This window comes from Pararge aegeria, chromosome 10, assembly GCF_905163445.1.
Source record: "Pararge aegeria chromosome 10, ilParAegt1.1, whole genome shotgun sequence".
NCBI lineage: Eukaryota > Metazoa > Arthropoda > Insecta > Lepidoptera > Nymphalidae > Pararge > Pararge aegeria.
The window spans coordinates 4,987,237-5,131,415 of NC_053189.1; the positions used below are offsets into that span (position 1 = coordinate 4,987,237).

The window sequence follows — 144,179 nt, forward strand, 5'->3', positions numbered from 1 at the left end:
GCTATGAAGTGAAATAGATAAAAAATTTCATCCCATTTCCCGGAGGAAACTTATTGTATCGGGATAAAAAGTAGCCTATATGTTGACCCGGAATATCAACTATCACTATATCAAGTTTTATTTGAATCCGTTCAGTAGTTTTCACGTGATGCCCGGACAGACAGACAGACAGACATACAGACAGACAGACAGACGGAAAGACAGACAGACGGAAAGACAGACAGACAAAAATTAAATAAAAATCTGTTTTGGACTCAGTATCGATTATGAAGCATCCCCCGATCAAAATTTTCAAAATATATTAAGTGTACAGAAATCTTCCAGTTACAGTTTTATTATAAGTAAAGATTACCGGCCCACTACTGGGCACAGATCTCCTCCCACAATGACAAGGGGTTAAGGCCGTATCACGCTGGCGGATTGGTGGACAAATTAATATTATAGGTGAATACAACAAGCGATCTGTCAGTAGCTTGTTTTTCAGCGTCTGGGTGTTTATCTGTATATTATAATGATTTATGTATATTTTTCATAAATCATTCATCAGTTATCCTATAACACAAGCTACGCTTACTTTGGAGCGAGATGGCAATGTGTGTATTGTCGTAACATATTTATATTTTTGTTATTGCTCTAACCAGGTTGCTCTTGTAATAATTTAAAATGACAATGTGAGATGGTGACAACAAAAAAAAACACCCGTTAAGTTTGTTGTGGGCTTCTTCTTAGACCAGGACGCGTTCCGAACCCTCGTAGCTTTAGTTTTAAGTTTATGAATATGGTTATCGCCATCATCTCACTACCGTGTAATTCTCATGTAATGTACGCATCAAAAGTCCCGCCTATGGGCCTACTTGAATAAGATATTTTTGACTTTGACTTTGACTTTCTAATTGTAGAAAAAATGTTAAAACCGGTACAGTAGTATTGTAGCCTATTTTGTACAAACTAACAAATCGTTCCTATTTATAATATAACCTAGTTGTTGCCTACGTTTGGTTGCAAACAAACATACTTTATTTGGCATTTATAATATACGTAAGGATATAAGTAGTAGATAGTGAGATTAAAACTGAATACGCGAGCTCGCGTGTTCACGCCCCCGCGTCAACGTCAGATTTTAGCGTCAGACGCAGAAGTGTAGAATTTTCACTTCTATAACGTGTAGGTACATCATACACGTGTTTGATGTACACGTGATAGAATTGCACGAGATATTATTTTCATAGCGTTGGCAGTTATTATTTTATTTTCTGTATACCCGTAAAGCATTCAGTGGGTAGGGTTATTGGCGTGGGAGGCGATTATAGCAATACAATATCGAATTAACCGTTAGCATTAGCATTTCAACGGATCCCACATCAACCGGCATGTATTATCAAAGTGACTCAGAAGTAACACGGTCATTGTTCATCGACTATAATGAGCGCTACTGCGACAAGACTAATTAGTACCTATTTTATACATTATGATCATCAACATACTATTAACTTGCGGGGTCAACCTTCTACAGCGCTCTGGTGCAGTGGCTTGCACTTCATACCGGCACAAAAGCGCTGCCTACCCTAAAATTGATATAGAACTCATATAGGAGAAGGAACGAGTTCGTTTCCCGGCAGGGAAATTTGGGAATTTATTATTTCTGAATTTTCTCTGGTCTGGTCTGGAGGGAGGCGTTGGCTGTGGCTGGCTACCACCCTACGTTATGTGCGTCTAAGTTATGTGCGTTTTGAGTATGTGCGTTATAGTAAGAAGTGCGTGCTGGGATTCGAACCCGGTCCCCCGAACGTAAAGTCGGGCTCCTACCCACTCCACACGCTATCAGCGCTTTTACCAACCTAATTGAACCTAAACCAAGATCCTTGTGATGCCTAGAAAACATAATTACCAACGATGAACTTGTAAATGCAACGATATATATTTTTTTAATATGACATAGGCTTGACTTGACTTTCCTGCCTGATGGAAAGCAATCATGAGATTGCAAGTTGGTACGCGTTTGTCTAGAAAATGCCTATTCACTCTTGCTTTAACATAATCAAGTTATACATACATGGCAGGAAAAACAGATGCCGGAAGTGTGATGGCACTTTAGCGGTGCGTATCGGACATTGATGAAAAACGTTTCGTGCGAATTCACTGAATGTTACATATGCCGAAATAAAGATTCCATCGCTCACGTCGTCTTACTGATTTGGTAAAATGGTGACGGTGGGACCAAGATACCTAAGAAGATTCAGCTATAAAAAACCACATATCATGCAAGTTTAATTAAAAATGCAAGTATATAAATAATGTGCATAAGTAAATAAAGTGAGTTAGTACGTTACGTACATTATTAGGTACGTAAGTAAATCGAGTGAGTGTTACCTACATAACATTTGCATGCATTTGACGACCTCCTTCTGGTCTCGTTCTGGTCTGGGTGTTTATTTGTATATTATAATGAACATTTTTACGAATGATACACATAATTACTAAAGTATTTATATATATAAATACTAAGTATCTTTCATAAGGGATAAATAAAGTATTTATGTGTATATTCCTCGGTCATCTTAGTCCCCATAAAACAAGCTTCGTTATTTGTGGCTAGATGGCGATGTGTATATATATATATTTTTATTTATTATAAATTTATTTATTTATTTGGTATCTATGACCCATCACTACACACTAAACTATAACATAAATAGAATAATTAAAAACTAAACTAAATTAAAATAACTTACATTAAAAATTAATATGAAATATAAAAAAAACAAATTAAAATTTCTGCGTCCAGGCAGCCCTACGTGGAGTTTAATATACAACTTGTAAATTGGAGAGTCGTATCGATTTATTAGTGCTTTCAGAATGCCGTTACTGCTTACCCACGTTCTTTTCATCAAGGATGCTATTCGTTTCCTTCTGATGGCAAACAAGTCATCAGTATGAGCGGAAAGAGATCAGGCGCAGTTCCGATCGCTTAACGTGCTCTCCGAGGCACGGCGGTGAATCGCAGCTAATTTCCAAACTCCGGGCTTGCAGGCAGTGGCATGCACAAAAGTATTGCCTACCCCAAAATTTTTGTACATAACTCAGGAGGATTTTTCCATTTTATGCCATCTTCCTTCTTTATGCAGGTCAAAAACTCTGTGCAAGTCACTGCTTGCAGGCACTAAGAATCTCTTGAAAGAAAAACCTAATAATATTGATAAGCCCAACCGGGGAACGAACCTCGTGATCTGCAGTCTAACTTGCTAACCACTAGGCCATCGAGGCCAGTGGCGTGCATAGAGGGTATGCACAGGGTGTATGCAGTTGAAATAAAATAAGTTACATTAATCCAGTACGAGTTTGGAGAGCTTTTCCTAACTCTTACAATGCCTATCCTTAAGTTTTTTAAAACTAAAAATAACACATTTAAATAATTACAATATTACAATAAACTGAAGAATATGCTGAGTCATCTAAATTATCAAGATACCGAAAATATAATTCGTTCGTTAAGGTAAATTTACTAAATATGTATAATATTTTTATTGAATATTAATTTGAATAAATAATAAATAATCACCCACACACATGCACGCACACACACACAATAACACACACACACACACACACGCATGCTCGCACACACACATAAACACACACACTTACATACGTAATAAATACGGGCACAGCACATATGGGAAGACACTGACCCCCAAGACACGGGATATCCTAGTTTGGGGGTCCAGGGTAATTTTAGAAAAAACATTGTACTTTTAAGCAAATAAAAACTTTTTATTATTATTATTATTTTTTATAACTCGTACTGGAGATTTGTATCATTTTATATAATCTGCATACCCTGTGCATACCCTCTATACACGCCACTGATCGAGGTAGACTGTTTGGGAGCTACGATTGTGTGCTTGACCGTAACAATAGGAAGATTTTCCTCCGAGCGAGTGATCGTGCTCGGAGACCAAGGTAAATCCTCGTAAATCGCGCCAACGAAGTGTTGGCGCGATTTACGATCTATGCGACGCCATCTAGTTTGGTAATGTGGAGACAACTACACAGACTTTCAACATTACACCAGCGCTGTACTTTTGTCAGAGTAGGAAATGACTGGAAGAAATGAGTTCATTCTGGTTTGCTACGCATCGGAATGCATTGGTTGCATCGCTTATATGGCTTTACTTTACGTACCACTTCGTTACACAACGGTATCTAATCCGGATCGACCACTAAAATAAGGCCCCGTCCGCATTTAGCATTTCATGCTACGAACGCGGTTCTTCGCAGCTGCATACCTCTTACTTTTACTGTATACCGTTAGATAAGTGAGTTACTCGCGTATTTTACTGTTCCGTGTGGTGACGGCGGATAAATACACAGTCGTCAGTTCAAAAATATAACGGAGAGCTTCTCAGTCGGTTCGCTCTTGTCAGAGCGGTCGTGGTCGTCACTTAAGGGTTGTGGCACGCTTGACTATTCGGTTCCACTCCTCTTTGGCAGCTGCCTTTTTAGCACACTCATGTAAGGGGACAGCCACTGCAGCCTTTATTTGGTCAGCCCATCTCATGGGCGATCTTCCGCGTGATCTGGTGCCCTCGATTCTTCCTTGGACAACCAGACGTTCAATGGAGTCGTTGTCTCTTCTGGATACGTGACCAAAGAACGTGAGAATACGAGCCTGTACTATGGAGGATAGACGTTGCGTGATGCCGAGTTCTTCAAGAATGGCCTTATTGGTCCGGAATGCATTCCAAGGTATTCTTAGCATTCTTCTCCAGCACCACATTTCAAGAACGTCTATCTTCTTTTTCTGACTTTTCCGCAGGGTCCACGTCTCCAAAGCATAGAGGAATATGGGGAACACAAGCGCTTCGAGGCACAAGGCGCAGCGCCGGGAGAGCGGGTAGTAGCGTCTTCTATGCTATTACTACCATCCACTGTGACCACCAATCCGTATATGCCCCAGCGTGGATTATGGGCAAACCCTGCTGTTGATAGAGGCCTTTAGTCGCCGTTTACTTACATTATCAATCATTAATAGCCGGTGGGCAGGCTATTAATGATTGATAATGTAAGTGGAAAGATAGATATTAGGAAAATAGACGTACACTACTGTTTTAAAGACATACGGGAACGAGAGAAGTCCAGATGGATGTTCGCTAGATTTATCATGAAAATTAAACCTAATTTGCCATACTCCGCGAAAAGCAGGAGATCTGTATGGTGTAATTTATAATTTCTTCAATCCTTAAACTCCACACAGCAGGTCTTCGGCAATGTACCCTATACGCACGTTTCGCTCCGACACCGGAGCATCCTCAGGAGATGTTGACTTGACAATGAATAATTGTTAAGAATTATTCATTGTAAGTGGAGTATAAGAATTGAAGAAATTATAAATTACACCATACAGATTCTTCTGCTTTTCGCGGAGTATAGCAAATTATGCTTAATTTTCATGATATATCATGGATTTCCGCAAAGTAACGCCTGCAAATATCCAATTTTCGCTAGATTTCAAAGTTTTTTCTTAATTTAAATGATACTTCTTTATATTGACATTTAAAACGATATTGTAATGGCTTATCTTAGATCCGTATATATTTATGAAATATGAGATAAAAATACAAACCGGCTATGAAATCCCATAGAATCCCTAGATTGTGTTGTAAAAAAATTGCACACCTAAATACTTAATCCATATTTTATAATAAATATGCGAAAGTTTGCTTATTTTATAATTACGTTCGGCAAAATTTTGCATACAGATTTTAAGATTTATTTACGCTTTACAGTTTCCAATTTATATTAAAAAATGTTACAATAAAATAACAACTTTACGTATCGAAAAGTAACTAGTGTTAGGTAATAGAAGTCCATGTAATCTACACAGAAACGCCAAGTCTCTAACTATAATATTTTTTTTTAAATATCAGCCACTACTAATAAAGTTTAATAAGAACGAAAACCACTATTGTACACATTTTTGACGGCCGATTGGCGCAGTTTGCAGCGACCCTGCTTTCTGAGCCCAAGGCGTGGGTTCGATTCCCACTACTGGAAAATGTTTGAGTGATGAGCATGAATGTTTTTCAGTGTCTGGGTGTTTATATGTATATTCTAAGTATTTATGTATATTATTTATAAAAAATATTCATCAGTCACCTTAGTGCCTATAACACAAGCTACGCTTACTTTGGGGCTAGATGGCGATGTGTGTATTGTCGTAGTATATTTATTTATTCAGCAAATAAAAATTATATGGTTTGATTCTATTGACAGCTTTACGATCGATCCCCTAAGAATTTCTTAACGTTAGACAAACAATTTATTAATCATAAGTTTATGTGATACATAATAAATTGAAGGTAAGATAAGGGCACTCTTTAATCAGAATTGAAATGCATCCTAAATCCTGAAATCAAATCCATCCATAGAATAGAGATCATATTGCGGTAGAATGCGCAAAACGCTGGAGGCAAAATTGCCTCGATGCTATAACCAGGTAGGCTATGCTAATAGGAATGTTGTGCAAGAGAATCGCCGGCCATTGTCCATAGATCAATAAATAATAACCAAATGACCTCCCAAAATAAGCAATAAGAGTTTTGAACTTGCACTTTCAAATCGTAATGAATGAGTGGGCAAGTCTGCCGTGACTTTCTCCACCCGACATGTAATGCCGATGACTATAGATTCCCTGTCTATTAGAGCTTCTTCAGTTTTTTAATTTCATTTTGCGACGTCACAGCGATTGTACTGCTTCGGCTGGCAGTCATTTGCGGTCTAACATGAGACGGTGTAAGCCGTGACTTGGCTGAGGCGCGTTAGTCCGAGTTTTAAAACTCGAAGGTTTTGCACGGCAAAACACGAGATTTTACTAGAGAGTTTACGCACGCGCTGCATTTACGTTATACGTATATTGTTTATAATCCAATTTGTTATTTGTTGTTGTGGCGTTCGATTTGCACCGTTTCGGAAAAATGGAGTGTCACTAGTGAAAAAGGTAAGATGAGTGTTTTTATTTTCATCCTACTAAATATTTTTAGTAGTAGCATTGACTTAGGTATGATTTGTAATAGGTTTTTAAATTGAATCGCTTAACAGTTCCAGACACAAGTGTTCTTTCTGGATTTAAGTTACCTAAGTAGGTACATGATTCTGAATTCTATATCTTATATGTATTTTTTTTTCTTACTGATAATTATTTTTTGATGCTATTCTTTTAACTAGAAGCATGACACTGCAATCTAGAATCGTCAAAGCGTTATGAATTTAATGAATTTAATGTTGTGAGTGAAAAAAGTACACGGTGTTCAATTTTCATACTATTTTATAAATGAATGTAGTTAGTAAAATTCTGTATAACTCATTTAACCTTGAGAACAGTGTTTATGCAGATTATACATTACGAAGGTTGTTAAAAAGAAGGTTCTTTTAGTTTTTACTAATCATTTTCATTTGAAAACCCTTCAGGAACTGTTGTTATGTATTACTGAGCTACATTTTGTTTAGGTAATGTTTTCGGTACGTTTATTTCGTGGATAATGAGTTGGTTTTTGTGGCGTTGACTTTGCACCGTTTCGGGAAAATGAAGTGTCATTAGTGAAAAAGGTAAGATAAGTGTTTTTGTTTTCATCCTAATGACTATGGCTTGGAGTTCATAAAGAGTGGGAACGTCTTAAAATGATTAATTGTCTCAAATGCGCCGTTGCTATTTTTACTTTTGCTGATCATTTTTTTTCAGTGTAAAAGCTTAAAAGGGGAATTTGTATTGCTGTTTATTTAATCCTACTCTAATTCAAAGATGTTAAAAACCCTTTTTGTCTTTTTCACATACTTTTATTATAAATTATAGCGCTGTTTTATCGTAACCGATCCATTACTGGTCCTTTCCATTCTGAGAGTAGATACTGCACGACAATTATAATCCCTGGGAAAGGATAAAAAATTATCTTCTCCCACAGCTTTATTAACTCTCAGAGCACTGACACATAAGTGGAAATAATATCCAAATAATATATGTGTAATAATAAACGGGGGTAAACATAGGGGATATATCTCCTGCCCGTGCTAGCCCTGCTGGTGTCTACTCTCAGAATGAGATGGGCTTACTCAGACGACCACGCTAGTCAAGTGACTGATAGCTTTTTGAGAACTGTATGGAGTCTTAGGTTTGCATGCAGGTTTTCTCACGTTGTTTTCCTTTACCGTTTAAGCAAACGGCATATAAAAGGCTTAAAAAAAGTATATATCTCATAAAAGCTAGGTTCCTCACGACTTTGTCCTCGATTAACTTCTTATATATTTCACATATTCGTTTTGTTGGCCATGTTACACAACTTACTCAGACCTACCGCGTTGCATCGCCGCTCCTCTCGATTCCTTCATTTGCTCTGCTCCGAAAGTTCGTAGCATAATTTTAAATAACCCTCAAACTTTTTCAACATAAAGGTATTAAATGCAAAAAAGATTTTTCAAAACAAACTGTTAGTTCTAAGAGATCACGTTGAAGCAACAAACAATACAGTTCTGGTTTTAATATTACGACATAAATATTAAAACCAGAACTGGAAAATTTTCTTTGCTGTTTAAACAACAAACATAAAATAAAATAAAAATTAGTAGGTACATGTGCAAAGAATTATCAGTTTCCATCCAACATTTATCATCTCCCATCAAATTAGATTCTTGTCAAGTGTTAAATACGTAAAGGTCAATAAATATCGCGAAATTCGTGATAAAGCTTTATTAAGGCTATATTGGGAGCTAATATATGATACGATATCCTGATAACTACACTGAACTATAGGGCTAATAGATTTATATTAATTTATATACTTATCGTAGACGACTCGTCACACCGATTGCAAGCTGAAGAGTTTGTTTTACGTTTCAATGTGACAGTCTCAGGAACTTACTGTGAAAATAAAAATAGCAACGGTAAATTATAATGATTATTTTGGCGTGACAACGTCTTATAATTCGATTGAGCCGGCTGCACGAACGAAAAAACATGACGTATGCGGCGTTACCTCGCTCTGAGGCGTTTCATTCAAGGCTTGAAGTGCAAGCGAGAGCGCGGAACGAGCGACAAAGAGGCACAGTCGGCTTCCGCGTTCGACATCTGTCTCTCTCCTACTTGAGTGAGCGACGCGTCCGCGTGGACAGCTTCTATACAATAATATATTTACATGTTTTCGGCAAGGATGAAGTGCAGTGAAAGGTGAATGTGGTGTCAATTGTTTATAGCAACGATAATATCTATCAAACTAATAAAATTAAAATTTTCTTTTGAAAAATGCAACCATTCCATCAGTGTTTTCTTACGACGTTTTCACGTTCAACTATCGTCAGTAAGCCGACTTTACAGTCAATCAATTTTTTTTTAAAAGACTCCGTAAGCTAAGTTAATAGTCGGGTTAAAACGCATTCGTTACGGAAGTTGCATAAATAGCTGCAACATACTATCTAGGTATTTGTATATATTTTGTGTATTGCGCCACTACCTTCAACATTCTTGACCCTTTCCACAAGGTTTGAATGGAAGAGATTAGCAATAAGATAAGCCAATACCACCCATTTAGCATAACGGACAAAACACAAGCTGATCAGAAGAATATTTGTTTAATATTTTTGCAAAAAATTAAAAAGTGAATAAATTACAGTTGAACATTTTATGTTACTTTTCAATTCAATAATTTTGCATATTTTCATGACAATTGCATTCAACAGCACATGCCTGCAGGAATATTAAAAAAAAACTTAAATAGTAGAATTTCTTTTTTTTTTCGGTTACGGTTAATTGACAGGAAAAGTGCATAATGTTACAAGCACTAATGAAATCGATAATATATATCATTTGGCATTAAGTATATAATATAAATATACTACGACAACGTAAGCTTTTGTTATGGGTACTAAGATGACTGATGATTAATTTTATGAATAACTAGCTGACCCCAGCGCCATCTGTCGGGCTGATTTGTGAAACTAAACCATGCAGGGTGCCACCCAAACGCATACCGAAAAATTCATTCAAATCGGTCCAGCCGTCTAGGAGGAGTTCAGTGACATACACACGCACACAAGAAATATATAAATCAAGATATACATAAATACTTATAAAATACAGATAAACACTCAGACACTGAGAAACATTCATGTTCATCGCAGAAACATTTTCCAGTTGTGGGAATCGAACCCACGGCCTTGGAGTCAGAAAGCAGTGTCGCTGCCCACTGCGCCAATCGGCCGTCAAAGCAGCAAAGCAGTATGCAGCAGAAAGCAAGGCAGTATGTACTGTTAATAGTTAAATACCGAGTGCATAATTTAAAAAAAATTTGGTTGGAAAAAAGAGTGAGTGTTATTTTTTATTTGCATGGAAGGCTTTTTCATCAATTTATTTACAAAGAGTAAGTTAAGATTATTAACTAAAGTATCAAATGCGTCCTTGGCTTAGAATACTATAGCAAACTTAGCTGGGTATTCTTTTAGATGTCACCATATAACGTCGTCGCGTCTATATGTAAACAAAAATAATTACGGTTGACTTGCTGGCTTCTCATATTGCCTTTCTAATCTCAATCATAGATCATCTTACGCAGATTTAGTAATTCAATATGGCTTCACTTTCATTACCGTATGAAGGGAAGATCATAATAATGCTTCATTCTTAACGCTCGGTGAACATTCTAGTATAGAGAACTCAGGGCCTTTACAAACTGGCGACTTTTGGCCGACAGGTTTGTCTGATTTAACTTGACCCGACACAGACTATGATTAACGGGAACATCGTTTAAATCATATATTTAATATTTCAATATTTCCGAGGATTGACTTTCGGTAAACAATCGATCAATCAGTACATTTATAGAAGTTAGTCGGCTTTTTGATTGGATGTATCAAGTCAAACTTCAAAAATAAACGTAGTGCTCGTTTATTTTTGAAGTTTGCCTACATACATCAATTTAGAAAATCATCGACAGCAAAAAGTTTCGTGTATTCCAATAATACCATGAGTCAATAACTTTCTGCCGCAAATCAACAACAAATTTAGTGTAAAATCTTGCAAAGTTAACCTAACCCAATCCGCCCAATGGTTTCTAAAGAACTGTATCATTTAAAGAATCTCAAAATGATACATTTAACATTATAATATCATAGAAGGTTCTTTAAAAATCTTGAGTCTATAAAAAACTATATTCACCAGAAACCACTCTAGTAACTCTCTAAAGTTTGTTGTAAGATTGTATAATATAATCTTACTATAACATTAATAAAATTATAATAAATATAATCTTTCTGGTAAAACATTAACCAAAAATGAATAAGTTTCCTGATTTTTTGTATCTCCTAAGTGATGGACTTAACTATCTATTCTGTAGTCTGCGGGGGCTCTTAGTTTAACAATCTGTGATGTAAGAGTTAAGTTAAAATTTGCATATTTCAATTTAGACCGACAGTTTTTTGAACGGAAGAAACTTAAATTTTATTGTTTTGCGTAATTTCTTCAACGTTACTTAAGCGGACGTGGGCTTGCATTGTGTTTCAGTTTTTGAATATTATTTTACTCCTAACGACGCATTGTTGGTTAATTCATATAATAATTGTATTATTTTAGTGAATTAAAATAAAATACTTGGCGATAAACAGGAAATGTTTTACTATGATAAAATGTTTTCCTGAATTAATTTAAATGAATTGAAAAATATCGATATATCCGAAAAACGAAGAACAACTTTCTCGCGTAGTGTACGTTATCTAAAACTCGTGTTCATTATTGTGTATTATTTAAACTAAAGCGCCTAGTGAAGCTAAATCATGAGTGACCGTTTGTTTTTGTTTAAATTGGTAATGAGCATATTCAAAACAAGTAAGTGAAATATTTTTTAATCAATTCATCATCATAATCGCCATTAACCCATAACCGGCCCACTACAGAGCACGGGTCTCATCCACAATGGGGTTTAAACCGTAGTTAACCACGCTGGCCCAGTGCGGATTGGTGGACTCCACACTACTTTGAGTTTTGAGAACATTATGTAGGACTCTCAAGCATGCAGGTTTCCTCCCGAGGTTTTCCGTCACCGTTGTAGCAAGTGATATTTTAATTACTTAAAACGCACATAACTTAGTAAAGTCAGAGGTGCGTGCTGGGATTCGAACTCGGCCCGCCGAAAGGGAAGTTGAGCTCGTACGGTATGAAGTTATCAATACTTCGGCTCGTAATTATTATTTCTCTCATTTCTGGAAAACAACCACTTATTTATTAAAGTGTACATTTTGTTATAAAATGGGAAATAAAATATTTTTAAGTGTGCATTATGTTCTGAAAAATAAAATAATAATATAGACATAGATTTAGATTGAAGTATTTTTTTTTATTTTTTTTCACTTCAAGTTATGAAAAGATAAACAATAAGACACGAATAGAATAAGTACACTTTATTGTGCTCTTAGTTGAGTTAATAAGTTACATATTTTGGTTTTCTTATGGTTAGTAGTAGGTTAACTTCTATTTAAAGTTATTTCCATATTTCATTCTTCTGATAAAATGCCATAGTATTATCTTTCATTATTTTTCATTTAGCATTCCTCGTTCTTTCTTTGCAATTTAAATAACTACTAGCGGTGGCACGCATTCTTCGTCCGGGTTTATTACTATTTTTTACAAATCCCTTGGGAAACCTTTATTTTGCCTAGGATAAAATATCTATCTTACTCTCCGTCCTTTTGACTAACTCAATGCCAAAAAATAATTGATGTGAAACCTCTATAGGCGAGGGTAAACCTGATTGTTGGCGTGGCGATACACGCCGTAGCGGCCACCAGGCTATGTATATCATGCAATATATGTACTAAGTATAGTAGTTGAGCTGTCGCAATTCCAAATAAATTCTTAAATTTTAGATTTATTTTGTTTTTAATAAAAATGTAATAAACAGTCGTTATTTTATGGAAGAAATTTCAATGTTTCACATCTTCCTGGCGTCCCGTGACGGCACACTTTTTTTTTCTATCTAGGTACGAATGAAGCGTGTTTGTGTAAAACTCCATTTTAGTTTATAATGCTTTTGATCGGAAGGTTTACTTAATGTAAAGTAATTCTAATTTTCTAATTCAAAATCTCTTTATTCATTAAGGCCTATCACAATCACTTATGAAGCGATCATATGTTTACATAATTGTAAGGGTGATAACTTAGTTCGCCAACTTAAACCTAAAGCTACGAGGGTTCCAAACGCGCCCTGGTCTAAGTAGAGTCTACAACAAACTAAGCCGGGAAAAGATAATGGTCACCCATCAAAACAGTTGTTTGTAGGCATCAAAATTCTCAAGACAATGCGATTTCCGGAATGAAATGTCGTTACTCAATACTGTTCAAAGCTGATATCCTATTTCTAGATTTACGCTCCAAAAGAAAATTTAAACTGGTTATAATAAATAGCCGATAACTTATAACCTAATAAGCATAACATATTAATATTCATATCTAACGGTTATTAATATATAGCAGGCGCTAGTTCATACATTATACGATATTACGTTATGTTATGACTTAATATGCGACGGAATCTTGTTTATATTTCTAAACGGTAAACGGCCTTCCTTGTAATAGGTGTTACGTGTTATATATAATTGATGCATCTTAACGAGTAGCATGGTAATGCTAATTAGTAAGTATGCTTCCGGCTTAAGTTTTTAACTGGCTTCCAAAATAATGAGGTCATATTTTTCGATGTTAATTCATAACTCCGTGCAATCTTCTCGTTCACTCTCTTCGTCTTTTCTCGTACGTCCGAAGTTTGGCTGGGAGAAAATGCTTTAGTATTAAGTCCGCCTTTTATAAACCTTTTTTTTTTTGGTGTGCATAAAGGATGTAAACTAAATCGGTGGATCGATTTTTCGTTTTGTAAGTTTTAGCATTACAATCATTCTAAGCCTTTTATTATCCCACTGGTGAAAACAGGCCTCCTGTCTGCGAAGAAAGGCATTGAAGCTTTAACCCACGACGTCGTTCTGCATCGTTATCATCATCATCATTTTTACCAATGGACGTCTACTGCTGGACATAGGTCCTATGTAGGGTTAGAGTTCCAAATACCACGGTCTTGTGGCGCTTGGGTCCCTGCGACTCGTTTGATGTATAATCCGTTCATGCGTGCTTGATAGCTAGTAATAGTTTAATAGACTAGAATTATTTAACTTCAATTTGTTTGAATAGTAACCACTTGCTCTACTTGCTCTTAGAACGAGGATGTGGACAAAATGTATTTTCGAATCTACTTCATCGGAACTAAACATTTTAGGGACCAAAAATATAGAACATCGTCGTACGAATTTTTCCGGTTGACGTCCGAACTTTAAGATGACACCAGATGATGTTTTTGGTGATGATGATGATGATGATGATGATGAATCTGCATCGATGATCAGAGCAGTGTGCAGGGCCCAAGGTCTGAACCCCTCGGGGAGGCCTGTGTCAAGCTATGAGGTATTATAATTCAGAAATTAAAGATATACTGCGACAGGTTATACAGAAAACCAGAGAGTACACCAACATAAATAAAGTTAAATATTTTGATATCAAAGTTAAACTCAGCCCGCGCAAGTTAGGAAATGTTTTTCTCAGCGTAATTAAAGTTTGAGTTAATTAAGTTCCGATGTAATTTAACTTTTCACAGCTAATTGTTTTAGATGGTGGACAGATTTTCCATCTTCGGTAACTTCGAAAGTAGCTGTATGAACTAATTTAAAGTGTAGTCCAATTATTTTAATTAGGAATAAGAAAAACACAAAAAAAACTGACTATATATAAACCATCCAAAAAACAAGAAATAAATGTTTTTCTTTAAACCAGTTTTAATATCATGAGAAAAATATTTATTTCTGTAATATGTAACAGTAATAGTTTCTTATACAATATAACTTTAATTGCTTTAATTGTTACATATTTAATTTTTTTGGAAAATAAAAATATAACTACAAATTCCTTTTTTGAAAAAGTGTCTATATTAATTTCTTCTCTCATAAAAAAAAATAACAACTAGTTTTAATCCTCTAACTTACTTCACACTCTATCTTCATAATTGTTTATTACGATGTTATCTTTCGATACACTATTACATAATGCAAGCTGTGGTAACCTATAAGTAAGTATATATATGTAACCATACTTACTTATAGTATAATAAGGTAAGTAAATAAGGTTTTACAGTACGCTAAATTTGTAATATTTCGTATTTACCTCTTTTATATTACCTCTCTTTATTTCTGTAAACAATGGTTAGGCCTTTGCCAGGTGCATATAATAAAAAATAAAAAAACTTAAATAAAGACTGTATTATAACTGATGGTTCATTGGTTCGGTAAATATAACGGTGCAGGTTTACACAAGTTATTTAATAAGTCTACTCACAAAAAGTCTTCGGTCAGTAAACTGTGATTTTACTTGTTTGTTTTTTTGCACTTTTTCGCGATTCGCGTTATGAAATCGATCACACGGGCGAAGAGAATGGAAGAAAAGTAACCAAAACCATCTCTGCGGTTGTCTACCGCAACATTGTTCATATTATGATCTTTCTTTTAACATATTTTTTTAAATTTATTTTACGTAACCCGATGTACATAATACAAACAAGCGGTTTATCAGGTCAAAATACTTATTTGAAATATATCTGAAGAAAGACACACAACAAAAAGGACAAACACACTAAACCTAACTAGGTAAATAAATCTGTAGGCATGCAAAGGCTGCCTTATTGTTGCAGGCGAAATCTTATAGGTGGACTTTTTTACCTAAATGGTACAACAATACAGCGGGATAGTAACATGAGTGTAAAAATATAATATATGGATATTATATTTATATATCAAAATACATAGTTCAAAATACGAGTTAACTTAAATAAGTACATTATAATATTCATTATGTAGTTCTATTTCGTAATAATATGAATGAATGAATATATAGGCAATTAATTTTTTATTTTTACTTTTTTTACTAATCAATAAATAAAGTGCGTAAGAAATATTTAAAAGACTTAGATTTTCCCATAATAACATTCTTTAAAATATGATTGTTACTACCACCATGCACATTTCTACCGCTAAGCAGCATTGTCAATACTGCTGTTAAAATAGTTGACGGTTTTTCTACTATTAATAATAATAAAGAAAAAATATATATACATATATATATATATACAATAACCCCTTCTCATTGTGGGAGGCGACCCGTGCCCTGTAGTGGCCCGGTAATGGGTTGATATAATGATGTTGGTGCTCATATATATACATCGAAACTTATACGCGAACGAAGTCGCGGGCGATAAATACTATAATATATGTAGGTACCCATAGTTACGGAGACCTCACATATAATCATTTATGATAAAGCATACTTAGCGTTAGCGAACGATCTTAAATCAGATTGCTCACCAAGAAAGTAACACCGGCAACCACGCCGTTTAGCCCAAAACATAGCAATGCTTCGTGGCGTCAGTAATAAGCAAAGCAGTAGCACTCCTTCGGACGAGCTCCGTCACCAAACTACTACATTTTGGTCTGGTCTAGTCTGGTCTGTTAAATAAGTTTGGTTTTACATTTGTAGTCAAAAAGAATCGGCACCATTAAATACGTTTTTATCTACTGTAAGTAACTGAGTTAATAATAAAAGATAAGAAAGTTTTCTAGAAATTACCAAACGAGAAATCTTATAGAAATTAATAATTATTCATCCTTTCTCAAGTCAGGTAAACGGTGAGACTTAAGTATTAAGGTTATTACATTACATTTTATAGTTGTCACTTGCCGACGTAGAAAGTTTAATTTAATAATTTTATATTCCGTTAATGTTTTATAAATAATGAAATCTACTTAGATAGTCGTGATATTACGATTATTATAAAATAATAATCGATAAAAACGGTAATATTTATTTTATATTGCTTATTTAATACACGTAGTAAGTTCGCATACATTAAGACTTTTCTATATAATAATTAAATATGAATTTGTAGTGAGATTATACTTTCTTAGTACATATCATTATCTTCAGTACATTATCATACTTTCGTGATACTTCATATATAAATATGAAGCATTTGCAAAAATAACAATTATTTAGTAACAACAATTATTTTAGCATCTTAAGAAAGAAGAAAAAGTTTATGGAATCACTTCTCGTTGGTCAATTGCTTGGGGTACATAAATGCGAATTGAGGACAAAGATTTGATTCCCGGGACGCTCCTAGTAAATAAACTCTAAGTACCAGCCTAGAATTGGGATTGTGGTTGAATCCACCCTAGTCCTTCGTTACTATCATGTTGTTATAATCATTAAAGCCTGCCAACCTTAAGTAGAGAAGTGTGGTGGTATGCTGTGTTATGATGTAAAATTCTCTGTCTCTTATGAGAGAAAAGGCCTGTGTTCAAAAGTGGGATGATAATGATGGAATAACTATTAGAGTAAGAGTATCTATTTTAGAGTAAGCTCTTTATGAAGAAATTTACCTATTGAAATATCTAAACTCTAATAAATAGTCTGTGCCATGCTAAAGAGTACTAACAAGGTTGGAGACGAACGAAAAATATAATTAATTATTATAACATCATCTTTAACAAAATAAAAAATAGCAACTAAAAGTGTAAATTAAAAAGTACTGTTTTTTATACGACTGTCTAAAGACGGTCTTACGCAACATGTGCGCACGCTCGAATAACTTTCACGGCCGATTCAGCAAATTAATATAATCGTTTCCAGTATGAAATGTTTTATGTCGGATATCACTCGCGTGCGATATGTCGTTTATTATTAATCGATTATATAAATCGATTCAGTTCTATATGGCTTTATGCAATTACTTTCATCACTGAGGATATGAAACTTTACGATTGTTCAAACGACTTTACGGTATTCGATTTTATTCAAAAATATTCAGAGAGATTTTGCCATGTTAGAGATATTCTTCTAAAACTTGTGATAACGTCCGAAAAACACCGGGAGGTGTCTTTGCATCGTCTGGGTCTCAATAAAAGACTTAAGTGTAGTTGGTTTACTAAATAAATAAATATACTACGACAAAACACACATCGCCATCTAGTTCCAAAGTAAGCGTAGCTTGTCATATGGGTACTAAGATGACTGATTAATACTTTTATGAATAATATACATAAATACTTATAATATACAGATAGCACCTACACACAGAAAGCATGTTCATCAAACAAACATTTTCCAGTTGTGGCACTTGATTACAATCTCACCTTGATGTGGAATAAAAAAATAATCGAAAATACGTATTGATTTCAAAATACCCATCGACAACAAACTCAAATTCGGTTCATCCGTTTGGGAAATACAATGCCACAAACACACATACACAATACAGACGCACAACACATACACACGCGCACACACACACACAAACATGCAAACGCGCACACGCACTCGTGTCGGCTTATCCGAGAATGCAATGGTCCCTGCGGTCGCAATGTTTCTCTCCTAACCGAGGAATCGAACCCAGGGTGTTGTCATTCTTAATCGATGAAGCTAAATACTAACACAATCGGCAGTTAACTCTTACTTTGGTCAAAATTTCTTCAAATAAGTAGATCGTCCTACTTGTTTAATGTAAGTAGGCCTTTTAGAACATAAAAATACAAAAACTTTCTCTCTTACCAAAAAGAAAACGAAAGGTAGGTAGCCTACCTTTAATTATTTAATTTTTATGGTTCTATTTACCAATTTTGGAATCACTCTGCCTTTTGAGTTTGCTCGGGTTTGCCCGCAATTCTTCAGCTAGGGCTTTTGGCAGAATGTTTGTATAGTAAAAATCAGATGTACTAGATTTGCGACTCTAGCTCAGCCACATTAGACCCATTTTACGTTGACGGTAGAAAGTTTGATAAGCGAAAACGACTCCTCGATTGCGAGCGATTAACTCTCGTGAATCCTAAGGGTACTGTTCAACAGGGCAAATTATGAGATATTATTGTTACATTTATTACAGCGAGGTTATTATACAATTGATGAGTTTCTTAATGACAAGGTTGCTTGGAAGCATCCGCCTCCGCTTTCATCTCTCACAAGATAGAAAAATGAATGTTAAAATGTAAAATGTAAAATTTTGATGTTGGAAAAGAGCAACTGCTGAGTTTCTTGCCGGCTTCTTCTCGGTAGAATCTGCCTTCCGAACCGGTGGTAGAGTCACTACACACGGACAGACTTGACGTTTCAAAAGTGCTTGTATTAGGCCTACTTGAAATAAATGAATTTTGAATTTTGAATTTTTTGAATTCATTTCACAGTTTCGGTATAATAAGACTGTAAAGCTGATTGGATTTGACAGAGCTCGTTTTGAATTATTGTGTTAATATCTCTAAATCACTCAGGACAACAAAAGTAGTACACCTTGAGCTATTTATAACAGAACTCGTCCGGGGAATTATTAGAATCTTCAGAAGTCTATTAAAAAAATATTACTTATCTACTGAGTATATATATTACTTATCTATTTGTATTTTGTAAATAATTGTGTATAATTATATACATAGCAATAATACATAAATAGCTCATAAAATATAGATCATAATTATTGTTATTATTAAACTCTTTATTTGTATACCACAACCTTAAAATATACAAAATATAATAAAATCAGAAACATAAAGAAATAAGTAGAATACAAAAGGTGGCCTTATCGCTTAATCTCTGCATGGCAACCCTTAAATAATATAGATTTAAATACATATATATATAAATACATATATAAATTAATATTTATTTTATATTATAGCAACATACAAATATAAATAATATAGAAGTATATACAAATGAATTAACATCCACTGCTAGAGCTAGACCTCGTTTAAGCAGCGTCAACTATTCCATCACTTATACCTGTTCACAAACTTAAAACTTGCCTATAGTTACTCAAATGCAAATGCAACCTCAAAAGTAACTTAACTTTTCAATGTAAAATGTATGAACACCTACTTGCGAATAGACATTAAAAATTTCATACGCACACCAAAGCCATCATGAATGCCAATTAACTACACAGATGTATGCAATTAAGGTCACGAAAGTAAAAACCTGAGAAATACCTTAGAAGTAAAAACAACAAAAAATAATTGAATGGAACAGTGAACGGCATTTGTGTTCATTCAATTTATTTTTACACGAGCCTACAACTTGTGCGCGTACAATGTTCATGACCGAAAGCCTCAACGGGATTGGTTGCTCATAATCATCACGCTGGGCATGCGGGTTGAATGAATGAATGAATGAATGAATACACTTTTATCGTACACCACATAAACATATAGTAAAATTATAAATATACTACGACAATACACACATCGCCATCTAGCCCCAAAGTAAGTGTTATGGGTACTGAGATAGCTGTTGAATATTTTTTTATAAATATAATACACATAAATACTTATAATATAAGTACAGATAAACACCCATACACTAAAAAACATTCATGTTCATCACATAAACATTTTCCAGTTATGGGAATCGAACCCACGACCTTGGACTCAGAAAGCAGGGTCGCTGCCCACTGCGCCACTCGGCCGTCAAAATAAAAATTTAACAAAAAGTATATTATTTGGCGGCCTTATCGCTACAAAGCGATCTCAGGCAACCAAAGGCGTTAAACACAGCTGGAACGTTACGGCACGTTAAATTTCTGGATTTATTATTTCAGAATTTTCTCTAGTCTGCTCTGATGGTAGACTTCGGTCGGATTGGTTACAAATAATAATAATAATAATTAGATTTATTGCATAAATACACATAGATAAGTTACAAATTTAGCTTTTTTTATTGAAACAGTGTATTACCATTAATTTGGCGTACAACTTACAATCATATCATATGAAATAAAAACATTAAAAAATAAATAACAACCACAATTTGAACGCAAAAATATACAAATTATAATATCGATAGTAAAAATAATCCAATGAAATAAAAATAAGCAGTTAAGTCAAAATACAAGTAGGTATATTTTAATGAAATTAAAAAAGTAATCCTTGAATATCCTTCCATCCAGCCTTGGTTAGGAATCTATCAGCAAAGACGTGCTGTCAACCGATTGAGCGTTCCGGTACGATGCTGCGTAAAAACCAATTAGAGGTATGGGTTTAATATTATGTAAATACCCTAAAAGGTTAGCCCGCTATTGGACTGCAACATCAATAACTTACGCCATTTGCGATGAATGAATACCTACACTTTTATTGCACACTGAACAAAAATACTGAAAAAACCGAGTACAAAACTATTGAATATTAAATTAACTTTGCCTTTAACAGTGCTCGTGATGCGGTGGCACGAACTGTGTTCTAACAATGTTTTAATATCTTATTCATGTTGCTAAGTGTCATAGACACTTGGTTTGTGGCAATGGGTACATTTTTATTACTCCACTTATACCTCGGTCTACTATTAGTGTGTACTACTACAGTGGAAAACACTGATTTAACTATCAGTGAGTCCACTGTAGACGAAAGAATAAGCAGGCTAAAGTGGCAGTGGGAAGGTCATGTCTGTCGTAGGACCGTGAGCGCAGAAGCGCTGGAGTGGACTGCGCACCGATGGGCACAGTGTGGGACGACCTCCAGCCCTTTGGACATATGACCTTAAAACCTGGATGAGAAAGGTGTAGGACCGTGTGTGGTGGCGTACTCTCGGAAAGGCTTGTGTCCAACAGTGGACGCTTGCAGCCTCATGATGATGATGAGTCCTTCCTTAAGTTAAACAAAACATCTGATTCTTCACGTTATCGATATACTCGTATACATAACAGAATGTGTAAACTGTTGTATTAGTTGTATTTCTGTATAGTGTGGTATTGCTGTGAAAGTAACTAAAATAGACTAGCCTAGCAATTTCTATGTCCGTCATGTGACGTATCTTCTCTGCATAGGTGGCAGAACTAGGCTTGTTCGATAAATTAGTTACATGAGGGCCATTGAAGCTTAGAATCTAACGTTATTCCTAGAAAATATTCAGTGCTCTAGCATCTACTTTTGTTGAAAGTCGACCTTATACTAAACCAATGCTTAACACAGCCATAGTAAATACAGAATTTTGTGGACTTAGCACCTTCTAAGCGTAGATTTTCTATATTATTGACAACTTTTAAAAACTCTTTCAATTTGTCCATAATAATAAATAAAGAAAGCAAAATCAATAAGGCCCGCAGCAGTCCTTGAAACGGCGCGTATTTTGAGGAGGTTCCTCACTCTGGAGCTCTGACCTCCGGTTGCTTGGGTACTCAAAAGCCCCGCAAGCGGACGAGTGGTTTTATTTTCTATAAATTTTTAATAGTGTTTTTATTTTTCTTTTATTATTTCACTGTTGTAATTTTAAAAAAAAGTATATAAATTAATGATATAAAAAAACGTGTGAGCCGTCACGGGATGCCTGGCAGATGTGAAACATCGAAATTGTTTTCTGTAAGTTATTGCAGATATTGTATAATGAAAGCATTACAAATTTGTTTCTCAAATTAAAAAAAAAATACAACCAAATGGATACCCACTCCTTTTGTAAGTCGGTTAATAATGACTGTTTTATTACAAAATTAATATCCATTTTTATTGTTACATACGAAATACAAAAATTTAAGTGGCCTGTGTCGCCCAGACAAAAATCTGGTTTACCCTCCGCCTATAGATGTTTCACATCAATAAAGAAATAGTACCTTTGATAATAAACTACATCAAACCAGAGTTTTATAACCAGGGAAGTCTTGTTAATGTAAAGGGCTAAAAACCAAAAAAGTGAACGTCGTTCTACTAACAGGTCAAAGACACTGTTTGGTCTAGAAAGATTTCATCAACCCAACACCCACAACTCTCTAAATCCATATATTAGAAGGGTCCTGTTAGTATAATGAATTCAAATAACAAATAGCCCTAAACACGAATACCACAGCTATGCTAATAGATTCATTACAAATATTTGATCAGTTGTTGCACTAACTAGTTGCTAATCGAAACTTTAAGGTCTGTTTTGTTGAAGAGTTTTGAAAAACTTTTAAATCAACATGCTTCTAACAGTTCCCAACTTTGTTAGAGGTACACTTTTTAAAATCATTTTCTGTAGCAATATTTAACTACATCTTTACATATCTATCATCCATGTGTTGTGTAGTCACGTTAGATAAGAATATGAACGATAAAAAAGCTTGGGTGTGAATTGCTCTAACTTCATAGCTTCATATTAATTTACTGTGAGATTGTGAGAAGGTGACAAAAAAAGATTACCCGGCTAAGTTTGTTGTGGGCTTTTCTTAGGCCAGAGCGCGTTTGGAACCCTCGTAGCTTAAGTTATCATCATCCTCATCATCTTCATAGACGTTCTCTGCCCGACATAAGCCTTTTGAAGTGAGTTCCAAATTCCACGGTTCTGTGCCGCTTGTGTCCAGTGGCTCCCCGCGGCGCGATTTATGACGTCGGTCCATTTCCTTGGGGGTCGACCAACGCTGCGCTTACCAGTGCAGGGCTGCCATTCCAGCACCTTGTGACCCCAACCTCCATCCGTTCTCAGAGCTATGTGCCCTGCCCATTGCCTTTTCAGCTTTGCGATTCGTTGAGCTATATCGGTAACTCTGGTTCTTCTACGGATCTCCTCATTTCTTATTTGATCACGTAGATATACACCGAGCATAGATCTCTCCATCGCCCGCTGAGTGACTCCGAGCCTTCTTATGAGGTCCTAAAGCTATCATCATCCCCTTACAATTATGTATGAAGGCTTCATACATAATTGTAAGGGGCCTTTTCAAGTGCCTGTGATAGGCCTACATGAATAAAGAAATTTGAAATTGAATTGAATAGAATATAGTTGTCACCAGATCTCTTACCGTGGGTTTCGTATGAGGCGACTAAGGAAATATTATAAAGGAGAATAAAACGGACAGCAGCGTCTTCTACTAATACTATAACATACTGTATCACCCATCCGTCTCGTCATCGTGGTGATAAAACCTCCCATTGAGAGAAGCCTTTAGTCCACCAGTAGTCTGTAAGAAGGCTTAGGCTATTGATGATAACTAAAACACGAGCCTCCTCATATACCTTAAACGGTTGAAAAGAAAATATTGTTTTCGCACATAGGCTAAGATCGGGTCACATTCCGTGTAGCAAATTTGGGTTCCTTATGGGAATGAAACCCTCTCCCAATTTGTGACATGTGGCGTCACAAATGATGTGCATCATTTACTGATGCAATGTACTCGCTATGACGTAGTTAGGAACTCGTTATTAGGTTACTATAGGGCTGATATGCAGCTGTTCTGTAAAAGCCATTTAAAAAAAAAGAATAAAAAAAAACTAAAACACAGATAAATAATAAAATATTATCTCTGAGCTACATACAGGTCTTACCTATGAAAAAACTAAACCAATTTTAACCATTTTTTTCTAGTTTCCTAGCTATCTGTCAGCAAAAGACTTTGTAATTAATATTTTTGCTATACCTAATACCTACTATAATGCTAATACCGCGGCAACAGAAAATATAATTTATTAACTATTTGATTTTCAAATAACACTCAATATAAATAAAAAAAACTTATAAATTAAAATAAAACTCCTACTTAGCTCCCACCTTTAGCCAAAAGCGTTGAAACAATTAAATTTAAGCAAGCAATTAACCTAACAATAATCTGTAGGAGTACATTTAGTATTCTCTATTTATTAACTTGTTAAATCTGAGGTCGCTGTTTCTAGATAACAACAGCTGGTTAAATATTTAAACCTGCTTATTGATTTAGCACAAGCGGGAATAACCACTAGGTTAGGACTTCAGCCTTACTTTCAGAGGAACAGAATTCGATACCCGGCTAACTTTTTAAATTTCACTTAAATAAATAAATATACTACGACAATACACACATCACCATCTGGCCCTAAACTAAGCGTAGCTTGTGTTATGGATGTGACTGCTGAATATTTTTGACAATAATATACCGAAATATACATACTTATAAACCATCCAGACTCTGAAAACATTAATGTACTTCACGCAAACATTTTCCAGTTGTGGGAATCGAATACCTACGGCCTTGGACTCAGAAAGCAGGGTTGCTGCCCACTGTGCCAATCGGCTGTCAGTCCAACTTAACTCCTTGCTTTAACGGTGAAGATTAACACCCGGCTAAGTTTGTGGGCTTATTCTTACACCAGGGCGCGTTTGGAACCTCGTAGCTTTACTTTTAAGTTAACGAATATGGTTATCTCACTACCATTTACACATTTTTCATGTTATGTACGCATCATAAGTGCCATCTATGTAGGCCCACTTGGATAAGGATATTTTTGAATTTGACTTGACTTTAACGTGAAAAAACCTATAGGTCTGAGAGTTCTCCCTAATGTTCTCAAAAGCATGTGAATTCCACCAAAGCGCACTAGCGTTGTGGACTACGACCTAAAACGGCTGGTTTCCAAAGTCCAACGGTTCTCCGGCCTATGTTCACCTATGTCACTTCAGCTTCGCATCTGGTTGAGCTATGTTAAGCTAAGTTCAGTCAGAGCAGAATGGAGACTTCACACACCTTTAAGAATATAATAAAGAACTCCCATGCTTTCAGGTTTCTTCGCGATGTTTTCCTTCACCATTAAAGCAAGAATTTGATTGTTTAAACTAAAACGCACATAATTTCAAAAAGTTAGAGACGTGCGTGTCGGAGATCGAACTCTGTCCCCTCGAAAAGGATGCCAATATGTTAACCAGTAGGCTATCCGCGCTCTTTTACAATACCGGTATGAAAACAACTGCATCTGTTTATATTTGAAGTTACATCGACTTGTTACCGGAACCGGTTTACCACTGTTGATTTCGTTTGAAGTTTAATGACTGTGAAATAAGGATTATTTGCTATGCTCACGGTAACTTTGAAATAACAGATAGTTTAACTGTTGATAATTCAACTTTATATAAATCTACAGTGTAGCAATTTACTAATAATAAAGCAGAGATGTTTGATTGCTAAACGTTAATCTTTAGAATTAGTCGGATTAGTATCTTGAGGAAGGAACGTAGGTACTTATACGATATTTAACATCACGCTAAATATCGTATGAGTACCCTACGCCCCTTGAGAGCCGAGCAAACGAAGTAACAGCGCAAGTAGGCGACGCGACACGGTGGATCCGGGTTTAAGGCGTAGACTAGCGGATTTGTGCAGAAAAAATTACTTTTAGAAGTTGTTGATGAACTCGCTCGCGAGAACAGTTATATACACGGTGACTTTTTCTTCGTTGTAAAGCAGTCACTTTTTAATCTGTTCACTGTCTCTTTTTATTGTAAACGATTAAGACATATTAAGAAAATTAAATTAATTAATAAATTGCGGTAAAATATATTCGAATAGGTACTTCATTAAATAAGTTGCTTCCAAATTTGTAAATGCAGAAATTTAAGTTTTATTTGGTGTCAAAGTTCAAGTCAAATATTACTTTATTCAAATAGGTCCATAGATGGAACTTATGAACTATAAAAAAAAGCAATTTGCTTGGAGCAATAATTCACACCCAGGCATTTTTATAGTTTACCTAACTTAACTAGTAGTAGACTATAATCATGCCCGTTAGAAAGCAATGAAGAGTTCTAGGTTGGATCAAGCTTGCCTAGAAAAAGCCTATTCATTCTTGCCTTGAAGGTACTCAAATTATACGTGGCAGGAAACACAGTTGCCGGGAGGGCGTTCCACATCCTAGCGTACGTATCAGTAACGTGGATAAAAAACGTTTCGTGCGCGTTTATGGAATATCAACCACATAAGGATGCCACCGCTCACGGTGTCTTGCTCTTAGATTAAACAGGAACTTTTCTAAAAGCTTTCCTTTAAATTTGAAATTTTTAGAAAGCATCTCAAAAATCTTTATCGCTGGTGTAAGCTTCAAATATTTTGAATCAGTAATATATTAAATCAATGTTATAATTATTGCTAACAGTTTCGTAGATCGGATGGATTAACGAAAATTCAAAAATTACTGAGTAGGTATACTAACGAGTAGGTAACGAGTAAATAACATTAAAGTAATACAAATCTAAAAATAAAACCGATGTAAAAATAACTCGTTACCGGAACCGGTTGACCACTTTTGTTTTCGTTTGAAGTGTAATGACTGTTAAATTAAGGATTATTTGCTTTGCTCACGGAAACTCTGAAATTACAGCCCGTTTAACTATATTCATACAAATTTTATAAATACGAATGTGTGTCTGTGTGTTTATTTGTTTGCTATCTATGTTCAGCTAGATAGCATTTTGCCATTGCAGCGATCTTAATAAAATTAGACGCTTTTATAGCTTACATCTTTGAAATGGACATATGATACTTTTAATCCAGGAAAAGAACCCGGTAAACCTTCCCGCGATATTTAGAAAGATACTCTTTATTAGGATGCACGTCTACAGCTCAATCGGCATTTAGAGTTATAAGTCAAAAATAGATTTTTGACTTATACGCTAAATGCCAAATTTTTTTTTTGTCTTATGCGCTTATATGTATAAATTATGCTCCCCAGTTTAACACTTTTTTAGTACACGCCATGAATCACTAATATAATAAAAACATTTCAACGGTCTTTTTTTTCTTTAGTTTTACATTGTCCCTGAAAAAAACTTTATAATCCTTTTTGACACATGTGCTAGAACTTAGTGGGTTTTATGATAGTTTTTGATACTGGCAGTTAGGGCGGTCTCTATCATAGCTGTTAAAAAAAACATCTTAGGATGTTGTCTGTTCTCAACTTCTTGAGACATTTTGGTCTGCATTCAAAAATTCTTCTATGGATGCCAATCGATCTTATCTTCATGACCTCTATAAATTCAATTTAAATTCGAAATTCAATAATTGTATGTACCTATTTGAGTAAGTAGGCGTACTAAAAGCCATTTTGAATCGTCAAACATACTTTCTTTAAGACGGGAAGAAGGGATTAGAGAATAACTAAATAAATTAACAGAAAAGATAGAGATTTCTCTTGAAAATAATTGCAGTAAACAGTGTGATATAATCAGAACGTAATGGAGATTCTGGCATAGGCGCAGAATTAAGAATAAATACAAAAGCCATGTACACGACTCATATTGAAGCATTAAAAACCACTCCACTGTAATAGTGTTTTTCGAACAGGCGGTTAGTTACTTCACTCCATTTAGTAGTTGACATAAAATGGGGAAAATGGGAAATGTTTGTGAAGTAGCAACATTACGCGGGTGTGAAGTGTGACGTGCGCGGGGCATTTGCACTGTTTTTTGGACACAATGCACTGCATGCAATAATGGCTGTATGAGGGGTTTTTTTTTATTTCACTACAGCCACTTGACTGTAGTCTCACCTGGTGGTAAGTGACGATCCAGTCTAAGATGGTAGCGGGCTAACCTGTTAGTGAGTATGGTAGTCATACCACTAATCGGTTTCTACGCGACATCACACCGGAACACTAAATCGCATAGCGGCAAATTTTTGTCTGTAGGGTGGTAACCAGCCAGGACCAAAGCCTCCCACCAGACCAGACCAGAGCAAATTCAGAAATAATAAGTTCCCAAATTGTCCCTGCCGTTAATCGAACCCGGGTCCTCCTAATTCAATTCGTCAAAAATTACGGTAACGGTTCTGTATGTTTCTTATTCTGTGGGCATAGGCTTGTAAAGTCTTGTTCAGAGAATAATCTGCATTTAAAATTTGATAAAGATCTCGCGTGCCGGACTAAATTAAAAGATCTGTTTTGTTTATGTTAGCGTGTGTCTAAAAGACAATGTATAGACATATACATTGTCTATACTAATGAACATCTTATTAGGAATTATCATACCGTTCAACTTAATGTTTAATTAGGCATCTGGGTAAAGCTAATTGCACATTACATCACATTCTTAGACGGTCAATACAATTCGATATAAATTCGTCATAATGATCATATCACGAATGCTATCGTAACGGACTACGGCCCAATCTCTTCCGACAATTAGTAGGGATTAGGTCCACCACGCAGTGCGCGTTTGTGGACTTCACACGCCTTTGAGACCAGTATGGAGAATTCTCAGGCATGCAAGTTTCCTCACGATGTTTTCCTTTACCGTTGAAGCAAAGCCTTATAAAGTTAAAGGTGCGTGCTGTGATTCGAACTTGGCCCCCTGAAAGTGCAGCCGAAGTAATAAACCACTTGGCTATCACCGCTTTATATTTATTTAGTGTTCATTGTTATCCAAGGGAAAAGACATTGAGATTCTTTTGGAGTCTGTAGGTCTACGTACTTTATTTGATTTGCATTGTATGCGACAATGCTAGCCAAACAAACACCTTTGACTCGTGCGCTGAGCTTGCTCAATGAGTTAGTTCGAGATAATTCGGGGCTGGATGTTTTCACTCAAACGGATCACCTCAGAAGAGAAATATTTTTTTTTTTATTTTGTTTTATAATTGTCTCATAAATGTAGCTGGGAGAGACGAATTGGGAAACTGTAATTTCACTCTGTGTAGTTAAAAAAATAATAAAATGAACATAGATAGGTACCTAAGTTCAAGTACTATCAACTCCTATTTCTATTCCATTTCAATGTAGAATCGTACATCAATCTCCATCTCTAGTGCTTCCGATTCATTCGTCCATTTATACATTCGTTCTTGTGGATTCTTATCCTTGCAGAAAAAAAAAAATTTAAAGGTCTATCTACTACGAATGGCTGGCAGAGATCGCTACTAAGCTATCTTTGTATTATGTCTCTTTGTTTTTCTATTCTTCTTATATTTCTTCAAATAGAAGTGTTGTGCAAAACGAGAGTAAGAATAAATAACATAGCCCTTCCTGTATTCGGAGTAGAAACAAGCACGTTTCTAAGTTTCAGGTTTACTGAACAAGTAATATTCTGCTTGGACCACGTTATGAGATTCAAGTACGTTCTGAATCATGCGGTTGTACCGCGTGCGTTAGGTCCTGTAATCTGCGAGCATCATTAAACATCTATTGTGATGTAATTTTTCCGATAGAATAAACACAAATCGATTTGAATTACACGAATTGCATTCGTAATTGGCTAATTTGCGTCGTGCCATGCGAGATGTCTTTATTCGTAGAAATGTCCTTAGCAATTGAATCATTAGTTGTAAAACAGCGGTGATAAAATTTTCAATAGTTAAATAGCTTAGAAAACGTTTACACATACCTAACAAGTATAGAAAGATAAAATTATATATATATATTGTGAGCGTAGGTCTATCTACTAATATTTTACTAATGAAGAAACCCGAAAACCTTAATAAATATTTTATAAAATCATAATAACACGATAAACAAATGGTCAGAAAAGCAAAATAAATGCTACAATAGTTAAATAAATATAAGTATAAGTAATGAGAAAAGTACAGATGTAGAGTTTCAACATAAACTGACTAACAAAACGTACTGACGCGTGTGCGTAGAGAAATCATGAAAAGAACTTCCTTCTTTCGTAAATCGTCAGTAAAAAATTACATGAGTTATTTCATATCTTGTTAACATAATTCTTATTTATGACTCAAACCATTTTTGACGTGACAACGTCTTATAAATTGGTTTGCCGGGTGACACTTCAAGAAACTGCGTTACGCTCCGCTCACGTTATGCGCTCACAATGAGAGCGAGTGAGAGGCACGCGCCCGCCTAAGAGCGAGAGAGACAGACATAAAAAGTGAAAGGCACGCGTCCCTTTGTAGTAAACGCTGTTTCATTGTACGCAAATGTATTGCAAGTTATTGTATGTATATTTGTATATAAATACGTATGTATGTGTAAAGGTAAAAATAAAATTTTGTTAATATGAAATTCAGTGCGAGATTCTTTGTATAAATTAATGTTTTAAATATAATTCTTTGTATAAATAAATGTTTTAAATTGTTACTATTATTTCATCCTTCTTCCTACTATACGAATGAATATTCACATTAAAATTATTTTACCATTCAAAGTCGTTGTCACGTAAAACTTTCGCCCGTATACCGACTTTACAGGCAACCAATTTTTTTTACATTCGCTGAATAGGTACTTACAATAGAAATAAGTCAATAACCTAATAAATATATATATAAGAGAAAGTGTGTGGGTATGTTCCGTATAGGCTCCGAAACGGCTGGGCCGTATTCAATGAAACTTTCAGGGAATCTCCGGATTGACCTGGCGAGTAATCCTGTAAAGTTTGGTGACGATCGGAGCACTCCTATTTTTGAACTGATGATGATATTCTATTGTTGGGTGTACTGATGTAGATAATGATCTTCACCCGCTCGAGAAGAGAATAGAAGGGAATGAATACGGAGAGAAATAAATGATTTAATGATGTAAGTTTATTGTTTAAATAAAATAATGCAAAATCTAACCCGGCGAAGCGGGCTGGGTACGCTAGTGAATATATAAAAGAAGCTATTTCCATTTAAAACTTACTGTCAGAAGTGATGTTTTAATGAATGAAAAAATTCCACGAATTTTTTCCACCATCCTTTGTATTAAAAAAATCTACAACACGATTTTGAAGTTGCTGAGCACACTCATCGAAGTACATTCTGTGGAAACCGATAAATAGGCGTCGGTGATGAAAAACTTAGTTTATTCGCCTGTTAATGATTTGTCGCTTAGAATTCTCCCGGCGCGACGACCCACCGAGTCGAAAGCTTCGAGCTGGCACTTGGAAATGCCATCCCACAGGAGACAACAGTGCCCTTTGCTAGTTTAGACTTGATCCTGTGTGATCACTTATCCTGGCGTGCAGTACCGTGTAACCATTTTTAGGATACTTAGTTTATTATGTAAAATACACTTGTATTTTTCACTGTCTTATTTACGGCTGTGAAACTTGGTCTCTAAATCTTAATCATAGAACGAAACTTGTAACTTGCCAAAGAGCAATGGAAAGAAGCATGATAGGAGTGAAGATAAAAGACCGATATAGTAGCCACAACATTAGAAATCAAACTAGAGTTATTGATATTCTAAGTAAGATTGACATACAAAAATACAAGTGTATTTTACACTTAACTAAACTAAGTATCCTAAAAATGGTTACACGGTACTGCACGCCAGGATAAGTGATCACACAGGATCAAGTCTAAACTAGCAAAGGGCACTGTTGTCTCCTGTGGGATGGCATTTCCAAGTGCCAGCTCGAAGCTTTCGACCCGGTGGGTCGTCGCGCCAGGAGAATTCTAAGCGACAAATCATTAACAGGCGAATAAACTAAGTTTTTCATCACCGACGCCTATTTATCGGTTTCCACAGAATGTACTTCGATGAGTGTGCTCAGCAACTTCAAAATCGTGTTGTAGATTTTTTTATTACAAAGGATGGTGGAAAAAATTCGTGGAATTTTTTCATTCATTAAAACATCACTTCTGACAGTAAGTTTTAAATGGAAATAGCTTCTTTTATATATTCACTAGCGTACCCAGCCCGCTTCGCCGGGCTAGATTTTGCATTATTTTATTTAAACAATAAACTTACATCGTTAAATCATTTATTTCTCTCCGTATTCATTCCCTTCTATTCTCTTCTCGAGCGGGTGAAGATCATTATCTACATCAGTACACCCAACAATAGAATATCATCATCAGTTCAAAAATAGGAGTTCTCCGATCGTCACCAAACTTTACAGTATTACTCGCCAGGTCAATCCGGAGATTCCCTGAAAGTTTCATTGAATACGGTCCAGCCGTTTCGGAGCCTATACGGAACATACCCACACACTTTCTCTTATATATATATTTATTAGGTTATTGACTTATTTCTATTGTAAGTACCTATTCAGCGAATGTAAAAAAATGGAGATGGGCAGGACATTCACAAAAAGATAAACAGGAAAAATAGAGCAAAGTCGTCACCAACTGGTACCTACGAGATGGAAAGAGAAATAGAGGCCGACCATATAGGAGGTGGCAAGACGACGTTAAACAGACCTTGGGACCAAACTGGCGCAGAGTAGCGTACGATAGGAAGCAGTGGCGAGAACTAGAGGAGGCCTTTGCCAAAAGGCAATCCAAAACGCGTGACATAATTAATTCATAATTTAAGTACACAATTTTAACTCAATATTATTGTAAAACCATACCTAACCTAACGAATCAATATATTAATTTTTATTAAATTTAAAAGTATTAAAATGTTTATTAGTATGTATGAAATGACGTTGTGGAATGAAAGGCTATTTTTATTTTTATTTTTTATTTTATTAGTTTATTTAAAGCTTTAGTGTGCATGCATTTCCCAAATTTGAGATTGGGCGAGATGCTTATACTTAAGAACTCAATATGGTCGCTAATCGAAAAGGACACACCCCGGAGATAGGGAGCCAAGGTGAAAGGGCTATTTTTAGCGATATATAACCAGAAAAAAATAACATGGTAGTGGGCTAAACAGGTGGTTTTCTACGCAGCATCGTATATAAATCTCTAAATCGTTTCGCAGAATGGCTTTGATGGTTGTACGGTTAATAACCACAGCGAAGCCTCTCAGGCCAAAAACATAAATAATTCAAACAGAAATTAAGAAGAGGAAATGTCTTTTCATTTTCTAAAAGTACCCATTTGGAATGTCGTCGAAAATGGTTGCATTCCATGAAAATGGGTTTAGTGTACATAGCACTGTAGATCTTTGTTACTGCAGTGTAGTCAAATGCAGACATAAGTTCAGACAATTATGTCGCAGTTTAAAAATGATGGTAAAACTACAAGCAAAAAGGGGGGTTCGGTAGTAATCAAATCCACATTTTATGATTTAGTGTTATAAATGGTTGTTGGTTAATTTTAAAATTAAATTTTGTTACAAACTCAATTTAACGGCGTGGAGCGCGAGTTATCGAGATGCGTGCGCGCGTCCCATTTACGTTAGAGTCACGAACACACTGGCGAATCCCGACAGCCGAACGAACGCGAGCGGCCACGAACACTCCCGAATAAATTACACGCGGGGTTCCACCACAGCCTCTTGACCGATACATCGATACTTTACGACACTTTTGGGATGTTGATCTAAGCAACAATAAGTAAAACGAGCAAGCAAACGAAATAACAAATATAGCACCGTTTGTTTTGGCTTGGCTCAACACTTTCTAATTTTCTTAAGAACACCCTTTAAATAGATAGAGGTATACTATTAAATTAGTCAACATTATCTCTCTGGGGTAGGTGTGTCTTCTATTTGTCTTTAAAATTCGTCCACCAATTTTCATCCTAGAGAAAAAAACATCAGTACATCTTTAATATACTATCACATTAATTTGTTCAGGAGACAGTATAAAGGGTAGCTTTGGAGCTGAGCAGGAACAATCTGGTCATTTGAGAGAGGGTTTTACTATGAAATAATAAATATATTGGTTACGACTGACATAACACTGTGACATGAGGGCGCTATGGAGGCCGCTTTGGAGGTCTCGACTTTAATCCCCATTTTGGACTTATAATTGTGTCTAGTCTGGTATGGTGGTTTCGGCTAGTGACAACCCTAGAAACAAAGACGTGTGTAGCGTTCTGGTACGATGATGTCTATAAATCGGGGTATGGGTTTACTATAGAATAAGTGATTCTCATTTTCTATTATTACTTATCACACCAATAAATTTTCAAGACAAAATAGTCTTAAAACTGCTATGCCCCAAGTATGCGTTCTTATCACAATAAAGCAGTAAATTGCTCTCACCTGTTTACAAGGTTTTCTCTGTTTTTGGGTCAGCCGTGTCATTCTAATTTCCACTTGACCACATTTGTGTTGAAAATGTTTTGTTTCGTAACCACATTATGTCAGCCATGATGACAGCTCTCGGAGTGGGGCATGTATGCGTTGCCTTTTACTACAGAAAACCCACCCCAGTTTTAACTTATATGTGTGAAGTATGTTTTGCAAATAAAGAACAAAAAGGTGTCGAAATAAATAAATAAATAACAAATAAAAAGAGATATTCTTTTGAATGTATGCTTTTATTATTCTTTTCAAAACGATATTTGCACTAATCAGTCTTGAAAGAGAAAATGGAGCTTTGTCTGCATTATAGAGTGACGTTTTAAAACTACTTGAAATAAATGAATTGTGATGTGTTTTTTGTAATCTGCTCACTCTCAGCTTTGTGTTATGTTCAGTTCATTGTAAAGTCAACATCTGAGGATGCTCCAGTGTCAGACCGTAACGAGCGTAGAGCGTACTTCCAAAAGATCTGTTTCGTGTGGGGTAAAAAGATTGAAGAATTTAAGCTTAGGTAATTTTCATAGCATACCATGGAATTCCGCAAAGTAACGCCTGCTTCTATCCAAAAAGTGTTAACATACCTACATACAAAATGAAGACGGTATCTACACATTAAATCAAACGCAATCTATCACTACACGGGCGGTATAAAACATATCATGCATACAGAGAAAAATCAATCATCTCAGAAACAAATAGAGATAGACGGTCTAAATAAATAATCTAGTAAACTTTGTCAAGCGATAATAGCCTTTATATCAATGCTATACTTTACAAAAAAAAACTATGCGACGAAGTTGATTTGTGCAGAACATAAATCTAGACCGAACGTGACGACAGAGATCAATTCGTCACGCACGACGCGACGTATGCATAAAAATGGACGCTGGTCATACGGTTGTTTTATTTTACGCACGCTTTGGCTGTTTTATAATTTACCTGACTTTATTTTCTTTTGACTGACACAACAAGATACGGATATAAAAACAAAAAAAATAAAGAAGTGGGATACGAACGGCCGTATCGATAAGTAGCGATCTCCGCCAGTCTAACAGTCTTAAAACAATATTAATTCGAAGGAAAACAGAAGAAATAGCAGTGGTAGTTCTTTCTTCATGTTTCTCTTTTTCTTGTTTGTATTCTTAACTTGATATAGTGTAAAAATAAACAGTGGTAATAATAACAAGAAGAAAAGGGGAAAACGATAAAATTTCATTAACCATCTTAACTTTTGAAGGGCTTGCACATTTTTTACGATAAGGATCTGTTTAGCTCGAAAATGCAGCCAACAATATTGGCACCTTCACATCAACAAGTTTTTATCTGTTATCGTTTATCAATTAAAAAAAACTAAAAGCGACCTCGAAAAAAACGACAAAAAAACCGTACAATTATTCGCAAAAAAGATCTTATAAATGGGAAAAATTAAAAAAACACATTGAGAAATGTTAACTTTCCATCGTACAATTGTAGAGACAAAGTTCTTGTAATTGTACGTTATTAATTCAAAGGAAAATCCAAGGAATAAAAGGGAAAGAGAAACTATAAAACTTCATTTGCTATCTTAACATTTGAGATATATGCGACATTCTTCATCGTGTTATATAAAACGATGATAACAATCTCGGCATTGCTATCAGTAAGTAATCCATCCACCTAAGTGCGTGATGTGTGACTGAATACAAATAATTGTAAAGAAAAGCATTTTCTATTAAAATTAACTAGGTTTCATAGTGTAAATAATGTGGCAAATTGTTTGAGAAGCGTTAGCGTTAGCGTTTTAACAATCGTTATATGTGATAAAAGTGAAATTAAAAACAAAAAATCATTGTAAAGTGTACTAAAATTGCAGACGTTGTTTGTAAAACGGTTATTTCTATAGCCTAATTTTTCTTTAGCTGGTTACAAAGATTTATTGGTTTCCGTGTACAAACGTGTGTACTACACGTAAAGATAAATAATGAAACCTTAAAAAAATAATAATTATTCAAGAGAAAACGTTTTAAATTTATGTTGATTAAAGTAAAATTAAAATTGAAACTATATTTAATTATGATAAATAAATACTCGAACAAAATAACTTACCTACCTTAATATAAAACCGGCACATTATTATTACGTTACCAATGATTAAATATATTACAATTATCTAATAAATAATGTATTTTGTAACTTTAATCATAGAAACTTAAAAACACAATTAAATAATCATCGCCATCATAAAAGTGAAATCGCAAATACGAAAAAAAATAGGAACTGTTTCTTTTTATTGTTATGAATAAAAGTTTTCAAATAAATAATGGTACATTTTCGGTATAAAATTCGTATTTTATAAATGTAAATTATATGCATCGAACTTAAGAAAACACGTAACTATAAAATGTTATTTACATCGCTAAATAAGAGAAACGTGCGTCGCACAATTTGAATAACAAATATTCAAATAATCGCGCATTGTATAGCGAAATAAACCTGCACTTTTACTGTATTATTGTTTATGACCATGATTTTTTTTTTATACAAAATATCCATGTTATGAAGATTTTTTAGTATTTATTAACAGAAACAACACATTCAAACATATGCACACAATCACAATATCTACATTCAGTAAAATTAAACAGACACGCGATATATGTAGTAGCATAGCAACTATATGTACAAACTATAAATTACAAGGTATTTTAATATTCAAATCTTCTAAGAGAATTTGAAAAAAATCAATATTTACATTATAAGGTGACTACTGGATTCTTTAACAATTTATATTTATCTAAAGACTCTTAATACGTTAATCAAAATACGATCTTATCTGTCGCTGTAATTTTATAAATACAAGTTTTAAAATAAATTTCCCCGTAAAATGGTTCTTTAACAAAACTTTAAAGAACACGGTGCGGTAAAAATGTACCTAGGAAGTAGTTAAAAGCCCCCTTCTAACTTAGAAATGTATTAAATATTTTTGTACCATATGAAAGACAAGTTAGGAAGGGGTTAGGTACTTTTTATTTTATGTCACTACAAGTTAGCCCTTGACTGCAATCTCACCTGGTGGTATGTGATGATGCAGGCTAAGATGGTAGCGGGCTAACCTGTCAGAAAGTGTGGCAGTCATACCTCTAATCGGTTTCTACGCGACATCGCACCGGAACACTAATTCGCTTAGCGGCACTTCTTTGCCGGTAGGGTGGTAACTAGCCACAGCCAAAGCCACAGACCAGAGAAAATTCTGAAATTATAAATTCCCAAATGGCCCCTGCCGGGGATAGAACCCAGGATCTCCTAATTGAATTCACAGCGTTCACAGTTGCGCCCGAGAGGTCGTCAAAACTTGGAAGGGTCAACCTACTATATCCGAATGGGTATCGCAGTATTCATGTTATTGAAAAACTTTTGTTTCTCAACGAATTCCTGGAATCGATACGTTTAGAGAAAGTTTTTTTTTATATATAAACACGCACCACCTGTGTTTACATTTATATTCAAATGGGATCAAGGTGACAATGAAACTATAATTCATTTGCACACACATATACATGTCAATTATGTCAAGTCATTACAATAAGTTAGGGTCAACCATTTTCTTTTCTTGAAATCCAGCTTAAGTGTTACTTTTTATCGGCTGTGTTTTAATAAACTTGTTCCAAATTTCCCTATCATAATCTAATGATTAACACTATAAGGCACGGATCTCTTCTCTAAACGAGACTAGGTTTAGGCCGTAGTTCACTACGAAAGCTTATTACAGATTGAAAGACTTCACACGCCTCTGAGAATATTATGAACAGCTCTTAAGGCAAGTAAGTTTTCTCACGCTGATTTCCTTCACCGTTAAATCAAGTTCGGAGTCTTGTGCGTTTTAAGTAATTAACTCTGAGAAGTTAGACGTGTGTGCTGGTAATCGAATTCGGTTCCCTAGTTAAATATACTAAGATACTACACACATCGCCATCTAGCCCCAAAGTAAGCGAAGCTTGTGTTATAGAAACTAAGATAGCTGATGAATATTTTTGTATATAAGAATATAATAAACATAAATACTTATAATATACAGATAAACACCCAGACACTGAAGAACATCCATGTTCATCACACAAACCCTTTCTAGTTGTGGAATCGAACCCACGGCATTGGACTCAGAAAGCAGGGTCGCTGCCCACTGCGCCAACCGACTGTCTATGTATTTTGTAGGATTACCCACAAGGCTATAAGAATAGATCGTGTATGTATTTAAATAAGAGCATTTAACGTACCAACAAAAACATTAATACATTACCAACACCTTTGTTTTTTGCCGAATGTTATTTGTTCAGGCTGTCCTAAATAATCGCTAGCCATCTATTTAAGTCTTCTTAACAGCGACCTAGAGGCGTAATGTAAACGGTGCTATCTTTGAGATAAGCAAAACACAAAACTTTGTTTAGGTACGATCGAATATTCTAGGTAAGCACCTACATAATTCAGTTCCCTATGATAGTGATATTATTCGTCACAGGGCTTGTAGAAAAAAATATTAATAAAATTAATAAACTCTCGATTTTCAATATGGTGTACATTATTCTTCTAGTCAAGCTCTTTCATTTGATACACATTTTTAAAGAATTATAAAAAAATATGTTATCCGCCATTTTGTGGCGACCATCTTTGACTAATTCTCATGTCTAGATAGACACACACATCGTTTTTGCTTCGTGGGTTACAAAGTTAAGATAAATGAAAATATTATTATTATTGTTACATTGATATTTATTATGCTATAAAGTCTCAGTTATCGAAAGCGTACTAAATACAATTATAAATAATTTTAGTTTTAGTCAGTGGAAATAAATATTTCCACTGACTAAAACCGCTGGAATTAAGAATCTAGTATAAAAAAACACAATATAATTTTTTAAAGGACTACTTATAATTATGTTTTAGAAATTTCACTGATGAAGGTAGGTATATGTTGGAACATACACATATTCCTGATGTTTATCATCAGGAAATGTTTACATGGGCATGTACACGAGGAGCCTAACTCATATACATGCCCATGGGGCTTACAAGTTAGCCCGCTAAGATCTTACTATCAGTTGAAATTACGGTCAAGGGCTAACTTGTAGTGGAATAAAAAAAAAAAATAAGATGAATAGAAATGCTTCTGAAGCATATTAATTTCGATATAAAAATGACGTGCTACACTGTCAAGTATTTACGTAGGTACATGAATGTATTCAGGTACTTATATCAGATCAGATGATCACTCATCTTCGACATTATCTCGTTCTTTTTTCTTTATAATCTCGAGTTATTACGTAAAACAATAACGTTATTTATATAGCCATAAGGTCTATATTAGATACTCCATGAGGCGGTAATCTGATATCATAGTAATATATCACATGACCTTGTATGTGACTAGCCAAGGCAAAGGATATGTCACGTTGAGATTCAAACTGTCTTTATACATCAATAAACACCATAGAAGTTATTTAAGTACAGCTTAGACGACCTCCCTGACACAGTGGTGAGTGTTGCGGTCTTGCGCGAGGGTCCAGGTTCGATACCCAGATGGTGCAATTCGGTTATTTTTTCGTTTTTCCGGTCTGGTCAGGTGGCTTCGGTCGTGGCTAGTTCTAACCTACCGACAAAGGCATGCTGCCAAGCGATTTACTGTTCCGGTACAATGCCGCGTAGAAATAGATTGGGGCATGGGTTTATAAAAACTTATCCTGTAGGAACACTCCATCACATTCCACAAAGAATGCAGTCATGGACTAATTTGTTGTGAAATAAAAAAATCCACCACGTTTCTTCGACTTTCATTACTTTAGTGGAAATATAAATTCTGAGGCAGTGTTAGTAAAATTTCAGAGTTGTTATCTTTCTAAAAAAAATTAAAATTTATTTCGCTCATGTACGTAAGCCTGTGACGTAAACACTTTTGAAACCTCAAGTCAGTTTGTTTGGAGTGAGTCTACCATGTTTCTGTATAGCATAACCAACACATGTTGTCAATGAAGTGCCAAAATTATTTTTACTATTGTTAATATTATTTAAAAAAAAAAAAAATTCGCATGTTCATGCACTATTTGAAACGTGAAATCTTAAGATTTGCAGTCTCTAATATCGATTCGAAATGTATGTTCTAAGAAGCCAATAAGATACTCACTTAGACCGTAGATAAACTCCATAACATTCGACAAAGAATGCAGTCATGGTCATAAAAAATCATTCATTCAATAAATTTTAAATTTTATTTCTTTCTATTGGTAATTTTACACCACCTGTCCGCTCTCGCTCATCTTGTCCTAATCCAAAGGTTACCTGGCAGAGATCGCTACTAAGCGATAAGGCCGCCTTTTGTATTCTACTTCTGTCTTTGTATTGATATTGGTTTTTTTTTTCCTAACTCATAGTGGTGTACAAATAAAGTGTTAAATAATAATCTAATAATATAAGCACTTTTGAAATGTCAAGTCAGTCTAATTGTAGTGACTCTACCTGTTCGCAAGGCAGAGTATACCGAAAAGAGCCGACAAGAAACTCAGCAGATTTAGGACTTCAGTCTCAATTCGGGAGGGGCCGAGTTCGAATCCCAACACGCACCTCTAACTCTTCTTAAATATTACCTGCTGTAACGATGAAGGAAATAATCGTGAGTTTTCCATAATGTTCTCAAAAGCAGACCCGTCTTGTAGTTTGTCGGTAATGGGTGGAGATTGATGATTATAAACAAATAGTCGATATAAACAGTCGACTAACTAGAAACGGACATAAATTAGTGATATCTGCATATCGTCTGAGAAAAGTTCAGAAATCCTTTGTGGGGATGGGTATTATGCTTTTATAACATGATACCGAAAGGTAATATTAGATCAACCTTTACCTAAGTGTAAACAATACATTTAACAAATCGTGGTTACTACACGATTGATGAATTCCTTAACGACAAGGCTGCTTGGAAGCAGGCCACTCCGCTCTCATCTCTCACAAAACAGAAAAGTTCTAAAGATTGTTAAACTTTAAAATGATGTTCGAAAAGAGCAATCTGCTGAGTTTCTTTCCGTCTCTTCTCAGTGGGACCGGTGGTAGAGTCACTACAAACAGACTGACTTGAAGTTTCAAAAGTTATGCCTGCTTGAAATAAATGAATTTTGTTTTCTTTTTTTGATGATTATAGAGATACTTAAATCCTTCCGGCATTCTATTAAAACTAAAGTATGCAATGATAATAACCAACTAACTAGGTAGTAAGCATTAAAGTAGCTCTTCGATAGCAAAGAATAACAAATATAACAATAGCAAGAAGAACCTACAGTGAGAATTTTAATTCTTCTAAGTTTTATCAGACAAGAATCATATAGTTTCGGAAATTCTCATAATTGTGTTTTGGCACTGAATTTTCGTTTGAATCCCAGTCGTATTTGCGCCAAGATCCCGACATTAAGATTAAGATGCTGTGTGATTATAGGTAGGTACAAAAGGTTCTCACCCTACTGACATTATAAACTCTTCTCACAATCTCTAGATTTAAACAAACTCCATAGAATTAAGAACATACCGAATCATCATTCAGACATTGGATGCAGTGCATTGTGTTTAAAAAACGTCCTCACATGTCCCAGTACACACCCGCGGAATCTTGCTAGCTTTAGCTCAAAATTTTCCTATTTTGGCCATTTCATCATAAACGTTTAGAACATTAGAGGTAAATTAATTACTGTCAACTGCTAAATGGAATGAATAAATGGTCTGCCTGTTCGAGAAACACGACTAAAGTGGAATGGTTTTAGTGGCTTTAATATTAGCCGTGTATACGGTTTCTTTATACTCTTAATTTTATGATAGGGTCCATTAATTTTTTAGTATTGTTGATAGATCAAATCTTCATAAACAAGTCTAAGAGTAGGTTTCTAACACTTATCAGTGTTAACGTAAATAAAACTTACTTTGTCTTGTGAAATGTATTTAAACTTACTTATCTAGATAGATATTTTTTGGCCCGGAAATGTACGGTTCACATCGAATTTTTACTTTAATTTTCTCAGTTAAACACTGAAGTCGGTCTGTAAGTAGGCGCTCTACCAATGGTCAGAAGATTTAGTTGCTTCACTTACGTAGTAGTATTAAACGTTTATAAACTTATCAGATTTCTTGTAAATTGCAATCAATGTTTATCGACTCTTAATTGATGTAATAAAGCGATTAATGTTTCTGTATAGCATAACCTACGCATGTTAACCATATTTATAATCAATGAAGTGCCAAAATTATCTTTACTATAGTTATTCGAAAGCCGATTGGCACAGTGGGCAGCTACCCTGCTTTCCGAGTCCAAGGCCGTGGGTTCGATTCCCACAACTGAAAAGTGATTGAGTGACGAACATAAATGTTTTTCAGTGTCTGGGTGTTTATCTGTATATTATAAGTATCTATATGTATTATATTCATAAAAATATTCATCAGCTATCTTACTTAACACAAGCTACGCTTACTTTGGGGCTAGATGGCGATGTGTGTATTGTCGTAGTATATTATTATTTATGGTATTTAAAAAAAAACATCTAATATTTGAAGTTTGCCTGTTAATGCATAATTTGAAACGTAAAATCTGTCGATTTGCAGTGTCTCTAATATCGGTTGGGAAGGCATGTTCTAAGAAGAAGCGAGTAAGATACTTACAGGTCAGAGCCGATTTCTTCTAAGCTACTTTGGCAATAAGAAATTTTGAATTTTACGTGTTTAAAACTTATGCATTACTAGATTCATATCAAATAGATAGATCATAATTCTCATCAAAGAGAGATCACAGATCAACAGATCTTCTGTTCATTTCGCAGACTATACTAATCTACTCTAATAATAAAGCTGTATGTTTTTTGTTTGTTAGTTTGAACGCGCTAATCTCTGGAACTACCTCGTGGCTTCGAAATATTTTTGTTTTAGACAGGCCATTTTTCAAGGAGTTTATTTTTATATATTATAGGCTACTTAGATTCACGCTCAGAGCCTTAGGCTTGAGCAATGGGTAAGCAAATCTTAAAAATATGAACAATTACATTTTTTATATTCTTTTTATTTTTTTTATTAGTGTTTTACTTACTCTTACACTTGGAGGACTTATCAATTTTATAAATTTAAAATGCATATAAAAATTTCGAAACCGACACCGGATTTGATCCTGCGACTCTCTGGCAATCGCGGCCTGAGCGCTTTCTCCAATTAAGCTACGGCTCTCCTGCCGTCGATGCCGTAATTAGTATATGCCTTTCCCATAAGTCTTATAGCGACTGTAGCGTTATCTAGTAGAAAACGTTGCAGTTTCGATCTACTTTTTCAAAAGTAAGGTTTTTATACGCATTTTAAATTTATAAAATTAAACAATTACTGTTGTTGATATAAATAAAAGGAGGTAGATAAAATTATGTTTACCGTAGGTACGACTATGATACTTGAAATATTGTAACGTTCTTTATCTGACACCCATCAGTCATCGCAGATAATCTAAAATTGCAAATACACGGGCAATACTGATTAATTTCAACAATTTGTACACAAAGGAGTGTTTACTAGACAAAGCAAACCGCGGCCGTACGTAGGTACCTACTGTCTTTTGCGTGTCATTGCATAAATTACCACTACACGCGTCGACAATAAACGCTCTTTTTAAGTGAGACCTACAACACTATTTTTGTAGTAGTGAGAAAGCTCGTCCGGGGAATGTCTGCCGCCAAGTAGCATTGCTCTTAAGGTCTGAGAGGCGTGGGTGTAGTTACATTATACCACCACCATAGAGTGGCGTGCACTTCATACATGCAGAAAAGCATTGCCTACCCTAAAATTTATATATAACTGGCACAAGAGGAAGATTTTAGCCGTTTTATGCAATTTTCCTGCTGTATGCATACCCTGGTAAGAAACCCAGTGCACGCCACTGCCACCATATCAACCCGACCCAGCACAGGGCACGGGTCTCCACTCTCCTCCCACTATGGTAAGGGGTTAAGGCCGCAGCCCACCACACTGGCCCAGTGCGGATTGGTGGACTCCACACACCTTTGAGAACATTATGGAGAACTCTCATGCATGCAGGTGAAGCAAGTGATATTTTAATTGCTAAAAACGCACATAGCTTTGAAAAGTTAGAGGTGCGGGGATTCGAACTCGGCCCTCAAAAGTGAAGTCGAAGTCCTACCCACTGGGCTATCACCGCTTCCGCATTTTTACATTATACATGAGGCTTAAAACCTTCGTCTCAAGTTGAAGGACACAGGCCGGCATTATGCAGGAGACCTTCCTTGCATGGCCAGCGCAGTGTTGCTCTGTTGATAGACAATGGTTTAAGAGTAACCATCGGGTACAGCTTCTCCCTCTCCCACACATCAGTCTAATAAAAGTTTTTTTTTTTAATTCCTCCTTCTGGTCCTTACCATATACATATTGTTGTAACATATACTTATATACTTATACTTCCACAATAAACCCATCGCCATCTAACCCCAAAGTAAGTGTAGCTTGTGTTATGGGTACTAAGATAACTGATGAATATTTTTATGAATAATATACATAAATAATTTTAAAATACAAATAAACACCCAGACACTGAAAAACATTCATGATCACACAAACATATTTCCAGCTGTGGAAATCGAACCCACAGCCTTGACTCAGAAAGCAGGATCGTTGCCCGCTGCGCTAATCGGCCGTCACATAATACATACATGATACTAACGTTCAAGGACATTGACAGGGTCAGTCAAGTATTATAGTTAGGATGTATATTATATAATAATTGACCGCCTTGGGGGAGCATGCTGGGTCTTCACACCCGGCAATGGGATGTCAATAGGCTAATCACGAAGATGATAAACGTAAAGAAACAAAATTCAAATTGTTCAACGCCAATCGTTAGATCGCTAAGATGACAAAAATATACGGACAGACACACAAATAGGCAACAGATTTCAGTCAGTTAACAAGAACCCGAAAAAGCGTAAGAAGCATCCTTTCCGCAAAATGGTCTGAGTTCTCCAGAATCCAAAGAAGAGACCTTACCGTACTTTAGTATGACAGAGGCTAGTTTGTTTACAAGTAGGTGATAAGGCTCAGAGCAACTCAACACTCTCCGAGCAATGGTGAGAGCTCCGCTCGGAGACTCTGTACGGCATCGAATGAAAAGATCCGTAAAAGAACCGACTTAGTTCAACGAGTCGCATAGCTGAAGTGGCAATTTCGGGGTGTATAGCTGGCATAAGTAATGAATGGCTGGGTCCCAATACGAGCTTGATATAACTGAGTGGACAAACGACGTAAAACGAGTCGTAGAGAGCCGCTGGATCCACTAAGCACAATTCTGTGGTATTTAGGACTCTACCAAAGACCTATTTCCTCAGTGGACGTCGATCGCTTAATATGTTGATACCAACGAATCATATGGATTGTAAGGACTATAAAACTGGGGTTCCCAGGCCCTAAACATCTAACTATTAGCCCGCGGTTATCGTAGGAGGCGACTAAGGAAATAGAACGGAAAACGGGCAGCAGCGTCCTCTGTGGAACTGCTACCATCTACTGAATCACCAACCCGTCTGCCCAGCATGGTGATTGTTGGTTACCCATTATGGAAGATGCCTCTAGTTGAGTAGTGGACTGCTGAAGTCAGTGAATTATGAGGATGATGATCCTACTAATATTATAAATGTGAAAGTGAGGATGTTTGTTACTCAATCACGCAAAAACGGCTGAACAGATTTTGATAAAATTTGGCATGCGTGTTTGACATTGAAAAGAACATAGGCTACCTTTTATCCCGATTTCTTTAGTAGGAATTCCGAGGGATTTCTTAAATAGGATTGAAAATTGTCGAGCTTAAGACCCAATTCTGAAGTCCACGCAGACGAAGTCGCGGGCAGAAGCTAGTGATGAAATATTTGATCTGCCGCTGATTCATTTACAATCGCTACATAATCTCGGTTTAATTTACTGATTCATTAAAAATGTTTCATTATCTTTTCATCTTTGTCTACTCAACATTATATTAAGTACGCTGTACACATAATATAATGGCAAAAGTGCACCAATATTTGTCATTCCAAATAGATTTTTTTCGTATACAGATTAAAGTATATTTTCGAACTTGTAGATATTTATATCACTATACCTCGTTGCATTTATACACTCGAAGCCGTGAGATAAGATTAGTATGTTTACGTTGTACTTAATGAAATTGGACACTGTAGTGTTTCTCTCGGACTATCTCACTCGGACGTAGCGTTTACTCGCATAGCAAGTTTTTGTGCGTTCTTTTTAAAATCACGTGTACTTTTTCAAGACTCGGATATCTGTTCTGTGATTGCGTCGATTGTCATCAGATAAGGTGACTCAAATATCTGTGAGTTGCGCTACTTTCTATTTTTCTTGTATGATTTTTTTTATAGGTAAGAAATTTAAACTGTAGTTAACTGAGTTTATTTCGGTTTTTACAAATCCCGTGGGAACCGATTGTTTTTCTGGGATACCAATAGCCTAAGTTTATCTCCGTCCTTTCAACTAACTCTATGATAAAAATCTAGCTGATCGCTTGTGGAGTCAGTGCTTTTAGCAAGGAAAAACAAACAAAAATTATATCACCCAATTTTATCCCTCAACAGGGCATATAATTAACGTGTCCAGCTGCTAAATCACGGGAACATGAAATAGGAGAAGTTTACTCCTGTTTATTATTTGGACATTATTTCTACTGGTGCGCCAGTGCTCTGAGAGTTGATAAAGCTATGGGAGAAGTTATTTTTTTTATTCTTTCCCCGGGGATATAATTGTCTCCTGCCCATGCTATCACTGCTAACAATGGTTTTTTTTTCAATTAGGTACCACGCGAAACTGCGGATAAAAGCTAGTGCAAATTATAGGCCGATGGTGTCACCACTGTCCTGAAAACTACCAATTTCCATTTCTAAGTTATAGATTTGATAATTCTTTTTAACGAGAAAAATTATCGGGAATAAATATAAGCACATGCGTTTATTACCACGTACGTACGTTTAAATTAAATGCACCGCTTTTGATTAAATTCATTTCATTACACAGGTATCTTATTTGATAAGGTTCATAGATTACTTACCTACCTACGACTTATAGGCCACATATTTTGCTTTTTTATCATAGATATAATGTATTTCTAAACAAACTTCGTCTGCCACTATAATACCTATATTAACCCACTTAACTGATAAATGCGATTAAATTGTTTAAACAGTTATAAGCCCCTAGTTCTAGCTAATATGGAAATTTCGACATCATAACCTATAATTATCTACACAAAATTAACAACCTAACGAAAAATGTCCGATAGCATTGAAGAGTTGTCAAGGCAATATATGGAAAATGTGTGGGGCAACGCGAGAAGTATTGGTTAGTATAAACACAGCACGTCTGTTTTTTAGATAAAATATGTAAGGCACTTGAAGCGATGAAGCCGATGATAATAATAAAACAAATGATATAAGACGGAAAACAAGTTGGTACCTAAAGTAAAAAAAGCATTGTAAAATGAATAAAAATGTAAAAAAAAAAGTTAAAAAAGCTAAAATTTTTTAGACATGTTATTATTATGTTCTATATTTAAATTATAAAGATCCACCATGCGAGACAAATGTATATTTTTAAAATGTTTTGCGTTCTAGGTATATCGAAGCTACAACTACCCAGATTAAATTTTTCAAATAAATTTAAGTCTACAAGAATTACCAATTACAGCTTTATTGAAAGCTTAGGATCAATCTTTTATCGATATATAAGTATTTATATTAATCGATAAACAATAGTAATGAACTTTTGCAAATGTCATTGTAAAAATTAAAACAGTTATTCAAGAGTAATACGAAACTACCCAAGGCTCAAAATGATATTATAACTGTTGCCAATTATCATTCTGTAGCTATGTACGTATACTTTTTTTATTCCTCTGCAAGTTAGCTCTTGACTGCAATCTCACCTAGTGGTCAGACCTATTTCCGAAACTAAATATCTCTTAATTCAATTGGAAGGTCTTGTTTCTTTTATCCACTTCAAGCTTGGTAGTAGGCGTTGATGTAGGCCTGGGTGGTAGCGAGCTAACATGTTAGGGGAATGGCAGTCAGTGGCGTGCACTTCATACATGCACAAAAGCACTGCATACCCTAAACATTTTGTTTTACTCGTAAAGGGGAAGGATTTTTCCATTTTATGCCATTTTCCTTCTTTATGCATACCCTGGTCAAAAACCCTGTGCACGCCACTGATGGCAGTTAAATTAATCCCCTAATCAGTTTCTAATCGGCAACGTACTGGAACGCTAAATCGCTTTTTGGCACGTCTTTGACGGTAGGTCGCTACCTAACTATCCTCCCAGCAGACCAAAGTGAAAAGGACCTGTCAAATTTGTGTAGTTTAAAGAATTGTTAAGCCAAACACAGTAGTATTGATTTTCGTATTTAGCATTTTAAAGCTCCTTGCCATCTCGCGCATAACTCTACACATGTCGCTCTACCCCAGAGTTCAACGCTGAGCATGCCTTTTCTTGCCTACTATCTGTTTTCACTGACAGTATGATTTTCTTTCCAGGATTATTCCCTATCCCCGAGTACCCGGAGTTCGAGCCTGAGCGCGGCATGTGGTCAACCGCGCTGGACGTCCTACTAACAACACTGCGTTACATCGCGCCCGCGACAATCCTCACTCTCTTCTGGGGACAGCAGAGCTTCTTGTTCAAGCTACTAAAGTACATCGACTCAGCTGTCAGATCTTGTAAGTTACTTTCTCGCATTGAAAACCTCTTTAGTACCCACGTAAACACAAGAGTCTCGCAAGAGCTCTCACAAGAGGTTTCGCAAGTCGTAGACGTGTGACTAACAGCACTGCGATTCATCACATCCGGGACGATTCTCCGTCTCTTTTGGGGCCAGCAGAGCTTATTGTTCATGCTGTTCAAGTAGGTACATCGACTCAGCTATAAGATATTGTAAGTAACTATCGCATATAAACAACCACTTTCGTACCTACAGAGGTCTCACAAGAGGTATCGCAAGTGGTGGGCCTGCTACACAATACAGTGCATCGTGCCTTGTCACTCTCTTCTGAGGCAAGAGAAGATCGTGTTCAAGCTATTTAAGTACATTTAAAACCAGATTGCATTTAAAACTAAGTACATGTTTATTTCAAATTAGATAAACCGTAAAATCTTTATATATATAATTCTTCTGTGCGTGTGTATGTCACTGAACTCCTCCTAAACAGCTGGACCGATTTGAATGATTTTTTTTGTATGCGTTTGGGTGGCATCCTGGATGGTTTAGATTCACAAATCAGCCCGAAAGATGGCGCTGCAGTCGGTATCTAGGTTATTTACCTATACTGCAACTAAACGGCTGATTTATTCAGGTACGAGTCTGATTTGATAAACTCTTTCAGTGTTGGATAGCTGATCTATCGAGGAAGGCTATAGAGTATATACCATCACGCTAAGAATAAAAGGAGCATAGGACCAATGAAGAATGTTTCAAAATCGGCCACTTAGCTTACGCCACGTGCGCTGCGTAAACGGTTAAAGTTTCGATAAAATCACGCATAAAAAAGTTTCTCCCTTTATAAGTTCTAAAAAAGCCTGGTACAGGCTATCTTTTAAGGTTGACTTTTACGCGGACGACGTCGCGAGGGACCACTAGTAGGTATATATGAGTGATCAGAGCTGCTCCCGACTGTTTTTATGTCACAAATGAATAATGATTAATTAAATCTTACAGCGTGACGTAATTTACAATGCCTTTTATTTGTAATCTGACATCCGCTACACTTATTCAATGAAACTATCATGATACGCGATTTTAGATTCGGATTTTCTCCTGATATCAAAAGTCGTCACGTCATTCTCATCATGATTAACCAACTATTCATCATGACCCTAATTAATACAACTAACTTTTTCTATTTCTGTCTTTTCTCATGCAGTTGACGCGAGCCACTTTCCAAAAGTCGGTTTAACTAGTTGGTGGGCGCCTATACTTCGTACGCCAAGGCGTCTCTATATGGGGACCTTGCATCGGTGCGACGACAAACGGGACCAGCCCACTGTCATTTAAACATTTGATTTGAGAGCCATGTCGAATATTTTGATTCTTTGGTGAATTATTTAATTTAACTCCGGACCTTATCCCTCAATATTAATTCTAAGCAAAAATAAAAAACACTCTTGCCAAACACTCCACTCTTAAGATCTCGGAAGTTGGCGATGTAGCCTCGCTGTCAGTGCCCACGTCTCAGCACTATTATAAGTCATTACGACTTCAGTCTGTCTTCAGTCTTCTGTCTTCAGACATTTTGGTATTAGCAATTAAAACAAAACACACGGCAGAGTTTCCTGAAGGCTGCCTTAAACACAACACCATGAGGCACACATCTTCCGGTAAATACTAAAAAAGAGTCAAATTTTGAAGGAACCTTCAAAATTGGACTTTTTCTGACTGAACCATCTAAAACATTATTTCGACGTAAGTATTTTTAATACTTAGCAATCCATAGCAATAGCCCAAGATACCAAGAAGTATATAGGTAACAACTTGAACGAGCTGATTTGTCTAATGGTGGATTCGCTTATTTCAGTGGTATTTTCGAACGAAGAACAGAAGCAAAACGTGCTGCAATGGCTGGGGGACGCTGGACCAGTACGAGTGGACAAGCTGGAAGTAGTATGGCGGCATGGCTGGATACTCTGCGGTGTACTAGATGCAGCATTACCGGGAGCTTGCGCTGGTCATCCGCCTACAAGACTGTCACTGAAGCACGCGCAATCAATCGCCGATAATTATCTTGGTGTAGATCCGGTAAGAATCGTCATCACCATTATCCGCCTGTAACGTTCTTCCTAACGACGCACAGGTCTAAACAATAAAAATATCAGGAACTAGTGTTTTAGATTCATTTTAAACTTTGTTTTTCTTTTCTTTATAAAAGACTTTCATGTTCACTTTGAAACATATTATGCCTTCCCCTAAACAGCATTATTTATTTTATTTAACTTACACGTGCACAAATAATAAAACTAATTTTATTTTAAAAATACGAAATGAACTCATTTTTAATTTACAGGTATTTTCCCGCCGAGAACTCGAATCAAATGACTCTTTGAGTAGACACCAAGAATGGAAGTTTATAAATTATTTAGAAAACATCCGGTTATGTCTATCAAAACTGACACCACCACCAAAATCAATCAATTCACCAATTCAAAAGGAAACCGAAGAAGTTTCACACTTCACTCTCGATTACATAGCTAGAGGGTCGGGACTCGTAGCAACGCAACTCAATCACAAAGTATACTTCAAAATATACCCAACTGCCCAACAATCCTTGGATCCAGGAGAAATCAATATTTTGATACACGGACCTAAAGACACTTATGGCATTGCAGTACTGCCGCCTATACTCGGTAAAGCCCAACTAATAAGACAAAATCTCTTGGGGCTGCAATCAAAAACATCGTATACTGAAAATGTTCTCCCAATTACTCAAGGTACCACCTATCTACGATCATACGGAAGTAATGATATTAACAAAACTTTTTATATACCAAAAACGAAGTATGACATCGATATAGACATCGAAATAAAAGAAGATCATGCTAAAGTGGGTTACGTTGCAAGCTTAGAAGGAAAATATGAAATTTCTATTACAAGTAGGGGACAAAATGTCGTAGGTTCACCATTTAAGGTAAAGGCCTCAAACAATATAGTTGGTGATTTGGAAGGAGATAGTTTTTGCTTAGAAGATGGAGAAGAAATCGATATTGTTGATGTCAAAACAGACAGAAAAGTAGTATTGAGGATCGTAGATTTCGTTACGGAAAAAATGCTGCTCAATGAAAATGGCACATTTGAAAAGATAAGTGACGAAGAGGCACGATATTTGATGCAGACTGAAAATGTTAATGTTCCAAACAAAAACACCGAATACATATTAAAACGTCATAATACTGAAGTCAAAAGTAAATCTGAATCGAGTAAATTTTATCATTTAGCAAAAAAAGTAGTAACTTTGTGCCGTATTTGTAAAATTTTTCAAAACCGTAAACATAAGAAAGTTTTGTTTAAAACGAATGCCAGATATAATAAAGACTCGCCAGAAAAACAAAATATTCCAGATATTCTAAATTCAACAATCTACGATAGTCAATTGAAGAGTCACACCTTGTTAAAGAACAAAAATAGGGTCATTGTTCCAGAGAATATTTCCGTCGCTCTTTTAACTAAAATGCCAAAAACATTCGTCAAAGAGAAATCAATCGAAACTTCAGATACGAACATACATAGTCATATGGACAGTTTAGAGAACTACAATACATTAAAAGTAGATCGTTTTGAAGATGATAGTATGTCTGTAGACACGGTTCAATCATCAATCAATCCATTTGTTGACGATATTTACAATCAGAGTTATGCAGTTGACAAATTAGTAAAATCCATCATACCCAAGGAATTCGAAACTCATAATTCACAGAATGAAGAAACAGAAAATATCACGGAGCAATTATATGTCGATAGACAAGTTGAAATGAAAAATCTAAACATAAATCCGTTTATAGATGGTAATGATTTAGAAAGACCGAAAACACCTGTTTATAAAATAATTTCGGGAGAGGTAACAAATCGAACTGATTCAGTATACATCGACCCAGAACAAGCGTTATCAACCGATGAAAGTGCTTGCAACAGTTTTACAAACCCTTTTTTGAAACATGAAACAGAAATAGGCGGCACATACCAAGAAAGGCCTGACTTCATTATCGGGGCGCCAGTTTCTCTTGTTCCAGTCAATTTTGTTTCATCTACAAAAACAAATACCGATAGAGGATCATGCAAAGAAAAAAAAAAAAAAACGAGTGAAGGGAATAAATCAACGAGTCTTCATTGTGGAATAGGTTTTTCAACAAAACATACTGATGGAGAAATAAAAGATCAAAACGATGATAATTTTAGCAGTTTGGATTCAAATTTGACTCAGGATATCATTATAATATCAAGAGGCAGCCCTACGCCTACAACGCCCAACCAATCTCAAACAAGTCGGGAAATGTCACCGAAGAAAGATACATGGGATTCAGCTTACGTCAGTATAGATGACAATAATTGTTTATCAGAAAACAATATCAATGAATTAATAAACGAATCATTTAACAAACGAAAGTCTCCTTTATCAGGAGATATGTCGAAAATGGGTCCAGCTGAAAGGGAAATTTGGCAATGTGATAGTGAATTAAAAGACATTGCGTATAATGAGGAAGATTATAGATTATACAAACATGATCTCAGGCGCCCGGAGTTCACGCCGATAATTGAAGAAAACGAAAAAATTATAACTTCTGACATGAAGGACATGTATGGAAATAATACTGATAGTGAATCAGTGGCAGCTACATTTTCCGAACTAAACGATATATATGATGATGACACAAATTCTGAAAATAATTCTGCAACTACTACGCAAGACAATAGATTACAAAATTTAGGGATTGATTATGCCCTACAAGGAAACGATATTCATGTCGATTCGGCGTCTGATGTACTCTCAGATGTGAAAAGACATGCGAAAAAATTTGAAGGAAAGATTTCTGAGGTTCAGGCCACTGAATCCTTATCAGTAAGTCCAAGCCTTCATGTCAAAAGTAATGAACATTACCAAGAACAGAATAACAATGACGAAATTCAATTTGGTGATCGAATATATTCTAATATAGTTTTAGAAAAGAAAAAGTATTGGGACGATAAAATAAGGCAAATTGAAGAAAAATCTGAAGAAATTATATTATTTCAAAACAAAAGAAGATTTACATCGAAATATTTAAGGCGCAATGATTCTATAGCAAAAAGAAAAGGCAAAAAAATTGTTCAGCACATTTTGAAGTCGGGTCACGAAGATTATGAAACATATACGAAATCGAATACCGAAACTTCAGATTTCCGCAAGTCGAAAGGTTATATTGAAAATATGAAAAACCTAAATATATCCGATGATAAACCTATTGGATCGAATAAATACAGCTTAAATACTTGTTTTGAAAGAAAAAAATCTAGTGTTAAAATTGAATCAACAATAGGGAGGTTATTCGCCAAAAATCTTAGAGAAAGTAGCACTAAATTTGCTGATGACAATATTTCTGAAGGGACTAAACATATTTCGAATTCCAACGTAGAATCTAAGCAAGAAGTATCCGAAAAAGTTTTCCAGGCATTTGAAACAAGTCCTAAGAGATTTTTTGGCACATCTAGAAAACATATTTTGAATAAGATCGACACGTTTTTAGCGTCAAATGACGATGAAAAAGAATCAGGAAAAGATACAAGCGATGTAAACTATGAAAGTGGATTAGTATCGAGTCGAATATCCTTGTTTCATAATATATCTCAAACAGAAGAATCACCATGTCCACAAATGAAGAGTAAATCAATGCATAATATTCCGCATCAAAGCGCTGAAACACGCTTATCTTCAGATCGATTAAATAGAGATTCAAAAGATGAAGTTGATAAAAATAGCAAAGGTTCTGAAAGAAACCTTAACTGCAGTAATCAACTTCAGGAAAGTCCTACGTCTTTAAAAGAAAAAAGAGCTAGGTTGATTCAAAGTGCAAATAACAAAAGTTTTGACGATACTCTATTTTCTAAGAACAGTAATACTGAAAATTCAAATGATTATGTTAAAAAAACAATAAAAGGTTTTAGCAAACAATACGATTCACAATTTCAATCTTCAACAAGTAAATTAAAATCCATTAGTAAATCAGAAATGGATATATTCAATAAGAAAACTATTAAACTCATGCATGAAGATTTAGATAAACATAAATCATATGAAGAGCTACCTAAAGTGTCTGTAAAAAACTTCATATCACTTTATGAAGATGTATCTAAAACCTCAAATAACAAAACAAGTCAAAGTAAAATGATTCAAAATGTAAAGTCTGCAGGGTCTTCGAATAATCAAGTTCCGATCTCTCCACAAGGTAACAAGTTAATCACGCAGACATGAAATATTATGCAATAAATTTTATTATTAAAAATTAACTTAACTTATTATATTATATTTACAGGGACGACAAGCACAATCAAAAGTTCAACTACTGCGACTCCAGCGATACACTCAACATTAATAACGACATCACAATTGGAAAACCCTGACTCAACAACGAAAACTTTATCACAAGATGGTATAAGAATTTCTAACGACAAATGTATTAACTTAATTGGTTCTTTGAATAACAAAGCACTTTCTACTGAAGATAAAGAAGGAAAGTATCTAAGCCTTTCAGATATAGACTTAGAAATTATAGAAGATGATCAAGAAATAAAAGAATCCTCTTCAAAAAGAGAAACTGCTCACCTAGATTATAAGAATCGATTTTCGAAAGCCAAAGAATTCTTCCAGTCGCTAGAAGAACTTCGAGGAGAAAAGAGGTTAAAGAAATATGGGCTGTTCAATTTTGAAAATAATAACTCCATTGAATCTCTTGAAGAATACAAACGCAGTAAAAAGAGCAATATTAAAAAATCACATTCCATGCCATCATCTGAAATTGCAAAGGCCTGGAATCAACTGCAAGAACAGAAAGAAGAGAGAAAATTGGTTAAGATATCGGAAAAGTTTAACGTAGACGATTTGTTTGAAGACGTCATGGAAGGAAGACTTAGTCGTCAAGGAAGTTTAAGAGGTATACCCCATAAAAAAGCTGTTCTTGAAACTTTCAAATCTATGGAAAATTTAACAGACAGTAACTTAAATTCTTATGAAATGGCAGAATCACAGTTGCACGAATTCGCTAAAGATAACAAAATTAGAAACGCACAGACTTACCTAACCGAATATCCTTATTTACCCACAACTGATCCGTCCAAATACCATTCAAGATTAGACGTAAATGCTACAGGCTTAATAACGTTTAAGGAATTGAAGAAAATACCTCGAAGAAATAGCGTGCCAGACTTAAGATTAAATACTTCATTTACTGCTGATCTATGAATTAATAATATATTGATTAATGCTATAATAATTAATAGAACAACAGCCGTAATAACAAAGTATAGTATTTCTATTTCGCGAACCCTGTTTAGCCTTTTTGGTGGTATAAAAACATGAAAACCAAGCAATCAAAAACGAGAATAATTGCATGTTTTCAAACAAAAATAACCTTCGGTAAAAGGTCTTCGTGAGATAGATATACTATATCCAACTTTTTACTAATAAAACAGACTTTTGTCCCTAACTCATTGACATTTTCCGTATTATTGAAATGAATGCTTTTATTAAGTTTTAATTTTAAGGCGTTGTACAATTTTGTGTACAGATAATGAATCTTATTACTCTTATACTAATTTTTAAGAAATTGACGTTACTATTTATTTGATAATAAAATTACTTATTTTGTTATTTCTTTTATTCATTAGAACAACTTAATAACTTACACTATCCTTATTAATAATATTATCAATGTTAAGGTGTTTGTTAGTTTGTCCATCGATCACGAAACAACAGAGCAATGCTCGACGGAATGTTGCATAATGATAGCGCCGATTGCATAGATTTACAAAACAATTATGTAATTATTTCTTAATTTTAAAATGGCTAACAGATTTTGATGAAATATGGTACTAAGGTATCTACGGTGAAATGTGGAGATTAGAAACTATTCTGTAGGGTCTGATATTTGTATGGGTCTAGGAAACATAGGCTGGGATAGGATAGTTTTCTGTCAAAAAAAAACTACTTCCAAGTATATATAATTTTATTAGCTATCCCTTGACTGCAATCTCACCTGGTGGAAAGTGATGCAGTTGTTGATGGTATCGGGCTAACCTATCAAGTAATTTTTGAACTACAGGATATGACCGAAGTTATACATATACACTTTTAAGCGCGGGTTTTTTTTAACCGACTTAACAAAAGTCAGTTTCGTAAGGTAGGTAACAGGAAGTATGTTTTCCCGTGTGCAATTTAGTGCGTTAAGTCGACATGGCAAAAAACAAAACACCCCGAACAATTTTAGTAATAACAATGTAAGCAGCAGCAGCTAGCATCGATTGACGCGTTAAGCATAAATTGTTGGGCGCTAAGAGGATGTCGGTATGAACACCCAAAAAAAAATCAAAAGTAATTTATTTCAAGTAGACTACCACCACCAATCCGCACTGGGCCAGCGTCTGACCGGACTGCGGCCTTGACCCCTCCTCATTGTGGGAGGAAACCTGTGTCCTATAGTGGGCCGGTCATGGGTTTATATGATTAGACTACTCTGTAAGCAGTGGCTGTGGTGTGTATAGGGGTTTTAACCAGGGTAGGTATAAAGAAAAAAAAAATTAAGAATTCTCCTTCTATATACTAAGTCATACGAAATTTTTAGGGTAGGCAGTGCATTCGTGCATGTATGAAGTGCACGCCACTGAGCAGTGGTAGTAGAGCTTTTTGTGTAGAACCTCTTTCGATGAAGTACTAGCAAGATAATAAATAAATAAATATACTATGACAATACACACATCGCCATCTAGCCCCCAAGGTAAGCGTAGCTTGTGTTATGGGTGCTAAGATGACTGATGAATAATACTTATACAAAACATACAAACACCCAGACACTGAAAAACATTCCTGTTCATCACACAAACATTTTCCAGCTGTGGGAATCGAACCCACGGCCTTAGACTCAGAGAGCAAGGTCGCTGCCCGCTGCGCCAATCGGCCGTCATACTTCTGCCGCTAAGCAGCATTGTTGCAATGCTGTGTTCCTAGGCTTGGTTGCCCGTGTAATTACAGACATATGAGGCGTAAATCGTACGACACAGGGCGGCACGTTGCAAAACGTGTTCCTCGCATGCTCAGCGAAGAGATCTTCTTCGCCTATAAACAGGCGATTTTTTTCCACTTACCGTCAATTATTACTACAAAAAAAGCTGTTTGTAGTGACTCTACCGCCTACCCCGATCGCCATGTCGACTTGTACCTTCTTAGTTTCACATTCGTAGTTTATATTGAGAAATTTATAATACTGTAACAAATAAACATTTCCTAAATATTATATTTGACTATTAGCTATAATTATTAAGTCTATAATTATTTTATATGTATCTGCACGTAAGACGACGCAGCTTGCGCTCTCCGCGCCTTGAGCCAGGCGGCGATTTTGGGGTCGTTTCGGTCCCCCCGAGCCTCCAACTGCTGACAGTACGCTTCGCGAATGATCCGGAACGCGTCAACGCTTCTGTACGGCAGTTTTGTTATTGGGTCTATGTAACGCGCCGGTCTCCTGCAAAAGAGATAAAATAAAGAAATAAATACACTACGACAGTACGAAAATCGCCTTCTAGCCGCAAAGTATGTTTGTTTTGGGCAATAATGTACCGAGCCAGTCTCCTGCAGAAGAAATAAAATAAATAAACTACGAACCTACACAAATCGACATTTAGCCACAAAGAAAGCGTATATGGGTACTGATATAACGCGGCGGTCTCCTGCAATAGAAATAAAATAAACTACGACAATACACAAATCGCCATCTAGTCCCAAAGTAAGCGTAACGTGTGTTATGGGTACTAATGTAACACGCCGGCCTCCGGCAGAAGAAATAAAAAATTAAATAAATAAATATACTGCAGCAATACACAAATCGCCGTCTAGCCCCAAAGTAAGCGTAACGTGGGTTATGAGTACTAATGTAACACGCCGGCCTCCGGCAGAAGAAACAAATTAAATAAATAAATATACTACAACAATACACAAATCGCCATCTAGCCGCAAGCTATGCTTACTTTGGGGCTAGATGGCGATGTGTGTATTGTCGTAATATATTTATTTATTTATTTTTAAGTTAGGGTAACTTGTGTTATGGGTACTAATGTAACACGCCGATCTTCGACAGAAGAAATTAATAAACATAGTACAACAGTAGACAAATCGACATCTAGCCCCAAAGAAAGCGTAGCTCGTGTTATGGGTACTGAGATGAATATTTTTATGAATAATGTACATAAATATTTATAATATACAATTAAACACCCATACACTGCAAAACATTCATGTTCATAACACAAAGATTTTCCAGTTGTTGTAATCTAACCCACAACCTTGGACACAGAAAGCTGGGTCGCTGCATATAGCCGTCTAAATATTACTTATTAATTTATGTATACTCTTATATATGCACACTGCAAACAACAAGTAGAAGTAACAAATGAAGAATGGAAATCAAAGACAAGAAGAATACATAAGACGGCCTCATCGCTTTTTTTTATATAATATACACTTAACGCCAGGTGAGATTGCAGTCAAGACTTGTAGCGGAATTAAAAATAAAATTAATAAAACAACGGCCTAAACCCTTCTCATTTTGAGCTAATAATAATGGACTTACTTTGTGACAGCACACAAAAGTTCCCGTCTTCGTTTCGGCTTCTTCTGTGGGAAGCATGAGTTAAACGCCTTATTTTTGATGTCATTCTCAAATGATAACAGTGTCCTCTCGTAGTATTGCACGTTCTCCTTCACTTTGGGTGGCTTTTCTTCTTTCCTGTGAAATAATAAAAAATGGAATCTTCACGGAACGTCTGGCAAAAAAAAAAACAGAATCAATCTCTGTTGTAACAATGATGTTACTAAGCTTACAATAAAAGTCAATCGACATCATCATCACTTCAACCGATTGAAAAGTCACTTGCGATCTGTATACGAGACGTACTAAACTTGCATAAAAGACACATGCGACCTGTATACGAAACATACCAAAATTGCATAAAAGACGTTAGCGACCTGTATACGAGACGTACTATACTTGCATAAAAGACACTAGCGACCTGTATACGAGACGTACTTAACTTGCATAAAAGACACTTGCGGCCATACGAGGCGTCCTTTACTTGCATAAAAGACCCTTGCGACCTGTATACTAGACGTGCTAAACTTGCATAAAAGACACTTGCGACCTGTATACGAAACGTACTTAACTTGCCTAAAAGACACTTGCGGCCTGTATACGAGACGTACTAAACTTGCATAAAATACACTTGCGATCTGTATACGAGACGTACTAAACTTGCATAAATGACACTTGCGACCATTATACGAAACATACCAAACTTGCATAAAAGACACTTGCGATCTGTATACGAGACGTACTAAACTTGCATAAAAGACACTTGCGACCATTATACGAAACATTCCAAACTTGCATAAAAGACACTAGCGACCTGTATACGAGACGAACTTAACTTGCATAAAAGACACTTGTTTACTGTGTACGAGATGTAGTTTACTTGCATAACAGACACTAGCGACCTGTATACGAGACGTACTTAACTTGCATAAAAGACACTTGCGGCCATACGAGGCGTCCTTTACTTGCATAAAAGACCCTTGCGACCTGTATACTAGACGTGCTAAACTTGCATAAAAGACACTTGCGACCTGTATACGAAACATACCAAACTTGCATAAAAGTACTAGCGACGTGTATACGAGACGTACAAAACATGCATAAAAGACAATTGCAACCTGTATACGAAACCTACTAAACTTGCATAAAAGACACTAGCGACCTGTATACGGGACGAACTTAACTTGCATAAAAGACACTTGTTTACTGTGTACGAGATGTAGTTTACTTGCATAACAGACACTAGCGACCTGTATACGAGACGTACTTAACTTGCATAAAAGACACTTGCGGCCTGTATACGAGGCGTCCTTTACTTGCATAAAAGATCCTTGCGACCTGAATACGAGACGTACTAAACTTGCATTATATACACCCGGGTTGCCGTGCCTGTATAAAACTGTTTTTGCGATAATTATTTTGGCGATTAACCAAATAAAACACGGTACTCGGTAACTCGGCCAAACATATACCTACTCGGTACATCTATAATACACTTACATGGATACATCTTGGATATTGATCTCTTCGTCGGGTCCGACCACATCCACATCAATTTTGTTCGCGCTGCTGCTTGGCTCTTCGGTTTCAGGATTCGGTTCCGATACCGACATGTTTGTTTCGCTTAAATCTCCTGGCGTTAGTATTTCTACAAATTAAGGATTAAAGACCAACGTTTAAAAAAAACAGCGCAAGAAAACCAACATGCCTGAGAGTTCTCCATAGCGTTCTCAAAGGCGGTTCTACAAATCCGCACTAGTCATTATCAACTCCTACGTCTCCTCTCAGAAAGAGATGGGCGTAGTCTACCACGCTGGCCTTGGTCACAAAATACTCTTCGACTTACTATTATATTACGACAGTAAATCGGAATAGCTCGGAGAGTTAGCTCTTAATCTCTCTCTCTTATCTTTATTCAAAGACTTGTAGTACACACTTTTGATGCGTTTAGTTCAGACGTTCTTAACTATGACAACTGTACTTTAAATTGATCAAATTATTGACAAATCATGATGACTTTTTATCGTATTTAAAACATATATTGTTTTTTTTATATAATCATATTATATACTTAGTACCAGTAGAACTTTTTGAGACAGAAAAAACTAGGCCAGCGTGGTAGACTAAACCCTTCTCACTCTGAGAAGAGACTGAGGAGTTGATAATGATTCCTTACTATCTGTAAAGTTTTATAAATGACTTACAAAGACGTGCAGCTAAGCGATTTTTCGTTTCGGTATACTATGCTGCATAGAAACCAGTTAGGAGTATCGCTTTAATCAATTTATTTAATTTTTTTCTTAAACTCCATCAAAAAATCCATAATTTCCATGCAAGCTAAACAATAATAAAATAAGTTATAATCTAAACCAACTTAGAGGTTGTCTCAGCATGCTTAAGAAATTGAATTATTGGTTACATAAAATTCATAATTCGTTTAAAGGAAATTGCATACAACTCTACAATAAACTACCAATTGACATATTGGAGATGTCTCTTAACAGTTCAAAGTTTGTATTAAACGTAAGCTTATAGAAAAGTCCTATTATAGTATAAAGGACTACGTAATCGATACAAACCTTGGGTGTGAATTATTGCTCTAACCAGGTTGCTCTTCTAATAATTTTAAATGACATTGTGAGATGGTGATAACAAAAAAAAACACCCGGCTAAGTTTGTTGTCAAATTTACTGTCATCATTTTTCCCTAACGCGCCAAAAGAATAATAACGTCAAAAAATTCAAAGGGCCTAAACCCGGCCCGGCCGGTAATGGGTTGAATGCAAATTCAAATTCAAAATTTCTTTATTCATGTTTACACAATTGTAAGGGGTGATAACTTTGTTCGCCAACTTAAACCTAAAGCTATGAGGGTTCCAAACGCGCCCTATTATAAGAAGAGCCCACAACAAACTTAGCTGATTTTTTTTTTTTGTTATCACCATCTCACAGTAAATTTATATTAAGCTATGAAGCTAAAGCAATTCACACCCAAGCTTTTTTATCGTTTAAGTAATCCTTAATAATTGATCTGATGATTTACGTACGAACGTAAGTACCCGTAACATTTTAGCTCGCTACCGTCTGCATCATTATTTACCAAGTTGCAAGTTTAGATTGCATTCAAATGAATAAATAAAAAAAACACGTCACAGGTACTTAAAAATGGCATTTACTATCAATGTGTAATTCAACTTATACATACCATCTTCACTTTTTACTACATCACTAATATTGGTATCTGTAGTCGGCGTTGAACTAGGCTTGTCTTCAGGCGTTACTTCAGTTTCTATAGGAACGGCAAACGAATGATATCTGTAACGAATGCCATTAAATAATATTAACAATTATTTTATTTGTTTAAAAGGTACATGTTGTTTTCTTAAATTACTCTGGACCCACACACTAGGATCTCCCATGTCATGGGGTGTCGGTGTCTTCCCATATATGCATCAAAATTACAGAAAGACAGAATACATATTGTGAATTTTACATTATGCGTGCGAGCGTGTGCGTGTGTGTGTGTAAGTTTGTGTGTGTGTGTGTGTGTGTGTGTGTGTGTGTGTGTGTGTGTGTGTGTGTGTAAGTGTGTAAGCGTGTGTGTGTGTGTGTGTGTGTGTGTAAGTGTGTAAGCGTGTGTCCCAGTAATAGAATAGAAGAAGTTGTGAGTTTCGTAGAGTACATTAAGGTCAATGACCCGAAGTAGCTTTGAGTAAGCTCTGAATCTCTCTCTCATATCTTTATTAAAATGGGCTTATACTACACACTTTTGCAACGTACCATACCATATTGTTTCATAATGTTTTAATATTATATTAATTTTACACCTACCTTATTATAGGTCCAGTAATTGATTTTTTAGTAGGTCGAACTTTTTTCTTTTCCAATTCACTCTGTTCGAATTTCTCTGCAAATTAAAATATCTATTAAAGATTTTATACAAGGTCCACCTTTTAGTTCTACTTAAAAAGATATAATCAATCGACTTCAGTATTGACAAACACTAACAAGTTAGGCCAGAGTCCACCACGCTGGCAAAGTGCGGATTGGTAGAGTTCACACGCGTTTGAGGATATCATGGGAACTCGCAGGCATACAGATTTGCATCTGTAAATAAAATACATACATATAATTAAACCCCCTTGTTTGACTTCAATCTGCCGCGTCGGCCTAATGTTTAGCCAATTGCTTGCAACCTGTGCTTGCCTGTGGATCATGAAGACCTAGTTTAGAATCCTGAGGTGGGCAGAAAATCTAATTATGGTACTTTGTATTTTTTTTATGGAATTTTTCTTACCAGCCCGTAACAATAGGGTTGTCAAAATCCATGCGTTGCAGAGCACGTCAAGCCGTTGGTCCCAGTTATTATCACTTTGTGATAATCACCATTAAAGCCCACTATAACACATTGGAGCAGCATGCTGTGTTTATGCTCTAAAACTGCTAATGGCGGCGGATGTCAATGATGACTTTACACTATATTGACATAGCTAATAACAGCATACCTAAGCTCTTGAGATTCTCTTTCTCCGTTATAAGTGCTTCCTCAAGCAATTCTTCTTGTGTTAGAGGTCTTTCCTCGACTTTCTTTGGCTTTTTCTTCTTTAATTCCGATCTGATTTTGATTCTTTGTTGAGTTTCCGCTGATTTTACAGCCGTGCTCTGCCTTATTGATTTTCTTTCTAAAATATAGATGAAATAATTTTACTGTTTGCGTTTATAGTGTAATTCCCAATCTTAACTTTGTATGACTTTTAGGTTGAGCAGCTTGTCTAAAAACTGCTTAGTAAAGTAAAAACAAACCTATAGATGTATCCATAAATGATTTGTCATTTTTTTCATTTTTTTCATCATCATCATCATCGTCATCATCAGATGACGATAATGATACTGATGAATCATCCTCATCCTCATCCTCCTCATCATCATCTTCTTCTTCAACTTCTTCTACTGCTTCCTCTTCTTTTTCATCCTTGTCTTCCTCTTTGGGTTTTGATTCCATCGATTTCTTGGTGAATGTTCTATTTACCTTAGCAGTTTTTTTCCTTCTGTTGGGATCCTGGAATACAAGCAAAGCAAACCCTTTTAATGATTGACTGATTGATGACCTTTGAATGATTATTTCATTCATAAATTTAGTTCTTTATGTCAAATAATTTCAATGAAAATGTGTTCAATATGTCTCTTATTGAGCTTACTTACTTTAAACCTTGTCCCTTAAGCACATCAAACGGTTATGAATGTTTTTCAGTGTCTGGGTGTTTATATGTATTTTATAAGTATTTATGTATATTATTCATAAAAATATTCATCAGTTATCTTAGTACCCATAGCACAAGCAAAGTAAGTGTACTTTGGGACTAGATGGTGGTGTGTGTATTGTCGTAGTATATTTATTTATTTATTAAGGATTTTAACATATCTGCTATTTTTCTTTAAGACACTTGTAATCTTATCTTGTTAAAAAAAATTACCAGAACTTTCAGTGTGAGGTAGTGGAATTTACTAACGAAAATTTGCAGATTAATTTTATCCATACATATACAACTCTAATACTATACATATAAACTACCTACTGTATTTTATTTTATAACTTGAATAATTATTACAAAGTCCCTACTAGGCAAACCTGCATCCTTACAAGGCTTTGCTATTTTATATTATACTATCTGTTGCCCATGACTTCAACCGCGTTTGTTTTTGTTTTTAAAGCATATTTTTGTGTAGTAAAAATTTTTGTCTTTTTAAAAGAAAATCGTGTGTTGTTTTTATAAAGAACTTCTTTAAATACAACACCCGATAATGTGGGTATTAATATCAATAACTGTTTTGTTTAGGTGATCCTTAAATTGTTTCAACTTGCAATAACGTCTGGAACTGGAATTTATTAAAAAATATATACCTAATATTTTTCTCAGGATGTGCCAGGTAATGAATTTTAAAGATAAAATTTTGCTACTTTGGGTACCATTATTGCAATGTTCTTAAGAATCTACATTTTTTTTTTAAATAAATTAGCCTATGCTACTTTGTGATAGTTAAGCTTTCGTTTGGCGAAGTAATTGCTATTATAGTTCTAATACTTGCGGAGCCTATTTAGTACAAACATGGTTGCTACAAACAAAAAGTCTTTCCTCTTTATGAGATAAGTTTACCAACTGTTTCCGATACAAAGGGTGCAACAGGCTTTTGGGCAAATTGACTTTAAAAATGCAGTCTTACATAATTTTTCAGGCTCTTTCAATCTGTGTTTTTAACATTGCTTGCGCATTGCAACTCAAACTCAAAGCTAAACCTCACTTTTCGCATAACCGAGTTTTAAAACACATTTATTCTATATTATAAAAATAAACTTTGTGTAAAAAAAATATATATCGAATGAAAATCAGGGAAAAACTTTTGACTTTCTAAAAGAATAAATGAAAATATGCTATTGTTAACTGCATCACATTATAATACAAAAAATACTAGTCGCATTTATTTATCACAAGAGTTCACAAGATGTAGCAAATTTTTATAAAATCTACTACAGAATATATTCAGAGATACTTATTTTGTGATCATTATAATGATGACGGCCTATGCCAAGAAAAGATAAATATATGTTTTATGAATTCAATATAAGAAGGCAAGAAACGTTTATGTGAAAATGGACCAATCCTAAAATTCATCATCATCACATCAGCAGATAGACGTCCACTGCTGGACAACAAAAGACTTAATGACAATGATAAATGTAATTTACTGTAACTCCATGTTAATTTCTCTAATGTATTGTAGGAAGTTGTAAATAATTAGCTAAAGGCACCACCAAAATATAAGAACTTTCTTCCCAGTATCCAATTTTATAATGTGAAACAAAAGTATGCTGTTTGTAGCAGTATATTATCAATATGGGCAATGAATATGATGAATGCTATCTTTATTCACCTGATATACTTTACTGCCAAATTTCTTGACTTTCTTCTCTTTTTCATCAACTTCTTGGTCTGACGCTGGTTCATCGTTCTCATCAATGTCAAAATCTGAATCAACCTCATCATCAGCTTCCCTCTCTTGTCTGAAAAAATCTTATCAACTGGGTTAATTTAATATGCTGATATGCTTTGTTGCAAAGTTAATCTGTTTATTTATTTATTTGTATGGATGCCTAACGACAGGTGTTTGAATATTTCAGCTTGTTCGAAAACATAAACATAGCAACATGTCCCAAAGGTTGGCTGGTAGAAAATTCTGTACTATTTAGTAAACTCACAAGCATGCCGGCTTCCTCACAATGTTTTCCTTCACCGTTGGAGCAAGTGATATTTCAATTGCTTAAAACGCACATAACTTGAAAAGTTAAAGATGCATAGTGGGATTCGAACTGGGTCCCTCGAAATTAAAGTCGAACTCCGCCTACTACATATAGGTTGATCACCAGGTAATAATCATTAACTAAGAGTATATTACCAGTGGCAATTACCGGGCTTGGGTTACGTACCTTCTAAACTCTATGTAACCCTCTTCTATCGGATAGGATAGAGAAGATTCCTTTGAATAGCACTAGTACATTAGGTGCTAAGTTATTTTACTAGTAGGTAGATTGATTTCTTATTATTAAGTCTAACGATGTGGTAATTAAGTTTCGAACATGAGATGGGGTAAAACCTTAAATGCTTACACATAATCATTATCCTCGTCCGCCTCTTGGAAACCACCGTAAGTTGTTTTATAGAAATCATCTTCTTCCTCTTCATCTAACAACTTTGCCATTCGATTGCCGGCATTGGAGCGGCGCTCTCGATGAGACATTTTAATGATCGGTTTAATATTACTTTGAGCAATTATAAAATCTTTATGTAACGAATTGCACACAAAAAAACAAACAGAACATTAGAATTTAATAATATACCTAACTTGAATTAATCTCTACAAATGCAAACAAAATCTATTATCAACTGTCAATGTCATTTGGAGTTTTTTTCTTTGTTCTTTCCGGTAGAGAAAAGGCACAGGCATATACCGTACAGCCACGTCTACGGTGAATTATTTGATATTCATATTGAATTTTTATTGTAAAGTCAGATACAGGACTTACTAATTGTAAGGCATTAAGCCATGTACCAATAATAATAAAATATTCCAAGTATTGTAATTTTTGCTAATCCGCGTAATGTATATTGTTGATACGTTGAATACATTGGTATTTATAATTATAACATTCAGAGACAGGGGAATAAAATAGGTCATGCATCTGAGTCTTCTTCTTCTTATTTTCATATAAGGCTTTTCGTAGTAGTATTTGAGTCTTGCAAGCTTCCGTAACTCAGATTGTAAGTTACAGTTCCGTAATAAAGAAATAACGTCAGTTGAAAATGACGTCATTTGTTGTTGACATTAGAATTACGCGAATCTAAGCTTTATTCGTAGCGGGTTAAGGTGCTTTATAAGGATAAATGTCTTTTTCGCTATTGTTCTCGCTTTCTTTTTTTGTCTCTAATTTATGGTACGACTAATGTTCCGGTTATGGAGGGTAGAGGTAAGGAGAGTCATCTGTGTATATGAAAAAGTGTCGTCAAAATGTATTAAATTAGGATGGCGCCACATTTGCATCAGGGTAACTCTTAAAAGAAGCGCCAAATATAGATATTGTTAGAGTAGGCTTGAAAAATAAACAAGGAAGTATGGAGATACAAGGAAGTAAGGTTATATTTACCACAATATTTTGTACAACGTAAGTTGTTGAAATTCTCAATAATTAACTACTTAAGTCGATAGTGACATTAAATTTTTTAACTCTGCATACTTCAATTCATCTACGATTGCTACATTCATACCATACCCTGTGCATCCACCAGCGCCATTGTGGAGGATTTTTGAACTGTTATTTAGCGCATACACTGGACACTTTTTCAACTTTTCCGCCATATAAGATGACTCTCCTTACCTCTACCCTCCATAATTTCTATGAGCAGTGACGCAACCAAACAAAGAAAAGTAGCAAAATTTATGCTATTTCGAACCTCATGAAAAATAAAAATAGGTAAAAAAATTTTTTAAGTTAAACGGTTTTATGTTAAATTAAACGATTCTTCTATCACACATTAAGTCGATAATTTGTAGACAATTGACGTGCCCCACGGTTTATTTTAGTCTAGTTTATGCATATGCTTATAATTCCCACGACTGTATCTATTTTATTATTTTTTGGTTTTTAGTACATTTATCTTAAACATTGCAATGTATGTTTAACATAAAACCGTTTAACTTAAAAAGTTTTTTTACCTATTTTTATTTTCTAGTTTTTAGTTTTTATTGCGCATTCTGTTTAATTCAATTTAATTTAATTCATTCTTTAATCGACAAAACATATGATAAAAGTACTACTCGAAAATAATATAATAATAAAATTAATAATAATATTAATATAATATAATATAATACTACATAAACATACATAATTTTTAATTTATTTACGAACTTGATTAGGATAACAACGTTTGGTACAAATATCACAAACATGTAAACAAATTGTGTTAATAGCATTCTCGAATGCCAGCAGATTATTAGCTCTGCATTGCTGGGTACGCTCTCGTTGTTTATTTAACCACGTATCGCGATGTTCAGGCGTTTCTGAACCCAACTGCTGTCTTTGTCTTTGACTGCTTTGTATTAATCTAACTTCAAATTCTTCAGGCGTTTCTGACGCTACCATCTGTGTATATCGCTCCCGTTGTTTTGTTAACCTGGCTTCATATTCTTCAGGCGTTTCAGACGCTATCATCTGTGTGTATCGCTCCCGTTGTTTTGTTAACCTGTCTTCATATTCTTCAGGCGTTTCTGACGCTATCATCTGTGTGTATCGCTCACGTTGCTTTGTTAACCTGGCTTCATATTCTTCAGGCGTTTCTGGCGCCGTCATTTGTGTATATCGCTGACGTTGCTTTTTTAACCTGGCCTCATATTGCTCAGGTGTTTTTGACGCTAATTGTTCCCGTCGTTTCTGTAATCGACTATTTCTATCACCTTCACTTTCTTTAGCTCGCTTTGCTTTATACTTTTCTTTCGCTTTTTGAAGCCTTCGTTTACGTTGTGTTGCAGTTTCTGTTTTATTTGTGTTTTTATTTTTTATATTTTTTTTACCATTTTGTTCCCACGAGTAATGGACATTTAAACGGTCGACCCCCCAGAGTCCAATAAAGGGGCTAGGCTATGTACAACAAGATGCGCCTGAGTCTTGAGGGGAAAACGCTAACGACATATCATTTTTATCCACCCTAATGCACTACAGTTCTCGGCCGCGTTTTAACCTTTCACCTTAACTTGGGTGGTGTACCGCTAACGACGTATCATTTTTAGCCACCCTAACGCCACTCAGTCCTCAACACGATACAAAATCTTGACTTGGGTGGTGGATTCAGGCTGGATTAATAAGATACCTAAATTACAGATTCAATTTCTAAATTTAAATCTTATTATTATACGCCATTTGGTGGCTGCGCCCATTTTAAATATTGAGGTTGTATAGTGCACTGTATTCTTCAAGCCCTTTTATTTGATACCAATATTGGTGGGATTGATAAAAAATTGTTATCAGCCATTTGATAGCGGCGGCCATCTTAGATTTCAATTTTGCATAGTAAATTGTATTCTACTTGTTGAGACCTTTCATTTAATACCCATGTTGATGGGATTGATAAAACCTAAGTTATCCGCCATTTTGTAGAGGCCGCCATCTTGGATTTTAATTTTATATAGTACATTGTATTATACTGGTTGAGCACTTTCATTTGATACCCATATTGATGGAATCGATAAAACCTACGTTATCCGCCATTTTGTAGCGGCCGCCATCTTGTATTTCAATTTTTTATAGTATATTGTATTCTGCTTGTTGAGCCCTTTCATTTGATACCCATATTGATGGGATTGATAAAACCTACGTTATCCGCCATTTTGTAGCGGCGGCCATCTTGAATTTATAATGATAATGAATAAACATAATTGTATTGTCACCAAAATCCAAAGTGTATACAAAATTTCAGATTAATCGGTTGACAGGAAGAGGGTGAAATTTGAATTACTAAATTTGACCCAAGAATAATAAATAAAACAAACGGGGTGAGCTTAATAAAACCGTTTAAAAAACCGTTACTTGTTCGTAGCTTGACGGGGTAATCAATGTCATTTAGGCTTGCCGCATATGCTCGTGTATGCAACCAGCCTAATTCTATCACGCTCAGAATTACGTTTAAAATCACATGAGTGATATCCAGCGCAATACTTGCATTGCGCTATAATTATAAAGAAGACACCACACACCACAGTATTCTCTGTTCCCGGTCCCCAGCCTTTTAAAATCTTTGACTTGTGGAGTAACTTCGTGTTTCCGTATATTGTTCCTTCTAATTATACATGCATTACGAAACACCTGCGCCTCGCGGGTATATTGCAGGCCCCGAATTTTAAATAATTCCAACAATTAAGGCCTGTCATCTAGTTTACGGGCAAATATAGGAAATAATACAAAAAAAATATTTTGTGCTCTTTATTCAATTATAACAGTTATTATAATGATTTATTTCAGTCATTGTCAGTTAGTTGTTATAGGGAAACAATCTGGCATACAGAGTCATCTGACTTTAAATACATTTTCTTTCCACTTTACATGCAATTTAAGACTATTGTGATCAGTTGATAGGAACAAAAATGTTTATATCAACCTGAATGATTACAATTTTTATATTTTATTACCATAAATTCAGTCTACAGAAAGAGATAAGACGAAGGATTTTGAAAGTGATTTACGAAGTTTAATGATGTATAACAATTATTGCCCATTTATATTATTATGGTTTGCGTAAATACGACTTTCCTTCGTTGTACTCTATGCTTCGTCTTTCTTATTCCGTAGTCTATGATTACACGTAACTATGTTTATTGACCATTTTATTTTCATTTCATATCATGTTAAATCTTACATTATATTCCCGAATAGATATTTTCTCTACAAATTTATTAATGTCTTTGGATAGGAAATAACCATAGTAAATTGATAAAACTTAAATTATTGAAAAACAAGTAAGGCGTTACCTACCTATTTATGAAATGTATCAACAAAATCAATATAGTCTATACAGAATTAATAATGTTAAACAATACAACATTTATAGTTATAAATTCTAATGACTTTGAAATAAATTATTTTAAAATATTATAAATAAAAAACGAAAAAGACGGTAAGTAATGGAATGTTCAGGTTCAATGTTTTTTTTTGTGATGTATAATATATTGAAAATACTCTTATTTAAATATTATTATAACATACGTAAGATAAACTTTCACACTCAATCATATGAGTAGCACTAACTAACAGTGAAAAATGAATATCTACTAGAGTTCTTATTAATAAACGCGTAAGTAAAAGAGAAGTGTCCCCAATGTAAGTTTTTAAGTTAACAGACGGAACTGCAAAGTTACGTTTAACGGTCAAATTTTACGGTCGTCCTTTTTATAACTTACAATGTGGGCGTTGATGGGCATGGGACGAATTGTAATGTTTTCTAAGCATTGAGGAATAATGATTCCATTTCATCATCAATAATAATATTGCATCAACTTGTGGTCAAATACTGCCTTAGAGGCAGCCATGTCGTATTTTACACAGATGCAAAATTTCAATAAAAGTTATACTACCTACGAGTTCAACTATTCCACTATAACATACCACTATTTTTTTGAATATTTTTAAATTGACATTAAACTATCAACAGTAATATATCATCAATAATTATTGGTGGATTTCTTTGTATGTTTTCCCAACATACAAATAAATTATTGCCATTAATCAAGATAGCAAATGTTATCAATTATGAAATTCTTTCCTTTACGTATAATATGTAGTTATTTTTTCTCTTTTTTTAGCTTCAAACAGGAAATATGGTCAACATGGATCTCAAGTCTCCTTACGTCGCGTTTATTACTTATTAATATATAACGAATTAGTCTAAAGACTACTAAAATAAGACTGTAACAAACAAATTCGATTTAACGATTTATCGCGTCTATAAACAATTAAATAGCATGCTTCGCATACAATTTGACAGTTACACCATTACTGTCGCATTAAAAAGTAAAAACCTAAACTAAAGTAGTTAAATTTAGTTTAGTTCAAGCCTCTAGTGATAGAAATGACATAACTGTCACTAATTAATTGTGAATATTAAGAGTAATTAAAAGTTTTAAATACCACAGCTTTGGTGGGTACAATTATATACTTTATAAAATTCATAAACAGATAAGTACTCAATATTATTATGTCTTACATAAGTATTAATATAATATAATATTTTGTTAATAATTTTGTTACATTGTTTGAACGTTTATATATTTTACTTTGATTTTAAAATAATTAAATACCTAACATTGAATATAATATTTGCATTGAATTAATTGTCTAAGTAAATAAAATTTGTTTATTTCTAATAATGTGCACACAATATAATACTTTGTTATAAAGTGAATAGTGTAATATACCATAGACAAACAGTACTAGTTGTGTAATAAATGAATTAATATCTATTGTAAGTGGCAATATTGTTGAGGTAAAAAGTAAAAATACGAGTGAAAGGATAGCATTTTTTATTGCGCCGTGAGTTATTTGCGTGCATGTTACTTATACCAAGATGATGTATTTGTAAGTAAAGGCCGCAAAAATCTACGAAACCATCCAATAACAATAATGAATGAATGAATTATAACATTACGCAAGGTTTTCACACATTTGTCTATGTTTTATGAATTGTGAACGCACTTTAACGTACAGTTATAGGGCATAAGGTACATGGTATACATAATAACTATATGACACAAATGAAAAACATTATTAAGTGTGGCAACACTATCAAATGTCAAACAAAACAGTGCTACTCGCACACCATTTTATTACACAACGCTCAATCCTACTGATAATTTTAATATTGTATAATTATTTTATAATATCTAGATTTAAACTTATTTGCTAACCTTTCTTATGAAATAGTTGACAACTTAAAACAATTATTGAACAAAGTTGTAAAGAAAAACGTTATATTTAACTATAGATATAATTATTATTATATTTCACATTTTTTTTTTAAGATCTAATAGTGTCTTTATTAATATTCATATTTATTAATTGATAAAACAAGGTTAGTAATAACTAGCAAGAATTCTTTTACTTATTGACTGAAAATAAATGTAGAAGAAATAAATAGACTTTAAGTGCAGAAATACCATACTTAATGTAAGATGCTAACTTTTTATTGTACGTCACAAAAATGTTGTAAATACTTACGCAGACAGTAGTTTTCACTAATATTTTGAATATTAACTGATTTATTAAGCAAAAGAGTTTTAAACATCTGCACTTAAAGTATCAAGAATAAAGTTTAAAAAAGTTTTATTATCTGAGCTTACCTATAAAATACTTAAAAGTATTCATTAAATAGTGAAATAGTGATAGGTATATAGTAAAATCCGCTAATTGATAGGTAGTAGTAATTTCTGTACAGGAATGAAAGAGTGCAATCATGTGTGAAGATCATATGATAATGAATTGAGAGGCGGCCATTAAGTGCCTACTTTTCTTTAATAAAGTTTTAACACTCTTTAAGATTAAATAGATTTTTATTTTAAGTTACGATATATTGATTTTTTAACGTTTTAAATACTGAGCAGACCTAATCAAATACAATTTAGTACCTACCTTTCACCATGTAAAAGAGTTTATATAGTTTTATCAGAATTTAAACATAATCAATGAAACTTACTGCATTCCCATTGCCATTTCTCATGGGAAAGATTTAGTTACGGTATCAATGAAATCTTGGATATTTTAATATAAAATTTACTGAGAGAAACATTCGTCTATTACTATATTGGTGTTGCCCAAGTACAAAAGAAATAAATTATCATTTGAGTTTTAGTTTGTTTTTTAATCTGTTTCTCATTTTCTTGTATTAGTAATTTGTTTTATTATACCAGCTATGATATTGTATCTATTTTTAACATATATTTTCTTTTTGTTTTCGGGATTATTGATCAAAAGATTTCTTTTTTTTTTTAATTAATTTCCTGTCTTATTTGCAGAATTTACAGTCTTTATTTTTGTTTTCGCTAAGATATTCTGTTTCCGATGTTGGTGGATTATACGAAACTTAATGTTTGGAAGCGTTTCTGATAAAAAGCTGTGGATATTCTATACACACAAAGCAGTACCCGGATTAAACGACATGCAGTCTGAATTGGTATAGATATATGCCAAAGGCATAGAACGGAGTTTCTTTGTCTCAGTATTTCGAACGCGTAGATACTATGTAATGGACGCCCCAATAAAGAATATAACCTTTAAAACGTAAATATTGTAAAATGAAATATAAAGCAATTTATTGGTAATGCCACGTAAAATAAAAAATAAGGTACAAATAAAAAGAACAGATTTTTTTGCAATTTAAATTCCGTGGCATTTTAACTATATATATATATATACATATATATATATATATATATATATAATCTTTAGATATCCACTGGTTCCATGTTAAATGAGCGAGTTCACTCATATCCTAGTCGTGTGGTCTGGTCATAAATTATTTTATTGTAAATTTTTCTCGCACTTAACATTCATTGAGTGAGGTCACACATTTGAAATCGGTGCGATCATAACTGGATACGTCACTTTACTTTAAACGTCGCCGACCGCTGATACTATGTGGGTCTTCTTGTTATAAATATTTTTTCAATCTGTCTCGCTCAGTCTTCGTTAATTGAGTGAGCTCACTCATTTGACACGTATAGCAGTAGTAACTGATATATTTGGACACGCAGCTTTACTGTATAATTTGCCAAGTTTCTTGACACACCGTTGGCATCTAAGTCATTTGGTCATAGTTATTTTTATCACTGTCTCTCGCTCATCATAAATTGAGAGAGCTCACTCATTTCACATAAGTGCATATCAGTCGTGTTTGAAATATTAAGACAAGTATTTACCATGCACGTGGTCAAAAAGAGTCACGATTCCATCTGAGTCACCTGATCATATATTTCTTATATCAATCGATCTCACACCCCTCACACCCACTCATAAGCAATTATGGAGAGTAGAGAGAGAGAGTTTTTGAAGTTTAGAATGGGACAAAATAGATGAATACGGCAGTTCTTTAGTATAATATTATGTCACAGTGCATCGGCATTTAGACATATATAACGATTTATACTTTGGTTGGAAATAAATGAGAGTTAATCGTCTTAATATTGTATTATGAGTGTTTTCAGTCATCGATATTTAATATTTGGCGCCACACAGAAAATAAACGGCAACCTGCCAGCAATAAAACATTTCTATGTTCTATTGAAACACGTTTAAGAATCGTTAAATAATTGCCATTACAATTAATAAATAAATAATACATTTGTCAATTTTAAGTACAGTGACTTGACTTGCTTCTTATCATGAGATGATAGCTATACTTTTTTTAACCCCTAACTTTACGATGACAAAAACGCCACGTTCTGGTACTAAAGGTCCGGAACTAAATTTTTAGTTTACTTAGAAAATAGGTAAGTAATAAAAATGAATTAAGTATAGTTATGTCTGCCAACCCTGTGAATTCTAAAAACCTGTGATATAATAGTCGAAAGGTTTTCCAACTAAGAAACTAAATTTGTTCGCGAATAAAACAAAATGTTATTTTAAATCAAACAATGTATAAATAATGACATAAGTTCAAATAACGAGACAGAGATAGAGATGTTCTAAGGGTAGATTGTTTTGACCTAAGATCTATGATAGGCTATATCAAAAGAAGGTAATTGCCCGGAATTAAGTCTCGCATCGTCGTACGTTTTGTATATTTCAGTCCAGTATCTTACTCTGCCACTTTCAAGTATGACAATTTTTTGTGTAACATTATGAGATATAAATACGAGACACCGTTTAATTTCATGCATAAGTTTTTGAAATAGAATAAGAATGTCTTTTTTATTATTTTATTGTGATGAGGGAGATAATTTTATGCAGTAATGTCTTGCGTATGAGTAAAAGAGACATAACAAAAAATGGTGGTCGCCCGATGTAGCCTTTTCCAAAGTTCAATGATGTGAGCGTATGACCAGATTTGTTATTTATAAATGTCACAGAGTTAAGAAAGATACAATTATTTAAGAAAGCACATTATAGTTTAATCGCTTCTTTGTTGGATAACCATTTCAATACTTATGAGTAGGATAGACCTTAAGAATTAAATTTTCAAGTAAACATTTTGAGCTACAATACACCCTAAACGAGTTACCCCCTCCTTAGCCTTTATTTACTAGTATAATAATATAATATTTATGTACACTGATCTAAATTTGAATGAACAATCGAATTATTACGATAGTACTTTTTTTGGCACAAAATCAGTTGAGCTATGTTGTACCAAAACAAGAATATATGGTGATTAAAAAGAATAAAAAGAAAACTGTTAATTGTTAAACAATAACACAACAACAATATAATTAAAATATTATAACGAGGATTATCACAAATTTAATAAATTAGACTTTTCAACACTTCAAAAACTTAAGTAACCAGACTGAAATGTCTTTTTTGTTTTTTTTTTAATTAAATATTTTTTTTATATAAAAATGATACATTAGTACAGTCAATGAGAAGTTGGTTTTATATCTTGGAAGGAAACAGAATTATGATATTTAATTGTAAAAAAAGTTATATTTACAAGACACAGAAGTTCGTAGAAGTTTTAACACCTAAATATAAAGAAAATATTTTATTTTGATTAATTTGTTACTGCTATAAATATCATCGGTGATATAAAATAATTTATGACTATTAGACTGTCAACAACTTCTTTATTTTTCATAAAAAAAAAAAAAAATTACCGTAAAACAGTGCTAGAGAGAAACCTTTGCACACGATGTTAAGTAAGGCGGTACTAAAAAAAATACAAATAAACCGTCCAATTTCTCCATTATTCCGTTTTGTGTAATGACAAATTACAAGACTTGCTTAAACCGGCGCGTCCTGTGATTGGTCGTATGCAGGACACAAATATTGATGACAAGGCAGAGGCGGGTTTAGCGCCTTGATTGTAATTACTTTACTGCAAAGCCTTTAATATTTCATACTTTCAGAAATACAGTTTTCGACTCTGGAATTTTAATATTGAGCTATGACAGCAACATGTGTTTTGTTTGTGATAGGTTAATAAATCAGCAACATTTTTTGCGATTAGCTGATGCATTTTTACTATTGGATAAAATATGCAACTTCAGGAAGACAGCGTTATGATTTAACATAATTCGGATTCAAACATTGCCGATTTTCCTCGCAAAAGTGTAGTGATGCACTTATAAAGTAAAACTTCTGATTGACCGGACTTAATGAGCTTAAAATTTAAAAATTCGTACTCCATAAATAACACGATTTAATATTACCTTGTACTTATAAAAAAAAACACAAACAAAAACAAAAAAAACATACCATATTATACATATATGTTTACCATTCTAGCAATATCTTGTTTTATTTAATTAAGTTTTGATTTAATAACTACTCCCATAAGAATCATCGAAAAACCAATTCTATATTGTGCCAGTACAATATGATCTTTTCTTTAAAACATTTTAATTGTATAAAGTCTACAACCGCGTTGAAAAAACATCATATTTAAATTTAACTTAGATCATCGTTGTCTCATCTCCCTTCTCAATAATTCTCCAAATTGTTGAGACCGTTAGCTTTATTGAATTGGACTTTTTGCCTCTTGGCCGATTGAATTGATATTAACTAGTTTTCGTATTGATTCTGCTTTATTTAAATTGATAATGGATGTTGCTCCTATGTTCATTTAGAAGTTACCTAAAAGTTTCACAAATCACAACATAAAATTATTCTCGGATATAAAGTTCAATCATTATAATGTTGCGTGATAGACAGCTCTGCAGTTATATTAATACTTCTAAGAATATTATGCAAAGTTGGGCAGGTAATTATTATTTAAGTCTCAGAAATTCCTCGATACATTGAACACTAAGATTCAGTTCATATTAACCTTGTTCAATTAATTTAAAAAAGTTGGTATGAACAATCAATCAGTGTATCTTAAAAAATAAATTGAAATAGTAAAGAAAATCGTTTTTATGGGCTTAACAACAATTTTAAATAACACAATAGTAATAGAATCCTGGTGAAAAAATTTACGACAAAAAGGTTTTGATCAATTTTAGAGCTTGCAGAATGATGGCAGAGATTAAAAAACGTTTCTGGATAAAAGAATTCTAGCAGAAAAAAGTCCAATTCAGTCAAAGTGGTCTTACAGATAACAGTCGGTAAGTCAATACACCCAAGACACTGGCACCCATTGAGGGGTAGAACGCATTCTAGCCAGTGCCGCCTCCAGCTGTGCGAGGGTGTCGTCAATATCGTTGTTCACTATTGACATGTCGAAGTAGTGCCCGTACGTACGCCGGAGCAGTTCTGATTCACGGGCTAGCACTTCTAGAGAGCCGTCGTACTGGAAATTAAATTATTCTAGATTATTTAGATGCAATGAGAGGTTTAAATTACTGTCATCGAAATTAAACATCTAGAAATATGCAACTTGCTTCCCTTAACTGAATGGCAAAGGTGTATAATACAGCTATTTCTGTGTTTTTCATATTAGCTCTTTCTTGATTGAAGAGTCTGTGTTGTTTCGACATCGGCGTGCCTTCCTACTTCGAATGCACACAAAATTAAAAAAATACCAAAATCTTTTTTTAATTTTATTAATAAAGTCGAAACATCATAACGTATATAATAGTTAAGATATAAAAATTCCAAATTGTATGGTGAATACAATTAACGACTTTAAAATTAGCACTTTCTATTTCAGGTTTGCCACAAGATGTTTCCCTCTTGTAATTTTATTAACAGAGGAAATTATCTGACCGGAATTTGAGTCGGTTCAAGTCGATATAGTGGAAAGGTCAAATATAGGTATGCGAATTTCAAATATAAGTGTATAAAAATAAACTTTAATTGTACACCATTCAAAATAAGTGAAGATGATGGAGAAAACAACATACTTGCAATTTGGCTAAGCTATTGGCTAGCATTGTTTAAGTATATCTATGATCAGATCTTGAAACTTGTTTACGGTAATAGGATTTGTACTCACATCTGCCACATTATTCAACTGCGGAGCGGCTACGAACACGACGTAAGGAGCGAATTCTGCAGTGCGGAGGATCTTCAGCGCTTGAGGTTCTACGTCCAATATGGCAATTCGACGCTCCGAGTGGATTCGGCGGATTGTCTCCAGCTTTGTTCCGTACATGGCGTCTTCGTGAGTGCCTGAATATGTAGAATCAGTATTATAAAGTTTACAATGGACACATTATTATTGAATTCAGAAATATCAAGTTAGACAAAATGAATATTGGTGGTGGAAAATTAAAAAAAAAATTTGTGGAATACCGCCGTGATCCTACCTCTAAGATGGTAGTCAGAATTTTCAATAGAACTAAGTGCTCAATGTGAGACTTTCTGCATATTCGATCGTGTGAAAGTTTACTCTGATTTTTATGGTATGGAAACAGCGCCATCTAGTCTAGGAAATATACTGTATAAGTATTGTATCTAAATGGCGCTCTTCCGATAGTCCAAAATCTCAGGTACCCTGAGCTATTAATTAACGTACCGTATTCTAAATATTCATTAGCTGCGATGTCCGCCATCATTTCGTCGTGTGTAACGAAATAGTAATGTCTCCCGTTTTCCTCATCGGCACGCGCAGGCCGGGTTGTATCTGAAATTGATACGCATTATAATAAGCACGATGACAAGTACTGAAAAATGGCCTTTTGATGTTCGGAAGTATCTGTTATATTAAAAAAAATATCTTACTGTTACATAAATTATAGGTTTTGTTGATATAAATTGCAAATTCATCATCATCTTGATGATGATGATGAAGCCTATAACAGTCTACTAAACTGGACTAAATGCCTCTCCGAACTGAAGGGTTTTTCGCAGTGAAAAACTTCATAGATTTAATACAAGTACTTATATGATTTTCACAAAACTAAACATAATTTGTAACCAGTTTCTTACTCAACTAATTTTTTTATATATGTGTAACTTACGTGGTATGGGATATGCGTACTGGTCGGGATGTCTCGCTATTAGCGTATTCTTGATGTGGCGACGACCGACGCCGTGAGCGCCCAACAGCACTATCGTTTTTCTCTGGAATGCTGGAATGGAATTTGTAGAATAATATCAATTGCTAGGAAAATTTTTCAACCAGATCGTAAAAATTCATTGATTTCTGATTATTATCTTGCACAACTACCAAGCTAAATTTCAACTTTCATTACTAACCCAGTTTTGGGTGTTGATTTTATGCGTTTGAGACTTGCTTTTACACAGAAAATGTCCGTTTCCTTAGGGAAAACGGAGTAGCTACGTGGGACTTGCACCTACTAAAAACTCGTGTCCCTCAACGCGTATTCACCGCACACGGTATGGCGCGTCCTGTCATAGTCGGAAGACTCGTCGCTGCCGAATCCTCCAAGGTGGCGGCGCGCGATACGCAGCACGCCACCTTCTCAGTCCTACCGTTTGTTGGGTGTCCAACTTTACTGTTTGCTGGGTGGTTAATTCGTCGCCCACAGTCCTTGTTTTACTAAAGCGCTGACTCTCGATTGTTTATTCATGGAGAGCCTTGTCGATATTTCAACTCGTGGTTCTTGGTGAGAAATTCCTAACGTGTCTACAGAAAATGTTGTCAGTACCTATATTAATTTTATTTACTAAATCGTTTATTTCAAATGCTTCAAAGTTACCCTTCAAATATCAACCGGGCTCAGAAAAGGTCAGAAGTCGTATTGTAGACACAAATCTTTGTCAATGTGACGGACTTAATCACATAGTAATGGCCGGTTGTTTAAAAGATTATTTAAAACAAACCCTTATTGCCAGCGTGGCGTAAATTAAACTATTGTTTTGAACGTTATTTACAACAGAAAACTATGAAGACCAACTGAATACGTCTTCAGACGTTCACGCTCCAAATAACTTTCAAAATTGTTCGCCAGTTGCTAGTATTATCCTATTATTACTTACACGGAAGTTTAACAACTTCTTCGTAGGTCACGACATCGAGTTGATCGAAGACAGCGTTGTGCTTTGCCAAGTATTTGTCTTTCGCCTGTTTCTTCTTCCTTCCGAATATCGAACAATTGACTGTAACAAGAATAAAATAACAACCGTCAGTAATATTTATTGTTATTGCACTACCTGTGCTAGCTCTAGAAAATATCAGGCATTTCTATGGCCATATTATTTCACTAGTCTATCAAAACATATACAATGTATATATTTTCAATCTCATATAACTTTATTATTGGTTATTTTTATATATTAGGTATCATCTGCCTAACTTTATGTTTAGTATACAGTATTTCTAATTTGCAGACTGAGATTGCATTTTTTTTAATTTCATATAATTAAAATTCTTAAGAATCAATTAGAATCATAAGTAAGCGGAAAGGATTATTTGTATTTATTTTATTTTCCTTTGAAATATTTTCTATTCAAGGCTGTCTATTTATTTAGGTTTATCCAAATTATATTCCCTTGAAAGGATCACCATTATGGCTTGAACGAAATACTTTATCGATCGTCGATCATTCCATAAGCACAGTTATTCAAATATAATTATAATATAATTTATAAACATCATATTAGATACTTAAATGACAAATTGATCAATGTCAAAGTTAAAATTTGGGGTTTTTCAACACACTTTACAGGTGCACCACGTGCTAAGTAAAATTTTATCATTATTTTTTAAGTGTTTATTTTTTGTTTCAACTTAAATTTTATTCTTACTTTTGTTTCATTTAATTCCAATTTGTGTGCATATTCTTCGGGGTTTTAGCTAAGTATAAAACTTGTTATTACTTAAATTTAGATCTACCTTTAGTTATTACCTGTTTTGTGTACATTATAACAATAAATAAATAAATTTGAGTTACCTGTATTTTCACATCCGTCGGTATGCGATACACACCCCTCAGCTCCTAGCCGCACAACATTACAACACGGTCATGCAAACGCAAAATTGCAATGGAATGGTATGGTATGGGCCACTACTATAGATAGGGCACATAGCTTGGGGGATGCTTAGCCAAATGTAGAGGAATCATACTTTGTTTCATTGGATACATTAAACAACACACTTTTAACTTGACACTTACTTACGTTGAGAATTGATAAATTTTCTAATTTTAGTAACTACATAAATATGGGCAGTATTAGATATGAGGTTAATAGATTACGAAATAAATAGGGAGACGAAACTCAAGGATGGTTCTAAGGTAATACAGCACAAAACTAGAAAAATATTGCATCTTATATCGACTCAAGTACTAGGTTTTTGTAGAATTTAAACCTCGACAAAGCGAGATCAACAGAACGAAAAAAGCTTAGACCTGAATAAAGGAGTTTTACTTAAACGCATCTCTTTCATCTGTTAATTGATTAGGTATTTCAAATCACAATAAGGTTTGATTTATTCACGTCATTCTATCCTTACAAAAAAATGAATGAAAATAGAAAGAAAGAAAGAAAGAAAGAAAGAAAGAAAGAAAGAAAAACTTTATTTGGATATACACACACTAGAATTAAAATACAACTTAATAGTCTACACAACAATTATAGGAACGGTGTGATCCCAAAATGGTCTTCACTCAGCATGTTTGCAGTGCCTGTTAAGACACAGCGCTGATCTTCCGTTAAGCCAGACGTGACGTTTGGACGGTAGGCACAAAATACAAAAATGTTCACAGAAAAAAACAACCAAACAGGCAACGAGGTCGAATAAAATTGCTGAAGGGCGGCAGCTTCCTGAGTACTTAATGTTGTGTAATCATTGTTCTTGAATTACCTGAAGATCGCACCTGTTTGCTGACAAGCAACCTAAAAGCTAAGTTTGTAAACCAACTGATAAGTAATGACACTGGTTAAAATATCAGAGGAGCAATCTAAATAAGAAAGGGAAAGAGGACAATATGTCCGATTTTTCGGTAAACCTCAGACAAGGTGCTAAATTTACGACGTCTCTGGATATAATTCCAGGCAGGCGATCCCGATATGTCATCGAATGTGCAATACAGAAGATTTTTTAGTACAGTATAGACTAAGAAAAATTAGGAATTGGCAGAAAAGTTTTGTTTTGAACGGTTTACTATTCCGCAGGCTTTCATATTTCTCAATGAAAGTCATCTTTAAATCTCAATTTCATTGCTGAATTTCGTTTCTGATAAACAATCGATTTCGAAACCCTAGTTATTTTTAAAATATTAAAATGTAGTATAAGCCAATATTCAATAGATATTATATTTTACGAGCAATATTAATTTACTAAAAAACTTTGGGGAGAAAACAGCTATGATACTTTAATTAGTTAATAACAGTAAAGAAGTTGAAAGTGATATATTTGATTAAGCACATCCCAAATGTTACACAGGTTATAATAAAAACGCAATAACCTCGTAAATATATAAGATCAAATTTTGCCAATATCATTAATATTACAGAAAAGGTCTGAAATAAATACCATGCAAAGGTAAAATTTCAATCGTTACAATAACATGAATACAATAAAGTATTATGGGGGGCTTGTTTTACAAACAGTTTACAGAATAAAGGACTTTTTACATACCAACTGTTGATTTTTCCATAGATGTTAATGTTTGAAAGAAAAATATGAAAATATGTTAATGTCTATATGTATGTAACGTAAGTATTCTACCGAAAATAAAAGGACAATAAATCCAAATTATGTAACAATAGTATATGGCTAATCTTCCGAATTAAAAATAACAATTCTATTCATGGACAAGACCAAACTAAACATTTAGTAGGTATTCACGAATTTATATGTAGCCTACGCATTAAATACTGTAGCAATGTAGCAAGCCTTATTTTTGATAAGGTTTAAGGAAAATTCCTAAACAATATCAAGTTTGACGCAACACATCGCTGAGAACATGTGTCAAAATTAAATATTTGACAAATAAAGATTTTAATATTGTTTTTAATAGATCAGGCATTTTTAGTTATAACAAACACAATCCAAATGAAAATTTTCATATGAAAACTGAATACAGGAAGAATAATTCAAACTTAAGTTATCAAAATTAAAATTGTTTTCATCCTCATAATTTGGAAGAGTTTCAGATCTATTAATCACAACGTTTAATGCCAATGAAAATAATTGCTTGGGTGATTAATATTGTACTCAGATTTCTATTACGGAATGGAGCGTTGCAGATGACAGTAGTCCTGATAGTACACACAAACTAACGTCTCTAAATGGCCAGACAGTAATTTCTCTAGAGACCGTTAATGGCCATAACAATTGATAGGTTTGTATATAATAAAACTATTATTGAAAAACGTATACCAAGAGTTTCTAGTAAGTTTTTCCAATAATTAACATCCGTCTGACCATATCAAATTATTACCAAGCAACACCAAACTTTCCTATAATAGCCAAGGAAAATTTAGGGTAAGATAAGCATGAGTATTTGGCTGACCTTGGTCCGTGTTCGATTTTTCGGCAGCCACGCAGGCTGCGCGCCATTCCTGCAGTTCTGGACTTGGGATAAGGCCAGCCGAACCCCCAGATGCATCTTTTCGAGCTTGCCACCAATGTGAATCGTCTTTGCTTATAATCTGAAACATTATTCTATTAAACTGATTCTGAAAAATATTACAAAACAGTACTTATAATGTATAGCACTGCAATTAAATCAGTGACCGCACTACTGTCGTCACCAGTATTATATTTTATAAATTATATTCTTATATGACACAGATATTTCCGAAACCAGAGCGTTAAAATAGCGTTAATAATAATATAATCTCGCATTATTTTCTACCTATGCTTGAAACTTTTGCTGTATTTAACGTCATAAACTGCAGTAATATAAGACTGGCTCAGGATGGTATTAATTCTTATTCCCGTCGTATATTGACTAAATATCTTTGAACAAATACTCTATTATAGTTAGGTTAAAAATTCGAATCAGTCCCTCTAAAACTTTAGACTTTAACAAACATTTACACAGTTTACACAAGGGATCAAAATTTGTATGACTATAGACAAATTTTAACCATTTCAGAAGCAGAGCAAATACGAGATTATGATATTCGTTATGGATACAGCAAATCCATTGATGCTTTCAATTTTATCCCACTTCTGAAATTCATCAGAAGGAATAAAATTAGGAAGAAAATAAAAAGTAAATTAGAGTTAAAGTAGCGTTGTCCACAAATGTGCATAATATAAGTTCTCATGTGTTACAGAAAAACATTAATACTAAGGTTTTAATTAAGAAATACAAGATAGTATACCTGCAATATATCTCCCGTGGTAAAAGCGATACCAGCTTGAGCACAGGGTATCAACTCATCTTCTAGTGGATCATAATCGAATTGAGCCCTAACAAATATCTGAAAAGATAAAAAAAAATTAAAGTTGAATATATTCACAATATTTTTACAGTATCAATAGCCGATTTTTATAACATTTTGATGGAAAGATGCAGTTGAGTTGAGTATGGAATATGTCAATATATTATAAATATGACTTAAAATACTTTCAAGTCATCGCAATTTTTACTATATTTCTTTGAAGAGCTGTTAATGCCATCATTCCAGTTACTTGAATTTATTTTTCGTATCTTAGTAATTTTTAAGCCCCCCCACTCACCTTTTCCCTTAACCTAATAGTACTCCTACTACTGGATCACTTCTCTAAAAGGGGTTCTAAGCAAATTCTACACGACGCTTCATTGTGAGTATACTTTATATGATGACACCCAACTGTGAGAGAGCCTAATAAAATAGATATTTGAAATCACGTAGATAGATACAATAATTTACGTTGTTAAAATGACAATGTTAATGAAAATAAAAATGAATCCAACGAACCTTTAAGCATAGACACAGAAGTATAACTAAGACTACATAATATAATGAAGTTGATAAAATGCTAGATGAAACAAAGAAGCGATTGTAAAGAACAACAAGCGCACAGAAATGGCGTAGATCGCGGGGACGCGCAGCCATGCCCGGGTGACGTAACAACACAAAACAACATAAACACAAATAATATGACTAAAAAAACAAAACGTAAAGTAGCAACGGCTCTGGTAATCGCTACTTACTAGAACGGGCGAAGGCTTTATCCGGAATAGCTAGTTAGAAGAAAAATAAAAAGTTTATTTTAGTCAAATTCATATCACAACCAATAGGACAAGCATTAATTAGTAATTTATGTGCGCTTGCCGACTTTTTTTTTGTTTTTTAATCAACTACTAATTTCTTTAAAGTCTCGTACCATGTTAGTGCCACACAACTATTTCAAATAAAAAATGTTAGAAACTACATTAATAAACACACTTCAAATTTCTAATTTTAATAAGGTTACTTTCTTTAAATAAAGTGTCAGCAAAATGCAAAACATTCCTAGAACACAGAGCTTTAAGGGTTGCCAAGAGCACTCTAAGTAAATCAAGTATGATAAAGAGAAAATAATATTATAACTGATTACCTCACAAGGTGGTGGTGCCGATCGGTATGATGGAACTATCTTGAACGTGACCGATCCGCGGGCATCTCGCTGAAAGTTTTACATCAAGTAGTTTAAAATTAATAAAACAACTTTATGTAGTTCAATCGATCAATTTTCCCATTAAATTGCTCCATTAAAATTGCCACTTGGGTAGTTGCCAAGTTTAGAGGCATTTGATCCGTATTGAAACTATATCATGTTTATACGTTATGTACGTTCCATATCAAACTTTCATGCATCATAGTAGTGAAAGGCTAGCAAAACGCAATTCGGAAAATGATGTAAAAATAGTGATACGCATGTAAATATAACATGTACCTATCACACGTTTAAGGTGCACACACACATTCACAGTTTTGCTTCGCCCCGCGTCATACGCACGAGCCTATGGATGTTATGATAATTTGTTGCGTTTTTGTGCTTTTTTTATAGTGGGAGGTACACAACTGGGTGATGAACATTAATGTTTACCTTTATATTATGAGTATTTATGTATACTATTAATAAAAATATTCAACAGTCACCTTAGTACCCTTAACACAAGCTACGCTTACTTTGGGACTAGATGGCGATGTGTGCATTGTCGTAGTATATTTACTATTCATATTTATATACAGATAAACGCCCAGACGCTGAAAAACAATCATGTTAATCACACAAGCATTTTACAGCTGTGGGAATTGAACCCACGGCCTAGGACTCAGAAAGCGGGCGCTGCCCACTGCGCCAGTCGGCCGTCGTCAGTATATAGTTGATACGTTGTTTTTTTCACAAAACCCGATTCCATTGATGATCTTATTAAATAGTTCCATACCAGCATCCTTTGTAGCTGCGCAACGGACTGGTTAGCGACGGGCGTGCCGTTGATCTCCTTGATCTCATCACCCACATGTAGTGTCGCCTGCCTGTGTATCATGCCTCCATGCATTATACGCGCCACGATACACCGGCCGTCATCTGCTAGCTTCAGCGTTATTCCCTAGGTAACATACATATTTCAGCATACATTTTATGCTTGTATTGTAATCATATTATTTTGTTCATTTAATTTACTTATACTTAATTTTATATGGTTAATTTATCTTCGCTTTTAAAGGTAACATAAAATAGCAATACTACATGTTTAAAATTTTTTTAGTGGCCCGAATGAAATTGTATTTATCGCCTACACTTGATATACTTTTCTTACTTCTTGTTTGTGTAGATATAAGCTAGTTTAAGACTATGCTAATAGAATAATAAATTGTTTTTTTGAAATGTAAAGCTGTTGGTGAACGAAATTAATCCAAATTTTTTGAAGTGAAAACATTTTCTCTTCACTTTTTGGTAGAAAGAAATAATGGAACTCGCGTCATCATCACCAAACGCTTTTTATGAGCCATATGTATATCTACTGTTCATAAAAGGGTGAACAAAAAGCGTGAAACTCATTTCATCGTCAGCGCGCGCTTGCCACGAGACATATGTATAATGTGTATAATATATGTACACAGATTTAGTTAAATATGTACCTACACTCCTATGCAGTGGCGTGCATGGAGGGTATGTTTACCCTGTGTAAGCAGATGATATAGAATTAAAAAACAATCTCCAGTACGAGTTATAAAAAACTTAAGGATTGGCGTTGTAAGAGTTATAAAAAGCCTACCCTTGAGTATTTTTAACTCGTACCTATTGGGGATTTTCTCATCGGTCGCTCGTCTAAATGGCCGCATCTCTACTAGTGCGAGCAAAATGCCCAGAACGTTTTCTAGGATCCCAGTACAAGATAATATAATACTCGGATCCGAGAACAGGCGCTCAAAGGGTTAAAGTGGAATGAATAAATGATATAATTTATATTGAAACAGCCTAAATACTTCCCCTCACCATAGGTTCATCGGTATTCTTCTGGAACTGCACGAGGCGTACTCTGGTCACGTTTTCAAACTCCGGCTCGGTGTCATCCTCCTCATCTGCCGGAGGCTGCGCCCTCCCGTTGACTGGAGGGGGCGAAGCACGCAGCGACTCCTCCCCGTACACCTCCCGGGCGACAACATCGTGCGCTTGTAATAGGGCCTGTGCAACAAGAGAAACAATTTCCTTGTTAGTTAGTTCTCTATGTAAGCTTCTAGAAAAGTTTCAATACATTGAGCTGACCCACGCAACTTCGTCTGCATAAATCGGTTATTATTCGTTTTAATATAAGTATTTATTATAAGTATTTATATATATTATTTATTACAATTTGGCGGACCATTGGCGCAGTGGACAGCGACCCTGCTTTCTGAGTCCAAGGCCGTGGGTTCGATTCCCAAAACTTGTTTATCACACATGCAGTATATTTATAAGTTAAGTAAGTTAAGAAAAACTGGCAGTCGGTCCCGGTGTTAAAAATATATCTTTCTTTAGTAATATTTGCAAGACCATCTTGACTTTAAAAATATAAGTTAAGTAAATTGGTTTAAAGTGATCATTCAATTAGCTAACGAGAAAGTACTGAAGCTGCACTCTGAACGAAATATTTATTTTTTGGCTTAGGTATACAGAAAACACTGTGTGGATTTCCAATAACGTGCGGATAACTTTTAATCTAAAAATATATTGAAGATAAAAAAAAATATCAGTATGCGTTCGAATGGAAAAGATCTAGTATTTGAAACTGACTTTAAAAAAGGAGCACGTTCTCAATTAGATTGATTTTTATTAATAGTAGTTGTCTGAGAATTCAGTGATTTAATAACCAATTTAAAAAAAACTCCATTTGAGACGCTTTACTTCCCAGGTTGTCACTGCCACCAGGTTACGATCTATTTGTGGGTTCCTAGAGAATTGAGGGATCTCCTCAAATATTGTAGGCACACCTATATCAAATGGGGTATTTTTTAATGTCATCATCATCATCACGATTAATGGCTAATAATGAGAAGGGTTCAGGCCGCCACGCTGACCAAGTTTTGATTGGTAGACTTCAAACGCCTTTGAGAACATTATGGAGAACTGTCAGGCATGCAGGTTTCCTCACGATGTTTTCCTTCACCGTTGAAGCAAGCAGAGGCGATGTTATAATGAAGAAAATCTCCACTGCGAGTTATAAAATCTAAACGGTAGTGTTAACAAGTACCCAATAGGCGCCCGACGGACGTGACGTAGTTGGCACATAATTATTACAAGATACTGTTTTATCTTCATTTAATTATTTGATTGATATTACAATAATTGGTTATTAATGTAACCATGAATTATTACAGTAATTTATCAAATAGTATGAGCTATCTAAATATTAAATGTTGGTTTGATACATTGATGAAAATACTATAAATAGGGTAGTAGAATAATAAGCGGACATTATACGTGTGAGAGTCAACCAGGGTGTTACTCTGCCCAAAGTAATATTTGTTTTATTTTGCGGAAATCCTAGTCCTGCGTAATATTAGGCTTTTTATAACTCTTACAATGCCTATCCTTAAATTTTTATAACTCGTACTGCGGTTTTTTTATTTCATTTTATATCATCTGCCCGCTTAGTGCATACCCCGTGCATACCCTGTATGTATAGTCCAGTCTGTCTGTATATTAAGTTAACCTCGGAATTCGAGATACCCAGCTGTAAAAACTTGTATATTGACACCCTAAAAGTTGTCTCAAAACCTACATATGGTAGGGTGTAAGCAACTATTAAATTTCAAGGTCAAGCGCAAAAACCGATTTTTGTGACCTTTGACCTTGAAATTTAATACTAGAAGCCAAGTGATCCATAATGTTCTCAAACGCGTGTGGGTTGCACCAATCCGCATTAAGTCAGCGTGGTGGACTACGGCCAAAACCCTTTTCATTGTGGGAAGAGACCCCGTGTCCGTGTATTGGGCCGGTAATTATACCCATTACGGTTGATATGATGATGAAATACTTTGTAATTTTTACAGTTAACTTAGCACGGACGTAAACATTTTGCAGGAAATATTTATTCCTTGTTATCTAGTTGATTACTTTGTTGCTGTTGAGGTCTCAACACTTTAATTTTTTGTGAACCTACACTATACGGTTTTTGAAAAAACTCAAATCCGGTTAAACTATTTTTTTTTGTAAATTTGCCTTATATTATAGAATGTATGTATATGTATGTATATATATGTTTTATAGAACCTATAATAGAACCCTTCTATAATAGAAACCTTCAATAATAGAGCCTATAATAGAACCTTCTTACTCTGGAAGGAAAAAACTCAAATCCGGTTAAACAATTTTTTTACAACATGATTCCTAAGGAAATTCTTGACCTACCTATGCGTACATTTAAAAAATGTGTAAAAACGCATCTAGTTCAGCGAGGTTACTATACATTTGATGAATTCCTCAATGACAAGGTAGAATGGAAGCAGCCAGCCTCGCTCTCATCTCCCGCAAGATAGCAAAATGATTGTAAATGTTGATGTTGGAAAAGAGCAACTACTGAGTTTCTTGCCGGCTCTTCTCGGTAGAATCTGCTTTCCGAACCGGTGGTAGAGTCACACGAACATACATACTTGATGTTTCAAAAGTGCTTATAAAGTAGGCCTACTTGAAATAAATGAATTTGAATTTGAATTTGTTAATTTGCCTAATATAGAAACCTTCTTACTCTGGAAGGAGACCCGTATCCACTAGTTGGACGGTTATGATAATGACTATCATGACTAAGACACCGGGAGGTATCTTCGCATCGTTCGAGTCCATGTAGGACTGGAGTGTAACGATAATGCAGTCGTATTTATATCCAAATACCCACCGAGTTGGTGGACATTGGTTATAAATCAAATATAATTTTAATTGTTTCTTGAAAACTAACTATTTACTAATAAATAATTATTTGCGTATTTGATTTAATAAAATATCTGCAAAATATGCATTTATAGTTATGAAATTACTGTTACATTTATCTTTTATTCTTATTAAAAAATTAAAGTTATTGCTATAGTATAATAAGCACTTCAATAACTCCCGCGTGGAAACTGAAATCATCTGGGCATATAATTTAGATAGCTAAGCCGCGGCGTTACCGATATCATGAATTTTCGTATTGCGTTTTCGATATTAACTAATTTTCAACAACATTTCCAGAGGTGCTAATTTGTTTACGATAATAACTTAAACCAAAATAACCATTGTTAAGTTTATGTTATACTTTTACAGTGTATGTTATCGGTATATAAATTAGATAGCGTGTGTCCATAACGGAATAAGAGAGCTGTTGCGAATTATGGCTAATTAATCTTGGCGTCCATAGTTTATCCTTTTTCGAATGATCCTTCAACATTATTGAGAAATTTAAGACATACAGGTCTCCACACGATGTTTACCTTAACCGTTAACGTTAACCGTTAAAGAGATACTTATTGTATCAACCAATTACCGGCCCACTGCAGGACACAGGTCTCCTCCAACAATGAGAAGGGGTTAAGGCCGTTGTCCACCACGCTGGCTCAGTGCAGATTGGTGGACTCCACACACCTTTGAGAACATTACGGAGAACTCTTAGGCATGCAGGATTCCTCACGATGTGCTCCCACACCGTTGAAGCAAGTGATATTTTATTTGCTTATAACGCTAATAACTTTACGTTACGTTACGTTAGAGGTGCGTGCTGGGATTCGAACTCGGCCCCCCGAAAGTGAAGTCGAAGTTCTACCCACTGGACAATCACTGCTTCTCCATTTGATCAAATTCATACATTTATTTTAAAAAAAAATTACCTCAGTGTATCAGTCATGTCAATTGCTGGAACGATATTTTCATGTTTTTTTTTAAATTCTAACCAGTTAGCCCTTGCAATCTCACTAGGTGGTTAGTATCATAACTTACCACCTAGTGAGATATAGAGTATCTTAACATGGTAGTAGGTTGGGGTAAAGCAGTTCACATGCCTCAAATTGGTATCTTCATTGTACCGGAACGCAAAAACCCTTAGTGGTTCGTTATTCTTTGTAGTTTGGTAGCTAGCAATTGCCTGCCTCATTAGACCAGATTAGCGACGATTCGGGAATAATGAAATCCCACATCCGCCGGGCAACGAACCCGAGCCCTCGCACTTTTGAGATAGTATCGTTAACTGTCCCGCCACGAAGCTCAACGGATGTATTATGGAATCAATAAGCACCCAATGTTATTTATTGAACTCCCCTTTTTATTCAAACTCCAATGAACTAAGTGAAATAAACACCGAGAATATGATTCAATTTTAATATGTTAAGTGTATAGGGAAATCGCTGGGGAAAATATGAATAAAGCGTTTGCCGTTAACGTTTTAGCGCATTCGGAACAACTCAACCGATTTCGCGAATACTCGGGCGTTAAGCTTCAAAGTAGAAGATATAATCATGCTTCGAGCACAGATCCTCGAGTGGATTTGCATTACCATTCATTCTCAAATTGGACATTTTACTAAAACAAAATGATTGCTATTTAATGAAACACGTAGTGGCTTTTGCAAAGACTGACTAATATTTATTAAGTAGGTATTATAGATGCGGGTTACCTACCCACAACTATGCGAGTATACAAGAGATGGCGCTGACCTTCACTTATCAAAATAATGTTAACTTTAGTTTCACTAAGATAAATTAAAAGTGGATGAACATTGAACATGAATGTTTTTCAGTGTCTGGGTGTTTATCTTTATTTTATCAGTCAGTTTTATTTTATCTTAGTACCCATAACACAAGCTACGCTTACTTTGGGTCTAGATGGCGATGTGTGTATTGTCGTAGTATATTTATTTATTTAAAGTAAGAACGAACAAATGAACTTTTGCATTGAATTTGATTCGAAATTCGAAGTAAAGTATATTCGAGAGCGTATTTCTTTGTTCAAATCCGTTTTATATTATCACAAATTCTTTCAATACAATCATTCTGTTTGTATCGCAATATTTAACATCTATAACAGTACAATCCACTTATCCGTAATGTAAGTTGTACCTACTGTCTAATAAGTAAGAGCTTTCAAGCGTCGCTGAATAATAAACGGATAAGACTTTAACAAGGTCTAACATTTACACTTTGTATCTAACTACCTCAGCAGGCAGCACTTTCTTCTATTAGCACAATTATTTTATTACAACTGTTTTACATTTTAACATTCTGTTCACTTATTCAAATCCTAACTAATATTATAAATGCAAAAGTATGTTCGTTTGTCTTCCTTTACGCCCTAACTACAGCAAACTAAGTAATCATTAATAATAAACAAGGTCTAACATTTACACTTTGTTTCTAACTACCTCAGCAGGCAGCACTTTCTTCTATTAGCACAATTATTTTATTACAACTGTTTTACATTTTGACATTCTGTTCACTTTTTCAAATCCTTACTAATACCACAAATGCAAAAGTATGTTCGTTTGTCTTCCTTTACGCCCTAACTACAGCAAACTAAGTAATCATTAATATTAAACAAGGTCTAACATTTACACTTTGTTTCTAACTACCTCAGCAGGCAGCACTTTCTTCTATTAGCACAATTATTTTATTACAACTGTTTTACATTTTGACATTCTGTTCACTTTTTCAAATCCTTACTAATACCACAAATGCAAAAGTATGTTCGTTTGTCTTCCTTTACGCCCTAACTACAGCAAACTAAGTAATCATTAATATTAAACAAGGTCTAACATTTACACTTTGTTTCTAACTACCTCAGCAGGCAGCACTTTCTTCTATTAGCACAATTATTTTATTACAACTGTTTTACATTTTGACATTCTGTTCACTTTTTCAAATCCTTACTAATAACACAAATGCAATAGTATGTTCGTTTGTCGCCCTAACTACAGCAAACTAAGTAATCATTAATATTAAACAAGGTCTAACATTTACACTTTGTTTCTAACTACCTCAGCAGGCAGCACTTTCTTCTATTAGCACAATTATTTTATTACAACTGTTTTACATTTTGACATTCTGTTCACTTTTTCAAATCCTTACTAATACCACAAATGCAATAGTATGTTCGTTTGTCTTCCTTTACGCCCTAACTACAGCAAACTAAGTAATCATTAATATTAAACAAGGTCTAACATTTACACTTTGTTTCTAACTACCTCAGCAGGCAGCACTTTCTTCTATTAGCACAATTATTTTATTACAACTGTTTTACATTTTGACATTCTGTTCACTTTTTCAAATCCTTACTGATACCACAAATGCAAAAGTATGTTCGTTTGTCTTCCTTTACGCCCTAACTACAGCAAACTAAGTAATCATTAATAATAAACAAGGTCTAACATTTACACTTTGTTTCTAACTACCTCAGCAGGCAGCACTTTCTTCTATTAGCACAATTATTTTATTACAACTGTTTAACATTTTGACATTCTGTTCACTTTTTCAAATCCTTACTAATACCACAAATGCGAAAGTGTGTTTGTTTGTTTGCCCTTCCTTTACGCCCTAACATAGCAATCAATATACTTGATTCTTAACATAAGTTAGTTGACAGGATAAGGTGGCAGAAAGGGTTTTTATCTCAGGAAACTGTTACCACGGTATTTGTCAAAAACATTAATAAAAGCGGAAGAAAAACGCAAACAATAGCTAAAGTACATAAATATAAGTAAAAATTTAATATTTGTCGACCTTCCTGGTGGTCCTTAAGGTAAATTACAGTACTTAGGTGTGTGTCCGGCAGGAGAAATTCGGAAATTGGAGTATTTTCTGATCTGGTCTGGCATGTTTCCATCCAAACCATGACACCGCTTAAAAAAACCGATATGGTATTATGAAAATTAAGCTTAATTTGCTATACTCCGCGAAAAGCTTTTATATTATAAAAATTAAGCTTAATTTGCTCCGAGAAAAGCCGTACGTGGAATTTTTAAAGCGATTAGGGGTAAGTTTACCCCTACATAATTAATGAGATCATCATAATTGTCGTACTTCCAAAAGATAAACTCGCTAACATCATTGACTGCTCACTTACTGACAGCTAACTTGAAGTGGAAAAACATATATATATATATATATATATATATATATATATTCAAAGACTGAAAGGACTAACTGGGGCCGCTACCTATAAAAAGTGTCATTATTTATAGATTTAGAGAAATTATAGTAATTTATACAGTAAATTAAAAAAAAAACATGCCAACCCTACTACGACTATTTATAAGGCTTTTAAATCACTTTCATGTAGTTACACATCCTTGCTTCGTAATTCGCATTTTAGTGCCTCGCCGATCACCACATTATTAAATTTTTTATCGCTAAAAAGTTTCAAACGATACCGTCACAAAAGTGTTAATTTAAGAAGAAAATTAAGGAAGATTGAAAAGAAGCTTGCTAAACGTGACAAACGTTTGGTATATGTGTGTGCGTGAATTATTGCTTTAATAATATCGTGGTAGGTATGTCACATAGCATTAAGTTCACATTCAAATATTTATATTTGAGTCAATTCGTTTCGTTATGGTTTTCAAGGACCAAAACGAATATTCTGGTTAAAAAACCCAGAAGAAATAAAGGAGTAAGTAACGTGCACTCAAACCTATGTAAAGACACGAAATAACATTCAACTTAAAGCCGAGCCTGGCTAACGAGACGCAAAGATCAATTTCAGATAAGACAAGCAAGAAACGTTTGAATCGATTCCATCCGACTGTAGTAACAATAATACAATACATAACATAAATACAGCTACCCTCAAACAACTATATGTACCACAGCAATAGGGTTACGACTATTTTTATAGTAAGTAGATAGGCAGAACATATAAAATACTAGTTGATACCCGCGACTTCGATCGCGTAGATTAAGGTTTTTTTATTCCCGCGGGAGCTCTCTTATATCCCGGGATAAAAAGGAGCCTTTGTGCTTATTTCAGACTACAATCTATCTCTGTAACAAATTTCAAGGCCAAATCGGTTTAATCGTTGCGACGTGATTGAGTAACAAACATAAATACTTTCACCTTTATAATATTCTAGCTTCTGCCCGCGTCTAAAGATTCGCTCGTTAACAATTATTAATCTTACCACGGGAACAATTTTAGAGACCGGTATAGAAAGTACATGAACTTTTATATAGCATAGGTGACATGCATACCAAATTTCAAAACTGTCTTACCGCGGTTTAGCTCGTAAACAATTTTCAATCTTCCCTCGAGAACTACTTAAGGAGTCGTTTGCCTTGCCTTTCCTAGCTAGATTTTATCTGTGTTAAGGATAACCAGCCCTCGCCTCCGGTACATACATAGACAGATTTAAATTAAGACATTACTATTATGTAGCTTTAATCGTAACTTAAAAAAAAACAGAAATTGAAAAAATAGTAAAGTGTGTGCGTGTGTTTGTGTTTGTGTGCGTGTGTTTGTGTTTGTGTGCGCGTGTGTGTGTGTGTGTGTGTGTGTGTGTGTGTGTGTGTGTGTGTGTGTGAGAGTGCGTGTTTGAGTGTGTTGTGTTATAAAAAATTATAATTATATAAAGTATTTGTATGTATATATATAATATAAATATAGTCCGATATAGCTGTGACCTCACATACGTTATCTCTTCGTTTTTGTAGTTAGGCATTTTCTGTAGAGTGGTGCGATGTGGTTCAGAATTCAGTCTCCTGTTACTCGAAACAACTATGTAGGTTTTAATTTTGATTAGCATTGACGGTAGGAACTTAATATAGTCCTATGGTTTACCTTATCATGCAAGCTCATATCGAAAAGGGGAACTAGGAGACCAAAAATAAACCAAAACTCATTTATGGGGGCCGCATTCGCGTCTCTAATTATAAGTCCATTTTGAACGTTTGTTTGTGTCTCCACAACCGGCTAGGAAAGCAGATTCTACTAAGAGCGAGCCGGCAAGAAACTCAACAGTAGCTCTTTTCCAACATCAATAATTTACAATTTCCCATTTATTTTTATCTTGGTAATAAAAGCGGATCAGGATGCGTCCAAGCAACATTGTTAATGAGAAATTTTATCAATTGTTTACTCGTAGTAACCTTGCTATAATGAATCTGTGTTAAGAAGTTTAAAGTTTTACATTTTTAGGTCGCAAATTACTTTAGTAGTTTTACAAAATCCAAAAAATTACAATATTTTTTAAATTGTTAGTAAGTATCTGAAGGCAACCATTTTGACATTTTATCTCGTGACACGTTGTAAAATAATAGAAACTATCACAAATTTTTGTTTCACTCACACCATAGTAATACTTCTTAAAAAAAATGGATAAGATATAGGTGAATTTCGTTTTATTTTAGTTCTGATTCTTTTTAGTACTCATTTTTCTACCGGTGTGAATAGGTATATATTATGCAAAATGCGCAATACCCCATCGGCGCTGTCAGTGGCTTAGGATTTTAACCAAAACATGCAAATGATATGAAATGGAAAAATCCTTTTTAAATACGAGGTATAAACCCGTACCTGTAACGCTTTTATACTCATAAGGAGTACACCATTGGGCACAATACCTTCTGAAGTAGTACAAATCAAATCTTGTACAAATCTTTTAAACTAGTCTTGTATGATTTTTATTTATTCTTCCCTTTTATGATTAAAAAAAAAATTAACGGAATTCTTAACCATGTTAAGTTTGTGTAGTGATGTATAGCAATGTTTGTTCAACTAATGCACTGAATGCGAGTGATTTACTGTTGAACATTAAGTACGTCATCAAATAGTGTCAACTAGACGGTAAACAATTTAGAATCTGCAGATTCAATCTAGATTGTTATCGCCTATTTCATGAGACTAACTAAACTGGATACCTTACTGATATACCCCTCCTGTACGTCCCCTTATATTAGATTTATATTATATCCTAAAGTATGCCAAAAAATAACATGTTGTGAAGAGCAAGGTTTATCAATAAAAGATTGACTTGATAATAAACTGAATCTTTTGTGTAAGGATTTTTTTTTATTCCTCTACAAGTTAGCCCTAGAATGCAATCTCACCTGGTGCTAAGTGATGATGCAGTCTAAGATGGTAGCGGGCTAACCTGTTAGGGAGTAAGGTAGTCATATCCCATAATCGGTTTCTACGCTACATAGCACCGGGACACTACATCGCTTAGGGGCACGTCTTTACCGGAAGTGTGGTAACTAGCCACGGCCATTATTAACCGGCCGGCAATTAAAAACTCCCAAATTGGCGGGACCTCCTGCTTAAATTCACAGTACTCACCGTTGTGCCAGGGAGGTCGTCACATTTAATATTTTATGCTTAACAAATGAACATTAAAAATCTCATATAAATTTGTAATTTATTCGAACAAATACGTTTTTGCAGTTTGTTTATAAGACTACACTCTAAAAAAGAAAGCCAACTAAGAGAGATTTTCTCTTAGTTGACGTTATATAAATTATAACAATTATGATAATAAACATAACAACAAAAGCTGATTAGTTATAGCAGCAAGTTCATTATAGATTGAGCTAACAATGTAGGTATGTTCATTGATTCTAACAACTAAATACGTTGTTTCTATTATTATTTACTTCTTTGTATGATTAGATCATTTTTAATTATTAAGCTTAAACCAGTACGTAAATTGAATCAGTTAAGAATATGCCTTAGTTAAGGAACAATAATAGGAGCAATACAGTTGCCCAGTCCAATGAATTATGATAAACAATCATTATCATCTTATTTGATGTATCTATGTTCTTGTTAGGCTCGTATGGAATCAAGATGCTTGATCTCAACAATCACTATCTTGTTAGGAATAACCAATTTTTTTTAGAGTGTAAGGTGTATGTATATAGTATTGTGGTTTTTTTTTAAATCTATTAGAGTCTACTATTTTTGAATCGAATAAAACAGATAACGAACAGTATTTAAATACTGCTACTTGGGTTCATTTTCATGTCCGCATCCGAGGACAGATTGTCTGAACACAATAATGATAGATAAATGTGTTAAAGGCCGCCTTTCAGTAATAATTAAGATTGTCAAACTCGATCCTGCTTAACCCTGGTAACTTTAGCACCCGAATACTGAACAGCCGAGCGTGAAATCTTAATTTTCATCCGGAAAAGTAAAGGTTTTTATCCACTGAAAACCGGTTTAATGCCGGTTCAACTCCAGCTAAACCTAAACTAAAACTCCAGCTATGATAAACGATTTATTATTATTATAATTGACGGCCGAATATCATTAATAATAAAAAAAAAAACAGCTTTATTTATGTGATTTTCTTATTGTGGTGTACAAGAAATAGTATAAATAAATTTAAAATAAAAGTTTAAAATCCCACAAATCTAGGTTTACAGGGACAGACTGCTAAGAATGAATATATCTTTTTACCGGCCGCCGCTCTGGAATATTCTCGAAATCTGATTTCCTTTACAAAGCCGGGATTGCGATGATTATCCTGTTTAGCCCGGTGGGAATTCCGCTAAAGCCTTACATTAAGGCAGTATGATTCGGCCCATGTACCTATTCGAGTTAATTTTCAACTGTATTAAAATAATCACATTGTGGTAAACTAATTATCTCCATTGCCTCGTTGGTCTAGTGGTGAGCCTGGTCCGCTTAAATCGACGAGGTCCGGGCTTCAATTCCCGGGTCAGGTCAAATATTATTTTATCATTAAAGAACGCCTAACGGTATGCATACAAGAAATAGTATAAATAAATTTAAAATAAAAGTTTAAAATCCCACAAATCTAGGTTTACAGGGACAGACTGCTAAGAATGAATACATCTTTTTACCGGCCGCCGCTCTGGAATATTCTCGAAATCTGATTTCCTTTACAAAGCCGGGATTGCGATGATTATCCTGTTTAGCCCGGTGGGAATTCCGCTAAAGCCTTACATTAAGGCAGTATGATTCGGCCCATGTACCTATTCGGGTTAATTTTCAACTGTATTAAAATAATCACATTGTGGTAAACTAATTATCTCCATTGCCTCGTTGGTCTAGTGGTGAGCCTGGTCCGCTTAAATCGACGAGGTCCGGGCTTCAATTCCCGGGTCAGGTCAAATATTATTTTATCATTAAAGAACGCCTAACGGTATGCATTCTCTATTTTTCCACACCCCTCTGAATTAATAACATTAATACGCATATTATAAAAGTCAAAGTGAGTCTGATTTCTTAATCGACCTTGAAGAAATTTAGTACAGAGGTACACTCATGGATAATATACGTATACTAGGTAAATAGCCTTTTGATGAAGACGGCAATCAATCTTCTTTTTTCTGTAGGACGATACTTTTATCATTGAAATAAGAGTTGTCTCGGGATTAAAAAAAAAGAAAGTAATTTTTACTTATAAGAGGTCGGTATTAGTTTAATTATGACTTTTTAAATCTGAAACTGCAAAACATAAACTCATATATAAACCCTACGGATATTGACGGCCGATTGGCGCAGTTTGTAGCGATCCTGTTTTCTGAGTCAAAGCCCGTGGGTTCGATTCCCACAACTGGAAAATGTTTGTGTGATGAACATGAAAGTTTTTCAGTGGCTGAGTGTTTATCTGTATATTATAAGTATTTATGTATATTATTCATCAGTCATCTTAGTACGCATAACACACGCTACGCTTACTTTGGGGCTACATGGCGATGTGTGTACCGTAGTAATATATTTAATTACTTATTTATTAATTTATTGCATTGTTTGAAATTATTTAGTTTCAAAGAGAAAACTTTCTCGCCTGCACATAAATCTACGATCAAAACAAGGACGTTAAAAGGAGCTACTATAAATTCAGATGTGTCTGACATTTCCACATATTCTTGCCTTTCTGTAATAAATCTTTCTGGGTAAGCTCATGGGGCAAAGGCAATTTGCCTAAAAGAGTTTCAGTTAATTACGATTAGTGCTTAAGTGACACTAATTTTCCTAGACAGCATATAATGATATATTACCAATTTTCATTCCAATTATTAAAAGTCATCTTTTTTGTCACTTTATAAATTAAGGTTAATCTGATTTGTCACTAATTAAAGTGGCATATTAAAACAATTCATGGGCACGTTCGACACTTCGAGATAACAAAAAGATACTCTACGTAATATGTTACTTTTGGAAATTTAACTACTGAGGTAGCATTGTTCTATGAATAAGGGGAGGGCAGGAGACATTTTTCTCTACGCGGAAAGGACAAAATGTTTATTTTCACCCGCAGTTTTATTCACTTTCTGAGCATTTTGTATCAGCTCTTAAGAATACCTGTAATATTCATCGATAGCCCATAACAGTCCACTGCTAGACCAAAGGCTAAGAGGATTTCCTCATAATCACCACGTGATCACCACCACCACCACCAAGGTAATAGTAGCGAGGACGCTGCTGCCAAAATTCCGTTACATGACTTTTGTCGCCCCGTCCGACAACCGCGGGTAGAGGTGAGGTGGTGACAACGGTGAGGTATTTCTATCAAACGTCTAATATGAAAAGAGGGTAAACTACTTCTTTTCCATTTTGCCGTGCTTTGGCAGGTGGACGACTAATTTTACCCTTTGTTAGTGGATACAAGCGGACCCTCGCGACTTCGCCTGCGTATGAGTCGATCGAGAAGCTAGAATAGATGCGATGATTATCATCATAATTATCGTGACTAGCTACGTACCTACTATAACTTTACGTGGTATACTGAGTTATTAAGTTGTCATTATTTTAGTTGATACATACACACATACATCCAGCTTCACAAACTTTCGCATTTATTATATTAAGTAGTATGGTACGCATGTATTCGATCGTTGTCCCATACGCCTTACTACTTGCTGTTATTTGTGAAGAGTTATGTCTTTTATCTCCGACAATATTTATTAAAATTAGACACTACATGTTGACACTTAAAAATAAAAAAATAATCAATAAAATCGGTTCAAATTTAACGGAACTATGAAGTAAAATTGATAAAACTTTTCATCCCGTTTCCCGGAGGAAACTTGTTGTTTATCGGGATAAAAAGTAGCCTATATGTTGACCCAAAATATCAACTATACTAAATTTTATCTAAATCCTTCCGTAGTTCCGTTCAGTAGTTTTCGCGTGGTGCCCGGACAGACAGACAGACAGACAAACAGACAGACAGACAGACAGACAAAAATTAAATAAAAATCTGTTTTGGACTCAGTTTCGGTTATAAAGCATCCCCCGGTCAAAATTTTCAAAATATATTGAATGTACCGAAATCTTCAAGTTACAGTTTTTTTATAAAAAAATTATTTCCCGATTATCTATAGGTAAGTATTCAATTTTTTGTCTCCTGCCTGTGCGAGCCGTGCATCAGTTATCATTTAAATGACGATACAAGACGATACGAAAACAAAACAAACATCTATTACTGAAAACTTCGGAATACTAAAGCCATCACCACATCAATCACAGTGATATATCCGAATCACTAAAATATTTTGATACACCAGCATCCGTTAGTGGCAATATGTCCCTTGAAAGTGATCATATATCACTCCCATGGTACCTTTTTAGGCCTGACGTCGCACTGTATTCCTTTCCATATATCTTTATATTTATTACAAATGTTCGCATGTATTGGAAAGAAACAGGCGTCGCGAGGATTTTTAAGAGATGGTGACTTTACAACAAATCATTTCTAAGTTTTCAACAACATTCAGATTCTACTGCTTTTCGCGGAATATAGCAAATTAAGCTTAATTTTTATTAACTAAATTAATAATAGGAAACTAACTGTTTTGTTTGCAAATGCCGACATCTTAGAGCCAGCGCATACTGAGGACGGCAGAATAGAGCATTTTAATTTTTATTGATCGTAAATTCATACGCAAGTAGTGGTAAGACATATAGACATTCCGATAAAATAAGAGCAAATCTACCTTGATGCGCGTTGGGGTCAAACTCTAAACATTAGAATCTGTATCTTATCTTTACCACTAGTTACGTGCAAATTTACGTTGGATATAACTTCATACGTGACTGTCGTGACTTCATAGGTGATTTTATCACTGATTGATATTATTGACTGTGATGATAAAATAGTTAATAAGATAATTTAAAAGCTATGGAATTTTATCCGAAATAAACGTTAATATTTTTATTATATACATCACCATCTAGCCCCAAAGTAAGCGTAGCATGTGTTATGGGGTACTAAGACGACTGATGAAAATTTTTATGAATAAAACACATAAATACTTATCAATCAATCAATCATTTAAAAATATATATTATTATAGTATACAAATAAATACATATATTGAACAATATTCATGTTCATCACGGAAATATTTTACAGTTGCGGAAATCGAAACCACAGCCTTTGACTCAGAAAGCAGGGTCGCTGCCCACTGCGCCAATCGGCTCTATTATTATGAAGGTTCTACGTGTACGACTGCTTAATTAAAGTTTGAAGAACTTTTGTAAGACGGGAACTACTTGAATACACGGTTAAAAGGTAAACAAAGTTGTTCACCAACTTCCAGCAAAGGTTACAATTACAATGGAAACATTTAAGTGTTCAACTTGTTGTAGACTTTCTCTACAACAAATACAAAACCAAAGTCTCTACGATAACTATATACTCTACTAGCTGTTGTTGTTTATGCCACCACATGTTATGAAGGGTAGTCCACTTTGCTGGCCCAGTCTGGATCGGCGGCCTCCGCCCTTATGGGAATATTATAGAGAGTCACGATGTTTTCCCTATACAGTTAGAGCAAGCGATATTTTAATTGCTTAAAACGAACATAAACGACCCCACGAAAGTCTCGCAAAGGATCTCATGACTAGGCTATCACCGCTGTGATATTTTAGGGTAAGAAATTAAGAATCGAGAGAAGCAGTAAATCTAGAAGCATAACATTTTCAAAAAAACTTTTGTGAAACGAAAGGGTTCTTATCAGAATCCATTCATGAAATACATCTCCTAAAGACTATTAATAAAAAAAGAAACCCGCCTGCGCAAAACTAATTAACTTACTATTATTAAAACTTGAAATAGAATGGACGAAATTTCTATTAAAATAAAGTTAAGTGATAAAGGATATTGCAGGCGCTGGCACATACCGTACCGTAGTAAAAACGGTTACGTACTTTAAGTTTTAATAATTATAAGTTTGGGAAGCTTTTGTGCAGCAGACGAAAGTCACCATAAAAAAAAAGACTTTTTTTTTCTAATCTATCCTGTTATCGGTCGCTAGACTATATAAAGTAGGAGCCGGGGTACTACCTGGCAGGTCAGATCGGGTAAATTTTTCCTTACTTTCCTTTTTTTATATAAGGACATCTGTTACTTGTGTTACATTGCGACTTCATCAGCGTACAACTTGTGATGTATTATTTCTTTCAGATACCTTCCGACCCGAAACATCGCATCGCCAGCCGGTGTTATTATTTCGGTAGTAGAATGATGTTAAGGAAATTTTATGAGAGAGAAAGCTTGTGCCCAGCAACAATGAAGTAGTAGTAGAGCTTTAAGGGACAAAGCTCGTCTACACAATTACCTACTACCACGTCGCTAGACTATATAAAGTTGAACCGACTTATAAGTCGGTTCAACTATAGAAGTAGATGGCATTTTTGATGCGTACATGCGTGAATTATATTAACATGCTATACATTGTATATATTGTAAGCTTTTATAATATGATTCCTAAGGTAATTTTGGACCTACCAATGCATAAGTTTAAAGAATATGTTAAAACACATTTATTACAGCGAGGTTACTATACAATTGATGAGTTTCTTAATGACAAGGTTGCTTGGAAGCATCCGGCTCCGCTTTCAGCTCACACAAGATAGAAAAATGAATGTTAAAATGCAAAATGTAAATTGTTGATGTTGGAAAAGAGCAACTGCTGAGTTTCTTGCCGGCTTCTTCTCGGTAGAATCTGCCTTCCGAACCGGTGGTAGAGTCACTACAAACAGACAGACTGGACGTTTCAAAAGTGCTTATATTAGGCCTACTTGAAATAAATTAATTTAGATTTTTTTTGAATTTAGTACGATGATGGTGATAACCATATTTATAAAATAAAAATTAAAGCTTCGAGGGTTCCAAACGCCCTGTCTAAGAATAATCCCGCAGCCAATTTAGCTGAATGTTGAGCCATGGAAAGCTGATTCGCCCAACTGAAGTATTGCATCCTCATTTGGTCGGATTTTTCTCAATCAGTTCACTCGTCAGAGCAGTCGTGGTATAAATACCATACTTCCCTACAAAGGTACAATGGTTGTTTATGGTATGTGAGGAACACTCTGGCGCAGCGGTGAGCGCTGTGGTTTTAAGCGGGAAGTCCAGGGTTCGATTCCCAGCAGGTATAATTTTCGGGAAGTTATAATTATATTAATTTACTTGGCTTGACTGTGGCTAGTTACCACCCTACCGATAAAGACGCGGCGCTTAGCGATCAAGCGTTCCGGTACGCTGTCGCGTAGAAACCGGTTTGGGATATGGGTTTAATATAACTGAAATAACAGGTTAGCCCGTTACCATCTTAGACCAAATCATCACTTGCCAGTTGAGAAAGCAGTCGACGGCTAACTTGTAGCGAAATAAAAAATACAATGGTACGTACATCTTTAGAAAAATCACCATAAACAGGTAAATAAATTATCCATCCATGTGCTTCAGTGGTCGGGTGAAGAGAACAGTAATCAGTTCAAGGACTACTTGTACAGTTCAAGATCCTGCTTGTAACTATGGAGACCAGATATTCTGCGAAATGAATGGAAATACTTGTTTTCGTTTGATTTCGTTCAAGCGATCTATCAAAATTTCAAACATGGAAATCTTAATTAGATTTGTTTATTAGAGAATAAAGCAGTAAACGCACAGGAGCCGGGGTACTACCTGGCAGGTCAGATCGGGTAAATTTTTCCTTACTTTCCTTTTTTTATATAAGGACATCTGTTACTTGTGTTACATTGCGACTTCATCAGCGTACAACTTGTGATGTATTATTTCTTTCAGATACCTTCCGACCCGAAACATCGCATCGCCAGCCGGTGTTATTATTTCGGTATTACGAATAGTATTGAGCTCCTAGGTATCAGCATTTCGTCCAATCTAAGCTTTGGACAATGCATCGAGTCCAAAGCTAAAACTGCTGGCAAAAAACTTGGCATCCTCAACAAAGTTAAGCGCTACTTCACGCCAGAACAGCTTCTAACCCTGTACCAAGCTCAGGTTCGGTCGTGCATGGAGTACTGCAGCCATTTATGGGATGGCTCTGCCAAGTACCAGCTCGATGCTTTGGATTCGGTGGATCGTCGTGCTAGGAGACTCATTGGCAACGACCTTGTAGTCAGTAGACTTCAAAGCCTTGAACACCGGCGCAAGGTTGCTTGTCTGGCTGTTTTCTACAAGATACATTTCGGAGAGTGTGCTCAGGAGCTATTCGATTTGGTCAAACCATCTCCTTTCTACCATCGAACTGCGAGGCACCGAAATAATCTGCACCGTTACGTGGTTGAAATACCATCAACACGTACGAAGCGTTTTGCTTCTTCCTTTCTGATCCGCACCGCAAAGGCCTGGAATGCCCTCCCATCTTCCGTCTTCCCTGATACCTATAATCTGGGTACCTTCAAATCAAGAGTGAATAGGCATCTTCTAGGCAAGCGCGCTTCATCTTAGGCTGCATCATCATTTACCATCAGGTGTGATTGCAGTCAAGCACTTGTCTATATACTTTAAAAAAAAAAAAAAAAAAAAAAGTAGAATGATGTTAAGGAAATTTTATGAGAGAGAAAGCTTGTGCCCAGCAACAATGAAGTAGTAGTAGAGCTTTAAGGGACAAAGCTCGTCTACACAATTACCTTTACCACGACGCTTATTATGCGTGGTTACCGGTGAAATTACAGGCACACGAGGCTTATCACCTACGCCTCTGGTTGGTGAGAGAGAGAGACAATGATGAGGACATGTTCCTTGCTTGCACTGCGAAGTGTTGCTCTGTTTATAGGCGACTGTTTTCTACTAACCAGCAGCCATCTGTTTGACAGAGTAAATTGGTTAGCGGAAAACCATTGCCTTCAATAATGACAACAAAAATAAAATATATCAGGGTCGAACTATTCACACGACATGCAACGGCAATGCACGCACGGTGAAAATAGTTCTGTCGAGAAGGCCTAGGGGCGGCAGTATTAAGAAGGCCTATGTTCAGCAGTGGACGTCCGCAGGCTGAAATTATTATGACGATGGTGAAGTGCACAATGGTCGATCTCGGACCGTCTCCGCAACAGCGCCTGTGTGTTACATGCTTAATTAATAATAATTTAGCGATGTCAACATTTAATCTATATCTGAATAGGGGAATTGATGAAAGCATCAACACTGTCAAAGGCTCAAAGGATAATGAAAACCTTTGATGAAATGTAATATAAAACCTAATTAGATAGATGTACCTACATAATGCCTATGCAAAAATACCGGATTACATCTTTGGTATGCCTTGCAACAAGTTCATTGTTTATTGGAACAAACAGGGGCAAATTAGGAATTTATAATTGCGGATGCTTTTCTTGGACTGGTTATTTAATTATTTATTTATTCAATTACAAGTCCATTACAATGTCATATAGATTACATAATTATTATGTTTTTCAAAAAGAATGATAATCTAATGTTTACATTTGAAATGGAACCCTGCGAGGGCGCTGTAACCAGGTTGAGAGGCGGACTTATTATTGTCAATATTAAATATTCTCATTTAGAAAGTCGTTTATTTTATAATAAGCTTTCTCCAGCAAGTAATGTTTTAAGGATTTCGTAAATAAGTTTATATTTTCTTTTTCTTTTATATGTTCCGGGATTTTGTTGTAATTTTTTGGTGCACATGGTGTTTGGGCCGGTGCTGTGGATTTTTAATTTAGATGGCGGTAGGACCAAGTAGTGTTTGTGCATGCGCCGCAATGTATCCTGCTGGTCTTATGGCTTCGGGCATAGTTAGCCACTATAAAACGTGCAGTGGTCCGAAGCCTTCTAGGTTGGCTTGGCCGTGGCCAGTTATCACCCTAGCGACGTTGCCGCTAAGCCACCTAGCCATCTAGCACGGTCTCTGTTTAGTAGTGGTGGAGTTATATGCCGTCATCTCTTTTGCCGTCATTTCCAGTATGTATATGTATATAGATTGAAGAAATTATTATTTACCAAAACTACGCTCATGTCCCAACAACAGGTTACCTCGCTACTATCTTAAGAATCATTATGACTTTGCACCGGTTGATTGCCAGTCAATACAAACTTTTCACCTTTTTTATATTTTACTAGCGGACCTCAGCGCCATCTGTCGGACTAATTTGTGAATCTAAACCATCCAGGGTTCCACCCAAAAGTATACAAAAAAACTCATTCAAATCGGTACAGCCGTCTAGGAGGAGTTCAGTGACATACACACGCATACAAGAAATATCCTCTCTCTCTCTATGGTCGTTCCTTCATCACTGAAGATCGTGGTTCTGGTGAGATCTCAACTTTGCGTTGGTAAACTGTCTCCATCGACTTCTGTCCAACAAGAAATATATATATAAAGATATTATTTATTTTATTTATGATTTATTATTTATGTACCATAAATTGTGAATGAGAACATATGATACATGAAGTGTAAAAAGGAAAGCTTATATACCTAGATCTAGACACATTAAAGAAATTATTTATTATTAAAATTGGCCCCCAATCTTAATCAGAGTAGAATCTTCCGCTTATAAGATGTTAGCAGTTGCTTCCCCTGGACCGACGCTACGCCATAAACATGTTCTGACGTCACTACAAGATTCATTAATATAGAATTGCTTTAATAGTTCTATTTTGCTTTATATAATTCGTAATAATACTTGTGTAAATAATTAATGTTTTCCAAATAGAATAATAACAATATATTTTGTGAAATAACTTACCGGAAACTAATATCGTAAAATATTATTATTGGTTCGTTTTGTTGTCAACGTTGTAAACGGTACCTGAGCCGTATAAAAGTAGAAGCAATACCTTCTCAACCGTTTATTCTGTATGAAGTAGTTGTAGGGAGAAACTCTGCTCGATTATATGTCAAATGTAAAAAGTAGAAAAATAGTATTATTCCAAGTCCTATCTCCACGTTCTTCAACAAAGACTAAAGCTTACGTATGTGTACGTATAGGTAATTCGTGTTTCAGTCAAACAAAGTTCCGTCCGGTGTCCATTAACCTGAAGCCTATTTCTTAAGCCTCATGTGTCTGTAAAACCACCGGAAACTACCGCTGAACATACAGAAACGACGGCCGATTGGCGCAGTGGGCAGCGACCCTGCTTTCTGAGTCCAGAGCCGTGGGTTCGATTCCCACAACTGGACAATATTTGTGTGATGAGCATGAATCTTCAGTGTCTGAGTGTTTTTCTATATATTATAAGTATTTATGTATATTATTCATAAAAAATATTCATCAGTAATCTTAGTACCCATAACACAAGCTACGCTTACTTTGGGACTAGATGGCAATGTGTGTATATTTATTTATTTTATTTATTTACAAAGGCATCCCTGAATCCGTCTAGATATAGACAGATTGAGTAAGTTACAAAATTCCAAGGCCCATGAGTCTGTAATGACACCGTTAAATACCGCTTAACATAGACAGAGACACTCAGTCCGTCTAGATATAGATAGATTGATTAAAATAATCCCAAAATTGGCTCCCCACAGAATAGAACCCTGGATATTCCGCTTATAATGCTACAACACGTAACGCCGCTGCACTGTTGTCGATAGCGCCTGTACGGTAGAAGCAAATTGAATAATGCAACTCGATTCACCTCTGCGCGTTGAAATGGAAAAAAGTACAGTGGAAAGTAATAGAAGTGTACCGAAAGTTAGTCGAGTACGTGTTGCGAAATTCCTGGACGCGATATCGACAATTCGTGTTTCGGAACCTCGAAAGCTCGACACTCGTATAGCGCACATGCTCAATGATCCCCCGTTGAACGAGGTCCGACTTTAGACGTGCTACAGTGCAGGGTTTTAACGAATGCCGCGTTTTTGTAGCTAAAAGCGCCTAAAACATACATTCTCAATGTCGACCAGAGGTTTTAGGAAATTGGCGATTTTCATTCGTGTGCCCATTCGTTGTCGAATACAGGTTATTTGAACCCGTCGATAAAAAATGTAAACTATTGATAAAGACTAGGACACGGCGAAGTATCTTTGCATCGTTCGAGTCCATCCAGGACTGAATTGTATTGATAATGCAGTCGTATTTATATCAGAATATCCACCAAATCATGAACATTGGTTGTTCAAGTAATAGGTTTATTCTGGGAAAATACGCAGTATGTACAATCCCGGAGTTAGTAAATCAGCTGTGTCCAAACCCGTGCCTCGGAGAGCACGCTAAACCATCGCGGTCCCTGTTATCATCACTAACAAGAAATAACAATCCATCCCATCAACCCGCATTAGCGAAGTGTGGTTGGGCTATGCTCTAAAATCTTCCCTCTTTTAAATATGGCCTCCAACTGAAACTCTTCTCATAGTTCTCTCATATCTAAAATTTAAAATACACACTGAAACTCAGAAGAGCAGTCATTTAAGTCAAGAGCAGTTAATTAGTTATGCATGGAACATTGTTTTTGGTGGCTGAATATAATGAACAATGAGTTTTTGACGAAAAGACTGCAATGTCTCTTTCTGTAAGAAAAAAAAGAAAAACAACAACTGAAACTCTTCCTCTATTTTGAAGTCGGTTAAAAATTGCATCTTCCTATAATCAAACTACCTACAGAAATTGAATTCGAGATTTCAATACAGGATTGAACCGTAGTTCTGAGTTTCAGCAGAACATTGTATTGGTTTAGACACTAACCAGAATGTAGCGTAGTTGCTACGTAATATAATCTCACTCAATTCTGACAGAGAAATATAGTGCGAAACTTCTGCATGAGAAAAGTGAATTTATATTTAACCTCCAACGTCTTATAATAAAATTTGACGAGAATGGTTCTCAAGTAATATAATAATCAAAATCTAGATTAGGTGCTTATTTTATTCTTGGAAAATAGTTTGAAGAACAATAAAACCTTAATGTTTTTTTTTTTAAATCACAATGTAGGTTGGAACAGTCGCTTCAGTTTCATCATCATCATTACAACAACCGATAGACGTCCACTGCTGGACGTTGGTCTTTTGTAGGGAGTTCCGAATTCCACCGTTTTGTACCGCTTGGCTTAGCGGCTACCTGCGACACGCTTAATGTTGTCTGTCCACCAACGAAAAGATGTTGAATGAATGAATGAATGAATGAATACACTTTTATTGTACACCAAAGGAAAAAAAAGTAGTACAAAGATATAAATACATAGAATTTGATGTTGGGGGTCGAACAACGAAAATGAAAATGAAAAAGTTTATTTGAACATCAACATTACAACTTGTTTGTTACATAATATATATATACATTAGGTTTTGATACGTACATTTCATGAGAATTACACGGTTGTGAGATAATGGCGATTAACATATTAGTAAATTTAAAACTAAAACTACGTGGGTTCCAAACGCGTCCTAGTCTAAGAAGAAGCCCACAACAACCTTAGCCGGGTGTTTTTTTTTGCTATCACCATCTCACATTGTCATTTAGAATTATTAGAAGAGCAACCTGGTTAGAGCAATAATTCACACCCAATCTTTTTTATCGATTACGTAGTCCTTTATACTATAATAGGACTTTTCTATAAAAATATCTTCATTAAAGTTAGATAATACCGTAGAGAGGTAGGGTAGGCGAGATAAGTTCAGATCCTCTGAGATGTCATACAAAGAAAGCAATTATAAAAAAGTAAAAATAAGCCAACCGGTACCTCGGTTCAACCTTTGTTCCACGGCTTTCCAATTTCCTGAAATCTGTCGTGAAAATAATTCATTAACGTCGTCGAGACTGGCGGGAAATAATTTAGAACTTACCTTTAGAGTTAGAAAGTTTTCGATTGAAGCCGCAATGAGCTACTGGCGACTTCGCAGAGTTACCCTTATCAAGTAGTACCTACTCTAGAAAACTTTCTAAACTTTTTATCATCTCAGGAGCATGTGAGCTAAAGTCATGAGAGATAGTTTTTTTATTCAATATGTATGAAAAGTTTTTTACTTATTCCGGAGGGGCACGGGTGGTCTATAAGTTTCTTAAACATGGATAGAGGGAAAAGGCAAACGTTTAGCCAAGTTGACCGGGTGGCTAGTGATAACACAGTCCAAGATGGTAGCGAGCTAACTTGTTAGGATATGGCAGTCGTATTAAACCCACACAGTTTCTATACAGTAGCGTACCGGAATGCTCAAAATATCGTGACCGTATGTTGAATCTAGCCAAGACCGAAACGGATTAAGTATTAAAGCATTTATGATAATGAAAACATTTTGTTCTTAGACTTTTGCCTGAGAACAATACTATGTAGAGTAGAATACATAAAACAGAGCTAATACAATAACTGAGCTAACTAGAAAGTACCGACTTAGAACAGTCTCCGACCACCATGCCGGGGAAAAAAAGGAAGGGATAAAAAATATATATTATATAAAAATATATATTATACACTTTGACGGGAAATAACTGGCTGTCACTGCGTATTTTTATGACAGCTGATGTAATGGTTAAACATCAGTCATTTTGAAACGTCAAGTCTGTCTGTTTGTAGTGATTCTACCACCGGCTCGCAAGGCAGATTCTACCGAGAAGAAGCCGGCAACAAACTCAGCAGTTGCTCTTTTCCAACATCAACAATTTACATTTTGCATTTTAACATTCATTTTTCTATCTTGTGAGAGCTGAAAGCGGAGCCGGATGCTTCCAAGCAACCTTGTCATTAAAAAAAATCATCAATTGTATAGTAACTTCGCTGTAATAAATGTGTTTTAACAAATTCTTTAAACTTGTGCATTGGCAGGTCCAAAATCACCTTAGGAATCATATTATAAAAGCGTATACTCAATCCCAAAAATGATCCCTGTACCTTACGCAGACGATATGCAGATGACACTAATTTATGACCATTTCTTGTAAGTCGACTGTTTATGTCCACTTTTTTTTTTATAAAGACTAATATGTTGTCTTACAAATACTATATTGTTATAAATATATTGTGAAGCTACAGTAAGTATGCCTATTTCTTTATACTTCTCATGGAGGGATTCGCGTGATTTAAGTTTATATATTGACCGTACAGCTCTTTTCTGCTATATAAATATAGTTTCGATATCAGCTGCTTTACCCCATAACAAGACTCCATAGGCCATAATACTGAAAGTACGCAAAATAAACTAGCCTAGCTATTTCAACGTCAGTAATCTGTCTAATTTTTCTGACTGCGTAGGCAGCCGAGCTTAGTTTACCCGCTAGTGAATCTATATGGGCACCCCACTGTAGCTTATTATCCAAGGTCACGCCCAGAAAAACTGTGGAAATCTCTATTTTTAGTGATTAACCATTTATCATTATATTTTTATCAATTTTCTTTACATTTGGTAAGATAAATTCGACACACTTTGTTTTTTTTTGCATTTAAAAGTAAGTTGTTAACTATAAACCAGTGCGACACATGCGACATAACACGGTTTACTTCGTCAGAGTTATATTTACTCCTATCAGTCTTAAAAATTAGAGATGTATCATCTGCAAACAATACAATGTCGCATGTTCCACTGACATGGTACGGTAGATCATTTATATACACTAAAAATAGAAAAGGACCCAAAATCGAGCCTTGTTTTTTGAGGTACTTGAACTACCAATTGAGGTATTTGAACCCTGAGACTTTGCATCATTTATGCAAACTCTTTGGGTTCTATTGCTGAGATAAGAGGCAACCAAATTTAGTGCAACGTTTTGGATACCATAGTGGCTTAGCTTAAGAAGCAAGGTTTTATGATCAACACAATCGAAAGCTTTAGATAGATCACAAAAAACACCCATGGAGTTCTGTGAACATTCCCAGGCATCATAAACATGTTTTATAAGTTTAGCGCCTGCGTCCGTTGTGCTACGACCTTTAGTAAAGCCATACTGCTCAGGGTGTAGTAAGTTATTTACATTAAAATGTTATAAAAGTTGATTTAATATAATTTTTTCAAATATCTTACTAAAAACTGGTAAGATTGAGATAGGTCTGTAATTTTTTATATTATTTTTATTACCAGATTTAAATAGAGTAATTAATAATAAATAAATAAAACAGTAATGGCTAAGACGACCAATAGCTGTTTTGTATTGTAAAACAAATCCTAAGGATACTCCGGACGATGGTGTCGGAGCGTAGCGTACCTGGACAGTACCTACATACCACACATATCTTCCTAAATGCAGGATGATGTTTGTGGTGTGGTGAAGAATAAAGAAACTACAAATTGCACCAAACAGATTCGCCATGTATTCGCAGATTAAAGCAAATACGAAAAATAAAGTTAATGTTCATTGTATATCATAGAATTCCGCAAAGTAGCGCCTGCTTCTGTACATTAAATTAACATATCCCGAAATTGCGAAAAATCATAAAAAAAGCAACAGGAAAACGTACCATATTAGAGGGATCCCTTTGATGTCTCAGATAACACCGAAATACGAGCATATAAAGGCGTTATATTGTTACGCGAATATATTTAACTTGACGTGAGTAAGTCTGTCGTGCATAAAACAACAATATAAATGTGGTGACTATGGCGAGGGAAACTTTTATATTCACCCAATTTCTAACTTTTAATTTCGGATTGTTCGTTATGGTTCCACAAATTGTGACCTAAAATTACCCACACCTGCAAGCATGGAGTAAACTTTTCCCCAAATAAAATCAAAATCAAGTAGCAAAATATATTGTAATGTCCTTTTTCTTAAATTTTTATTTTTTAGTTATCTTCTTCTATGTACGTGTATGTACTTTTATTTTTAATATCAACACAAATATTCTTGTTTGTATACCTTCCCTCGTTTTTATGTTTATTTATGGAAGAGCGGTGTCTTCTGACACAGGAGTAATACTACCCTTAAAAGAAGGCTCCAGACATTAGCGTTTACAGTAATTTTATAACAATTTATATTTTATTTATTTTTAAAATACAGCAACAAATATAACATCGAAGTCGTACTCCAACATTATTTATGTACTTTTTAAGGTTAAAAAATGCGGTTATATAGAAGAATTTTGAGAATTTCATGGGTAGGTACAACATGTGAGGAACGAAACAGTATTACAGAGGCTAGTTAAATATCTCCTACAATACTTAAAACTGTTGAACAGCGGAAGTTAAAGTGTTTTGGTCATAGTATGAGAAACAATAAATAGCCGGCAAAAGACCACCTGGCCGAATTTACGCCAATGGTCCGGGAAAAATACCAGATCGTGGTTACTGTGTAGCTGCGTCTAAAGTCCAGATAGCCCCAATGGAAGCCAAACTCCGGTAGGAGACGGCACTGTAAGAAGAACAAGAAGGTTTCCATAAGAGCCAATGTATTATTATTTGACTATATCTATACTACTATTCTCAAAGCGAAAGTGTATATGCTTGTTACATTTGTTCTGCACAACCACTGTAATCATTATTAAATTTGGCACATATATATCTCTAGCATCCTAAAGATTCAAATGAGATACTTTTTAATTCGGAACAGGGCAACAACTAGTAGCTTCTAGGTCTAGCAACTAGCTAGCTTCTAGACCGTACTCCCGATTGGATTAATCTTAACAGAGATTGATTCCCTTATAAACCAAGCCTGTACCAACCAAAGAAAATTCAAATCTGTCAAACCGTTTCTATATCGTGTTTAGCGAAAAGTTATAAATTCTATTATTTTATACTAGCGTACCCAGCCCGCTTCGCCGGGCTAGATTTTTCTTTATTTTATTTAATCAATAAACTTACATCATTAAATTTTTAATTTAAGTCTCATAATATATTAAATCATTTATCTACACTCATGTACACCCAACAATAGAATATCATCATAGTAAATAAAAGCTGTATGTGGCCGTTTGACAGGTCAAAAATAGGAGTGCTCTGATCGTCACCAAACTTTACAGGATTACTCGCCAGGTCAATCTAGAGATTCCCTGAAAGTTTCATTGAAAACGGTCCAGCCGTTTCGGAGCCTATACGGAACATACCCACACACTTTCTCTTTTATATATATAGATAGATATAGGTATATAGTCAACGTTATCAACATGAAACGCACTAACTTTAAATTTTTGGTTCGCCTCCATTGGGAAATATAATATAACATAGTATATATATTAGCTGCATTGACTTAGACAAGCGCTTTAAAAGAGTAAACAGATAAGAAATGTGGAGGCACTTAAACCTTAATAGTTGTAACAAACAATCTGTAGGTAGTATATGTTATAGGTGCTATATGCTATATGTTATAGGTGGTGCACTTATCGAAGTGAACAAATTTGGACAAATACACTTCGTGGTGTATGAGGTTTATTATGCGTAAAAATCGTTGCAATAAATTTAGGGCAGTTTGGAAGAGATAAGTGCGGGCAGAAGAAATACGGTCGTCCATTTCTACCTTTCCCTTTTTTGTTGCAATAAATCTCTAGCGAGTGGCTGTATAATATAATGATGATAACAGATAAAATTAAGTGAACTCATCCTGTAAGAAAGTATATATATTAATATGGTAGAGGTCGTGATAGTAAAATTTAGTAGTAATGTTTTTGTGAAAGAGCTCGTCCGGGCAAGTACCTACTACCTCCGTTCCGCTAATTAACATTGCTGTGTTCTGAAGGGCGTGGTTTTTGTTGTAATAACAGACACATGAGACTTAATCAGGTTAACGGCCACGTGCTGCAATTTGTAGCGCTGTTGATGCGCTTGCGCTTCATTTTTGAATGAGGGATAGGTCTTTATTCCATAGAAGTCTTCCCTAGATGTGTAAAGCTGTCAGGCGTACAGAGGTAATAATAATAAATAAACTATACTACGACAATATACACATCTTTACCTAGCCCCAAAATAAGCGTAGCTTGTGTTATGGGTACTAAGATGAATGATTTTTTATTTTTTATGAATAATATTCATAAATAATTGTAATTAGCAGATAAACACCCAGACACTGAAAAACATTAACACAAACATTTTTCAGTAGTGGGAATCGAACTCACAGCCTTGAACTCAGAAAGCAGAGTCGCTGCCCAATGCGCCACTCAGCTGTCAATAAAAGCTAGTTAAGATTCTCCGGGACAAAGACAAACTAATGCCCATCTACAGGGCGTAAGCTATATCTGCGACTCAAAAAGCCTACGAAACTACATTAGTTTCGTCGTAGAAAAGATATTGTTATTGGGAATCTTTATGAATTCCTCCTTATTAAGGAAATTTATTATACGCCATCAATAGAATCAGATAGTAGAATGATTTCGCTTGAGGAAATTCCGAATATATGTTTTGAAGATTGATTTTCTTCATAGAAACATTTTTTTTGTTTCATTCCACTGCTAGGAAGACACTAACTGCAATCGCACCTCAGCGATGATGCAGTCTAATATGATAGTGGGCAAACTTTTAAGTGGTAGATATTAAACCTATACATAGCGTTTAACGGAATTACGAAATACTATATATTATGTTGAAGGGCGCATAAGTATATTTCATAAGGAATCTGTAAAAATATTAAATAAAAAGAAACATGTTTATTTTTCCATAAAGCCTAATGCAAAACATTTTAAGTATTTACTTATGACAACCCTATTGAAGATAAAAGACTGACACGTGCATAGTACCTACGCTCCGCGACGCGTACCTACAAAGTGACAGGAGTCTGTAGGCTGTATCTAATTTCTTTCAGTAAAAGCTATGGCAATGGTTTACTCAAAAACTATTTTCGTTTCGGTTTCAGAGATCACAGGCAGAGAGTCTCAGAGACAGTAAACAATGTACTTCTAAAGCCTCTGAAGTATTATTTCGGTTTTCATTTACACGTTGTAAATACCCCTAATAGTTTTGTATGCAGCATATTACCCGAATAATAAGTCACTTATTTGGAAGATTTGAGAAGTCAGTGTTAAGAACTTTAAACAAGAAACACTAAGCAGGGCATGCAAGGAACTCGCCCTCCAACATTCCGCACTTTGTCCATCAATTTGACGGCCGATTGGCGCAGTGAGCAGCGATCCCGCTTTCTCAGCCCAAGGCCGTGGGTTCGATTCCCACAACTGGAAAATGTTTGTGTGATGAACATGAATGTTTTTCAGTGCTGGGTTTTTATATGTATAATATAAGTATTTATATATATAATAAATAAAAGTTTTCATCAGTTATCTTAGTTAGTACCCATAACACAACCTACGCTTACTTTGGGACTAGATGGCGATGAGTGTATTGTCGTAGTATATTTATTTATTTTTTCATTTTTATCTGAGGCATAGGTGTTAAGCCTCACGAGCCCTTATTTATACCGGCAACCACATCCTTCATACCGAAACACAGCACTGCAACAATGCTGCTTTCGGGCAGCTCTGTCACAGAAAGCTCCACTGCTACAAAAAGTAATAAGCCGAATTTCATTTGCAATATACAGCCACCAATGGCGGTTAGGATAAAGCCAAGTAACAAAAGAAAAATGTCAAAGTGCCGCGAAAGCATTAGTATACGCTTTTTTAACAATAAATTCCGAAGTTCGCACGTTACGACGTACTGTTTATTGAAGTTTTTCAGTAAAAATCTCAGGGGATACACGTTCATTCTCGCTCTGATGTTGACATTAAGACAACCGCACCGGAGTGCTTGAGTTTACGTAACTTTTTAATGCACTAACGTTAAGGGATTTCTTGGGTTCGTTAATACGGCACCATCGAGGTTAGCTCAAAAGCTAAAAGTTTTACGTGTTATGTGAGGTGTCGTAAACGCGACCTCTGGGAAAAAACTAATGTATGCTGATAAACCTTGTAAAGCGTTTGTACGGTTACGCAATGTTTCTGACGTACCCAATGGGTAAAATGATGCTTTTACTAACACTCCACCGTCCGTCCGTCTGTCCATCTGTCCGTTTGCCTTAAGGCTTTACCACAGTTAGACAGTTGAAATGTTTACAGACGATGTATTTCTGTTGCCGATATAACAATAAATACTAAAAGACAAAGTGAAATAAATATATTTTAACGGTATATTATAAAAATTAAGCTTAATTTGCTATACTCCGCGAAAAGCAGGAGAATCTGTGTGGTGTAATTTATAATTTCTTCAATCCTTATACTCCACACCACACAGATCCTCGGCAATACACCCTCTACGCACGTTTCTCTCCGAAACCGGAGCATCATCAGGAGATGTTGACTTAACAATGACTTAACAATTATTCATTGTAAAGTCAACATCTCCTGATGATGCTCCGGTTTCGGAGCTGAGATTCTCCTGCTTTTTTGATAAGCTTAATATAAATAAGATAAATTAAGCTTAATTTTGATAATATATCATGGATTTCCGCAAAGTATCGCCTGCTTCTATACAATATATTTTAACGGTCCTATACAGCAGACATGAATTTTTGGTACGGAATCCTTCGTGTTCTGTGTTCCGGTAGGTACAAGTTAGCACTTGAAAGCGATCTCACCTGGTTTAATTAAAAAAAGTAATGATCTCCAATGGAGATCCTTAATCGGTTTCAACGCTACATCAACGCTAAATTGCTTGGAAGCACATCTTTGTCGGTAGGGTGGTAACTAGCAAAAAAAATCTTAAAATTATAAATGACAAATCGCTATGTGTCCTAATGTACTAGCGTACCCAGCCCGCTTCGCCGGGCTAGATTTTGCTATATTTTATTTAAACAACACTTACATCAATAAATTTTTAATTTAAGTCTCATAATATATTCAATCATTTGTTTCTCTCCGTATTCATCTCATTCTCTTCTATTATCTTCTCGAGCGGGTGAAGATCATTATCTACACCCATGTACACCAAACAATAGAATATCATCATAGTAAATAAAAGGTGTATTTGACAGTTTGACAGTTCAAAAATAGGTCAGGTCAATCCGAGGATTCCCTGAAAGTTTCATTGAAATCGGTCAAGCCGTTTCGTAGCCTATACGGAACATACCCACACACTTTCTCTTTTATATATATATAGATATGACGTCAATGAACTACAACGGTTATTGTAACAGTTAGAAAAAAAGTAATATAACAAACTAGCGAGCACACATACGTTTAAGCTTTTAAGCAATGGTTTTTGTGTACCTACTTCCTTTAAAGAAACCTAGGAAACTTGTATTAACGTAGTTGATAAGTAAACAAAAACACTATTCAACAAAGCTTAACGCAAAGATCTTGAATGTTATCAAGTATTAAGGAACTTTGCAAGAAAAACACAAGCTTTTGCAGGGTAAAAGTGTTGGGGTACACTTTGCAAGAACGCAAAGGAACTTTACAACTTTCAGTTAAATAGTTCAAGTCTGGATCTATTACAATCCAAACTGTAATAAGTAAAATAATATGCGTAACAAACGGAGAAATACTTCTAAAATGTTAAAAACGTTTACGTTAAAAAATCGTGTGCCGCGTGGTGACACCAGATCAGAATACAGTTGTCACCAACCCTTTTATTCCCGCGGTATTGTACGAGACGACTAAGGGAATAGGTAGGTTTAAAGGAGAACGGGCGGTAGCGTCCTCCGTGCTACTACTACCGTCCACTACGATCACCAATCCGTCTGCTCAGCGTGGTGGCAAGCCCTTACGTTTGTTGAGGCCTTAAATCCATTAGTGAACTATAACAGGCTATTGATGTTAGATACTACGGTATCTTTATATATATATTTCTTGTGTGCGTGTGTATGTCATTGAACTCCTCCTAGACGGCTGGACCGATTTGAATGAATTTTTCGGTATGCGTTTGGTTGGCACCCTGGATGGTTTCGATTCACAAATTAGCCCGACAGATGGGGTCAGCTAGTAGATATATATTGTTTTATATGACCACTCACGCACGTCAGCAATATAATATAAATAGGCCTGTTTATATATCAACAAAAAGTATTTGTCTGCGCAAATTTGACGCATGAAGAGTTATAAACTTTATAAGGCGTCCTATATAAGTCGATACTAATATTATGAAAGTGTGTTTGTTTGTTTGTTTATTTGTCTTTACTTTTCTCCCTAAAGGAGCAACCAATCGACTTTATTTCAATGTTAGTGTAAAGGATGGAGCATAATATATCTATCTTGGCCACTGGCACTGGTGGGATGAGAGCCGTAGCTTAGTCGTAAAGCGCTCAGGCCACGACTGTCAGAGAGTCGCAGGTTCAAATCCTGTTTGTTCGAAAAAAAAATTATGCATTTTAAAAATTTATAAATTGATATTTCCTGCAAGTGTAGGTTAAACCACTATTAAAATTATAAAATGCAATGGATCTTTGAAAATTAGATCAAAACTGTAATGTTTCCTACTAGATGACGCTGCAGTCTCTATCGATAAGACACAGAGGGCATGTATTAATGACGACACCGCGCCGCCCACGCTTTCTAGAGCGAAGCAGGTACAAATCCTGTCAGTTCCGAAATTTTTATATGCATTTGAACAATTTATTTATACTCGTAAATTTGATATTTCCTGCCAAGTGAAGGTTAACTATAAAAAAGTGTGTCCGTGTAACCTTTACGCACGATTTTTATTATATGTTGATGAAGAGTTAAATCATCCTGGGACTTCGCCATTTCATTTAATATTCACATTTTTTTAAAACTGTTTGATATACTCGTATATTCACTTTGCTATTCACAATTGATGCGTTTGAAAATGTTGGAAAAAAATAATCCTAATTGATTATCATATTTGCCACTAGCGTATAAGTCAGGAAGGAAGTATATGACATAATATACTTACGACCAATCAAAATTAACTAATTTAATCCAAATTATTAGTTTTAAGTAGCGTAAACAACACAGACGTCCGAAGTAGGCGTTACTACCGTCAGAAAAAAATCGGAGTTACTCCGTAGTTGCGCCTAAAGAAGTTTTACTTCAAAAATAATAAATTATTCAGAAAATGATTTATTGTTTTTCCCACTGCTCCAGTGGGAGCGACATCGTACAATCCCTATAAATAATTCATAACAACTGAGGATTGTGCCGATTGGACGATCAATTAACATCAATTAGGTTCATTTATTTTTCACCATTCAGAATACTCAATGCCGTTGATGATTTATGTGCTCAGTGCAATCGAATTTGCACATTGTCTGAATATGCATTATTGTTTAATTGCGAGTTTCATTTGATACCACCGATGCAGCGGCTATAATGACAGTAGGAAATCATAAAGTGAATGATCCCGGATTTAACTTGCATGATTATGATAATATAAACGCAATTCAATTTGATTTGGAAGTCTGCCAACAGTTTGGTAATATCAAACTTATGCAAGCACTTTGTTAAACTATAACGCAGATATACAGTTTATACAAATGCTATAGTACAAAAAAGTGTTATTGAATAGAAGCCTTTGCTCATAATAGAATCCAAGTCAGATGATTGAACTATTTAAAAATCATTGGCATGGAAGAGACACGAAAAAATACAGGCGGTGATTTGTCTCCTAACTTTTGACAGGCTATAAAATACGAGAGAGACCGTGAGACCTTTTGTGTTAAAGTTAGTTAGGTTCCATTCTGTTCAGAATACAAATGGTCGATAATGAGGAAATTCAGGACTACGGCGTCGAAGTAAATTTCTCTCGCATCACAAATTATATTCGTGTCCATAAATTTTTCCAGATATTTGAAATTCTCGAGGTATTATTGAATATTTTACAAAATCAAACTTAGCCTGCGTGTAGAAAGCTCTTTATTTATAGTGAGTGAAGATATAGATAGTTATGAAAATAAACATAATAACAATAAGATTTATATAGAAACATCTACGAGGTGTAGATGGTAAGCCTTATGCGCCTCTAATTACAGAGGCAACGACGCCCTTAGACCGGAACACAGCATTGCAACAATACTGCTTGACGGCAGAAATAAGAATGGCAGTAGTATTTTCCCGGACGAGCTAACACAAACAACACAAAAGTACAAAAGTTCTAACACAAAAGTTCTATTACTATTAAAAATGTAATAAAATCATCCTCATCGTCATCATCATCATCATCATAGTAAACCACTACAGGTTACGGGTCAGGCGTTGGGCCTTCTTCCACCACACTGGCCCAGTGCAGATAGGTGAACTCCACACACCTCCACACATTGAGAACATTATGGAGAACACTTAGGCATGCAGGTTTCCTCACGATTTTTTCTTTCACCGTTGAAGCAAGTGATATTTTAATTTCTTAAAACGCACATTTTTTTTTAAACAGAGGTGCTTGCTGGTGTTCGATGCTGCTGGAAGTCCTAGCCACTGGGCAGCCCTTCTATGTTATACTAGCCTAGCCGGGACAAAATGGGTCCTCTATCTTCCTCAAAGTTTAGCTTTATATTTCAAATGTTAGGTCAGATTCGGCACATTGGTCTAGCATGTATGTAATTGGAAACGGCGTCGCCATTGTTTAACCTTTCCTATCTCTGTATCCAACCACAACCGCATTTCAAGCTATATCTCTGCGGTCACTTTGATACAATAATTAGAATTCCTTTAACAGCTCCAACAATAGATTGCTGTAGATCTTTATGTAATATAAAAGGGAAAGGTCACTCATGTACATACATACTGACTAAAAACGAGATCTCAATAACAATAGCACGTATAAAGTTATCATTTGGCAAGTGGGCTATGTCAGATAAAATGGGGGTTGGAAATAATGAAATCCTTCCTTAACATATATACAAGTTGGTTGAATTTTAACGTGAATTTGTGGATTTTTAATTTGGCCTTGAAAATTTATTGAACTTATAGCTTTTTTAAAACAAATATCAGATTTTATTAGGTAGGTAGTTATATTTTAACAAACCTAATTTTCTATTTTTGTATTTCACTTATATACGACGATAAACGTTAATCCTATAAACGATGTATGATGATGTGTTATGTGTACTTTATATACACTCAGTTTTTTCCCAAATAAAAGAATTATTATTATTATTTGTAATTAAAATATTAATTGGAATTACAATTGAACCCTTGCTTTTGCCTCTATCCAACTGATATACTACAAACATTATTTTACAAAAGGATTCAACCAAATTTCCGATTGAAATTTGGTGCACGAAAATGTTGGTTCTATTATATTTGTAGAAAAGTAAAATTTGTTAAACCAACATTGTTTTTACGGCAGTGTAGCTAGAAAAAACATTTCATAAAATTTTTGGTGCAAATTTTAAGCTAACTTGCCACAAGGTTATTTTATTATAGTAAAATATAATCTCCAGATTAGTTAAGAGAGGGCAGGGAGTAAAAAAATGCCAAGCCAGTTTATGCTAAAAAAAGACCTGTATAGCTAGCACCGCACACTGTTTAGGCAGTAGATTGTGTAGTTGAATTTACTTATTGTAAAATATCCTTTTTTTATCCCACATATATTATTCTTATTCGTTAATGCATTTATTAAATGTAAAATATTCTTTTTTGACCCACAATTTTAGCAAATAAATTATTCTGGTTGTGAGCATTTGAGCAGATCACGTAAACAAAGGTGACCGCCAGAGTCTGCTTGTTTTTGTTGCAGATTTTTAGTAACACGTAAATTATCATAAAAAATCGTAAATTCCTTAAAACTAGAAAGAAATCTCTGATTACTTAAGATTCCTGTCCTTTTTCGCATTAATTTTAATCTTTGATGATAAGTAACTTCTCGATATATTTTAAGTATTACTCAATGAAAATGAACTTTTTACGTTTATTTATCTTATAGATAGGAATTTATGTACCACTTATTTTAGCGGATCACCGAGATTTTTGACATTGCTAATTAGCAGCGTCTTATCACATACGAGTATATATGTGACACGGCATTTAAACTACATAGGTTTTTGGAAAGTTAACGGTGGTTTCATTAGTCCAAAGGCGGGGAAATTTATAAGATTAGATTCTATATTATCATAAATTATATTTGTATAGGACTATTATATTATATAATTAAACTGAGCCCAACCTAATACGCTTCTTAATTTATGCTCATTGTTCAATCCAATAGATTTCAACTCAGAGCTCGCGAAGCAAATGCAAATACTTTTCATATGCAAATAACATTGTACTCTAAAAACAAGGCGTATCTGTGTAGTTACACCAGGAATTCTGTTTATTTCAGCAAAACATTTTGCTGTCTCTAATGTGATTTTGTTTTGCGCCTTGTTAGCTCGATTCCGTATTCCTTCTACGTGCTGACGTTGATTTCTTTTATATTTTTATCTGTTCTCCTTTTTTCTGCAATAACAAAGCTTGTTTTACGTTTATTGTAACAATATAAACTCTCGGTTGAAAGTTAATTATTTCAAGATACTCTTTGTTTTTAATTTATTACAGTCTTTTCGGCTTATATCCTATGTAGTATGTTAATAAAGTGTTGTCTTTATGAAAAATATTACTACTATGCAGCAAGTTTTCATCAGAATGCTACTCGTAGAAGTAGCGGTGAGCGCTGTAGATTGGAGGTCCCAAATTGGATTCCCAGCAGTGGCAATTTCTGAAATTTATTATATCTGAAATTTCTCTAGTCTGGTCGCGTGGGAAGTTTCGGCCGTGGCTAGTTACCACCGTACCCCCACCGACGTGCCGCTAAGCGATTTAGCGTTCTAGTACGATGTCGCGTTGAAACCGATTAGGGGAATGGTTTTAATATAATCAACATACTCACCAACAGATTATCAGAACCCGCTCCCATCTTATTATTGCATTATCACTTCCTACATTAAGATTGCAGTCAAGGACTAACATATAGTGGAATAAAATAAATTAAATAGCTCAAACAAACTAAAAAACACGCTTGGTATAAAAAACTAAACTAATGCTACCTTTTAGTTTAGTTTATTTATAAACGCGTTTTTTTTTTAGTTTTTCTTGAGCTATTATTTTTATTAGAGCAAAATTAATCGGTAACCCATTCACCATCAAGGAGATAATTAGAGATCAAAGAGAAAAGTTAAAGATAATGGTTGGAAATTAAAATGAACATTATAACTGCCTTAGTGACTATAACTGAAAATTATATAAATTTGTAAAAATCTTATTTTTTATATTGGAAATTGGAATAATCTTTTCAAATTAGTGTATTGTCATCGGTCCTCGATATGTCTACAAAGTTTGAACGAAATCTGTCAATTTAAAGTGGTTCAAAATAGCGTCCAAAGAAGTCGGTTACAAACATACAAACATACAAGTGAAGTTAATATAAAGCGTGTAAAAAAGAAAACGGTATGACTGTTTTATCTTCTAACCTCTGAGTTCAGGATTAAAGTCCGAGTTATGTGTTGATGCGTTTAGCACTGCTTTATTTCCTGTTTGCACAACGAATGATCAACGTGACCGGTGTTCCTCGTGCTATCACGTACGAAGTTTTTTTTATCTAAAACCGAGAACGTGTTTATTTTAATCAGCACTTTAATATATAGTATTATGAGTTCATTGCTCACTCTGGGTTGATCAATAAAAAAAACTAGAGTCAACCAAATTATGCTTGATCAATCATACAACACGTATAAGAAGTACAAGTTCGAAAAAAAAGTAGATAATCTATGGTCATCTGTGACACACGTATAATGGTCCAGCCTTTCCAATCCTTTGATATTAAGGTCACATCAGAGGCTTCTTTTATATTTTTCATCAACTTTACCTCAATTTGTCTTCTTCTGGGTTGAATAGACCGTTTACATGTAACTAGGCAAGCCTTCTAGATTTTTTATATAACCGAGCTACTTGGTGAAAACATCAAACATATAACAGCGAACATATAATAGAGCTATTTTTTATTATAATTTATAAGCATGCAAGTTTACATCTATTTCCTCAGCTTTGGATGCATTTAATGAAATGGAGATTTCCATTTTAATGCAAATGAAATTTCTGATTGGCGGTTCAATTCTTTAGATGTAGAATATTTTTGAAGAAATGCGGAGTTTACTTTATCTGTGACGTTGTTAAGCCAAGCCATAGCGGACTGAAACTTAGATTTAGTTCACAAATTTAAAAATATTTGTTTAAAATAAAAAAATTAATAAGGTAATGTAATGTTTGGTAGATATATTATATAAACTGTTCCTTTATATAATATATCTACCAAACACTAAATCTTGGTAAAAAAACTGTAAATGATTTATTAGGCTTATTATTTTTTGAAGTTATGTACCTATTTTCCGATAACAGTTTTCCAATTTAAACACATACGTGTAAAGTTCTAGGCTTAAAATATTAGAGGGGATTATTTTTTAACTATAGAGGTTATATGTGTTTAATTTTGCCCAAACTTTGTGTAGATCTCAATGGAGATAGAGGACTGAGAACTCCTCATTTAAGGCTTAGCGATACTGAATACTTTAATTTTTCTTAGAACTACAACTAAATTGAACGCCACATCAAAAAACAAAATCGAACGCAGACGAAGTCGCGTGCAACAGCTAGTATGTAATAAAGCTTTCATATATAACATATTCTTTGTTAGCATTTATTACGGTATTAATGGAACAATAGATACAATGCAATCTGAAGAGACAAACCCGGCGTAATAAATAAACAATACACGATTTATTATTGGATAAAATAATATCAATTAAACATTTTATATACGTACATAAGAGTTAAGTTATTCCGTAGCTAATCTAAATAAATACAAAGGGTATCACAGGCCTTCTGATAACAATTGACAACCCCTTTAACGATATGTTTATAAGGACATATAACATATTCTTTGTTAGCATTGAATACGGTATACGTGAAACAATAGACACAATCAAATCTGAAGAGACAAACTCAGCGTGGGTAATCTGTAGCCGGAATGCAATATTCTCTCAGTGTTATTGCGAAATAGAAACAACTACACGGTCATAAATTCAAATGCCACGGTTATACCGCTTCATGTGCAAATTTTGGAATTATTCGCGTTGATATGATATGAAAGATATTTGATTTATTATATTGCGTATGTAATTCTTTGGTGGAGCCATTTCTACCTCATGTTATGTAGAATATTTTATATTCAATTACTAAATATAAGTTTTAGTGGTTAGCATTTTTAACAAAGGATCGCGCGGTCCTGGGGTTCTAATCGGAATGGTCGGACTTTAATAGGCTGCGGATGATGAATTTCTACACGTTTATAGAAAGCGGTAATAGCAGAGTGGGAAGAGTTTCGGGCCTCTTCACTATTAGAGGGTGGACAAAATTATATGACATCTTGTCATATAATTTTGTCTTTCGCCAAACGGAAAAATTGTACTACGTTGGCTATCCCAGTCCTATCCCAAATGTTTCTAATTTATGCAATTGAAATTAAACATAACTTAAACATAACCTTACAGCGCCTTTGTTACACAAATTTAATTGACTTGTACCTTTGTTGTTTTTGTCTATTTTATTTATTTTTTTCTTGTGTGCAATAAAGTATTTTTGATTGGTTGCTTTAACGGTTAAGAGCACCTTGTAGAAACCAGCACTCCTAAGAGTTCTTTGTGTAAAATTGTATCTATCCGCACTTGGCTACAATTAATGGATTACACGGCATAAACTCTTCTCCTTCAGAGAGGAGACCTGTGCTTTGTAGTGGGCCGTTAACGGGTTGATAATGATCACTTAGAACACTACCTTTACAAGATGATGATTACATAATAACCATGATAGGCGATCTTGCATTTATCATATAGGTCATTTCTGTCGTAGAAGCAATTTCTAACGAAGCTGATGTTTTGCGGGGAACGAAAACAAGATACAAGTCGAGTGAGAGAACGCCGAAACATAACGAAAGCTGATTTTGATGAAACTAATGATTACAATTGATCACACATCGAGCCGTAACCGTCGAATAAGCGTATCGGACAAATCAAAAATTTAAGAAAAGAAGGTTTATTTGTAAATGTAAATGTGTTCCATTTTTTGGAATCCATTCTATTTGTCGTATTTTCGTTATTTCCCCGGTAAAGGCTCGATATGATTACTTTATGTATTTTCTGTAGATGACTCATACTCATCATCTTCAAGTTCAGGCAAAAGGCAGATTTAATAGGCATCGTCCTAATTTCAGTTGGTATCTCCTGCTATCTGCACTGAACTTACTCTGCAAACCTGCTTTAAATGCGACGCGACTCGGTCTCAACTCAAGTACCTTTAGACTCCAATGTTCATCGGTCCTTGTGCAGACACGAGACCATTCCACTGCCACTTAAACGTTCTAGCTTCAAAAGCTACTGCTCTAGTTCTTCGGCAAATCATTTCGTTTCGGATTTCATCAAACTAAGCAAAGTTCTAAGCAAAGTTTCCATAGCCAAATATTTGCATCTATAATAGGTATATATATCATGATCATGATATCAACCCATTACCGGCCCACGGGTCTCCTTCCACAGTGAGAAGGGGTTAAGAGCGTAGTCCACCACGCTGACCCAGTGCGGATTGGTGGGCTTTAACGACTATTGCGCAAGTAGGTATATGCGTTAATTGAATTAGCTACTATAGTCCACTTTAAACAGAGATATTCAACCTCTTAAACAAGATACCTTATGTATGTGTTTTACGATATAAATATTTTGAGTATTACCAATACGAGTAAACTAGCCATATTAAAATTATAACTAAAATATTTACTTTTTTTTAATATTTTATGAACTTTAATATTTGTATATTAAAGTTAATAAAATATTACGGTTTATAATCATTATAGCTTATCTAGGGACCAAGTTTACAGTAATGACAATATGTATACTAAAAATTAAAACCCATCACCGGCCAACTACAGGGCACGGGTCTCCTTCCACAATGTTTCCTGATCCCTCAAGATGTTTTCCTTAACAGTTGTAGCAAGTGATATTTTAATTACTTAACACGCACATAACTTAGTGCTGGGATTCGTACTCGGCCCACCCGAACGGGAAGACAAGCTCCACCTACTGGGCTATCACTTCTACTTCTTATCGGCTTCAATATACCATTGACCATGATTAATTATTTATATATTATGCTCATTGAATGGTGGTCTCTTTAAATGAGTATGTTTTTCACAATCCAAGATAATATTGCACGAATAAAACATGTGATTTGCCTCTAAGTGTAGGTAAGATAACAAAGATACGGCCTCACTGGACGAATAGCGGTGATTTTGTCTTTTCGGCAGACGTAAGGAGAAATCTAAGAAGAAAATAAAACTGCCCATGAAAACTTTCCTTGTTACATGAATACTAAGATAAGATTTTAACACTATTAGTTCGTTTCTGTGTTGATGACTTTGATTTGGGACTCTTTGTCCAAACTTTGTTCAATACAATCAATATATAGAAGTGATATTATGATAAAAGTTATAAATAAATAAATAAATAAATATACTACGACAATACACACAGCGCCATCTAGCCCCAAGATAAGTGTAGTTAGTGTTATGGGTACTGAGATAGCTGTTGAATATTTTTATTAATATAATACACATAAATACTTATAATATACAGATAAACATCCAGACACTGAAATACAAGCACGTTCATCATACAAACATTTTCCAGTTGTGGGAATCGACCTCACGGCCTAGGACTCAGAAAGCAGGGTCGCTGCCCACTGCGCCAGCTCAGAAACCTTAAGTCTTCCAAAAGATCTAACATAAATTTTAAACATTTTCAAGTAGCATTAACCCTTTGAACTTTTAAAGTAAATATAACAAGCACCAACTGAGCGTCAAGTCATATTGAACCTTCTTATTTGTGAACAAATATCGTTAGGATGGGTCGGTCCCAGAAGAAATAAAGTTATGATTAACGAATATTAAATTTCATCCAACCTTTAAAAATGAGATTTCAATAACCGATAACTGATTCAATTTTTGTATTAAATTATAATGGGACTCGAACGCCCTAAAAAGTTTTTTTTTTGCCTCTATTAGTAAGCACTTGTCTCACCTGGTGGTAAGAGATAATGCAGTCTAAGATGGTAACAGTCTAACCTGTTAGGGAGTCATATCCCCAAATCGCTCAGCAGCACGTCTTTGTAGGTAGGTATCGATTGAAGCCTCTCACCAGATCGGACCAGAGAAAATGTAAAAATTATAAATTCACAAATTTAACCTGCCGGGAATGGAACCCGGGACCTCCTGCTTAAATTCATAGCGTTTACCGTTGCGCCAGGGAGGTCGTCAAGAAATATTCATTTTCTTGGTGTTTTCGAGATGAAATAGGATGACTTTAATAGTTTAACCAGGTGCTGCAGGTGTAAGTAAGAAAACGCCCGAAATTAGTATATAACCAATCCTCGGATGGCAGATTAAACTAAATAGTGCTATTCTTTTCGTACCCTTCTCTTTACATAAAGATAGCAGTAATAAATTAAACCAACAATCTATTGTTTAGGTTTTGGATTAGATTGATCTGGCGTAAATTAGAAATTATACGTTCATAAATAGAGGTAACATTTATAATCCATTAATTGTTCAAATCCTGTTCAAAACCAAATATTTTGGATCAGCTAGCTCTTCATCTTTAATTAAAATCCTATGTGAAATTTACCTGTGATTTCACATTGCATTAATAATTATTAAATTTTAAGATGTTGACGTTGAAAAACAGTAACGGTGTGATGATTTAACCTTTAAACAAAACATTTTTTTATGAAGACCTAGTATTAATGGTGAGATAACAATTCCTTTTTACAGGTGTTTACGTAATTTATTTAAATCAAGTCGGTCAGAAACTTGAAGGTTTCGTGAAATTCTTTGCATTATTAGTCTGTCACAATCAACCAAGAATTAAGGTGTAAAAAGTATTTCAAAGGAAACACTTTGTAATTGCGAAAATCGTTTGTCGCCTGACAGTGACCGAAAGGCGACAATGTCAAGGGAAATATAAAGACGATTAAAACTAACTGATAGTTTCGTATCTGGGATTGAAATCCGGGATAAACATTTCACTTTAACATTTTTTTAGTAGCGCAAAAAATATCCGACTATAATATCTTTATAAACTATAATAATAAAGTATCTTTTAGTATTCTAAATACTAAAAGAGACCGCAAACATTTGCAGATATCGGTTTTGCAACACCATTGGCTTAACATGGTTGCAAAGCCGGCGACCTAAGCCAGACAACTTTATAGGCCTCTCGTTCTCTGCAGTTGTCTACAGAGTGCATTTGTTGTCTACAGGGACAGCCAGTGGCCCAATGCCAGTGACTTTGTTATCAAGTTTTCACCATTTTAAATCTGGGTCTTTTGAATTTCACCCTGCATACTGCTTTAATTGTATTTATGACAGAATCAGCTTAAGATGATCTTAGGGACTCGAAGTTCCAAGTTTAGAAAATTGGCAAATAACGGCGCTAGAATTGAGAATTTTCTTGAGAACAGAAAACCTTATACCAAACAATTTGAGCCCGATATGGAAATCGACCCTGGGAATTCTTAACTCGTAATTTAAGATAATAACCAATTGACTGACAAGATATTATCTACTGACTATACGTCTTCAGAAATTATTACTGCCCAACAATGGAATGTCCGCCTGCTGACTAGATTTTGATCATGAATTATGACCATGTTAAATTAATGGCACTAGGTACTTATTGCATTGCATAAGTATTTAATTTAATCTAGATTTTAATGTCTTTATTTAAAAATAAAAGTTAATTACTGAATGTTTTTACCATTAATTCTAAGATAACGTCCTTTTCTTTCTTCACGGCGCCAAAGGATAACTCACCTTTAATTGTTTTGTTTTTCTTCTCGTCAGTGGATTGTAATTTATTTTCCGGACTATCTTAGTCATTAAGAAAAATAAGATAACAACCAACGAAACGAAAAACTTCTAAAGGGGCGGTAAAAAAAACATGTTTTTTTCAACAATTACCCTCAAACAGTATGAAATCACAATTTCAAATGAAAAAAAGCTCGTCCCTATCATATTAAAATAAATAACAAGGAAGTCCATTTGTTTTACTTTGTATATTTGAGGTTACTTTTTACAGCTGTAAGTTTGTACGTTTAACGAGACAACAAAAGTACGTTTACGTTTGTACGTTTAACGAAGCCAGCGGATTATCATTACTATGTAAATGCAAGCTGCGGACTTAGACCGCACAAAGTCTTCTTTAGATGGTAACGTCAGTAAGAGTATCAATACTCATACAAAATTAAAAATCACAGAGTATAATTAAGTTATTTTATTTTTAAATTTAACAAAAGATGAGCCCTTTACAGCTATGAATGAATGAATGAATATACTTTTCTTTAAACATTAAAGAGAAAAGTAGACCAAAACAATGTACCTAATATACAATTTGGCGGCCTTACCGCTTCATAGCGGGCTTACCTTGTGTGATAATATAAACTATACTACTAATCGGTTTCTACGCAAAATCGTACCGAAACACTAGCTACGACATAACAGCATCCCACCATTAAATTTATTTTTAATTTATTTATACGGGACTTTTCTTAACAATAAGAATGTCATCCCCATCGTTCCCTATACGAAAATTAACAATATCTTCTCCTCTTTATAAACTTAAAATTTAATAGCATTCTGTCTGCCTCTAAAAAAGGAGAAGCCAGGATACTTTGCCAAATCACACACACAGAAACACTAATTTTCACACAATTTCATTTTCATTCACCCACATCATAAACATTAATTTTAAACTTACATTTTAATTCGTCCCTCATTGGTTTTTTTATTTGTCCCTTATACCGAACACACTCCCCCAACAAATGCAGGACATCTTCGTTTATCACGTCATCTATACATTTTTTACTGAAATTTGAATTTTACTTCCAAAAACATAAGTTTATTGTGCTATTCAAGGTGCTGGGGTAGATTAAGAACAGGATGGTGATGACAGTTACGGTATAAAGAGTTAAAAAACCAAAAAAAATCCATGTCTCAACCCCCGATTTTGTATGTAGTCTGACTCTTTTAGAGCAACAAAATTCAATACTCACTGAAACGGAAAAAATAGTGAGTATAAAATAATATGAATTCTGATTTCAAATATTTGCACCAAATTAAGTTTATTTTGCAAATTCAAGTTGCACGGATAGATCATGATGAATACGGAGTCTGATTGTACCGGTGCAAAGGGGAATTTAGCCTCGGTAGTGAGCGATTGAGTTACGTTGCGCCAAATTAAAATTCTGAACTCTTGTGCTAGCAGCAAGGAAATAAGCAGGAAGACTTTCCAGTCACTATCTAAATTTGAGGATTCTTTTAACAAATGGTGGGTTAAAGTTGCTCCATAAATATTTTAACCCAAACGATTACCAAAACAACGAGTACAGATCAACAACTATGTGGAACATTTACTAGCATTTTGTCAGATTTTGTTGGATGTGTTTACAAAAGAGGTCAACATTTGCAAATGTTTTTTACGATTTGTGACAAAGTGTAAACTAAAATGTGGCGTAAGTGTAGAAATAAGAGCAATTTAATGAACAAATAAATTCAAATTGAAAGAATTCAAAATTCATTTTTTTCAAGTAGGGATAAGCACTTTTGAAACGTCAAGTCTGCCTGTTTGTAGTGACTCTACCACCGGTTCGGCAGATTCTACAGAGAAGAAGCCGGCAAGAAACTCGGCAGTTGCTCTTCTCCAACATCAACAATTTTCAAATATTCAAATATAGTAGCGGACATAGTCGTATTTTTTTTAAATTGCATTGGTGAATAATTTGTCGCTCACGCATTACTGCCCTGAAACGAAATGCAAAAAAAAAAAACTGCCAAACTCTTTTAAGTCAAGGATTACCATATTCTACTGAGGTCTTTAAGAAAATTAAAAAGCTTACGGGTATTTATGAAAGTACTAGACCAATTGTTTATAAATTCCCTATGCTAATACCCCATTAATTTTGGACAAAGTGACTTTTATTATTTAATTATGCAAGCGTTTTGCTAGCGTACAGTGGTACTTGGCTTCGTTACATAGCGATATTGCATGCTCTTTATGGCGACAGTATGGGCAAAGTGGCATTATGTACATTTTGGGGCAATATGGGCTTTAGTCTTGCGATTCTTGACAGTAAGGACAATTTGTGATTCTTGTTAATAAGGGCAAAAAATGAAGCTCTTTAAATTCCTCTTTATCACCGGAATTAAATATTCTAGTACCGGAACCGGTATATATTCTTTGGAGCGCTTTTTGTTATTGTAATTCAATACCGACCCTATTTTGGCACGGGTAAGGTACACTTTAGCAGTCAATAACAATGCATAAAGCAAATACAGAAACACAACATAAATAAAACGCGTGATTCTAATTAATTTGGGCAACTGGTGACTCTTGTTAAAAAGGTTTTAATAACTTAAAGGTGTTTTAAACTAAAACGACGGCAGATTGGCGCCGTGGGCAGCGACCCTGCTTTCTGAGTCCGAGGCAGTGGGTTCGACTCCCACAACTGGAAAATGTTTGTGTGATGAACATGGATGCATTCAATGTCTGGGTGTTTATGTGTATATTATTCATAAAAAATATTAATCAGTCGTCTCATTACTTACCAATAACCGAGCTACGCTCACTTTTGGGCTAGATGGCGATGTGTGTATTGTCGTAGATAAGAAAAAAAGTAATCATGTCTAGTCAGTATCTAAACTCCTTGAGACGAACACGACGACGACAAGAGTGAACCATTTCATCGGTGGACGTCCATTTGTTGAACCTATCACGTCAACCTTGGTTAAGTTATAAATTGATAACGTTAATCTTTAGATAATTGAAATCCTTAAACTTACAGAATTTATAATTAAACATCGCAACTGAGTAAGATTGATCATAATATTTAATTAAAAGTAAAATTACTTACAAACAATAATGATGAACAGGCAATTGGGCATCAGTAGAAGAATAAATTATTTAAAAAATATTACAAGTTCGACAGCACTGTGTAACCCGTTAAAAATTTCATCCCAATATCATCATCATCATTTCAACATATTGACGTCCTCTGCTTGACGTAGGTCTTTTGTAGGGAGTTCGAAAACCCACGGTTCTTGGCCGCTTTCCTTCAGCGGCTCCCAGCGACTCGCCTAATGTCATCTGTCCACCGCGTTGGGGGCCGACCTACTCTGCGTTTACCGGTGCTGGGTCGCTATTCCAGCACCTTAAGATATCTATATATAAAGTAATATATAACGTCTTCTTAAGATTATGTTGTTAAAATTCTGAGCAATACAGATACAGAGGAATAACTTAACAGTATTCTAATGAGAACATGACACTAATATTCATTTCGTCCACCTTACCATTCATAAATGGCTGTCCCTCGGGTAGGACGGAGGTTACGTCGGAAGACTACGATTTCACATGGTAAATTCAACCTTAACAACATACATTTAATATAATTACACCTTCATAAGGGCGTACCTACTGATAAGAAGCAAGTAAAGTATATAGCACGCAGGACGCTGCTGGCACCATTTAAAGAATAGCGAACAACTTTATTTATCACTAAAGCAGCAAATATTTATCATTTCATTTTGTGATGAAAGTGCAAACAAACCATAGAGACCATCGCTGTAATGGAACAAACGCGAAATTCCAACACGTGCTTTTCTATGATAGATTTTGTTATCGACTTAATTAGCCCAAACAAGCGCATTATTTCTAAGATAACGATTTTAAATAAACAAAGACTATAATACCTACTAGGGATGTTGTAAAGTGATTACACGCAGGAGAAACAAATATAATATATACGTATGAACATTAATAGCTACTACCAAACATAACAATTCACGAGATTCATGGTTATATTTATGTTTTTGAGACGTGTCTAAAGAAAGGTCGAGATGGTAGCTCGTTTCGTAGACGAAACGCTCAAGAACAAACTGAGGACAAGAATAAAACCGAGATAGTAATTCAAGCTCTCAATTTTTTTTATGGCAAATAAAACACCCTTATAGTTCAAGAGCTTGCAGCTATAATTTTAATTAATATGTGCAATGTGTTAAAACATCAAACATCATTTATTTCAAGCCTGCCTGTTTCTAGCTTCTCTTACAAGGTTCGTAAGGCATATAATAATTAAAATGGGCCGGAAAAAAACTCAGCAGCTTCTCTTTGGCTAATTCATAATATTTTTTCTTCGTGAGAGGAATGAAAGCGGAGCGACCAATACGTGCCGCCAAGCGGTTTAGCGATCTGGTACTCAAAGAAACCAATTTCGTTGGCTTGCTACCATCTTGCTAGACTGAAGTTGAAGAAGAAGCTGAAGAAGTCAATTATCAGTGTGTGATATTGCAGTCAAGGGCCAACTTATAGAGCAATAAGGGAAGAAAAAATAAACAATGTAAACTAAGCGCAAAAAGCAGAAGAATCTATGCGGCATAATTTACATATAATTTCTTCAATCTTTATACTCCACACGAAACAGATTTTCGGCAATCTACGCTCTACGCACGTTTCGCTCCGACATCATTGATATCATAGAATTCACTAAAGTAACGCTTGCTCTTATCCAAGAAAAGCTATTTTCATCCGAATGTTATACAATAACAAAAATTGATTATTTTTTTAAAATTAATAATATAAACTTCATATAGTTTATAGGGTGTAAGTAGAAGTGCTATTATCTAGGACTGCCCTTTATTCTTCGTATCTAAAGATTGAAAACTTAGCCTTATATAACTGCATATTGTTACAGCCCTGCTCTATTTCTACGAAAAAAATGCCACGAACTCCTTACCTACACACAAGTAACGTATAATAAACGAGTAAATATATATTCCTAGCTGGAATATACATGTGACGGAGAGCGTAACCTCTTTCGATGATATCCAAAGACAATAGCGAGGTCAAGATGAAAGCTTGTCGACTACAAACGAGACTGGAGCTTAGCTTAGAGCTACAATGTATGTAAAATTAGTATGTATGAGAAAACGAAGCTCCGTCTAGAATAGGGGAATCGTTCTGGAAGAAAGAACAGGCTTTTGACTAAAATCTCTTAGTCAAAATTATTAATAATTGTTCTTCTTAAAGTTGTTTAAAACACCTTTAAGAATATCCATACACGTTTCAAGTTGAGCGCTTATGTATTAGATGTGATTGGAATAAAAATAAAGTACTTATACTTATATTATACTAATTGTTACCCGCGTTCTTCGTCCGCGTTTATTGAGAAAGAGTTTGTTTTTTTGGGATATAGAGTAACCTATATTACCTAGAATATAATTTTATTGTTCACTGTTTACACATAGAAAGGCAGTTGACCAGGCCTAGAAAAGTATTCAAAACAGTATACCCACAGCGGGCGTAGAATTATATTATTAAATAAGTAAAAAAAAAAAAAAAACAATTAATTATAACCGCAATGTAAAATCAGTGACAAAATATATATAAGTATAAGATTATATTATTATAAGATAAGGTCCCGGGTTCGATCCCCGGTAGGAGAAAAATGGAAATTTATAATTTCTGGATTATCTCTGGTCTGGTCTGGTGGGAGGCTTCTGCCGTAAAAAAGACAGAGGACGCTGTCGCTCGTTCTCCGTTACATTCCCTTAGTCGACATCCACGGGAAGAGAAAGTGTGGTGAAAACTGTATTCTGATCTGCCGTCACCACACGGCACAATGAATGATGAAAATAAATGAATGATAATGGATAATTTACAGAGGGAACCATTCAATAGCAGTGATAGCTCAGTGGGTAGGATTTCGACTTCACTTTCGGAGGACCGAGTTCGAATCCCAGCGAAAAATTCCCATTCAAATTTTTCTAAGTTATGTGCGTTTTAAGCAATTCATATATCACTTGCTTCAACGGTGAAGGAAAGCATCGTGAGGAAACCTGCATGTCTGAGAGTTCTTCATAATGTTCTCAAAGGTGTGTGGAGTCCACCAATCCGTTGGCCAACGTGGTGGACTACGGCCTTAACCGCTTCTCATTGCGGGAGGAGACCCGTGGTCGGTAATGGGTTGATATGATAATCTTATCACGTCTTTTTTCGAATGAAAAAAAAAATGGTGTTTGGTGTTTTTAACACGCTTTTATTAGCTTCACCTGTATGTTTGTATGTTTATAATTAATGAAAACATTTCGTTAAATCGAACATACAAAATTTAGTTTTGACCGATAGTAATTGTGCCCAAGCGTCAATAATCGAGTGAGAAATTTCCTTTGACAGTCAAAAGAATGGAAAATGACGCTCTTTAAACTCCTCTTTATCACCGGAACGAAATATTCTAGTAACATTTTAGGCTCTTTATGTATGCGGAACCGGAATCTATTCTTCGGAGCGCTTTTTATCATTGCATTTTAATGCCGACCCTATTTTCACACAGATAAGGTACACTTTAGCAGTCAATATCAATTCATAAAGCAGATACAGAAACACAACAATAATAAACCTTAAACGTTGGTAACAAGGTTGTTTATTTTGATAGAAACTGGAGTTGTGTGTCCTGCAAAGCGATGGTTTGGCGAATTCGGGTATTTGTATTCTGGTCGGAAGCCAGGGCGCCGATAGCACTTTATGGTGTTTACTTAATGCTTCAAGAAAACTTTTTCGTGTACTATTTGATTCCCTTTAGACGTACGGTTAATCCATATTACATATAAGAACGTTTTTAGGGTTGCAATAAGACGGTTCATTATCAACTCCACATACATTTTTTCTTTAGCTTTTCTCGTTTGCTTCGTTACGAATTCATACCTGTTCAGGATAATTACAGCATTGACTCAAGGTTAGCATTATAGTACTTAATAGTCTTTTATGGTTGAGATTGTGTGATGTGTAAATTTAAGTCTTCTTCAAAAAATTCAATGCCATTGATTTCGTGTCGATATCATCTAGAAAGCGTCTCGATTGTATGTAGATTGTATGTCTACTAAATCCCGTAGAAGCCCTTCCTTCGCCCTAGAACTAACTAGAAGCCACGTCAGACGATCCTAACTCAGTGTATAGACGTCTGACGAAGTTAGTGTCCGACTGCAAAGGCCTCCTCGCTCATTGGTCTAAAATCGAAACCCCTCTCGAATTAATAAGTGCCCTCAATTCCAAGGGATTTTGTCAGGTGTTGATGATAAATATTGGTAACAACAACTTAATACTCGTAGGTTGAGACCATACTTTTAATCGCCCGTAACACAAAATTTGATATTGAGACAGAAAATACCCAACGTCTGCCAATTTCTGCCCTAAGGAATCATACTAGTAATAAAAGTTATTAACTACTCTATCAAAAAGGTATTTTTTGAATTGGTTGAATCTAATCAGAGGCTCCGACGCAGATATTAACGAAAAATCCGAATTGCCGAGCCTTTTAGAGGTGGGTTTAACAGGGTGTTATTGGGAGAGCGATAAAGAAGAAAACTTCAACTATTAGCGAGAGAAATAGAGAGAAATAAGAGGGCTTCTTGTTAATTTATAAACCTAGCTCTTACCCTATTAATTTACAGACCCTTGATATCCGTATGAGTAGATACAGATAAAGATATTTAGAATAAAATCACTTTTTTAAAGATAATGTAAGGCAATATTCCGAAAATATTAAAATGCAGTAATGTTTCCTAAAAAAAATTGGCAATAAATTATTTACAGTAAATAATTCATAGGAGGAGTCCATATGGCATTTGTTAAATAAGAAAGCACGTTGTGAGAGTTTTAAATTTTAGTGCTGAAGATAATAATTTTCGTCTCAGTATCAAGCGTGCAGTATTCCGGACACGGGATAAATGTAGCGTGACTGGATACTTGACGCGTACCCTCGAGACATAAATAAGGGACGGTTGAGTAAAAAGGAATTTTATAAATGGGCAATTTTGGAGGCAGCATCAAAGACCAAAAGACCGAAGCTTATCTTGATATAGCTACTACAAAAGAACGTAATCGTAAGTAGAAGCAAAATTTGGAATAGTGATCTTTCACGGTTAATAAAAGGCTATGACATTACATCTGGAGGCTATTGAAAAGGTAGTTAAACCATTTTATTGAGATTTAACTGTTTCGTTGGTGTCGGTTGCTAGCATGTTAGAGCACGGATGGCGATGTATTGGGTTGGGATATCAGGCCGATATTCTTTTGTCAAAAACGAGATTTTCAGTACCAAAATTAGCGTAGTCCACACTAGTGTCTTGACAGACGCCTAGTTAAGCTGTGTGGTCCGGTCGGGTAATCGAAATCTTTTACTATCTCTTTGGTCATTATAAATATTCGCATTGGTGTATCGGGATGGGTTTACGCCTTAATTCCATCTCTAATGAGTACATTGTTTTTACTTGGATGCGGAAACTAGAAAATCAAAAATCTTTCACTCATATATGGTAGCTACAATACGTAGGTAGGCAGTGCTTTTGTGCATGTGAGAAGTGCATTGCAATGCTCCTGGGATAGTTTAATCTGTGTTAAAGTATGTATACTGTATAATAATCCAAAAGCTACTATCAGGGGTCCGATCCGTCCCTCGTTTAGGCGAGTTTATTTAAGCGCGACAATATAAAGTACCACCAAAGTGTTCATATAAAAAGAATCGGTTTATTAAAATTAACCTTAAAGGCAGTTTTACGCCAAAGAACGTACTTAAAAACGTCATTTAAAAAAGCAAACTGCAACCTGCTGTTCATCTCTTGTCAGCTGTTTGGGTTTTGTCTTCGCTTGCGCCGAACGCTGTCGCATTTGACTAAATTGTGTACCTGCAGTAACAGATATTCACATAAGTTACGTAATGGTCTCATTACAATTCAACTCGAACTGAAATCCCATTAGAGGTACTAGGGTTATATAGTGTCTTCCGGAGTTCCGTTTCATATATGCTACGGAGACAAGATGTATTACAATCTCTTGCAATGTTACTAAATCATACTCGGATGTAGCTGGGGAAGTTTATGCGGGACATACATTAGGTACCTAATGTGAAAAGCGTAGTGGTCTCCATTGTTAAATTGTGTTTATTTATACATTTTCGCAAGGAAAAGATTGCATTCTTTACTAACGAGCATTGTTAATAAGATACATGATTAAGATTATTACAAATTCAATAGTCAATAAGAAAGAAAAGGAGAAGAAACCTTTTCTCCTCTTCATAACTAAGCATCTTTAGCCAATCGTCAAATTTCCCGCGAACTGAACGCGAGGTGGATCTTAAGATTTATATTTATCTTTTTCTCTCTTTCTCTCTCTCTCTCGTAGTCAAGTATATTTAGCAGTTGAAAAGTATTAAGAAGCTGATAGTGATAATTGGTTAGATTTACTAATCTAAGCCTTATTACACTAAAGTCACTAGCTAACTTGAAGAAGCCAACCGAACTGGAATGAGCTTTTGTGATTTTATAATGCGAGATACATAAAATCACTATTCCATTTCCCCCGAGCCATATGTACTAACGTCCATTAAGAAGCCATTTACATGTTTTATTCCTGCAATATCATGTTTGGTTCAGTTCGTGGAAAATAAAT

At 35.0% G+C, this 144,179-nt stretch overlaps 4 protein-coding genes across 7 annotated transcripts; 1 reads left to right on the forward strand and 3 right to left on the reverse strand.

Annotated features, from left to right (window-relative positions):
- Positions 1 to 6,794: 6,794 nt before the first annotated feature.
- LOC120626724 lies at positions 6,795 to 57,171 on the forward strand. 4 transcript variants are annotated; one of them, XM_039894379.1, is made up of 6 exons: positions 36,385 to 36,425; positions 47,989 to 48,129; positions 49,321 to 49,503; positions 51,355 to 51,575; positions 51,841 to 55,750; positions 55,838 to 57,171. In XM_039894379.1, the coding sequence occupies exons 2-6, from the start codon at positions 48,060 to 48,062 to the stop codon at positions 56,761 to 56,763; spliced, it is 5,310 nt and encodes a 1,769-aa protein (XP_039750313.1). In that variant the 5' UTR covers positions 36,385 to 36,425; positions 47,989 to 48,059; the 3' UTR covers positions 56,764 to 57,171. The 4 variants fall into 4 exon arrangements, with proteins under 4 accessions (XP_039750314.1, XP_039750316.1, XP_039750313.1 ...); XM_039894380.1 differs by lacking the exons at positions 36,385 to 36,425; positions 47,989 to 48,129 and adding an exon at positions 6,795 to 6,997; XM_039894382.1 differs by lacking the exons at positions 36,385 to 36,425; positions 47,989 to 48,129 and adding an exon at positions 7,586 to 7,605.
- Positions 57,172 to 58,496: 1,325 nt separating this feature from the next.
- LOC120626949 (vacuolar protein sorting-associated protein 72 homolog) lies at positions 58,497 to 68,084 on the reverse strand. The gene is made up of 9 exons (XM_039894763.1): positions 67,823 to 68,084; positions 67,090 to 67,219; positions 64,963 to 65,218; positions 64,665 to 64,841; positions 63,991 to 64,066; positions 63,365 to 63,474; positions 61,661 to 61,808; positions 60,143 to 60,298; positions 58,497 to 59,038 (listed from the first exon to the last, which is right to left on the reverse strand). Exons 1-9 carry the CDS (start codon positions 67,951 to 67,953, stop codon positions 58,846 to 58,848), a joined length of 1,377 nt encoding a protein of 458 aa, XP_039750697.1. The 5' UTR covers positions 67,954 to 68,084; the 3' UTR covers positions 58,497 to 58,845.
- Positions 68,085 to 69,610: 1,526 nt separating this feature from the next.
- On the reverse strand, positions 69,611 to 70,063 carry LOC120627018 (uncharacterized protein C05D11.13-like). The gene has a single exon (XM_039894856.1). The coding sequence runs from the start codon at positions 70,061 to 70,063 to the stop codon at positions 69,611 to 69,613; it is 453 nt and encodes a 150-aa protein (XP_039750790.1).
- A 9,286-nt stretch (positions 70,064 to 79,349) lies between these two features.
- LOC120627019 (peripheral plasma membrane protein CASK-like) lies at positions 79,350 to 93,543 on the reverse strand. The gene is made up of 14 exons (XM_039894857.1): positions 93,527 to 93,543; positions 89,685 to 89,925; positions 88,630 to 88,794; positions 87,795 to 87,863; positions 87,409 to 87,438; positions 86,594 to 86,692; positions 85,774 to 85,912; positions 84,897 to 84,899; positions 83,209 to 83,253; positions 82,295 to 82,414; positions 81,313 to 81,423; positions 80,868 to 80,975; positions 80,346 to 80,521; positions 79,350 to 79,700 (listed from the first exon to the last, which is right to left on the reverse strand). The coding sequence occupies exons 1-14, from the start codon at positions 93,541 to 93,543 to the stop codon at positions 79,521 to 79,523; spliced, it is 1,503 nt and encodes a 500-aa protein (XP_039750791.1). The 3' UTR covers positions 79,350 to 79,520.
- Positions 93,544 to 144,179: the final 50,636 nt, after the last annotated feature.

Bases quoted from the DNA above. Each gene is read 5' to 3' on its own strand.
- LOC120626724 (XM_039894379.1), top strand. From the start codon at position 48,060: ATGTCCGATAGCATTGAAGAGTTGTCAAGGCAATATATGGAAAATGTG. The intron at 48,130-49,320 runs GTTAGTATAAAC...TTTTCTTTCCAG, and splicing joins GGGCAACGCGAGAAGTATTG to GATTATTCCCTATCCCCGAG. The intron at 51,576-51,840 runs GTAAGAATCGTC...TTTAATTTACAG, and splicing joins ATTATCTTGGTGTAGATCCG to GTATTTTCCCGCCGAGAACT.
- LOC120626949 (XM_039894763.1), bottom strand. From the start codon at position 67,953: ATGTCTCATCGAGAGCGCCGCTCCAATGCCGGCAATCGAATGGCAAAG. The intron at 64,067-64,664 runs GTATGCTGTTAT...TTTAATTTGCAG, and splicing joins AGAGAATCTCAAGAGCTTAG to AGAAATTCGAACAGAGTGAA. The intron at 59,039-60,142 runs GTAAGTCCATTA...TCTCTTTTGCAG, and splicing joins CTTTTGTGTGCTGTCACAAA to GAGACCGGCGCGTTACATAG.
- LOC120627019 (XM_039894857.1), bottom strand. The intron at 88,795-89,684 runs GTGAGGGGAAGT...TATGTTACCTAG, and splicing joins AGAATACCGATGAACCTATG to GGAATAACGCTGAAGCTAGC. The intron at 82,415-83,208 runs GTAACTCAAATT...TTCTTGTTACAG, and splicing joins CGACGGATGTGAAAATACAG to TCAATTGTTCGATATTCGGA.
- LOC120627018 (XM_039894856.1), bottom strand. From the start codon at position 70,063: ATGACGGCGCCAGAAACGCCTGAAGAATATGAAGCCAGGTTAACAAAG.